General features: G+C 31.8%; 17 protein-coding genes, 1 non-coding gene and 3 pseudogenes across 39 annotated transcripts; 14 read left to right on the top strand and 7 right to left on the bottom strand.

Annotated features, from left to right (window-relative positions):
- The first annotated feature begins 2799 nt into the window (after positions 1 to 2799).
- Positions 2800 to 5749, top strand: LOC111311780 (threonine dehydratase biosynthetic, chloroplastic-like). Of its 2 annotated transcripts, none has more exons than XM_089759960.1 (5): positions 2800 to 3376; positions 3883 to 4062; positions 4145 to 4414; positions 4534 to 4740; positions 5295 to 5609. In XM_089759960.1, exons 1-5 carry the CDS (start codon positions 2915 to 2917, stop codon positions 5370 to 5372), a joined length of 1197 nt encoding a protein of 398 aa, XP_089616086.1. In that variant the 5' UTR covers positions 2800 to 2914; the 3' UTR covers positions 5373 to 5609. The 2 variants fall into 2 exon arrangements, with proteins under 2 accessions (XP_089616086.1, XP_089616084.1); XM_089759958.1 differs by having other exon boundaries at positions 2801 to 3376; positions 5324 to 5749.
- A 6885-nt stretch (positions 5750 to 12634) lies between these two features.
- LOC111311781 (threonine dehydratase biosynthetic, chloroplastic-like) lies at positions 12635 to 15586 on the top strand (annotated as a pseudogene). The gene is made up of 5 exons (XR_016341727.1): positions 12635 to 13213; positions 13719 to 13898; positions 13981 to 14250; positions 14370 to 14576; positions 15161 to 15586. The product of XR_016341727.1 is annotated as a threonine dehydratase biosynthetic, chloroplastic-like (transcript).
- A 6748-nt stretch (positions 15587 to 22334) lies between these two features.
- On the top strand, positions 22335 to 26394 carry LOC111311778 (threonine dehydratase biosynthetic, chloroplastic-like). The gene is made up of 9 exons (XM_022911472.2): positions 22335 to 22898; positions 23405 to 23584; positions 23667 to 23936; positions 24056 to 24262; positions 24841 to 25089; positions 25195 to 25265; positions 25498 to 25615; positions 25706 to 25840; positions 25931 to 26394. Exons 1-9 carry the CDS (start codon positions 22437 to 22439, stop codon positions 26069 to 26071), a joined length of 1833 nt encoding a protein of 610 aa, XP_022767207.2. The 5' UTR covers positions 22335 to 22436; the 3' UTR covers positions 26072 to 26394.
- A 1276-nt stretch (positions 26395 to 27670) lies between these two features.
- LOC111311779 (GDSL esterase/lipase At5g03820-like) lies at positions 27671 to 30329 on the top strand. Its single transcript, XM_022911474.2, has 5 exons — positions 27671 to 28356; positions 28444 to 28574; positions 28660 to 28893; positions 29187 to 29442; positions 29844 to 30329. Exons 1-5 carry the CDS (start codon positions 28122 to 28124, stop codon positions 30035 to 30037), a joined length of 1050 nt encoding a protein of 349 aa, XP_022767209.1. The 5' UTR covers positions 27671 to 28121; the 3' UTR covers positions 30038 to 30329.
- UPL7 (ubiquitin-protein ligase 7) lies at positions 28999 to 38093 on the bottom strand. 4 transcript variants are annotated; one of them, XR_016341718.1, is made up of 15 exons: positions 37988 to 38093; positions 37737 to 37859; positions 37410 to 37650; positions 36672 to 37264; positions 34978 to 35958; positions 34564 to 34898; positions 34004 to 34282; positions 33677 to 33919; positions 32429 to 32599; positions 32253 to 32345; positions 31992 to 32099; positions 31751 to 31867; positions 31418 to 31507; positions 31132 to 31241; positions 28999 to 29451 (listed from the first exon to the last, which is right to left on the bottom strand). XR_016341718.1 is itself a non-coding variant. In XM_022911469.2 (15 exons), the coding sequence occupies exons 1-14, from the start codon at positions 38009 to 38011 to the stop codon at positions 31158 to 31160; spliced, it is 3492 nt and encodes a 1163-aa protein (XP_022767204.2). In that variant the 5' UTR covers positions 38012 to 38093; the 3' UTR covers positions 28999 to 29451; positions 31132 to 31157. The 4 variants fall into 4 exon arrangements, 2 of the variants coding, with proteins under 2 accessions (XP_022767204.2, XP_022767205.2); XM_022911469.2 differs by having other exon boundaries at positions 33667 to 33919; XM_022911470.2 differs by lacking the exons at positions 31751 to 31867; positions 31992 to 32099 and having other exon boundaries at positions 33667 to 33919.
- A 2984-nt stretch (positions 38094 to 41077) lies between these two features.
- Positions 41078 to 43053, top strand: LOC111311002 (pentatricopeptide repeat-containing protein At5g03800 pseudogene; annotated as a pseudogene).
- A 4346-nt stretch (positions 43054 to 47399) lies between these two features.
- Positions 47400 to 51567, top strand: LOC111311774 (putative glycosyltransferase At5g03795). Of its 2 annotated transcripts, none has more exons than XM_022911464.2 (4): positions 47400 to 48214; positions 48955 to 49232; positions 50157 to 50505; positions 50614 to 51567. In XM_022911464.2, the coding sequence occupies exons 1-4, from the start codon at positions 47825 to 47827 to the stop codon at positions 51295 to 51297; spliced, it is 1701 nt and encodes a 566-aa protein (XP_022767199.1). In that variant the 5' UTR covers positions 47400 to 47824; the 3' UTR covers positions 51298 to 51567. The 2 variants fall into 2 exon arrangements, with proteins under 2 accessions (XP_022767199.1, XP_089616036.1); XM_089759910.1 differs by having other exon boundaries at positions 47539 to 48253.
- A 443-nt stretch (positions 51568 to 52010) lies between these two features.
- Positions 52011 to 55739, top strand: LOC111311776 (putative glycosyltransferase At5g03795). Its single transcript, XM_022911467.2, has 4 exons — positions 52011 to 52549; positions 52990 to 53171; positions 54361 to 54694; positions 54794 to 55739. The coding sequence occupies exons 1-4, from the start codon at positions 52205 to 52207 to the stop codon at positions 55475 to 55477; spliced, it is 1545 nt and encodes a 514-aa protein (XP_022767202.1). The 5' UTR covers positions 52011 to 52204; the 3' UTR covers positions 55478 to 55739.
- Positions 55740 to 56394: 655 nt separating this feature from the next.
- Positions 56395 to 60449, top strand: LOC111311775 (putative glycosyltransferase At5g03795). The gene is made up of 5 exons (XM_089759923.1): positions 56395 to 56411; positions 56722 to 56894; positions 57765 to 58024; positions 59024 to 59369; positions 59465 to 60449. The coding sequence occupies exons 2-5, from the start codon at positions 56793 to 56795 to the stop codon at positions 60146 to 60148; spliced, it is 1392 nt and encodes a 463-aa protein (XP_089616049.1). The 5' UTR covers positions 56395 to 56411; positions 56722 to 56792; the 3' UTR covers positions 60149 to 60449.
- Positions 60450 to 61539: 1090 nt separating this feature from the next.
- LOC111311000 (uncharacterized) lies at positions 61540 to 63817 on the top strand (annotated as a pseudogene).
- An 11086-nt stretch (positions 63818 to 74903) lies between these two features.
- LOC111310999 (Sulfite exporter TauE/SafE family protein) lies at positions 74904 to 78521 on the top strand. Of its 3 annotated transcripts, none has more exons than XM_022910379.2 (13): positions 74904 to 75031; positions 75126 to 75438; positions 75549 to 75708; positions 76002 to 76202; positions 76326 to 76387; positions 76465 to 76513; positions 76602 to 76657; positions 76770 to 76856; positions 76944 to 76994; positions 77078 to 77317; positions 77501 to 77594; positions 77693 to 77833; positions 77946 to 78521. In XM_022910379.2, the coding sequence occupies exons 2-13, from the start codon at positions 75289 to 75291 to the stop codon at positions 78026 to 78028; spliced, it is 1374 nt and encodes a 457-aa protein (XP_022766114.2). In that variant the 5' UTR covers positions 74904 to 75031; positions 75126 to 75288; the 3' UTR covers positions 78029 to 78521. The 3 variants fall into 3 exon arrangements, with proteins under 3 accessions (XP_022766114.2, XP_022766115.2, XP_022766116.2); XM_022910380.2 differs by having other exon boundaries at positions 75009 to 75026; XM_022910381.2 differs by lacking the exons at positions 74904 to 75031; positions 76770 to 76856 and having other exon boundaries at positions 75070 to 75438.
- Positions 78522 to 81056: 2535 nt separating this feature from the next.
- On the top strand, positions 81057 to 81857 carry LOC111310998 (F-box protein At4g00893-like). The gene has a single exon (XM_022910378.2). The coding sequence runs from the start codon at positions 81057 to 81059 to the stop codon at positions 81855 to 81857; it is 801 nt and encodes a 266-aa protein (XP_022766113.2).
- A 2818-nt stretch (positions 81858 to 84675) lies between these two features.
- On the bottom strand, positions 84676 to 88645 carry LOC111311773 (protein kinase dsk1-like). 2 transcript variants are annotated; one of them, XM_022911462.2, is made up of 3 exons: positions 88278 to 88642; positions 86838 to 87806; positions 84676 to 85139 (listed from the first exon to the last, which is right to left on the bottom strand). In XM_022911462.2, exons 1-3 carry the CDS (start codon positions 88482 to 88484, stop codon positions 84801 to 84803), a joined length of 1515 nt encoding a protein of 504 aa, XP_022767197.2. In that variant the 5' UTR covers positions 88485 to 88642; the 3' UTR covers positions 84676 to 84800. The 2 variants fall into 2 exon arrangements, with proteins under 2 accessions (XP_022767197.2, XP_022767198.2); XM_022911463.2 differs by lacking the exon at positions 84676 to 85139 and adding an exon at positions 85182 to 85328 and having other exon boundaries at positions 88278 to 88645.
- Positions 88646 to 89251: 606 nt separating this feature from the next.
- LOC111311771 (large ribosomal subunit protein eL24) lies at positions 89252 to 91185 on the top strand. The gene is made up of 5 exons (XM_022911461.2): positions 89252 to 89294; positions 89981 to 90056; positions 90144 to 90245; positions 90577 to 90725; positions 90839 to 91185. Exons 1-5 carry the CDS (start codon positions 89284 to 89286, stop codon positions 90993 to 90995), a joined length of 495 nt encoding a protein of 164 aa, XP_022767196.1. The 5' UTR covers positions 89252 to 89283; the 3' UTR covers positions 90996 to 91185.
- A 33-nt stretch (positions 91186 to 91218) lies between these two features.
- LOC111310997 (putative homeobox-leucine zipper protein ATHB-51) lies at positions 91219 to 95360 on the bottom strand. Its single transcript, XM_022910377.2, has 3 exons — positions 94137 to 95360; positions 93523 to 93854; positions 91219 to 93162 (listed from the first exon to the last, which is right to left on the bottom strand). Exons 1-3 carry the CDS (start codon positions 94225 to 94227, stop codon positions 92923 to 92925), a joined length of 663 nt encoding a protein of 220 aa, XP_022766112.1. The 5' UTR covers positions 94228 to 95360; the 3' UTR covers positions 91219 to 92922.
- A 4401-nt stretch (positions 95361 to 99761) lies between these two features.
- LOC111311770 (F-box protein PP2-A15-like) lies at positions 99762 to 104591 on the bottom strand. 4 transcript variants are annotated; one of them, XR_016341697.1, is made up of 4 exons: positions 103986 to 104591; positions 103375 to 103493; positions 99960 to 100555; positions 99762 to 99837 (listed from the first exon to the last, which is right to left on the bottom strand). XR_016341697.1 is itself a non-coding variant. In XM_022911460.2 (3 exons), the coding sequence occupies exons 1-3, from the start codon at positions 104295 to 104297 to the stop codon at positions 100093 to 100095; spliced, it is 894 nt and encodes a 297-aa protein (XP_022767195.2). In that variant the 5' UTR covers positions 104298 to 104591; the 3' UTR covers positions 99762 to 100092. The 4 variants fall into 4 exon arrangements, 3 of the variants coding, with proteins under 3 accessions (XP_022767195.2, XP_089616001.1, XP_089615997.1); XM_022911460.2 differs by having other exon boundaries at positions 99762 to 100555; XM_089759875.1 differs by having other exon boundaries at positions 99762 to 100555; positions 104059 to 104198.
- Positions 104592 to 112704: 8113 nt separating this feature from the next.
- Positions 112705 to 114606, top strand: LOC111311769 (uncharacterized). Of its 5 annotated transcripts, none has more exons than XM_089759863.1 (3): positions 112706 to 112841; positions 112937 to 112986; positions 113089 to 114606. In XM_089759863.1, exon 3 carries the CDS (start codon positions 113091 to 113093, stop codon positions 114477 to 114479), a length of 1389 nt encoding a protein of 462 aa, XP_089615989.1. In that variant the 5' UTR covers positions 112706 to 112841; positions 112937 to 112986; positions 113089 to 113090; the 3' UTR covers positions 114480 to 114606. The 5 variants fall into 5 exon arrangements, with proteins under 5 accessions (XP_089615984.1, XP_022767190.2, XP_022767191.2 ...); XM_022911457.2 differs by having other exon boundaries at positions 112911 to 112986; XM_089759858.1 differs by having other exon boundaries at positions 112705 to 112841; positions 112937 to 114606.
- A 3446-nt stretch (positions 114607 to 118052) lies between these two features.
- TRNAR-UCU (transfer RNA arginine (anticodon UCU)) lies at positions 118053 to 118125 on the bottom strand. Its single transcript has one exon. It is a non-coding gene; the product is annotated as a tRNA-Arg (tRNA).
- Positions 118126 to 118566: 441 nt separating this feature from the next.
- On the bottom strand, positions 118567 to 124526 carry LOC111311768 (pyruvate kinase 1, cytosolic). Of its 2 annotated transcripts, XM_022911454.2 has the most exons (17): positions 124394 to 124526; positions 124159 to 124274; positions 123950 to 124046; positions 123754 to 123851; positions 123218 to 123373; positions 122788 to 122865; positions 122508 to 122639; positions 122293 to 122373; positions 122151 to 122222; positions 121960 to 122049; positions 121490 to 121634; positions 121178 to 121266; positions 120351 to 120446; positions 120146 to 120213; positions 119840 to 119939; positions 119123 to 119182; positions 118567 to 119008 (listed from the first exon to the last, which is right to left on the bottom strand). In XM_022911454.2, exons 2-17 carry the CDS (start codon positions 124225 to 124227, stop codon positions 118856 to 118858), a joined length of 1584 nt encoding a protein of 527 aa, XP_022767189.1. In that variant the 5' UTR covers positions 124228 to 124274; positions 124394 to 124526; the 3' UTR covers positions 118567 to 118855. The 2 variants fall into 2 exon arrangements, with proteins under 2 accessions (XP_022767189.1, XP_089615971.1); XM_089759845.1 differs by lacking the exon at positions 124394 to 124526 and having other exon boundaries at positions 124159 to 124369.
- Positions 124527 to 126941: 2415 nt separating this feature from the next.
- Positions 126942 to 130966, top strand: LOC111311767 (uncharacterized). Of its 5 annotated transcripts, none has more exons than XM_022911451.2 (7): positions 126942 to 127778; positions 128298 to 128433; positions 128528 to 128581; positions 128667 to 128758; positions 129559 to 129794; positions 129974 to 130144; positions 130382 to 130966. In XM_022911451.2, the coding sequence occupies exons 1-7, from the start codon at positions 127135 to 127137 to the stop codon at positions 130477 to 130479; spliced, it is 1431 nt and encodes a 476-aa protein (XP_022767186.1). In that variant the 5' UTR covers positions 126942 to 127134; the 3' UTR covers positions 130480 to 130966. The 5 variants fall into 5 exon arrangements, with proteins under 5 accessions (XP_022767186.1, XP_022767188.1, XP_089615955.1 ...); XM_089759822.1 differs by having other exon boundaries at positions 126987 to 127778; positions 128295 to 128433; XM_022911453.2 differs by lacking the exon at positions 128528 to 128581 and having other exon boundaries at positions 126955 to 127778.
- A 1213-nt stretch (positions 130967 to 132179) lies between these two features.
- On the bottom strand, positions 132180 to 134975 carry LOC111311766 (leucine-rich repeat receptor-like protein kinase PXC1). Its single transcript, XM_022911449.2, has 2 exons — positions 133321 to 134975; positions 132180 to 133185 (listed from the first exon to the last, which is right to left on the bottom strand). Exons 1-2 carry the CDS (start codon positions 134678 to 134680, stop codon positions 132506 to 132508), a joined length of 2040 nt encoding a protein of 679 aa, XP_022767184.1. The 5' UTR covers positions 134681 to 134975; the 3' UTR covers positions 132180 to 132505.
- Between the last annotated feature and the right edge of the window lie 4313 nt (positions 134976 to 139288).

Here is a 139288-nt window from a genome sequence, read left to right as displayed (position 1 = left end):
TCCATCATCAATTTTCTAACTTGACTTAAAACTTTTTAATAAGATCTGTATTTATATCTAAGAGTATAAATAATATATTAAAATTTGTAAGTTATTTAAATTCAATTAAAATAAAATTTAAATTTAATTCGATTATTATCGAATCAAACTTGAATTTAAATAACTTAATTTATCGATTAAATCGAGTTCAAATATTTTTATATTTGATTCAAGTTGTTCAAAAATTTAATTCAATTTTTATATTATAATATATTTTAATTATTTTAATTGATAAAATATCTTGAACTCAAGTTTTAGTTTGAACATAAATAATTAAATTTTTATCGAATATATAAATAAAATTTATTTTTACATATTAATTAAGCTTAATAAAGCGAGTTCAAGTGACTTAATTTCTATTTCGAGTTGAACTTTAACTAAAATAATAATTTAATCGAATTCGAATCAAATTTTAAATCTCAAATTTAAAATCAAATTCAAACTCAAATTTAATATTATATCGATTCAAATTCGATCGATTTTACTCTTATTTATATCCTTAATTACTTCTTAGCATATGGCCACCTCTTTTGTGTTTGTGTTAAGTAAGAAATTTTACAATATTTTTTGTACAAAACTGATGCCTTTAACTCACATGCACATACTTATCCACCTTCCTTTAATTTCCCTAATTTAAAATGACTTAAACCCACATGACCATTCCCTAATTTAAAATGACTTAAATTCACAACACCGTATCTAAGGAGATGAAGTCAAGCATTAGTCCACAGCATAATTAGTATTAATTAATGACAAACAATGTTTACTTTTTTACAACATTAGTTATACGAATACAAATTATACAATTTAATGAGCATTATTCAACGGATATGATATAATTATTATTGTATTATAAAAAAGTAATAAATTAACAAAATATTAAACGAAATTCACTTAAATTTAAGAATTTTAGAGTGTTCCTTTTTAGCTTAAGACGATGATTTAGTAGTGTTCGAATAACATTTATAAATTTTTAGCCACTAATGAAAATTTCTAGATATTTTATGCTTAGGTAGGGATTGAGCTAATCTTTGTTTAGCCTTAATTTTATATAATTAAGCTTTGACGATAATCTTTCTTAATTTGGCCTAACTTTGTAGTAAAGATTTTAGTATGCCATTTTTCAGATTAAGATGATGATTTATTAGTGTTCGAGGAACGTTCCTATTTTCTTAACCACTAATGAAATTCTATAGATTTTTAAGTTTAGGCATAGATTGAATTAATCTTTGTTTGGTCTTAATTTTATATAATTAAGATTTGATAATAGTCGTTGGCCTAATTTTATAGTAAAGATTTTAGAATGTCATCTTTTGATTAAGATGATGATTTAGTAGTGTTCGACTACTGCATATTTTCTCAGCCAATAATAAAAGATTTTTAATCTTATGCATAGATTGAGTTAATCTTTGTTTGGCCTTAATTTGATATAATTAAACTTTGACAATAGTCTTTGTTAATTTGGCCTAACTTTGTAGTCATTTTCGCATGACAAATCAATCAATAATTCTAATAAGCCAACATAAACAACCCAAGACAAATAATAAAAATCTATCTTTAACATTATATTTCATGACATTGATTGTCACCTTGAAACAATGTTTCCTCCTTTTTTTAGAATATTATACGAAATTATGTCACAAAATTAATTAATCATAAAATATTACGTAAATCCTCACTGCTATATTTATAAGCAATAAACTTTAAATAAAATTAAATTATGATTATATAATTACAGATAAAGTGTTTCATTTTTTATATCATGAAATTAAAAATATATTTGTTAGCTTTTTTTTTCTTTTTTCTTTTTTTTACATTGAAATGCATCCTAACAGATATGAAAATTTCACATTTGAGACTCAACAATACCTATTGGAAGGATGTGAATTTTCTTCTCTTAAAATAAAAAATAAAAAGGAAATTCCAACCGAAAACGTACTTGAAATTGAATGAAACTCGCTGCATCTTTCTTTCCACACAGCGTGTCTGGTCTGTTATCTCACGGTATAGAGTTTCGAGACGGAGCGCACTCCTTCCTTGTGCATTTTAATATAGAACACTTACCATCCGTCACCCGCAGTGACACGAAACCCGTCAGGTACAGTGATATGCTTACGTCATTTTCACCAGGTGTCAATCTTTCATAGCCTCCATTTGTTCACTCCAAAAATTGCAACCGAAAACTTACTTGAAATTGAATGAAACTCGCTCCATCTTTCTTTCCACACAGCGTGTCTGGTCTGTTGTCTCACGGTGTAGAGTTTCGAGTCCAAGGAGCGCACTCCTTCCTTTTGCATTTTAAAATAGAACACTTACCATCCGTCATTTTAAAATAGAACACTTACCATCCGTCACCCGCAGTGACACGAAACCCGTCAGTTACAGTGATATGCTTACGTCATTTTCATCAGGTGTCAATCTTTCATAGCCTCCATTTGTTCACTCCAAAAATTGCAACCGAAAACTTACTTGAAATTGAATGAAACTCGCTCCATCTTTCTTTCCACACAGCGTGTCTGGTCTATTGTCTCACGGTACAGAGTTTCGAGTCCAAGGAGCGCACTCCTTCCTTGTGCATTTTAATATAGAACACTTACCATCCGTCACCCGCAGTAACATGAAATCCGTCTGGTACACTGACATGCTTACGTCATTTTCACCAGCTGTCAATCTTTCATAGCCTCCATTTGTTCACTCAAAAAATTGCGCCAAATGAAAAACCATTTACCCCCCTCCTTTGTCTTTATAAACTATAAGGTCCCCTCCAAAAGCCGCCCGACGTCTTAGAGTTGGAAAGCGTATTTTCTTTTCACCACCACATTTTCTCTTTGGTTTTTCTATTTTTTTTCTTTAAATTTTCAAAAATTTAAAACCAATGGAGGCTCTTCGCCTCACGCCACCTCATCCGCCGCTACTCCGCCACAAAGAGAGGGTCCCAACTACATCATTTACTGCGCGCCACATTACAAAGAATTGTATCCGCCCGTGGATCAGAGCCGCTGTGTCGAAACCGATGGCTGATATCTCTTCTCCGACCGTTACTTCTCTCGATAACGCTTTCGTTTCGTCGTCGTCAACTTCTGCTGTGGTTCCTTCTGCGCCGCCGAAGAAGGTGTCTGCTAATTCCCTGCGGTATCCGTCAGGTTACTTAGGCGCGGTACCGGAACGTTCAATGGATGAAGGAAACGGCGACGTAGTAAATGCGATGGAGTATTTAACGAATATTTTGTCGTCGAAGGTTTATGATGTGGCGATAGAGTCACCGTTACAGTTGGCGACTAAGTTGTCTGAACGATTGGGTAATCAAGTTTGGCTTAAGAGAGAAGATTTACAGCCTGTAAGAAAAGTTTTCATTTTTTTGAAAGATTGATTTTTTTTTCGGGGGATTATTTCATGATTTGGGTTCTTTTTTCCATTTAAAATTTGCAACCATTGAGGTTCTAGTTTTTGGTTTTTAATTTGTATTTTGCGAAATATCTTCTTGTTATTTTTTTTTTTCTTTTAGGTTTTTGGGTTTTCATTTCTAATGATATTTGTTTCTATGATTGGTGAGGTGTTGGGAGTTAATACTGTTTATATTCTATGATTTTGCTTTACTTATTTTAAGCTTAACGGACTGGTTTTTTTTTAGCTTGGATTAAACCCTATTTGTTTTTTATTTTTGTGCTCTGAGATGCATTGATGTTATGAGTAAATATTCACATGTTTTTTTAGTTGAATTTAGTCTTTGTTTTTATAATCTGTTAATGAATTGCCAAAGCGGAAATCTTTTCTTTTTGTAGTTCAATATTGTTTTTCATATTCAGATAAAGTGCTTACAGATTTGATGTTTCATATTTTCAGGTTTTCTCTTTTAAGCTTCGTGGAGCTTATAATATGATGGCAAAGCTTCCGAAGGGACAGTTAGAAAGAGGGGTTATTTGCTCATCAGCAGGAAATCATGCCCAAGGGGTCGCATTGGCTGCCAAGAGACTCGGTTGCAATGCTGTTATTGCTATGCCTGTTACCACACCAGAAATTAAGGTGCTATTTTGTGATGTTTTTTGTATCAATTGCATAGCACATAAGGTTTCTTAATTTGAATGTTTGGTTTCTTGTTTTGCAGTGGCATTCTGTTGAGAGGTTGGGCGCAACTGTTGTTCTCGTTGGAGATTCTTATAATGAGGCACAAGCATATGCTAAAAAACGGGCTAAAGAGGAAGGTCGAACATTTATTCCCCCTTTTGACCATCCAGATGTTATCATGGGACAAGGCACTGTTGGGATGGAGATTGTGCGCCAAATGCAAGGCCCATTGCATGCAATCTTTGTACCTATTGGTGGTGGTGGGCTTGTAGCTGGCATTGCTGCTTATGTTAAGAGGGTTTCCCCGAGGGTATGTGGGTCCTTCATATAAACATATACTATATCTTGTTTGAAATTACATTGAATGTGCTTGTTCCTTGCTGCATGACGTAATTCATCCACATCACTTAGTGTTGTATTACTATACAGGTGAAGATTATTGGAGTGGAGCCTTTTGATGCAAATGCAATGGCATTGTCGCTTCATCATGGCGAAAGAGTGATGTTGGACCAGGTTGGGGGCTTTGCAGATGGAGTAGCTGTTAAGGAAGTCGGTGAAGAAACCTTTCGCTTATGTAGGAAATTGGTGGATGGTGTCGTTCTTGTAAACCATGATGCTATTTGTGCCTCTATAAAGGTATGGCTTCTTTGCATTGAGCCATTTGTGCCTCTTAACATACAGCTTAAGGTTGTCAATCTTTATTTTAGTTATTCGTTTCTGTCCTTGTATGATACAGTTGTGAATTGAGCAAACAACTGAAATGCTGGCTTGAAATACCTAAAATTGTAATTTGAAACAAAGTGTCAAATTTCTAGTTCAAATATATTGTACCTTTGATTTAACTTGGATTCTAGATGTAGTATTTTAGGAATTGGAATGTGCCTTTGGTTCTTCATATGAAGGTAGTTCACTTCTGGTTAGTTTTGCTCACAAATTGGGTGTTTAACTTGAATTTTTATGCAGTTTTATGGTGTTCTATTTCCCATTTCGGGAAAGAGTGTGGCCTGTCCCCATCACCATTTGTTCTCTAATTATTTATTCTTAACCTTATGGATGTTAGAAGCCCTTCTTATGATTTTTTCTCTCTCCTCGTGTCTAATGTTGTCTCTCCAGTATGACTAGTGCTATTGGTTTTTGTTGGATAACTGATGGCCTTCATCTAATTAACACATGGTTGTTTGAATGCTTAGGATTTACAGCTGTACTGCTTGTGTTGCAGGACATGTTTGAAGAGAAGAGGAGCATTCTGGAACCAGCAGGTGCCCTAGCCCTTGCGGGAGCTGAAGCATATTGCAAATATTACAGCCTTAAGGGAAAGAATGTTGTAGCAATAACTAGCGGTGCAAACATGAATTTTGATAAGCTTAGAGTGGTTACCGAACTGGCTAATGTGGGTAGACAACAGGAGGCAGTGCTTGCAACTGTTTTGCCAGAGGAGCCTGGGAGCCTGCAGTATAAAATCAACGTTGCTTGTCCAAGTGTCCACGCACTATTTATTAAATTAAGCGTAGGTTAATAGATTATAAACAACTCTCAACAATCTCATGAGATTGTTGGTTCAGTGACAGAGGTGATATTTAATTTTAGTTATATAATTATTTATAAGAAAATAATATTTAATAAATTTAAATTTTGAATATTATAATTTTGCTGGTTTTATTCTATAAGTTAAAAAAATCAAAATTGAAGATAAAGTTGCATGGTTGAGTCATGTCACTCCTGCGGTGACTGCACTAAGAATCTTGAAAATTAGTGGCAAAGCACTTTTGTTGGAACTACTACATATGGAGGTTACTCTGATACTATGCTTGCTGTATACTGTTCCAAAAATATGAAATCATAAATTTTGCAAGACATTTCGGATATTGATAGATCTGATAATTTCATATATAATATGATGATATGATATAAAATTAATATAAAAAATAATATATACATATTTTAAAAAAATATGTTTTATATTTATTTGTATTGATATAAATTTTCATATGATATAATTTATACAGTATATGTATTGGTACGTTTAAATATTTATTAATAAATCTAAATATATGTAAGACACGTTTAGATAAAATGTATCATACGGATACATGTTAACATGTATTCTGACACAAAAAATATATTTAATTTATTTTTGTCCTATGAGTCTGCATTTAAAATATTTTTATATGTACTTTAATTTAATATAAACATATAAAAGTTATTTTAATTTTTAATTTTTTAATTACGATACTTAATTAGTTTTTCAATAGCATATAAAGATTATTTTAAACATTGAATTATGATACTCATTTAATAATTATTATAAAATTATTTTTATATTAATAATATAAATAAAATATAAATATTAATACTAGTCTTATACATCATTATTTTATTTTTTAATCTTCAATAATTTATCATTTTGAATTTAATACTAAAAATTATTATAGTTATGTAATATATATTAAAATTTAAATATATATATTAAGTACATATTAAATGGGTATTTAATTTTTTTATTATTTTTAATATGCAAGTCGTATATCAAATTTATTAAGTTGTAATTGATTGATAATTTATAATTATTTATTATTTTAGTCATATTTTTATATATATTAATATTAGTCGTGTTTATTCGTATATATATATATATTAGTCGTATCTATTCGTGTATATCCGTATTATTCATATTTGTTCATATCATGTGTAAATAAATTAATTATATATATGTTAATTATATCGTATCGCATGTAATACATATAATAAACGTGTTGTATTCAAAATTTAAATATATTTTATAATTCATGCTATATTTGTATTTCAATAATTCGTATAATTACACTTCTCAATATGACATAAACACAATATAAGAATACAAATTGTCAAACCTAGTTAATGGACTACTCATAAATGGTACAAACTAGGTGATAAAAAACAAGTTTATCAACATTTAAGCTCATTTAATAAACGCTTTTACTTTTATTATTTTGTTTTTAGTTTTGTATATTCATTCTTTTTGTTTGTTTTATTTTTTATTGCCAAAATAAACAAAAAGGTTCGCTTGTTTTACGGAAATTAACTTTCAAAAAATATTTTATAGAAAATGTTTATATTTTTGGAAAAAGTGATATTATCTATTATTTGGATGAGTCATGAGTCAATGAAAATATTTTTTGTTATCTGATTTTTTTAAAATTTTATTTAAAAAATAATAATATTGACATAAATATTAGAATTATTTATTATTAAAGTATTTTGAAATTATTTACTATTAAAATTATTAATATTAAAAATAATTATATTTTATTAATATTTAAAATTAAAATATTATACTAATATAAAAAACACATAAAACAAAACTATTTATTATTCTTTATATTAACAAATTAAAATATTTAAAATAATATTACTATTCTTAAAATATTATTTTTATAATTATTATAATATTAAAATAGTAATATTTATTTTTAAAATATCAAAATATTTATAGTATTAAAATATTTATTTTTTATTTTAAAAGTATTTATTATTAAATCTTAACAAAAACAATTCTTTTTTATATTTATTGTTAAAATAGTAATAAAATACCTTAATAAATAAAATATAAATAATATATTTTAAACTAAAAAATTAAGAAATTACTAAAAATATTCATATTACTAAAATAATATTATTATATTATTTAATATTAATTATTAGAATAATAAAAATATTGTTAAATATGTTATTGTTTATTATTAATATAATAATAGAATATTGTTTATTATTGAAATATTAAAAATATTTATATTTAATAATATACAAAAAATATTTAAAATCAAAATATCAAAAGACTTTTAATGTTAATATATTAACTTTTTAATTAAACTTAAATAAAATATTTTTATTAATATAATGATATTTCAAGTTGAATCAAATCAAACTCAAACTTAAGCTATCATGTTCAAAATCTTATTTGAATAGAATTATAAAAATATTAAAAAACTTTTAATATTAATATTTTAATTTTTTAAATAAAATTAAATAAATATATTATTTATTAATATAATAATAATTTTAGTCATGTCAAATTAATTTTGAATTTAAAAAATCATATACAAGATTTTATTAAAGTAAAATTATATTTAAACACATTGGTCAAAAATCTTTTCCTTAAAACCCAAAAGACAAGCAGTTATCAAATATAGCTAGAACATTTAGGCCTCATTTGGTTTTGATTGGACCCGGTACGGTGATTTTAGGCCACGTTTTTTGACCAATCTCACCATTACTAATGTTTGGGTAACATCAGTTGTGTTGTGTTTGGGTCTGTGGACCACACTAACACACCAGCTAAGGGCTGGAGCTTTAAGGGTCCAATGGATCATCTGGAACCTTTTATCCCATTATTTATTTATTTTTTTATACTTATCATTCCCTTAAACGAGTTTTTATTAAAAAAAAAAAAAGAAACTAAATAACACACCAGCTTAGGGCTGGAGCTTTAAGGGTCCAATGGACCATCTGGAACCTTTTATCCCATTATTTATTTATTTTTTTATACTTATCATTTCCTTAAACGAGTTTTTATTTAAAAAAAAAAGAAACTAAATTTGTTTCTTTTTTTCTTTTTTTTTTTCCCATTATTTATCACCATACCAAAATTTCAACCCCAAGATTTTATATAAATTAATTTTATTAATTTATCCAAGTTATTCATTTATCTTAAAATTTATTTATACTGAATCTAAAATATTCATAAAAAATTACATTCTCACAACCCTCTAACCATTTATTTGATATATTTATTTGATATATTAACATAAAATTTTTTAATTTTATAAATGAAATTAAAATAATAATACATATTTTTTTTAATTAAAATTTTTTAATGTTTTAAATATACATTAAAAAATATATATCATTATCTTAAATTCACTTATAAACTTAAAAATTTCAACTGTTAATATAATTAATAACTTCTCTAAAAACAATTTAATCTAGTATATAATTTGTACAAAAAAAAAAGCATCTTTAACAAGTTTCTTTTTTATAAATGTTCTACTGGTCCTTTTCCTATACCTAATGCATGCAGCGTATATAAAATCTTTAATAACAATTTAATAAAATTAGTTTAAAGGATGTTGGTTAAATAGATAAAAACGGAATGTTTTGTTCATAAGATTTATATTTGATTTTTAACTTTTTATTGCAAACGATTTTTTATGAATGATTAATAAAATTAATGTAAATTTTCTTTAAAATTTATAATATGCTTTGATTTGAAATGAAATAACTTGCTTTCATTTAAATTTTTATAATAAAACATTTCAATAGAATTAGACAATAAATTATTTATTTTTTTGTTTTAATCAAGAGTCTTGGCACATTAAATAAATGAACAAAACTATCTAACGCCAACAACTCTTTTTGAGACCCCAAAAGTCCAAACTCCAGTGAGATGAACTAATTTTCTTTGGACTGATTTTTTTAAAAAATAAATAATTTTTAAATAGCATGTGAAACACAAAAATATATATATGAAAAATTTATGTAACAACCAAGTTTTTAACATTTTTTTACTTTTTAAAATTTTTTTCCACATCAAGATGTTGGGTTGAAAGAAAGGCAGCATCAATCCAGTCTTTCTTTTATTTAGGTTTTCTTGTCCTCTTTAATTGAATCTCGTCTTCTATTTATTTTATTTATTTATTTATTTATTTTACACATGATTGTCAGTCCGATACGTACACATATAGTTATATATTTAGGTATTGGGTTCATTCAATTTTTTATTTTTAAAAATTATTCAAAGACAATGACATTATATTCTGCCAGGTGCTATAAAAATATTATCCTAGAAAATTAAAAAAAAAAAAGCTAAGGGTTATACTGAAACTTTAATTATGTAATTATGTGAAAACATTCGTTGGTTGATAATTAGGTCTACCAACTTTTGGTGTATGGTTGATTAATTTGTTATATATGTACTCAATAATAAAATAAGAGTACGCTAACAGTATAATTTTTTTATTTTATAAATAAGATTAAAAATTATCATATATATATTTTTAATATATATATATATATGTGTGTGTGTGATCTTCATATTTTTAGAATTTAAAAACTTTATTATCTGCAAAGGAGATAACTTTTTATATAATAATGTAATTTTAAATTTTAATAAAATATTATTTTTATTTAGATAGGAAAAAGCATATGAGTAAGTGGCCAAAGCATTTATTAAATGATGTATATATGAAAAGGGAATTTCAAATTCCAACATGAAACATCATTATTTTGGTTATGACTAGGAGAATCCACCGTCAATTTTCTAACTTAAAACTTTTTAATAAGACCTGTATTTATATTTAAGAGTATAAATAATATATTAGTACTTGTAAGTTACTTAGATTCAATTAAAATAAAATTTAAATTTAATTCGATTATTATTGAATCAAACTTAAATTCGAATAATTTAATTTATCGATTAAATCGAATTCAAACATTTTTATATTCGATTCGAATTACTTAAAAGTTTAATTGAGTTTTTATATTATAATATATTATAATTATTTTAATTAATAAAATATCTCGAATTCGAGTTTTAGTTTGAACATAAATAATCGAACTTTTATCAAATATAAAAATAAAATTTATTTTTACATGTTAATCAAGCGAGCTGGAATGACTTAATTTTTATTTCGAATTGAACTTTAATTAAAAAAATAAAATTTAATTAAATTTGAACCGAATTTTAAATCTCAAATTTAAAGTCAAATTTAAACTTAAATTTAATACTATATCAATTCCAATTTAATCGATTATACTCCTATTTATATCCTTAATTACTTTTTTAGCATATGGCCACCTCTTTTGTGTCAAGTAAGAATTTTTACAATATTTTTTGTACAAAACTGATGACTTTAACTCACATGCACGTACTTATCCACCTTCCTTTTATTTCCCTAATTTAAAATGACTTAAACCCACGTGACCATTCCCTAATTTAAAATGACTTAAATTCACAACACCGTATCTAAGGAGATGAAGTCAAGCATTAGTCCACAGCATAATTAGTATTAATTAATGACAAACAATGTTTACTTTTTTACAACATTAGTTATAGGAATACAAATTATACAATTTAATGAGCATTATTCAACGGATATGATATAAGTATTATTGTATTATAAAAAAGTAATAAATTAACAAAACATTAAACGAAATTCACCTAAATTTAAGAATTTTAGAGTGTCCCTTTTTAGCTTAGGACGATGATTTAGTAGTATTCGAGTAACATTTATAAAGTTTTAGCCACTAAAGAAAATTTCTAGATATTTTAGGCTTAGGTAGGGATTGAGCTAATCATTGTTTAGCCTTAATTTTATATAATTAAGCTTTGACGATAATCTTTCTTAATTTGGCCTAACTTTGTAGTAAAGATTTTAGTATGTCATTTTTCAAATTAAGATGACGATTTATTAGTGTTCGAGGAACGTTCGTAATTTCTTAGCCACTAATGAAATTTTATAGATTTTTAAGTTTAGGCATAGATTGAGCTAATCTTTGTTTGGTCTTAATTTTATATAATTAAGATTTGACAATACTCGTTGGCCTAATTTTATAGTAAAGATTTTAGAATGTCCTCTCTTGATTAAGATGATGATTTAGTAGTGTTCGAGTAATGTTTCATATTTTCTCAGCCACTGATGAAAGATTTTTAATCTTAGGCATAGATTGAGCTAATCTTTGTTTGGCCTTAATTTTATATAATTAAGCTTTGACGATAATCTTTGTTAATTTGGCCTAACTTTGTAGTCATTTTCGCATGACATAACAATCAATAATTCTAATAAGCCAACATAAATAACCCAAGACAAATAACAAAAATTCATCTTTAACATTGTATTTCATGACATTGATTGTCACCTTGAAACAATGTTTTTTTCTTTTTTTAGAATATTATACGAAATTAATGTCATAAAATTAATTAATCATAAAATATTACGTAAAATCCTCACTGCTATATTTATAAGCAATAAATTTTAAATAAATTTAAATTATGATTATATAATTACAGATAAAGAGTTTCATTTTTTATATCATGAAATTAAAAATATATTTGTTAGCTTTTTTTTCTTTTTTCTTTTTTACATTGAAATGCATCCTAACAAATATGAAAATTTCACATTTGAGACTCAACAATACCTATTGGAAGGGTGTGAATTTTCTTCTCTTAAAATAAAAAATAAAAAGGAAATTCCAACCGAAAACTTACTTGAAATTGAATGAAACTCGCTCCATCTTTCTTTCCACACAGCGTGTCTGGTCTGTTGTCTCACGGTGTTGAGTTTCGAGTCAACGGAGCACACTCCTTCCTTGTGCATTTTAAAATAGAACACTTACCATCCGTCACCCGCAGTGCACGAAACCCGTCAGGTACAGTGACATGCTTACGTCATTTTCACCAGGTGTCAATCTTTCATAGCCTCCATTTGTTCACTCCAAAAATTGCGCCAAATGAAAAACCATTTACCCTCCCTCCTTTGTCTTTATAAACTATAAGGTCCCCTCCAAAAGCCGCCCGACGTCTTAGAGTTAGAAAGCGTATTTTCTTTTCACCACCACGTTTTCTCTTTGGTTTTTCTATTTTTTTTCTTTAAATTTTCAAAAATTTAAAACCAATGGAGGCTCTTCGCCTCACGCCACCTCATCCGCCGCTACTCCGCCACAAAGAGAGGGTCCCAACTACATCATTTACTGCGCGCCACATTACAAAGAAATGTATCCGCCCGTGGATCAGAGCCGCTGTGTCGAAACCGATGGCTGATATCTCTTCTCCGACCGTTACTTCTCTCGATAACGCTTCGTTTCGTCGTCGTCAACTTCTGCTGTGGTTCCTTCTGCGCCGCCGAAGAAGGTGTCTGCTAATTCCCTGCGGTATCCGTCAGGTTACTTAGGCGCGGTACCGGAACGTTCAATGGATGAAGGAAACGGCGACGTAGTAAATGCGATGGAGTATTTAACGAATATTTTGTCGTCGAAGGTTTATGATGTGGCGATAGAGTCACCGTTACAGTTGGCGACTAAGTTGTCTGAACGATTGGGTAATCAAGTTTGGCTTAAGAGAGAAGATTTACAGCCTGTAAGAAAAGTTTTCATTTTTTTGAAAGATTGATTTTTTTTTCGGGGGATTATTTCATGATTTGGGTTCTTTTTTCCATTTAAAAATTGCAACCATTGAGGTTCTAGTTTTTGGTTTTTAATTTGTATTTGGCGAAATATCTTCTTGTTATTTTTTTTTTCTTTTAGGTTTTTGGGTTTTCATTTCTAATGATATTTGTTTCTATGATTGGTGAGGTGTTGGGAGTTAATACTGTTTATATTCTATGATTTTGCTTTACTTATTTTAAGCTTAACGGACTGGTTTTTTTTTAGCTTGGATTAAACCCTATTTGTTTTTTATTTATGTGCTCTGAGATGCATTGATGTTATGAGTAAATATTCACATGTTTTTTTAGTTGAATTTAGTCTTTGTTTTTATAATCTGTTAATGAATTGCCAAAGCGGAAATCTTTTCTTTTTGTAGTTCAATATTGTTTTTCATATTCAGATAAAGTGCTTACAGATTTGATGTTTCATATTTTCAGGTTTTCTCTTTTAAGCTTCGTGGAGCTTATAATATGATGGCAAAGCTTCCGAAGGGACAGTTAGAAAGAGGGGTTATTTGCTCATCAGCAGGAAATCATGCCCAAGGGGTCGCATTGGCTGCCAAGAGACTCGGTTGCAATGCTGTTATTGCTATGCCTGTTACCACACCAGAAATTAAGGTGCTATTTTGTGATGTTTTTTGTATCAATTGCATAGCACATAAGGTTTCTTAATTTGAATGTTTGGTTTCTTGTTTTGCAGTGGCATTCTGTTGAGAGGTTGGGCGCAACTGTTGTTCTCGTTGGAGATTCTTATAATGAGGCACAAACATATGCTAAAAAACGGGCTAAAGAGGAAGGTCGAACATTTATTCCCCCTTTTGACCATCCAGATGTTATCATGGGACAAGGCACTGTTGGGATGGAGATTGTGCGCCAAATGCCAGGCCCATTGCATGCAATCTTTGTACCTATTGGTGGTGGTGGGCTTGTAGCTGGCATTGCTGCTTATGTTAAGAGGGTTTCCCCGAGGGTATGTGGGTCCTTCATATAAACATATACTATATCTTGTTTGAAATTACATTGAATGTGCTTGTTCCTTGCTGCATGACGTAATTCATCCACATCACTTAGTGTTGTATTACTATACAGGTGAAGATTATTGGAGTGGAGCCTTTTGATGCAAATGCAATGGCATTGTCGCTTCATCATGGCGAAAGAGTGATGTTGGACCAGGTTGGGGGCTTTGCAGATGGAGTAGCTGTTAAGGAAGTCGGTGAAGAAACCTTTCGCTTATGTAGGAAATTGGTGGATGGTGTCGTTCTTGTAAACCATGATGCTATTTGTGCCTCTATAAAGGTATGGCTTCTTTGCATTGAGCCATTTGTGCCTCTTAACATACAGCTTAAGGTTGTCAATCTTTATTTTAGTTATTCGTTTCTGTCCTTGTATGATACAGTTGTGAATTGAGCAAACAACTGAAATGCTGGCTTGAAATACCTAAAATTGTAATTTGAAACAAAGTGTCAAATTTCTAGCTCAAATATATTGTACCTTTGATTTAACTTGGATTCTAGATGTAGTATTTTAGGAATTGGAATGTGCCTTTGGTTCTTCATATGAAGGTAGTTCACTTCTGGTTAGTTTTGCTCACAAATTGGGTGTTTAACTTGAATTTTTTATGCAGTTTTATGGTGTTCTATTTCCCATTTCGGGAAAGAGTGTGGCCTGTCCCCATCACCATTTGTTCTCTAATTATTTATTCTTAACCTTATGGATGTTAGAAGCCCTTCTTATGATTTTTTCTCTCTCCTCGTGTCTAATGTTGTCTCTCCAGTATGACTAGTGCTATTGGTTTTTGTTGGATAACTGATGGCCTTCATCTAATTAACACATGGTTGTTTGAATGCTTAGGATTTACAGCTGTACTGCTTGTGTTGCAGGACATGTTTGAAGAGAAGAGGAGCATTCTGGAACCAGCAGGTGCCCTAGCCCTTGCGGGAGCTGAAGCATATTGCAAATATTACAGCCTTAAGGGAAAGAATGTTGTAGCAATAACTAGCGGTGCAAACATGAATTTTGATAAGCTTAGAGTGGTTACCGAACTGGCTAATGTGGGTAGACAACAGGAGGCAGTGCTTGCAACTGTTTTGCCAGAGGAGCCTGGGAGCCTGCAGTATAAAATCAACGTTGCCTGTCCAAGTGTCCACGCACTATTTATTAAATTAAGCGTAGGTTAATAGATTATAAACAACTCTCAACAATCTCATGAGATTGTTGGTTCAGTGACAGAGGTGATATTTAATTTTAGTTATATAATTATTTATAAGAAAATAATATTTAATAAATTTAAATTTTGAATATTATAATTTTGCTGGTTTTATTCTATAAGTTAAAAAAATCAAAATTGAAGATAAAGTTGCATGGTTGAGTCATGTCACTCCTGCGGTGACTGCACTAAGAATCTTGAAAATTAGTGGCAAAGCACTTTTGTTGGAACTACTACATATGGAGGTTACTCTGATACTATGCTTGCTGTATACTGTTCCAAAAATATGAAATCATATATTTTGCAAGACATTTCAGATATTGATAGATCTGATAATTTCATATATAATATGATGATATGATATAAAATTAATATAAAAAATAATATATACATATTTTAAAAAAATATGTTTTATATTTATTTGTATTGATATAAATTTTCATATGATATAATTTATATGGTATATGTATTAATACATCTAAATATTTATCGATAAATCTAAATGTGTAAGACACGAAAGTCGCGTTTAGATAAAATATATCATACGGATACATGTTAACATGTATTCTGACACAAAAAATATATTTAATTTATTTTTGTCATATGAGTCCGTATTTAAAATATTTTTTATATGTACTTTAATTTAATATAAACACATAAAAATTATTTTAATTTTTAATTTTTTAATTACGATACTTAATTAGTTTTTCAATAGCATATAAAGATTATTTTAAACCTTGCATTATGATACTTATTTAATAATTATTATAAAATTATTTTTATATTAATAATATAAATAAAATATAAATATTAATACTAGTCTTATACATCATTATTTTATTTTTTAATCTTCAATAATTTATCATTTTGAATTTAATACTAAAAATTATTATAGTTATGTAATATATATTAAAATTTAAATATATATATTAAGTACATATTAAATGGGTATTTAATTTTTTTATTATTTTTAATATGCAAGTAGTACATCAAATTTATTAAGTTGTAATTGATTGATAATTTATAATTATTTATTATTTTAGTCATATTTTTATATATATTCAAGTTAGTCGTGTTTATTCGTATATATACATATTAGTCATATCTATTCATATATATTCGTGTTATTCGTATTTATTTTTATCATGTGTAAATAAATTAATTATACATATGTTAATTATATCATGTCGCATGTAATACGTATAATAAACATGTCGTGTTCAAAATTTAAATATATTTTATAATTCATATTATATTTATATTTCAATAATTCATATCATTACACTTCTCAATATGGCATGAAACACAATATGAGAATACAAATTGTCAAACCTAGTTAATGGACTACTCATAAATGGTACAAACTAGGTGATAAAAAACAATTTTATAACAAGCTCATTTAATAAATGCTTTTACTTTTATTATTTTGTTTTTAGTTTTGTATATTCATTTTTTTTGTTTGTTTTATTTTTTATTGCCAAAATAAACAAAAAGGTTCGCTTGTTTTACGGAAATTAACTTTCAAAAAATATTTTATAGAAAATGTTTATATTTTTGGAAAAAGTTATATTATCTATTATTTGGATGAGTCATGAGTCAATGAAAATATTTTTTGTTATCTGATTTTTTTAAAATTTTAATTTTAAAAAAATAATATTGACATAAATATTAGAATTATCTATTATTAAAGTATTTTGAAATTATTTACTATTAAAATTATTAATATTAAAAATAATTATATTTTATTAATATTTAAAATTAAAATATTATACTAATATAAAAAACAGATAAAAAACTATTTATTATTCTTTATATTAACAAATTAAAATATTTAAAATAATATTACTATTCTTAAAATATTATTTTTATAATTATTATAATATTAAAATAGTAATATTTATTTTTAAAATATCAAAATATTTATAGTATTAAAATATTTATTTTTTATTTTAAAAGTATTTATTATTAAATCTTAACAAAAACAATTCTTTTTTTATATTTATTGTTAAAATAGTAATATAAATACCTTAATAGATAAAATATAAATAATATATTTTAAACTAAAAAATTAAGAAATTACTAAAAATATTCATATTACTAAAATAATATTATTATATTATTTAATATTAATTATTAGAATAATAAAAATATTGTTAAATATGTTATTGTTTATTATTAATATAATAATAGAATATTGTTTATTATTGAAATATTAAAAATATTTATATTTAATAATATACAAAAAATATTTAAAATCAAAATATCAAAAGACTTTTAATGTTAATATATTAACTTTTTAATTAAACTTAAATAAAATATTTTTATTAATATAATGATATTTCAAGTTGAATCAAATCAAACTCAAACTTAAGCTATCATGTTCAAAATCTTATTTGAATAGAATTATAAAAATATTAAAAAACTTTTAATATTAATATTTTAATATTTTAAATAAAATTAAATAAATATATTATTTATTAATATAATAATAATTTTAGTCATGTCAAATTAATTTTGAATTTAAAAAATCATATACAAGATTTTATTATAGTAAAATTATATTTAAACACGTTGGTCAAAAATCTTTTCCTTAAAACCCAAAAGACAAGCAGTTATCAAATATAGCTAGAACATTTAGGCCTCATTTGGTTTTGATTGGACCCGGTACGGTGATTTTAGGCCACATTTTTTTACCAATCTCACCATTACTAATGTTTGGGTAACATCAGTTGTGTTGTGTTTGGGTCTGTGGACCACACTAACCACCAGCTAAGGGCTGGAGCTTTAAGGGTCCAATGGATCATCTGGAACCTTTTATCCCATTATTTATTTATTTTTTTATACTTATCATTTCCTTAAACGAGTTTTTATTAAAAAAAAAAAAGAAACTAAATTTGTTTCTTTTTTTCTTTTTTTTTCTTCCCATTATTTATCACCATACCAAATTTTCAACCCCAAGATTTTATATAAATTAATTTTATTAATTTATCCAAGTTATTCATTTGTCTTAAAATTTATTTATACTGAATCTAAAATATTCATAAAAAATTACATTCTCACAACCCTCTAACCATTTATTTGATATATTAACATAAAATTTTTTAATTTTATAAATGAAATTAAAATAATAATACATATTTTTTTTAATTAAAATTTTTTAATGTTTTAAATATACATTAAAAAATATATATCATTATCTTAAATTCACTTATAAAATTAAAAATTTCAACTGTTAATATAATTAATAATTTCTGTAAAAATATATTTAAGCTAGTATATAATTTGTACAATAAAAAAAAAAGCATCTTTAACAAGTTTCTTTTTTATAAATGTTCTACTGGTCCTTTTCCTTTACCTAATGCATGTAACGTACAGAAATCTTTAATAACAATTTAATAAAATTAGTTTAAAGGATGTTGGTTAAATAGATAAAAACGGAATGTTTTGTTCATAAGATTTATATTTGATTTTTAACTTTTCATTGCAAACGATTTTTTATGAATGATTAATAAAATTAATGTAAATTTTCTTTAAATTTATAATATGCTTTGATTTGAAATGAAATAACTTGCTTTCATTTAAATTTTTATAATAAAACATTTCAATAGAATTAGACAAAAAATTATTTATTTTTTTGTTTTAATCAAGAGTCTTGGCACATTAAATAAATGAACAAAACTATCTAACGCCAACAACTCTTTTTGAGACCCCAGAAGTCCAAACTCCAGTGAGATGAACTAATTTTCTTTGGACTGATTTTTTTAAAAAATAAATAATTTTTAAATAGCATGTGAAACAAAAAAATATATATATGAAAATTTTATGTAACAACCAAGTTTTTAACATTTTTTTACTTTTTAAAATTTTTTTCCACATCAAGATGTTGGGTTGAAAGAAAGGCAGCATCAATCCAGTCTTTTTTTTATTTAGGTTTTCTTGTCCTCTTTAATTGAATCTCGTCTTCTATTTATTTTATTTATTTATTTATTTATTTTACACATGATTATCAGTCCGATACGTACACATATAGTTATATATTTAGGTATTGGGTTCATTCAATTTTTTATTTTTAAAAATTATTCAAAGACAATGACATTATATTCTGCCAGGTGCTATAAAAATATTATCCTAGAAAAAAAAAAAAAAAAGCTAAGGTTATACTGAAACTTTAATTATGTAATTATGTGAAAACATTGGTTGGTTGATAATTAGGTCTACCAACTTTTGGTGTATGGTTGATTAATTTGTTATATATGTACTCAATAATAAAATAAGAGTACGCTAACAGTATAATTTTTTTATTTTATAAATAAGATTAAAAATTATCATATATATATTTTTAATTTATATATATATATATATGTGTGATCTTCATATTTTTAGAATTTAAAAACTTCATTATCTGCAAAGGAGATAACTTTTTATAAAATAATGTAATTTTAAATTTTAATAAAATATTATTTTTATTTAGATAGGAAAAAGCATATGAGTGAGTGGCCAAAGCATTTATTAAATGATGTATATATGAAAAGGGAATTTCAAATTCCAACATGAAACATGATTATTTTGGTTATGACTAGGAGAATTCACCATCAATTTTTTAACTTAAAACTTTTTAATAAGACCTGTATTTATATTTAAGAGTATAAATAATATATTAGTACTTGTAAGTTATTTAGATTCAATTAAAATAAAATTTAAATTTAATTCGATTATTATTGAATCAAACTTGAATTCGAATAATTTGACTTATCGATTAAATCGAATTCAAACATTTTTATATTCGATTCGAGTTACTTAAAAGTTTAATTGAGTTTTTATATTATAATATATTTTAATTATTTTAATTAATAAAATATCTCGAATTCGAATTTTAATTTGAACATAAATAATCGAATTTTTATTAAATATAAAAATAAAATTTATTTTTACATGTTAATCAAGCGAGCTCAAATGACTTAATTTTTATTTCGAATAGAACTTTAGCTAAAAAAAATAAAATTTAATCGAATTCAAATCGAATTTTAAATCTCAAATTTAAAGTAAAATTCAAACTCAAATTTAATACTATATCGATTCAAATTCAATCGATTATACTACTATTTATATCCTTAATTACTTTTTTAGCATATGGCCACCTCTTTTGTGTTAAGTAAGAATTTTTACAATATTTTTTGTACAAAACTGATGACTTTAATTCACATGCACATACTTATCCACCTTCCTTCTATTTCCCTAATTTAAAATGACTTAAACCCACATGACCATTCCCTAATTTAAAATGACTTAAATTCACAACACCGTATCTAAGGCGATGAAGTCAAGCATTAGTCCACAGCATAATTAGTATTAATTAATGACAAACAATGTTTACTTTTTTACAACATTAGTTATACGAATACAAATTATACAATTTAATGAGCATTATTCAACGGATATGATATAATTATTATTGTATTATAAACAAGTAATAAATTAACAAAACATTAATCGAAATTCACCTAAATTTAAGAATTTTAGAGTGTCTCTTTTTAGTTTAAGACGATGATTTAGTAGTGTTCGAGTAACATTTATTAAGTTTTAGCCACTAATGAAAATTTCTAGATATTTTAGGCTTAGGTGGGGATTGAGCTAATCATTGTTTGTTTAGCCTTAATTTTATATAATTAAGCTTTGACGATAATCTTTCTTAATTTGGCCTAACTTTGTAGTAAAGATTTTAGTATGTCATTTTTCAGATTAAGATGACGATTTATTAGTGTTCGAGGAACGTTCGTAATTTCTTAGCCACTAATGAAATTTTATAGATTTTTAAGTTTAGGCATAGATTGAGCTAATCTTTGTTTGGTCTTAATTTTATATAATTAAGATTTGACAATACTCGTTGGCCTAATTTTATAGTAAAGATTTTAGAATGTCCTCTCTTGATTAAGATGATGATTTAGTAGTGTTCGAGTAATGTTTCATATTTTCTCAGCCACTAATGAAAGATTTTTAATCTTAGGCATAGATTGAGCTAATCTTTGTTTGGCCTTAATTTTATATAATTAAACTTTGACAATAGTCTTTGTTAATTTGGCCTAACTTTGTAGTCATTTTCCCATGACATAACAATCAATAATTCTAATAAGCTAACAGAAACAACCCAAGACAAATAACAAAAATCCATTTTTAACATTGTATTTCATGACATTGATTGTCACCTTGAAACAATGTTTTTCTCTTTTTTTAGAATATTATATGAAATTAATGTCATAAAATTAATTAATCATAAAATATTACGTAAAATCCTCAGTGCTATATTTATAAGCAATAAATTTTAAATAAATTTAAATTATGATTATATAATTACAGATAAAGTGTTTCATTTTTTATATCATGAAATTAAAAATATATTTGTTAGCTTTTTTTTCTTTTTACATTGAAATGCATCCTAACAAATATGAAAATTTCACATTTGAGACTCAACAATACCTATTGGAAGGGTGTGAATTTTCTTCTCTTAAAATAAAAAATAAAAAGGAAATTTCAACGGAAAACGTACTTGAAATTGAATGAAACTCGCTCCATCTTTCTTTCCACACAGCGTGTCTGGTCTGTTGTCTCACGGTATTGAGTTTCGAGTCAACGGAGCACACTCCTTCCTTGTGCATTTTAAAATAGAACACTTACCATCCGTCACCCGCAGTGAACGAAACCCGTCAGGTACACTGACATGCTTACGTCATTTTCACCAGGTGTCAATCTTTCATAGCCTCCATTTGTTCACTCCAAAAATTGCGCCAAATGAAAAACCATTTACCCTCCCTCCTTTGTCTTTATAAACTATAAGGTCCCCTCCAAAAGCCGCCCGACGTCTTAGAGTCAGAAAGCGTATTTTCTTTTCACCACAACGTTTTCTCATTGGTTTTTCTATTTTTTTTCTTTAAATTTTCAAAAATTTAAAACCAATGGAGGCTCTTCGCCTCACGCCACCTCATCCGCCGCTACTCCGCAACAAAGAGAGGGTCCCGACTACATCATTTACTGGGCGCCACATTACAAAGAATTGTATCCGCCCGTGGATCAGAGCCGCTGTGTCGAAACCGACGGCTGATATCCCTTCTCAGAACGTTGCTTCTCTCGATAACGCTGTCGTTTCGTCGTCGTCAACTTCTGCTGTGGTTCCTTCTGCACCGCCGAAGAAGGTGTCTGCTAATTCCCTGCGGTATCCGTCAGGTTACTTAGGCGCGGTACCGGAACGTTCAATGGATGAAGGAAACGGCGACGTAGTAAATGCGATGGAGTATTTAACGAATATTTTGTCGTCGAAGGTTTATGATGTGGCGATAGAGTCACCGTTACAGTTGGCGACTAAGTTGTCTGAACGATTGGGTAATCAAGTTTGGCTTAAGAGAGAAGACTTACAGCCTGTAAGAAAAGTTTTCATTTTTTGAAAGATTGAATTTTTTTTTCGGGGGATTATTTCATGATTCGGGGTCTTTTTTCCATTTAAAATTTGCAAACTTTGAGGTTCTAGTTTTTGGTTTTTAATTTGTATTTGGTGAGATGTCTTCTTGCTGTTGTTGTTTTTGTTTTTGGTTTTTGGGTTTTCATTTCTAATGATATTTGTTTCTATGATTGGTGGGGTGTTGGGAGATTAATACTGTTTATATTCTATGATTTTGCTTTACTTATTTTAAGCTTAACGGACTGGTTTTTTTTTGGCTTGGATTAAACCCTATTTGTTTTTTATTTATGTGCTCTGAGATGCATTGATGTTATGAGTAAATATTCACATGTTTTTTAGTTGAATTTAGTCTTTGTTTTTATAATCTGTTAATGAATTGCCAAAGCGGAAATCTTTTCTTTTTGTAGTTCAATATTGTTTTTCATATTCAGATAAAGTGCTTACAGATTTGATGTTTCATATTTTCAGGTTTTCTCTTTTAAGCTTCGTGGAGCTTATAATATGATGGCAAAGCTTCCGAAGGGACAGTTAGAAAGAGGGGTTGTTTGCTCATCAGCAGGAAATCATGCCCAAGGGGTCGCATTGGCTGCCAAGAGACTCGGTTGCAATGCTGTTATTGCTATGCCTGTTACCACACCAGAAATTAAGGTGCTATTTTGTGATGTTTCTTGTATCAATTGCATAGCACATAGGGTTTCTTAATTTGAATGGTGGGTTTCTTGTTTTGCAGTGGCAATCTGTTGAGAGGTTGGGGGCTACTGTTGTTCTCGTTGGAGATTCTTATGATGAGGCACAAGCATATGCTAAAAAACGGGCTAAAGAGGAAGGTCGAACATTTATTCCCCCTTTTGACCATCCAGATGTTATCATGGGACAAGGCACTGTTGGGATGGAGATTGTGCGTCAAATGCAAGGCCCATTGCATGCAATCTTTGTACCTATTGGTGGTGGTGGGCTTGTAGCTGGCATTGCTGCTTATGTTAAGAGGGTTTCCCCGAGGGTATGTGGGTCCTTCATATAAACATATACTATTTCTTGTTTGAAATTACATTGAATGTGCTTGTTCCTTGCCGCATGACATAATTCATCCACATCACTTAGTGTTGTATTACCATACAGGTGAAGATTATTGGAGTGGAGCCTTTTGATGCAAATGCAATGGCATTGTCGCTTCATCATGGCGAAAGAGTGATGTTGGACCAGGTTGGGGGTTTTGCAGATGGAGTAGCTGTTAAGGAAGTCGGTGTAGAAACGTTCCGCTTATGTAGGGAATTGGTGGATGGTGTCGTTCTTGTAAGCCGTGATGCTATTTGTGCCTCTATAAAGGTATGGCTTCTTTGCATTGAGCCATTTGTGCCTCTTAACATGCAGCTTAAGGTTGTCAATCTTTATTTTAGTTATTCGTTTCTGTCCTTGTATGGTACAGTTGTGAATTAAGCAAACAACTGAAATGCTGGCATGAAATACATAAAATTGTAATTTGAAACAAAGTGTCAAGTTTCTAGTTCAAATATAGTGTACCTTTGATTTAACTTGGATTCTAGATGTAGTATTTTAGGAATTGGAATGTGCCTTTGGTTCTTCATATGAAGGTAGTTCACTTCTGGTTAGTTTTGCTCGCAAATTGGGTGTTTAACTTGAATTTTAGATGCAGTTTTATGGTGTTCTATTTCCCATTTCGGGAAAGAGTGTGGCCTGTCCCCATCACCATTTGTTCTCTAATTATTTATTCTTAACCTTATGGATGTTAGAAGCCCTTCTTATGGTTTTTTCTCTCTCCTCGTGTTTGTCTCTCCAGTCTGACTAGTGCTATTGGTTTTTGTTGGATAACTGATGGCCTTCATCTAATTAACACATGGTTGTTTGAATGCTTAGGATTTACAGCTGTACTGCTTGTGTTGCAGGACATGTTTGAAGAGAAGAGGAGCATTCTGGAACCAGCAGGTGCCTTAGCCCTTGCGGGAGCTGAAGTATATTGCAAATATTACAGCCTTAAGGGAAAGAATGTTGTAGCAATAACTAGCGGTGCAAACATGAATTTTGATAAGCTTAGAATGGTTACCGAACTGGCTAATGTGGGTAGACAACAGGAGGCAGTGCTTGCAACTGTTTTGCCAGAGGAGCCTGGGAGCTTCAAACAATTTTGTGAACTGGTATTTCTCTGCAATTTTTAAAATTTTCTTTTCTACAGATGGTCGGCTTTGTTCATTTGTATTGCTAAATAGTAAGTAATAACCATTAACCTTTGGGATTGACAGGTGGGGCATATTAATATCACCGAGTTCAAATATAGATGTAGTTCTGATAAAGAGGCCGTTGTCTTATACAGGTTAGTTGTCACTGTGTTTTTAATGACTAACAAAACAGAAAAAGCTCATGCATTTGTATTTTATTTTCATTATTATGGACACTCTCTATCTCTATCTCTCTCTCTCCATGGAATTTAGAATTATTCTTTTGCATGGCCATGCTTTATGTTAGTTTAATAGTTGCAGGGATGATTTGGTAGTCAGAAATATGTGAACTGAGAGCATTCCATTATCCATTGATGTTATTTGCAGTGTTGGTGTTCACACATTTTCTGAACTTGAAGCAATGAAGCAGAGGATGGAATCATCTCAACTTAGAACTTACAATCTTACAGCAAGTGATTTGGTTAAAGATCACTTGCGTTATTTGGTAATTATAATTATTATTCTTTTTTACTTGCTTTTTTTTTGGTTCTCATGTATGTGCTGACTTTGTTAATTCTTTATTTATCTCTTTCAGATGGGAGGGAGATCAAATGTTGAAAATGAGGTTCTTTGTCGGTTTGTTTTTCCTGAGAGGCCTGGTGCTTTGATGAAGTTCTTAGATGCTTTTAGTCCACGCTGGAATATTAGTTTGTTCCATTACCGGGGTCAGGTTAGCAACCAAGACATCTTTTAGAAAACTTTCATTTCTAATGGTTTGTGATTAAAACAAATTTTGACCCTGATTTATTCCATCCAACAGGGTGAAACAGGAGCAAATGTTTTGGTTGGAATTCAAATTGCAAAGAGTGAGATGGAGGAGTTCATCTCTCGTGCTGACAGTCTTGGATACGACTATGTATTGGTAACTGATGACAACAATTTTCAACTTTTGATGCATTAATTAGAGTCAGTTCCAATCTTTTAGCGCAAGCAGACTTGGGCACAATGCACCTCTTAAAGAAAGCCACGGGGCAGATGCAAAAGGTTCGTCCAGTCCTCCTTAATTACTACTGGAATAGCAGTACATGGCAATTTCTCATTCCTTTTTGTAATTTATGGAAGTAGACTGCATGTAGTACAATAAGAATGATTAGGGTTTTGGTTCCTGCTGCTTATCAGATAACTAGTTTTTCTTGCTATGTACTAATACTTTCAGACTTATGTATCAAATATATGAGCTTTGATGCTTTAAAGGTTGTGAAGTTCATATGTGAACTATTTTTATCTTGAAGCTGATTCTCAAAATCAGTTGAAAGCCTGTCATCTTCTAACTGTTGCCCTCGTACTTCTCTCGTAGTGCCGAATGCTTTAAAGATTCATTAACAAACATAATAAAACAAAAACAATTATGTTAGACAGTCTATTGTCTGAATGGAATGACATGGTAGGGTTCTTTTTTTTTTTTTCTTTTTTTTTTCACTTTAAGCTTTTATCATGGTAGCATTTCCTCTATTTTCAGAAACTTAAACTTGCTGATGGCCTGTATAAAACCTTGATTTTGGATGCCCTGAGACTACCTTCATGATTGCATTGGTTTATTCTGAAAGTCTGAAAATGCAGAAGCATTTTACATATGCTGTCGTCGGTGGTTGGCAATGTTACTCTTTTTAATCTACTGCTGATTTGTACTACTTTTACAAATATTAAGAAATAAAAAAGCAATAGTATTATCATTCTCATATTAACTTTAGACATGCTATAAAGTAACAAAACTTGAGGCAATAACAAGTATTGTAGAGGCCAACAGTCATGATAGAATGAGAAGCTAAACATAGGATAGATGGACTTTGTCAGATTATAACATTTGTAAAAGCGTTACTACATCAGAAGAGAAGTGAATGAAAGTAAGGCTTGTCAACCATGCATTGCTTTGAACATCTATGCATGGTTCAGTTGAATCAACTGGACAAAGATAACCTCAGACACTTATCAAGAAGGTGCTGTTTCCCAACCAGAATATTGAGTCAAAAGCAAAGGAACAAGAAATCTTCAGCTCCAACGGATTCTTTCATCCTATTTTGTCAAGAGGAGCGAAGAGTGAATGGACAACAGGTCCAAAATAGGGTTGGGTTGGAGAGTTTTTAAATAAGTAGTTTCGGAGTCATTTTTATTGCAGGTCTAAAAAGGGCATTGAATGTCTCTGTTGATTGAACTTTAAGCATTAAAAATGGGTTGTGGTCCTTGAATTAATAAGGTCACTGCTGCTTGCCTGCATGCTGCATTGCTGCTACATGGTTGCAGTTGTCTAGATACTGTCCAATGCAGTTAGTAAGATTGATAGTTTACCACTCCGTAGTAAAAAAAAAACCCCAATAATAATGGCACATCAACATTTGCATTTTTACAACCTCAATGACTGCAAAAAATGGAACTTGATTCCAATAGTTCCCAAGTAAGTTAAACCCAAGGTTGGAATATGTTAGTTTTACAAAAGTAGAAATAAATTTTTATTTTCAAAATTTACATTATTTATACACATTATAATGGATATTTACAGAGAAGAAACAACTTAAATGTTACTTAATTCTTTCCCTTGGGATTCATGCGGTCATGATTCTTGAAGAAGCCGCTAACTCTTGAACGTTATGCAAAATGTGGATGCATATCCGAACGGCACCCAAACTCTTTCTAAAATGTACTTTTTTTAAAGCTTTTTAACTAATTCTCTATTGTCACCTCCTCAAGCAAAATTTGGAAACTTGGACAAAATGATTCCACTTTTCTGAAGGCCTAATGGCAATAAATCATGGGCCTTATGGAGTCTTAAACATGCCTCTTCTCCTAGAAATAAGCACCTTTACTGGAACCATAATCTTGACATTTGTATCACTTTGACCATCATTCACCATGCCTCTCCCTCCTTAAATTCTCCTTCACACCCCCCATTCACTTCTCTTTTACACCTCTCCCTTTACTGTTGAGACATTGGGGAAAAAAAAGAAAAAAAGAAAATGAGAGTTTCAAGTAAGTTCTTGGCTTCCTTGGTTGTTCTGGTTTCTTCAGTGGCTAATGCAGACCCTCTTGTACCTGCACTCATCATCTTTGGGGACTCTGTTGTTGATGTTGGGAACAACAACAACCTCAATACACCTATCAAAGCAAATTTCCCACCATATGGAAGAGATTTTGTTACTCACAATCCAACTGGAAGATTCTGCAATGGAAAACTGGCCACAGACTTCACTGGTAATCTTTCTTGAGAACCCATACTTTTCTTTCATGAAGTTCTGACACCCTCTTCTCTCATGGTGCTGTTCATTCCTGCATGCACAGCCGAGTACCTCGGGTTCACTTCATACCCACCAGCTTACCTTAGTCGAGATGCCAGAGGAAATGCTCTCCTGACTGGAGCCAACTTTGCTTCAGCTGCTTCTGGTTTTTATGACAGAACTGCAAACCTATACGTAAACAACTAAGATCCAAACCCTCTCTTTCTCTCTCTGAAATTTGATTGTCTAACAGATGAATTTTTTTTGTTGATATATCTAGCGTGCCATTCCATTGACCCAACAGTTAAACTACTACAAGGAGTATCAAACGAAAGTGGTGAACATGGTAGGAGAAGCTAAAGCTAATAATATATTCTCAGGCACCATACATCTTTTGAGTGCAGGAAGCAGTGATTATATTCAGAACTACTATATCAATCCTTTAGTCAATAGAGTCTATACACCAGATCAGTTTTCCAACTTTCTCATAACCTCCTACTCTACTTTCATTCAGGTATCCTTTAGCATTCATTTATAGGCGCAATTATGTTTTGTGAAAATAATTATGAGGTACATGCAACTTTAACATATATCTTCTGCAATATCTGGACCATTTACATGAGAAATTCATGCTTGTTTTCAATTATGTTTGTATCTCTGACCTAAATCCAAGTTCTGGAAACCATGTTACTAGATATATTATACTGTTAACAGGAAAAAAGAAATGCATTTGTATGGGAGCTCAAACACATTTTTTACTGAAAAGAAAGAAAAGAGAAGCTGATAACTGTTTCATGTTTGTGACAGAATCTGTATGGACTAGGAGCAAGGAGGATTGGGGTGACAACCCTACCACCAACAGGCTGTTTGCCTGCAGCCATCACCCTATTTGGTGCTGGAAGTAACCAGTGTGTTGCAAGGTTAAACCAAGATGCTATTGCTTTCAACAATAAACTGAATAGCACAACCCAAAGCCTGCTGGACAAGATGCCTGGTCTCAAACTTGTCGTGTTTGACATATACCAGCCTCTCTTGGACATGGAGACGAGGCCCGCTGATCATGGTAAACCACCTATTGTGCAACAGAGCAGTTAAACAACACAATTAATCAACGTTTCAAATAAGTAGTAACTATTAAAATTTCTTTGAATACATACTCTGCTGTCAAAACTTTTAAGTGAATAGAATCAACTAGATTGGATTTTCCGACAGCAATTTTTAATTACCAAATTTCATTCTTTAACCAAGGAAAACCTAGCATTATGAGTATAAGGTAAGATTTTCTTTATAATAACAAGAAACGAATAAATTTGGGGTTGTCTCTGATCAACTTATGACATTATCTATATAAATTTCATAAAAACGTGGATACTTTCATTATTTTATTCAAGGCTCCATTATTCTGGATTTTCCAGATGAATGAGGAGACTCGTTAATATTGTGAATGTGGTGTTATTAATGCAGGTTTCTTTGAGTCAAGAAAAGCTTGCTGCGGAACAGGTACTCTAGAGACATCCCTGCTTTGCAATGCCAGGTCTGTCGGAACATGCTCCGATGCTACATCATATGTGTTTTGGGATGGATTCCATCCCTCCGAAGCTGCTAACCAGGTTTTGGCAGGTGATTTGCTAGCACAGGGGTTCTCCCTCATCTCTTGAAGCTATTTCCTTCATTGTCATAGAAAGTAAACAAAAGAAAACACTACCACCTGCTCTTGTAATCTTCTCATACGCAAAATATATTAGATATTACTAAAATATGAACTTCGTCAGTCTGACTGTTTTAGCAGGATAAGTTTAGTAGTTTCACATGTAAAACCTCCATAGTTATGCTTGTAGCATCTTGTGTCAGGGAAGTTTATGCATTGATCCTTGCCTCAATAAGATGATTATGATTGTTATAATTTAGTCAACTTGTTCCAAGTAAGGAAACCAAATGCAAATTGTTATATGATATAGTAGCATAAGCATAGTGAAAGACGTGCAAACTCTTTTACTCTGCCCTTACTAGCATACAACTGTTGGGTTGTCATTTATTGCATATTCCGACATAATCAAAATTTGCTATTGGTGAAATCATTTTCGGAGCTCTGCCCAAGTTATCTAAGTTCTTCCACAAGTAGGCTTCATTTTCTATAAATCAATTCTTCCAGTCATTTTCTTCCATTCCTATAACAATTCTCTGTTCATCCAAACAGTATCCATTATCTTTAAATTAACCATAAATTAACCATCAATAGACCAGATGACAATTGGAAGACGCTTAAGCTTTATCATGGATATTTTAATCCATTAAATATGTATTTGATACATAAAATTATAATAAAATAAAATAATATGATATTATGAATAAGATTAAATTAAATAATGTTATCTTATCTTGTGTTTAATATATACAAGGATTAAAATAAAATAATTTATTTATTGATCAAAATTATCCTTCCTTAAAGTATATACAATTCAAATTATTAATGTAATTTTTAAAGGTATAAAAACACAAATAAGTTCAATTCCACAGACTAAAATAATTTTCTTTACTTTGGGAAGATTGAATCATCCGATACCAAGAGGATAATTAATCTTCCTTATAATCCTGTTAATTTTTTTAGATACAAACTAAATATAATATATGATGATTATCATTTTATTTTATTCATTATCTTATATACTAAACATGACCTAAAATCCTTATAGTTGATATAAATAAATTTACATAATCAGGAAGTCAAACTCAAGTGGTACTAAAACTTCACCTGAACCGGTTAAATATCTGAGGACCCTAAGAAAGTTCAAATCCTGCATTAGAACTAATTGCATAACGAAGCTTTGCTTTCAGAGTACTTGACCTCTTGTATGTTGGAAGCTGTAACCACCCAATGGAGCAAGGAAACAGAGATGAAATTAGTTGAGATCCTCAATTCCCCCTCCCATATGCAGATATGAGATGATAAATCAGTTGTCTTAAAGTTTGATGTTGTAATGAAGCCTTTTAACAGAGTAGTTATTAGAGTGGAGGGGACCCATCCCCCATTTTTGTACCTTGAGAGTGTTATAGCATGTAGAAGCTGATGGAAGCCGCTCCACATCTGAACCTCCAATTGTTGCCCAAAGTGGGGCATCACTTGCAACCTATACAAGATCAAGATTCCTGATTTAGTTTCAGTTGTTGACAAGATATTAAGATAGTCATGTAGCCATTTCTCTATATACAGTTCTCATTTATCCCTGTCCTTTACTATGATATTTTTTCTCTAAATCTTTGGGAATTTCTTTTTTTTTCTTCTTTTTTTCCTTCTTTTGTTTGTTGTGATCAATTTCACTAAATTGCTTATGTATCAACTGGGCAAACTTTTAACCGAGATAACAGCATACCTTATGAATTGTGAAAGATGGCTGCAAGTATTTGAACCCAAGTAAAGGAGCTCGAGAACAACTAGTCACAAATTTTAGCAGCATACAACGTTCTTTTGGCTCAAAATCCTTCATAACCTAAAATTAAGTTCAAAATAAAGACTATTCATGCAGCAGTTTCCACTTTCCATGATTAAAAAATTTTGAGGGACTAAAGACCAAAGATGAAAAAAAATCAGTTAAACTTTAGTTACGCTAATACCTCCCAGAAAAGTTTAATAGTTCGACTTCCCTCGGAATAACCACCAGTATACCGTGTGTTATTTCTTAAATCATCAACATCAATATCATGGTCTCCACCAGAAAGTAACTGTATACAGCAATATGGGTCAGTGTTTTGTGCTGTTAGTCAAGCCCAACATTAAGTGATTAGTGACAAATCCATAGAAAAACATTTGCAATAAAAGACAGTAAAACTAGTGCACAACTATGACTCTACAAAAACAATCTGGAATGAAAATACCTGATTAAATTCACTTGCATTAAATAACTTCAACCAAGAGGGAGATATAAGATCAGTTAAACCCCTATAAAATGCATTTGAAAAGGGCAGTATCTGCAGTTCAACATTGACAACATGATGAATTTGTGATACATAGATATATTTCTATAATATTTACAAAATAACTAGATAAAGACCTGTCGATTGAGTTTGTAATCTGCCATTGCATGAACATATTGCATCTTGTTGTCATTAGTCACACAAACATCCTTGCCACCAGGTTTAAGCTCGATAACATGCCTTTTACCAAAAGATTCTTCAGTGACTGTGAAATCTAGACAGAGCTCCTTAATATCACCATCATAGTTCTGCAGTTAAAACATCCAACAAAATTAAAAAGTTGGAGGATTTTCCTTTACATGTATAGATCTCAAACATCAAGACCTTGGCATAAAGGAAAAAAATAAATTACTAAATGTGTTACATTAAAGCAGATGGGAAAAGCAAATAATAGATCCTTAATCTCAAAGAATTTAGATCATGATGAAAGGTGATACTTCCAGAATCCTAGAAGAGTGATATAAGAAACAAGGAATGTAGGATCCTGAAGATGACATATTGCGCATGGTTTTGCAGACTTTCTCCCATGAGGAATATTTAAGTAATCATTGTGAACACAAAGATCGCCGAAACTTTCTGTTAGAAAATGAAAAAAACTTGAGCCTGGGTATGCTACCATAGTGATGGAGAAATACTGTAGAGAGAACAGATAAACATCAAATTCTCTTTTAGTTTTTTTTCTTTTCTTTTTTGAATAATTATATACAACCTGTTTTTCTTTTAATTAACCTCTTTCTTATTCTTTTATGTTCTCTGGTGATCAAATGATTGGTAAGGCTTAAAATACTCTCTCATCTTCTTTCTCCCTGTAGCTTATGGACAATCCATCCAATAATGAGTATGTAAAGAAAACAACAAAGTTTGTCCTTCAAAAAAGACAAAGAAATAAAGAAATATCATCTAGCTATCAAAGAAGCAAGCTACAGGAAATTGATGCCTTGGATTCTGTCCTTGTTGACTTGCTTAAAATAGCTAAAGAAATGCAGACGTCATAATACTTACTTCATCCTATCACACATAGGAGTCACTTTCAGGTTAACTTAAACACTTCACCCACCTTAATACCTTCCCATTAGCAGCATCTTGCTAATTCTTGCCCAACAATTAGCTCAATACGCAAAGCAGTCTTATCACCCAGAAAATGCATTTCTGTTAATCCTTCCAAATGTAACAGAAACATCAAGTGGCATACAAACTACACCACCTATAATGCTATTTGTATACTCGAAAAATAATTTAGCTATTTTAGGAGCGTCAACTTCAGAAAGGAATAAAACATGAAAAGGCAACATGCATGATCTTCATTGGGGCTAACCTTGACATACATAAGATTCCGATAGAGCTCTGGATCAAGTGTTGATAGTTCATCAAGAAAGCTATATCGGCCCAACAGCTTTTGCACAAAAACATGTGAAAAAGCGTAATCCAGTAATATTCCTTCATAGAGTGCTTTACCAACAACTCTTCCAAGAAATTCAATCATCTGGATACCATTCAGTAGATATCTTGCAGCTGCATTAGGTATTAGAAGTCTGTCTGCCGTTGATGTTTGGGAAAATAACCCATACCTTTAGATAGGCAAAAATAAATTAACTTAAAAAGTTAATAAATGAATACCACCTTTTTCAGCATAAACACCAATATGAACTTACTCGGGAGCAAAAGCTGCTTTAGATATATCAGTTAAAAATTCTTTAGATAATCCACCATAATCCAGACCAGCCTCTGGAAGGCCACATTCACTAACAAATGACACATGAATTGATGACTTCAACCTCGAGCCAAGTGAATTTAATTGTCGAAAGCCATCTTCAACTATATGACCTCGACGAATAACTATCTCAGCTGATCGTGAACCAGGTCCAGCCACTTCACCAGCCATTCTCCGAGAGACTTTATCCATATTGATAAACTCTCTAAACATTTGAACCCTGCCAAAGATACAAACTATGTCAACAAAAGGACTTTGGCTTAGTCAAATAAAATTAGGCTATTCTGTATCTATGTAATAGGAGGTTTGGATGATCATTTAATGTATGTCAGATGTTACTTCTCATTTGAGTGCGACAATATCATCAGCGCATATTTCTGGAGAGAGCTCATTCAAAATAGGAACTATTTACTTTTCATGATACGAAATTCTGGTGAACAAAAAAAGAAGTGCAGACCTAAATTACATGGTATAGGCATCAAATTTTTTATGATTTAATACCTTTCTTCAAATGGAAATACATGTGGCATAATGGTGATTACAGAACCCATATTGTGAACAACCATAGCATCCTCTGATCTGATGTTAGCTGATAGAACTTCATGAGTTCTGGCAGCTACTGCAATTGGAGGTCGGCTCCTTCTAGCTGGTGAAAGCCACAAAGCAGGGGTACAGAACTGGTGCCTGCAATCCCTTTCATACATAAGATGCAAGCATCTGATGGCAGAATCCAGAAGGGAACCATTCTGTTGGCCCAAACTAAAAGACAGGCCATTATAGACTAGTGTATTAAGCACTGATGCAATTCTTCGCTGTTGCTCCAGTGTGAATGGAACCTAAATCATGCACAAAATACTCCAATAAACAACAGAGACAAAGATTGAAAGCAAAGAGATAAGTAAATAAAAAGTTTACCTGTTTCTCATAAAACTCTATGTCGTCAAGAACTAATAGCAGATGAGAATAGGTGGCACAGAACAGATGAAGCAGACATGACATATCTTTAGAAATACCTTGAGGACCATGCCTCAAAGGCTCTATATCCCAAACATCAAGAGAATCACCATCAACCAGATGATCATCAGCTGAATCTGAAAAATCAACCTCTGCTTGTGATTTGCCAGTGAACTTCTGCAATACATTAACCCATTTATTGACTCCATCCTTATTGGCTTGTTTTGGTTTTTTATCAATTCCTTCTTTTTTCCTCCCTGAAACTTTGCTTGTACCATGATTAGTATCTCCAATGGTGTGACTATTCCCATGGAAAATGGAACTTTCTAGCACTCCCCAAAGGTTGCCAAGAAATCCAGGAGTGAAAGATAGCATATTCAGAACAGGCAACGGCCCAATCATCGGATTGAATGCTGCAAATATTCTAAGCATGTATGAGTAAAAATATGCAATATCAAGCAATTCCAAGTTCTCCAAAGATTCTGAGTTGTTTGCAGGTAGGATCTTGGCCTCATTCATATGAGCATATCTTTTTGATATTTCCAAAAGCTTTTTAAGATGCCATTGCTCACAAACAGGTCTAAATAGGTCCATGAAGGATGTCTTTAAGGATCCACAAGTTGTCTCGTTCTCCTGCACGCTGACAGGCAGTTCATAAGCTCCATCATTACCTTCAAGATTCTGATTCCCCTTTTCATTCCACCCAGCATTATGAAGCCATGCCAATAAGTTGTCTGCAAGAATGGTTACACCATGGACATAGGATACAAATTCTAGACCTTGGTTCAAGGCTCCAGAATCCAAAAAATCATTCTCACTCCCAGCAGTTAGGTCTATAATGTTTGCAAGAGCCCAACCAACTGGTGGAATTACCTTCAAAGAACAGTCCATGCTGGACTGATCAATGTCTGACATCTTTCTGATGATTATATCTCTTGAAATCTGTCATCACCTGCCATGGTTTGATCAGTCCCACATGCCTCAAATCATAGAGTTGTGTAATAAGTAAAACAGAATTTGAAATTTAGGGCTTTTGCAAATGAATTAAAGGATTAATAGTAAAAGATAGTAAATGAAATTGCAATCTATTATACAAGTAATGGATTTATAGGAAAGCCATATACTTAGAAAACACCATGTCCTACAGTTGATAAACACATATCGATTCTCATTTGAGCACCAAGGTTATAGCACTTCAGACATTTGCAGAAAACTTCCTAAAGATGCAATGATGAGTGAAAATAACCGCAGCCAACCCCAGGGTACATGTATTAGTCTCTATTTAAATTGGTAATACTATGCCATATATTTCCAAAATCCACATGCAATAAAGCAAATGCAGCACAACAAATTCTGTTTCCCACGATAATGATAAGATCAGATCAGAATGCTATTGCTTTGTTGATTTCAGCTTGCAATATCTAATATCAGGAAGCCACCACATGGCCTTTTAAAGAACTATAATATTGACTGCCAATTAAAGTAGGCTAAATAAGAACTGAATCATAGAAAAATTGATAAAATAGCATCAGATGCTTGGATAGTATGAATTCAAATAAGATAACTAAAGGTCAAAGGCAGAATATCAAATCAAAATTCTTGAAAATGTATGAGAAAGAGAACATTAAGGAGATTATAATTTAATAAAGCATTACCATTAAAATTTGCAAACATGGTGAAAGAGTAGATTTGTGTTTTAGAGCAGGTAGAAGAACAGCTGGTAGACGATGAGTAAGCCAAGGAATTGTAAGTAAATGTAAAGAGTACTGCTCAGCAGCAGAATGCAAATCAAACTCGCTAAAGCCAGCCACTTTAAAGGTTCTCAGATTAAATGGCCGAATAGCTAGAGTAATTGCACTTGCGGTGATCAAGAACTCATCATCAGTCTGGACAATATTTTTCACTTTTGGAGAAAAACAAACATCCAATTTGCTTATATATCTTCTCAGAGATACATAAAGGCCACTTCTACAACTTCCCATAAAGCAAACCAAGTTCTTCACTGCTGCATCTGCATCCCCAATATTGTCATCATTAACAATCTTCCAACTTTTCAGATCAGTTAAGACAACAACAAGACGCAATGCTAGAGATGTCAGAACGAAAATATCTTGACTCTGTGCAAGGGACGTATCACACTCTGAAAGAATGAATGAGCAGAGTGAAATAAGCTTTTTTGCTTGATAAGTTGATGTTCTTCTCTCTTCAGTCGTACCCACGATCAGGGAGCAGATATTCTTCCTTGAATCTATCCACCGAACAAGGAAATCACTACAGCTGTTTAATAACATTGACAAACTAAAAGGATACGAAAAGAGGGGATCCGAAATCTAATACACAGCAGCATATTTCATGAAACTATAAGAGCAATGGCTTTAAAATGATTAGCATACCTATTGAATTTATGCTTTCCAGGAGAATCTTAAAGCAAGTCTGCGTACATTTTAATTCTCTGGCAAGAATCTTTCGACGCCGAATTGATAAACATGTAATAAAGAAAATAAAAGGCCTCAAAACACTTTTGGAAATCAATTCCCCAGTCATAAACTCAGCTTGATTTTTCACCAAAATTTCCCATTCTTCTTGAAATTCCATACCCACTTTCCTTGTCACGTTATAGCTTCTCCAGACTCTCTGCAAAATTTATGTAAAAGAAAAAAAACTGAGAAACTATTTAAAGAAACAATTTAATTGAAAAAGAAACTTAGTGAAAAGTGAACCTGGATAAAGATTGCAGCGTAAGCAGCTTTTCTTGCATAATTGCGATTCTCTCTTTCTTGAGAAACTTTCTCGAGCAGCGCATCTCTCGATATTTCTTTGGCGCTTGCTCCTCTCAAAGATACCTGAATTTGAGTAACCCGATCGAATATTAAACATTGGATTAAGCAGATAAAAATTGGAAAATTTGTATACGTAAATCGATTGATTAAACCCTAATTGAATTGAAGGACCGAGAGAAAGGGGCCCTAACCTGATGTTTTCGAGGTTCGTCCATGGCTGAGAGACGATCACCTAAAGGAACCTAATCAAAGCTTCTTTTTTTTTTTTTTTCTTTTTTTCACTTTTAGCTTTCCGTCAACGGCCAAAAAAAAAAAAAAAAAAATGGAATTATGTCTTGGACGTTTTGATTACATTCTGATGTTTCGTAAGCACGCAAAGTGTTGACCGTTTAAACCACTCTCGCACTCGGTGTACTATTTTTTAAAAATATTAAATTTTTTTAGTTTTAACTCAGTCTGAAAAATTATCATATTTGATTTACGATCAAAATTAATAAGGTAATATACGATTTAAAAATATAATAAAAATTTTAAAAAATAATTAAAAAGCATATAAAATATTTTTAATCCATAATTAAAAAATTACATTATCAATATAAAATTTTTTCTTAACATACATTAACTTTATTTGTAATTAAAAACACTATCAATGTAAGACTTTGTTTGTTTTGAAGAAAATGATTTTCAAAAAACTATTTTTGAAAAATATTTATTTTTTTGAACTGAAATAAATTTTTTGTTATATGAATGAGTTAACAAAAAATATTTTTCGGTTATTTTTTGAATTTTTTTAAAAAATAATATTAATATAATTATTAAAATATTAAAAATTATTTATTATTAAAATATATTGGAATTATTTAATATTAAAATTATTAATATTAAAAAATAAACATATTTTAATAATAATATTTAATATTAAAATATTATGTTAATATAAAAAAAACTTAAAATAAAACTATTTATTATTCTTTATATCTTTATTAATATATTATAATATTATTTATTAATAATATTTATTAATATATTATATTAATAGTATATTATTTATTAATAATATATTATTTAGTAATATATTATATTAATAGTATATTATTTATTAATAATACATTATTTATTAATATATTACTATATTATTTTTAATATATTATTTATAAATAAAATTATGCTAAAAAACATTGATAAAAAAATTTACTTATAGATAGCTTTTTGGTTTAAATATTTTTCTTTTTTCAAATTCATAAGATAATTTTTAAAAAATAATTTTATTTTTCATTGACTAATAAATTATTTTTCATTGATTAGTTAATTTTTTATCCAATAAATACTTAAAAATACAAAAATTATTTTTTGAAAGTCATTTTCTATGAAACAAAATGAGCCTAAAAATTTTCTTAATATACATTAACTTAATTTAAAATAAAATTCATGTAAAAAGTTTGAAATAAAATTAATCTAAAAAGTACATATCGCAATCACATTTTTTTATTTATAATATTTACAATTAGAAGAAACAATATCCAATTTTATCCTATTGTTTGCAACTCATTTGCATGTATCAAAAGTGAAAATTTTAAATTTTAATAAAAAAAATAAAAAATTAAAAAATTAAATTAGTATGTCTTGAACTATAATATAATTCAACAATTCAATCCTTTTATTTGTTTTTAAATGTGAAATTACAAATTTTTTATAAATATCTTATGGCATTTCTACTCTAAATAATTTTTTATCATATATGTTTTTATTAAAAATATAAACAATGAATTTTATCTAAAAAATATATATAAATTACATAAAATCATCTTATGATTTGAGACATATTTAAAGTGAACCTTGATGTTTAAAATATAACATTAAATTATTTTATGATTCTTTTTATTACTTTTTTTATTTAAAATCATGATTTTTTTGTTATTTTTAATTTTTTTCTTTTGTTATTTTTTTAAAATTTCTTCTTATCCAATAATTCACTTTTTTTCTATCTAATTTTCTCAATTAGCCTTCTAGCCATTGATTCCAAGCATTCGAAAATTTCAAAAATAACCCTTTAATTTTTGTGTATTGCTTGTATGATTAGATGTTTCGATTATGAATTTGCTCGATATTTACTTTATGATTTTTTGTTGATTTAGGCTTGAATTCAATTTCTAAATTTGGATTTACTAAATATTGTGTATGAATTTTTTTGCCGTGTATAAGATTTAGGTTTGGGTGTGCTAAATTATTTGTATATTGTTTTGATTTATTGAAAATTATTTGCTTTCCCTGTTAACTGCTTAATTATGGGAATTGAATTATTTGTGTGTTTTTGACTTCAGTTGTCTATTGGATTGATATTGATATGGGCTGCGGTACCGGCTTTGCTTGAATGTTTGTTGATTCTGTTGCTGCTTGATTTTCTTCTATTTCTTATGCCTAAGCTATTGCTGCCGTATTTTTTATCTTTGAGGTTAATTGTTATGCCCAAATTGCTCTCCTTCAAGTATGTTAATGAATTGTCTCTTAAACTAAACCTAGAGATAAATTATAAAATCAATTATGAAATCCTAAAAATTTTTACTTGAAGAGAAATTTTTCTACAATTTTTTGTTTTTAATTATTTTTTCTCTTTGTTCATTTTCCTTTTGGTGTGGAATATTAAAAAAACTTAAAAACTAAAAATATTTCAAAATAATTGAAAAAATCATGATTTTGGACAAAAATGTAATAAAATAAATTATAAAATAATTAAATATTACATTTTAAATCTCAAAGACCATTTAAAATTTACCTCAAATTATAAAGTGATTTTATGTAATTTATCTTTAAAAAAAATTATTATTTACTTTTGCAAACATACACTAAACACGTGAAAAATAATGGTTTGATTTAGATTGAATTCGATTTAATTTTTTTAAATATTATATAATATTATGAAAATTTAAAATTTGATTCAAATCCAAATTAAATTTTTATTTGATCTAAACTATCGATTCGTTTTAATTCGATTTATTGATTTATCGATTTTTATTTTTTATATTATTTTAATATAAAAATTTGATATATTTAAATAAATTTTAATATAAAATTATTATTTTTATTTTATAAAATTTTAAAAATATATAAAAATTTTAAAAAATATTATTCGATTTGATTTAATTTAATTTTTTATTTAAAATTTAATTTAAACATAATATATACATTTAATATTTAAATTTGATTTAAATTAAATAAAAAAATCACACAAATTGAACCGAAGTATTCGATTTTCGATTTTTTTTTTCTCACCCTGGGAGGAAGTTATGTTTGGCGCCTCTGATTTCTGTCTCAATCCATGTCCACCACTATCCATCCCCAAAACCACCCACTCCTCCGCCATCACTTCCCTCCAAAACCACCGCCACCTTCACCAGACCCCTCTTCTCTCTCTTCCCAAAAACAAATCCCACCACCACCACCTCCCTCTTTCGTCACACTGTCTCCAAACCTCCCATTTCCAATGACATTAATTCCTTACGCTCTTTGCTTCACCTTTCAGTTCAGTACTGCGATGCTGACTGGCAAAAGCTGTTCATGCTTGTTCTTTCAAGTTCCAAGAAGACTCCCATTTGGGTAATTCGCTAGTTTTAGCTTATCTAAACCTGGGTCTTTTTAATCATTCTTTAAAAGTTTTTACCTCTCTTTCTTGCCCCATTGTAGTAACCTACTCTTCGTTGATTTCGGGTTTTGCGAAATCAAATCAAGTAAACAAATCAATAAAACTTTTTATCAACATGAGTAATGAAGGTATTGAGCCTAATGAACTTACTTTCTTCCCAATTTTAAGTGCTTGTATTAGAGTTTTTGAGTTGAAATTGGGTTTTCAAGTTCATGGTTTGGTTATAAAAAAGTTTTTTTTTTTATTTTTTATAATATTTTCGTTGCCAATGCTTTAATGGGGTTTTAAGGGAAATTACAGGGAGTTTGACGTTTGATGAAATGCCTCAAAGAGATGTTGCATCGTGGGATGCGGTAATTTCGAGTTTGGTGAAGGAAAAGATGTATGAGAAAGTGTTTGAATTATTTCGTGTTATGCAAGGAATTGGTTCGTTTAGAGCTAATTTTTTTCACAATTTAGGCTGTTTTAGTGCTCGTGAAGGAAGTGATGTTTTATGAAATGTGTTGATTGCTGGCTTTGTTCTTCATAGGCAGGGTGATGAGGCGCTGGCTGTTTGGTCTGAGATGTAGGAGGCAGGCGTAAAGCCAGACACAATTACTTTGATTTTAGTTATTTTGGCGTATCTACATACTAACTTGGATTTAGTTGATAAATGCCGTAGGTTATTTCTCTCCATGAGAACCGATTGTGGCATTGAGCCTACTTCACAGCATTATGCTTCCTTTGTTAGTGTTTTAGGACACTGGGGTCTTCTTGAAGAAGCTGAGAAAATAATTGATAAGATGACTGTTGAGCCAAAGGCATCTGTTTGGCGTGCTTTGCTTGACAGTTATAGGATTCATTTCAACACAACCATTGCGAAACAAGTGGCATAGCACACACTGGCAATGAAGCCACAAGATCCCTCTACATACATACTTGTGTCAAATCCATACTGTGCATCTGGGAGATGGCATTGCTCTGAAATGGTAAGAGAGGATATCAGAGAAAAGGGGTTTTGGAAAAATCCTGCTCAAAGTCGGATCATTCTTCAGAACAATGTACGTTCGTTCTATGCAAGGGACAAATCGCATCCCCAAACAAAGGACATCTATAGAGGGTTAGAAATACTAGTCTTAGAATGCCTAAAAGCTGGATATATTCCAGACACTAGCTTTGTTCTTCTTGAGGTTGAGGACCATCAGAAGGGGTTCTTACTTTATCATAGTGCAAAACTAGTAACAACCTATGGCTTTTAATGACCAGAGTGGGAGAACCCATATGGATTGTCAAGAAAATCCTTCTTTGTGGATACTGCTATGCGTTTTTGAAATTTGTTTCTGTCATCACAAGGAGAGAAATTTATTTGAGGGATGCTTCAGGATTTCATTTCTTTCGTAATGGACAGTGCCCTGTAAAGATTATTGGTGATTGATTTTTGCCGTATTGCAAATTCAGTAGCCGCATCCAGTGTTCTAGTACATGCTGACTTTTAATTTTTCACACAACTCTAGCTCTTTTCAGAAGGTTGAAGCCAGTGTCCTCATAAATGTATTATATGTAGAAGTCTTGTAGAAAAAAGAACATGTAAAAGTTTATTTGAAAAAGAAGAAATTCCATCTCTGGCAATGAGTTCTAAATTTCCTGCATAAAAGATGCATGAAAGCCTTTTTTTTTTACATATTGATATTGCGTTGTAAAAGATGTATGACAGCTCTCCTTTCCTTGCCATGCCATTTTTTTTTTCTTACTGATGAAGCTTCGGAAGGCTCACCCACATTTGCCCTTATAATTAAATGCTTCACAAGTAGCATGGGGTTCACCAAAACTAGCAAACTTGATATCACCAAAAACTTTCCCACCCTCACAAATGATAAACTCCAAAAACATGCCCCCAATTCATGAGCATTAGCACAGATTTTTCTAACAGTGACTGTTTCTAAGTTAACATGTATAAAACAAGGTTAATTAATCGGCATTTTAACGTTAATTTCATCTAAGCAATGAAAATATAAAACTTGGGACATTAAGATTAGAGGGACATTAGATTAGAAGTGTGCAAAACTCCAACTGATTCCCTTTGCCAAACTCGATTCAGACAATGTAAAACAACGATTAATCAATTGTTTTCTACATGTTAAAAGTGGAATAAAAAATTCTGCAAAACATATAAAGACCAAAAAAAAAAAAGTTGGAATTAACCAGGAATTACCATGTAACTTTTGATTTGCTTGACCGTCACAGTTTGTAGTTTACGGTAACTAGTAAATAGTAATACATTAGCATTCACCGTGGCAATTGGCTGCCTTACTGGATTTGGGACAATGCAAAGTACAATCACATTGATTGCTCACACTCACGTATTTTTTTTTTTGTCTGAAAATGGTAAAAGTGATCTCAATTTAATTAAGGTGGTGGTACCTTAAACAAAGCTAAGCTAGGCACGTTTCAATGGAAGACAGATATTGCTGTTCAACCGTGAATGCGGTGGCTAGTAATAACAAGTTTTCTGTAATCAATATAGTACTTTTGTTTTGTTCATAAATAAAAAAAAGAAAGTGGAAATGATAAAGGGGGAAAGAATAATATATATTAATAAAAATTTTAAGAATCTTAGTTATCCTTTCTTTCAAATCAAATACTTTCTAAAATTAGTGTGTAAGAGTTGCATTAATTAAAAACCTTTTTTAGCAGTAGAGGTGTTCATTAATTAGACTGGGGCAGGTCCAACTAATTTTTTTAAAAACTCCGTTTATCATATTCAAAAGATTTGAAAATTTTAAAATATATATTGAAATATTAATATTTTAATATTTTAAAATTAAAAATATATATTTAATAATTTAATATTACATATTGAATTTTAACTCAAAAATCTTTATTTAAGGTCGAACATGTTAAGCGGTCTAAAGATAGGGAATAAAGGATGAGGATGGTAAAATTTGAATTTTTATTTTGCATATTTTTTAAAAAACTTCTTATTCAGTAGGTCCAAAAATTGAATAATCATCCATTTGATTAACACATTAATTCTCTTTAAGAGCTTCATAATACTAATTTAATTGCAAACAGACAAAAGCATTGGTGGGAAACATTGTTCCTCCGGTGCCTGGAAGATGTGCAATTTCCACACTTTTCCCAATTGTTGTGCAATTCATATAAGTTGGTTTATTGGCATTGCTACCTAGTTCTCTGGGGGTAATTTCCCCATAGGAAAATTGGTCAATCACCAAATGGAAAAATAAGCAACAATTGGCTTTTACGCTGTATTTAATTTGTCAGATGAAGATTTGTAAGTATTCAGAAATAAGCTTCTTCCATTGCTGCTCGAGAAAAAACCAAAAACGAAAACAGCAGTATCGGATAAGAAGAAAGTGATATCTCACCCGACGTTAGACAGACACTCAGATTGTCCTTAGTTTTGGCTTGAAGCTTTGCATGTTGCATCAACCAAGCGTACGAGGCAACGCTGCAAAGTGATGGGCACCGACAACTAGAGAAGTTGTCATATATAGTATAGCCTTTACTCTCCCTTGCTCTCTTCTTACCAACATGAACTCTAAAAATAGTTGTTTTCTTCAAATCATATCAAATTAATTTTAGTTTTCAAGAATTTAATTATTTATTACATATTAAACATAATAATTAAATGATGATTATTTAATTTTAATAAATTCAATAATGATTTTCTTCTAATATATAATTATATGAAATGATTTAATCAAAGAAAATGACATATAATTGACACTCTTTTTTCAAATTTGAAAATGTATAATATTAATAATGCACAATGGGAGAAAAATAATTGGAAGTATTGTGGGATGTGTCTGATTTTCACAATGGGTTTTTTCAAACAAAGGTAAATGTACATGACTCAGTTAGCAATAGAAAAAGGTGACAGAATAGAAAGTGCAGCTATTATTTCAGAGTGACATTGTCATGTGATTTGCTATTTCTTTTTTATAGAACTTTTCCAAATAAGTTTGATGCCAAGAAATATCAGACTGAACTGGATTGGACGGCCATTCTTTTTATCCTATATATATATATATATATTCAAAATTTACTGTTTCATTGAAAATTAAAGTTCACCAAACAAATCAAGGGTGACATGCATTTATCATACAAGTCAAGTCCCGCATTTTGTATATGGTTTGAATTCTTCATAAGTATATGCCATTTAAATTTTTGATTGTTAATGTAATATTTTGTAATATTATGTAATTATATAGTTAAAGCAATATAAGGAATTATGATACTATCATTAAAATAATATTTAAGATTATAATATGATTATGATATCGTGAGATTCTTTCCTTAATTAATACGAATCTTATGTATGATACTTTGTTTTCTAGCATTGATAATGACAACAATATATATGTGTATATTTTTTATGTGTACGTATAATTATTTTATTATTTGAATTTATAAATAATACATTTGATATAGGTTAATTGAGTGCTTATAGTAATCTCTTTAAAACACACTTAGGGATGAGTTAACTAAATTTATCGAATTAAAATATAAAAGGATTTAGACTAACTTTGTTTAGAGAAAAATATAGAACTTTGATTTACTGAATTGGGGTAATGAATTGTATGGATTGGGAATTCAAAATCTAATTTTGTTGTCAACTATAAAGATGTAGCAATGTAGTTTTTCAGTAGTTAGGAAATTAATTTGATTCACCAGCCACCAAACTACCCAAAACCCAAAATTGCATAAAAGAATTGCAAATGGTCAATAAGCATATACTTAATTTCTAGGCCATAACCAGTTACCAGTTAACCCAAAAACACACATTTGAAGTGATCATTCTATTTTCTTGATAAGTGGTAAGTTAACCAAACTTTCATAAATTAACTGCCAAAAGATTAGCAATATTAGAGCTTCAAAACACTTTAGAAAATAAGGAAAAACCAAAAAAATAGAGCAATTAGATCAATCTAAGTTATAGCAATATCTGAAAGGATTGAGTTTACCTTAAACTGATTTCGAATATTATAGTAATAAAATATTTTGTAAAATATTTTTAATTTTATTTTTTAAAAAATAAACAAAATTCAATAAAATTAAAGTAAATATAACAATAAAATTTCATATTGAACCATAATATAAAAAAATTGATCTTAATAATTTTTTTTTGATGAGTTGAGAAATGAGAATTTGTTCCTTTCTCTCACTGCAAATTGCATGTGAATTGTGATGACAGGGAATGCGATAAGAGGCCCAAAAAATTTAAGATGCTGATGCTTTCGAACAACCAAATTTGGCATTCTCCGTATTCTAGACTCATGAGTTTACCCAAATTTCTCCACCCGTTGCTGAAATAAATGAGAGGCGGACATGCACGAGAAGATTGCAAATTTCATAGCCGAAAGACGAAACTGGCCTTCTTGCCTGTTTTGTAATAAAAAATAAAAAAAAACCAGAGGAGCAAACAACGTAAAACATGAAAAAGGCGCAATAATTATCTTCCCATGTGTCACATACAAAAGTTTTGATAGGATCGGCATCACATCCGGTTTCTAGCAGTTCTTTTTAATAGAAAACTGAAATTCATCTATCAACCTTTGTATTTCTAGAACATAAATAATTTTGGTGTCATTTGCTTTTATAAAAAAAAATTTTAATTTTACATGACAATGACATACAAAAACAACTAAAGGTGATAGGACATGATTTTATATCAAAGATTAAGTAATTTATTTATTTAATTTAATTAAAAAATTAAATAAAAACTTTAAATTTTGTTAATATAAAATGATTAAGTGCATTCTTTCAAAATTTTATTATCGAAACCGAACTTAAGTTAACAAAGCTCATTTCTTTACTAACAGAATAAATTTTATAAATACCAAAATTTTAACATTTAATTAATTGATACACGTATATTTGAATTAAATAAAAATTGTGAATTGCACGAATCCTTGCCAAATTGAATATAAATAATATATTATATAAAGGCAAGTCACTGTGCATGCCAGGTGTATCATTTATTGATTGGGAAATTTGCTAACCAGAGGAGAGAGTCAGAGGATCGCAAATCAGAGGTGGCAGCGCGTGTCATGAAACGAGCGTGAACAGCGAATTATGGAGAGAATCGGTGATTGGAGAGGGGTGGAATTGGAAAATAAAAATTTTGCATGGAGAAGCTCGGATAAAGAGGGCAAAACTGGAGGACGCTTGGCTTAAAGTTTGAACCCTTTATTTCCACCTGTTTTTTAACTTAGCAAACAACTCCAAAAATTCACTTATAAGGAAGAACAAAAAGCCCTTTAACCAAAGAGAAACAAAGAGATATATAGAGAGAGAGAGAGAGATATGGAGAGGGTTTTGATAGCAAACAGATTTTAGATAGAGACTGTTAAGAGAGGAAATTTTCCTTGAAGAAACCGAGAGAGAGATGGGGGATGGGAACAAAAATTGCTTTGCATGTTGTTTTTCAACAGCAACAACATCATCTTCTTCATCATCAACAATCAAACTTTTGTTCTTTATAGTTCCATTGATTCTGGTATCATTCATTGTTTTTGTTTTGGTTCCAAGAAATTCAACTTGGGTTTTGATTTCTAGCCTCCCTTCTTCTTCTTCTTCTTCTTTTGCTCCTGCTGCAAATAGCAGCGAGAAGTTTGGTGCAGCTACGCATGCAGAAGGAAGTTCCAGGGTGGGGACGGTGGTGGATAGTATTGTTCATGGCGGCCTGGAAGAAGAGGCACTGTCAGATGAGGCTGCGCTTAATCACCCAGCTTCACCGCCTCTTGCCGTTGAAGCAGTGACGAAAATTCATGAATTAGTGGGTGCTGATTTCTCTTTTATGCAATTTTTTTTTCTGGTATTTGTCCTTTATATATTTTTTTCTTCTATTCTTATCAGGATCAGATTCCTTAATAAGGATATAATGCTTGTCACTTTCAGCATCTTTTCTTGCCGGCCTTTTCTTGAATTTTCTTCTGAAAAACTAGCAACCAAGAACAGGAGCAGAACAATTAAGATTGATTACAAATTATGATTCATTCAAAAAAAATTAGGACTAATTATGACATAATAGCGTTAAAAACCCTTTAATCATCAAGTTCTTTTTTCTTTTTTTTTTTAATGGTTTTTCTTTTTATTTCCCCCTTAAGATGTGCTAGAAAAAGGTGACACTTTTTTCAAATCAACTTCTTAATTGATTTATTTCCAAGATTGACATATGAGAAAGTCCAGTTAAACCCTTATTTTTTCCTAGATACATTAGTCTTTCTTGATGGAGTTGTGGTGGCTGGTCAAAGCCAGCTTTTTTCTCTCTTTCTTTCAATCGTAGTTATTTTAATAAAAAAACCATTGTCTGATTGGCATAGTCCCTTTTTACTAATTTTTCAGAAATTTTATGTATCACTGCTACAATTTTCTTTCTTCATTGTGTCTGTCCATGCAGTTTATATATTATTGATTTGGTTAGTCTAGAAAATAAAAAAACAAAACGATAAATTTTTGGTTTGTAAGATGACAGTTTTTTTTATTGATCACTCCATCATTGGATGAATTGAACAGAATGAAACAAAGGAAGACAGCTTAAGTATCACCATTAACGGTTCAGATAGCTTAAATATTTCCATTACCGGGACTCCGAATGCGACAATATCCCTGAATGAATCTATTGCTCTTCCCTTGAAACAAAGTAGACAGGTTCGAACAAAATTGGACAAGCTTGAAGCAGGTCTACAAAGAGCTCGAGCCGCCATAAAAGAAGCTAAAAACGGGAGTCAATTACAGGATCGTGACTATGTCCCAATAGGTCCAATGTATTGGGATGCCAAGGCCTTTCACAGGTACCTCTGTACTAACTAACTTAAAAAGACAAGTAGATCTCTTAGCTTCTTTTCTGCACTTCGTTTTATTGTTATTCGAACTTGGAATTATGTCACTAACTGCAGAAAAGAATGAAAAGAGACCTTCATGTGATGATTTTTTGTTCAGCCATGTGAAAAGGAATAGAGAAAAGTAAAGAAACAGATTAAAAAAAAATAGCATCAATTAGAAATTAGAAAAGGCAAATGAAATAATGAATGAAATCAAATTATTTGAACAGAAATTTTCGGATTTCTGGCAAAAAAACAGAAATTTTAGGATGAAAATATTAACACATCTTTTTGGGTTAATATTTTCTGCTTTTTCCTTGTGATTATTTTCATATGATTATTTGTTAGCTATCAATGAACTGCGTCTTGCGATGAGAATGATTTATTGGAGTCCAATTTCCACACGCAAAGGGTAGGGACAAAATAGAGGTAGGAAATGGCCCAAATAAATCCAAAATTAATAACTTGGGCCAGGGGCTGCGCGGTCCTACTGTATTTGCAAGTCGCTTTTTAAGTCCCCATGGGAAAGGTACAAAGCCTAGTGCGTAAGGGACCCGGCAGCCCTGTTGCAGTCTAAGGCAAGAAAATGTGAAAAGGGTCCACTAGGGACCAGGTACCCAAAAATTTTCAGACCTGATGTAAGATTGACCGTAATTCGGCTAAATGAATTTGCATCTTTTTTTAAAAATTTATTTTATTTGTTCATGCGGCTATTTTTCAACATTTAGTAATTTTTTCTCCTATTCTTACGTTACTTGGACCGACCTAACAATGAGATGTATTGGACAAAGCAAATAACCTCTTGTTGTTAAATAAAAAAAATGTGGACTTAAGATTGTTTTACAAGCATTTGCTGCTCTAATTCCCTTTGACTTTAATTCTTTGTAATTGTAGGAGCTACCTGGAAATGGAAAAACAATTCAAGGTCTTTGTTTACAAAGAAGGGGAGCCTCCAGTGTTTCATGATGGTCCTTGCAAGAGTATTTACTCCATGGAAGGAAATTTCATCTATAAGATGGATGTTGATAGCAAATTTCAAACGAAAGATCCTGAGAAAGCTCATGTTTTTTACCTTCCATTCAGTGTAGCAAAGATGGTCCAATTTGTTTATTTGCGCGATTCGCATGATTTTGGTCCCATAAGAAGGACTGTCATAGACTATGTTAATACTATAGCACAGAAATATCCTTATTGGAATCGAAGCCTTGGTGCAGACCATTTCATGCTTGCCTGTCATGACTGGGTAAGTGTTTAATTACTTCAGCATCATAATCTTAATTGATTTTGATTTGAGCTTGAGACTTGACTTTAATACATTAAATCTTCAAGAACTTACGTAGTTTTAATACAGGGGCCAGAAGCTAGCTTTTCCCTTCCATACCTTCAAGAGAATTCCATTCGTGCTCTATGCAATGCAAACACATCTGAAAAATTCAACCCTGTCAAGGATGTCTCCATTCCAGAAATCAATCTCCAAACTGGTAAATTAACCGGTTTGATTGGCGGACCATCTGCGTCTCGGCGTCCAATCTTGGCTTTTTTTGCAGGAGGGGTTCATGGCCCTATAAGACCTGTCCTCCTTGAGCATTGGGAAGACAAGGATGAAGATATTAAGGTACATAAATACCTTCCAAAAGGTGTTAATTACTATGATATGATGAGAAATAGTAAGTACTGCATTTGTCCAAGTGGTTATGAAGTTGCAAGCCCAAGGATAGTCGAGGCACTATACAATGGATGCGTTCCGGTGCTCATTTCGAAAAGTTATGTGCCCCCATTTAGTGATGTTTTAAGATGGAAGTCATTTTCTGTGCTGGTTTCAGTGGATGATATCCCCAGATTGAAGGAAATATTAACAAAGATATCGCCAAGGCAGTATATAAGAATGCAGAGGAGAGTGCGGCAAGTAAGAAGACATTTCGAGTTCAATTCCCCTCCTAAGCGCTTCGATGTCTTTCATATGATCCTTCATTCAGTTTGGCTAAGAAGACTGAACGTTAGGATCAGTGATGATCATGGAGTCATGCCCAACTGATGAATAATACATTTGACGATTCAGGAATTTTTTTTTAGTTCTAATAATAAATCATTTCTAGCACATTCAAAATTGGTTGTGGAGTCCTAAATGAGTCTTTATTTGTTCTATTTCCTTCTCCAATCTTGAAAGTGTTGATAAAATTAGGCAGTTGGTGAGATTTATGCACGGTCATGTAAAGCTTAATGGATAGTCTGGCTGGAAATTCTGAGTCTGCAATCTGTAGCATTCCCATACTGATTTATGTGACAATTTTCTCTGGAAGATGTATCTGACAGACTTGAACATGGATTTCAAATCAGGATCAAATAGTAATTAAGGCGTTTTTAAGGTGGCAATTTTGGTTTATAGTTCAGTCAGGAAATTCCTTTATATCTTAGATCACAAAATTTTAAAGATTTCCCCTTGATTTTCCTTAGCAATGGCATTAATAATTGGTTTCAAGAGGGAAAAATAAAAAGAGGGTATCTTTTCGTATTCTTTCTTTTCCTGAATTTCTTTCATATGAAATCTTTACATTAATAAGCACAAATTGATTGAATGGGATTGCTTGGCTTTACATACAATCATGCAATCAACTAAATTATACGGATTTAAATACTTGGGAAATGGTCCCCTCAGTACAATTGAAAGCAGTAAAAGACCTTTTGTGGTATACATGAGATTATCCTCTTTCCGGAAACAGTAATAGGCTGATCATGAACAGTAAAATTGCCTCGAGGAAACAAGATAGAAATAATAAGGCAAAAAAGACAAGGTCAATTGGCTTGCATGGAGTTGCAACCATTTTCTTTAGCCTGTTTGTTCTTGTTCCTAAAATCCCAACTCTTATTTGAACCGTGTGAATAGACAGCAAACATATGCTCCATTTTACATAGGATTTTGAGTTAAATCTGAGGCAGGAGAGATGGGGGTAGGGTTGAAGACTTGGTTTTCCACTACTTTTTCTTCGTCATCATCATCATCGAAAATATTATTGTTTGTGGTGCCATTGATTCTGGTGACAGGTTTTGCTTCTCTTTTAGTTCTAAAAGGTTCCGGCTGGGTTTTTATTTATAGTCACCCTTTTTCAAAACCTAGTCTAGATATAGCAACTTCACAGGCAAAACAGAGGGATGGCCTAGCGGATTTACGTTTGGAGGTATTGGCGGTGGATGATCACAGCAGAAAAGAAGCTTTGTCAAACGAGACTGCCATTAACAACTCTGTTTCTTCACCAATTTCAGCTGAGCCCCTGCAAGTTCAAGACTCTGTAAGAGCTTTTTCTCTTATACTGCTTGTACTCCTCCGTTGTCTGCTGCCCGTTAATGCCTTGTCAAGAATGCTTTAGAATGATGGTTCATAAACACATCTCCTTTTTTCCTTTACTCCATTCTAGCCTAATTTTGTTTGATTTTAACAAGCTTTTCAGGAAAAAAAAAGAAAGCTCATCACTTAAGGTCTTTCACCGTTTTTTTGAAGTTAACAGTTCAATTGTTGCCTCAAAAATTGAATTTGTTCTTCCAAATCTGGAAAAGAAATGTCTATCACAAATCATATGTTGATTATTCATCGGACAATCTTGATTAAGTTTTTACCTTCTCGTCAATACACTCTTTTTACTTCATGAGACATTACCCATTTCATAGGTAATATTCAGCTAAGAAAAAAAGAGAAATACAACCAATAACCAGAATTGTGTCCCACTCCCAGTTAATCGATGATCACCCTTTGAAGCCAAGAAGACGAAGATTTTGGACGAATTTGGATAGGTTGGAAGCTGGTCTCCAAAGAGCTCGAGTTGCCATCAAAGAAGCTATAAACGGGAGTCGATTACAGGATCCTGATTACAGCCCCGACGGCCCCATATATAGGAATGCTAAAGTCTTTCACAGGTAACATCGACTTAATTGGTTAGCATATTTCATATTCTCCTTTTCTTTTTTCCAAATAACTTAACGTGGGCATATGAATCACTTGGCGTAAAAATAGTATTCCTTTGTTTAGAACAATTAACCTAAAATATACTATTTCTTTATCTCAATACCGAAATTTAGAACTTGAAATGTGCCTAGCGTTTCCTATTCCCTTGGTCGCTTTTTTGGATTGGATCCCTCCATCCTCTAATGATGCAAGTGGGAGGCACTAGAATCCTCAACAAAGAGACAAGGGAAGCCCAAAGCTCGATTTGAATCTAACAAAAACAGAACAAGGCGACGGGAATGATTGGTTAACGTTAATAACGCCTAGAAGAAAGATTCCCATGCAGAAAACGTGCTCGAAGACAACAAGCCTTCTTTGTTTTTTTTTTTAAGAAAACGAATGCCCCGCGGGTTGTCTTCCAGCAATAAATCTACCCCACTGGCCACTAGTCTGCTGCAATCACGACAATCATCGAGCTCGGTGAGTTATAAATTGGAGGGATAATAGATCTGTCCATGATCGAGCTTCCCGCAAGCCAGTGGGTCTGGCTCAATTTGAATCAGGTCCTGGATAAGAATTTTTTAGCACAAGCTTACCTCATCCGAAATATTATTTTTATTATTTAGTTAATTTTAATATTATATATAAAGATATTTTTAATAATTTAATGATATTTTTAAATCATAACTGCATTTAAATTGGCTTCAAAGTCCAGGTTAGTTTGGGCTGGGCTACGTCGTAGCTAAGGTTTTAAGGTGTTAATCGAGCATCCAACGAACTCGACTTATAGATGCCTCTATGTTATAGAATATATAATGTGCAATTTTATTATTGTGCTTCAATTATTTTAATTTAACAAAGATTTCTTTTATTTTGATTCATAATATTTGCTAAAAATTAAATGAAAAATTAGAATATTTCTTAAAACATTCAATAGAATATATTGATTTCTATAATTGGTCTGAATTGCATATTCTTTTCTGTTAAACTTTTTTATTTAAAATCAAGTAAACAATATTGTATAGGACTTTATTTTTCTCTAGTAAGGAAATAATTAAATAATTTCAATGTCATTTAATTTGGGGACTCTTTACTGTAGTTTCCATGGTTTCTAACTCTTAACTTCTTGGATTTCATTTTTTCGTTTTTTCGTAATGGCAGGAGCTACTTGGAAATGGAGAAACAGTTCAAGATCTTTGTCTACAACGAAGGGGAGCTTCCACTATTTCACGACGGTCCTTGCAGGATGTTATACACTATAGAAGGACAGTTTATCAATAAGATGGAGATGAATAAAAAGTTCCGAGCCCTCAATCCTGAAAAAGCCCATGTGTTTTTCCTTCCTTACAGCATAACAAGAATGCGCCACTTTGTTAATGATTTGAAGTCCTTTGGGAGGATCGTCTTAGACTATGTAAACGTTATTGCAGCAAAACACCCATATTGGAATCGAAGCCTTGGCGCTGACCATTTCATGCTTGCTTGCCATGACTGGGTAATTGGCTTATGCAGTTTTAAATCTGATTAGAAATAATGTGTTATGATCCTGTAACAATGTTTCGTTGATTTCTAAATACTTTTAGTTTTGTTTCAGGGGCCTCACACTAGTTTTTACGTACCAGAGCTAGTGAAATTCTCCATTCGTGCTCTATGTAATGCAAACACCTCCGAAAAGTTCAATCCCTGGAAGGACGTATCCGTTCCAGAAATTAATCTTAAAAACAATAAGCTAGAGGGCTTGATTGGGGGGCCATCTCCATCAAAGCGCTCAATCTTGGCTTTCTTTGCAGGAGGGAATCATGGCCCTGTGAGACCAATACTCTTTGAGCACTGGGGAAAAAAAGATCCAGATATTCAAGTTCACGATTATCTTCCAGGTGGAGTGTCTTACTATGATTTAATGAGACAGAGCAAATATTGCCTTTGCCCCAGTGGTTATGAAGTTGCAAGCCCGAGGGTTGTGGAGTCCTTGTACAATGGTTGCGTTCCAGTGCTGATTTCAAAAAGTTATGTGCCGCCATTCAGTGATGTTTTGAATTGGAAGATGTTTTCTGTGATAGTTTCCCTGGAAGATATTCCAAATCTGAAGAAAATCTTGATGAGTATACCAGAAAGGAAGTATATAAGAATGCAGAAGAGAGTTGTTAAAGTAAGAAGGCATTTTGAGTTGAATTCTCCACCGAAGAGGTTCGATGTGTTCCATATGATACTTCATTCTATTTGGATAAGAAGATTAAATGTTAGAATCAATGATGGTCTTGGAAAGATTTCCAACTGATGAATCAGTTGGAACATTTTATCATTTGAAGAGAAGTCCACCAAGTCAGCTGTAATTAGGAAATGTGTTACATAATTCAGGAACAATATTCTTTGGCAATTTGATGCAGAAGTGAAGTTAAAGCACAATTGGAACAAAATCATACTAATAATTATGTCATGCCAGGAAGTACAAACTCTTGAAATAAAAGTGGTGGAACGAATAGCATTTTTTTGTAATTTAAGGATAGAGAAGAATGCAAAAGTTGCTGATATTGTTAAAAGTTTGGATTTGGCATAATTGACCGGCTTAACAAATAATCTAATAACTATACAAGCAGCTATTGTAGTGTTATCACTCCGTCTAACAATAAGGATTTTGATTCAATTGAACATTCGAATATTTATACTTCCCAATACTCAAAAACTTGTGCCGCTTATTTCAATGAGTGATACTTTAAGTTCTAAACTTAAATCAAGAATTGTGCAGAAACTGGGGAGTTCATTAGTTTATCTTATAGTTCGTTTGGGACCCTGATTGAATTGGAGATCATGCTTTCAAATTGACCCTTACTCAATTAGTTGTTGTTTGGGAGTATCCAGCGTTGAAAACTTTTGTTTCAGGCCTTCTTGCTTTTTTGGATAATTGATTATGAATAAAAATTCAATTATCCAAAAAAATATATATAATAATCAAATTACTTTAGGCTACAGTCATTTTTTTTTATCCTCTATCAAGAAAAGAAGATTATAAATTATTACAAACAAATGAAACACAGTACAATTAGAATAAAAGGAATAAAAGATGAGCACTAATAGCCACAAAATTAGAGTTTGAAAATGACCTTTGTGGGCATTATATTAACCCCATTTTCAAAGCAGTAAAAAAGGTGTGTTGTGAACTTGGCTTGAGAGGAACTCAGATAAATAACGAGGTTTCTTGGCTTTGCTTGGAGGTATAACCATTTGTTTTCGGCTGTTTCCAAGAACCCCAACTCTTTTTTTTTTTTTTTTGTGTGTGTGTCGGTTGCAAACATGCTCCATTTTACATAAAATTTTGAGGTTAAACTACTTGAGAAGGAGAGATGGGTGAAGGGTTCAAAAATTGGTTTGCCACCACTTCACCAGTGTTGAAAATTTTTCTATTTGTAGTGCCATTGATTCTGGTGTCAGGTTTTGCTTCTCTTTTAGTTCGAAAAGGCTCCAACTGGGCTTTAATTTACACTCTCCCCACTTCATCATCTTCAAATACTAATTTATATGCAGTGAAGAAGCCAAGTTTACAAGCAAAAGAAAGGAATAGTCCAGTATATTTGCAGTCACAGGAGGAAGTATCGATGGATGGTGGCAGCAGGAAGGAAGCTTTGTCAAATACGGCTGCCATTATCAACTCTGTTTCTCCACCAATTGTTGCTCAGTCCTCGCAAGATCAACCCCTAGTAAGAGTTTTTTTTTTCTTTTCAGTGACGGCTTTTAACGTTATCTGCCCTTATCCATTGCTTTAGGATGATAGCTTAGAAGCACAGATCCTTTTGTTTTTTACTACATTTTAGCTTAATATTGTTGATTCTTATGAGCTCTTGGGAAATTAAGTCCATTCAGGTCTTTTCCCCTGGTTAATCTAAAGCTAGAGATTACATCGTTGCCCCACTAATTGAGTTTGTTCTCCCAAATAAGGAGAAATAATCCCATCTCAAGCATATATTTGATGTTCAAATCATTATTAATTTTTATATTTTGATCACTTAAAATCTCATTAGTTGATTAGGGAATGTTGATCCAATAGATATTTGACATCGTCATGATTAAAATTGAGATGGCAACTAATATCTAGAATATTGTCACTCTTTTATAGAGTTTTTTTTTCTAATAATTATACAAATAATTTAAAAATTAATTTAGTGCTCCATTACTTTAACTATAGACTATTAGACTCATTGTTGTATACTATAACTTGGAAAAAGTTTAAAATAGCTAGTTAAGTGGCAATCATCAAACTAATGACCATTAAGAATAAAGACAGAAATGACAACATACCCTATAACCATCCCTACTTCATTAAGCCTTATAAGTGTTAAAGAATGAAACTTCGACATTATAGGAATATATTTTTAAGAGAGTTGGATAAATTATTTGAGTTAAATTTAAGAATGTACAAATCATATAATTAATATATGGAAGTTTAAACCACTATAACTATCCTATAATTGATAATAATATATTTTTTGGTTCACTTCATGTTAATGCAATGCTTCCTTCCCTAAATTAAATTGTTTTCTTAGTGACTTTAATTTGGATGATTTGAACAGAATGGGAAAAATGAAGACATCCCAAATATGTCAATCAGCGAAAACTTCAACTCCACCACATCCAATATGAAAGAAAATGAATTAACAAATCCTCCTTTGAAGCCAAGAAGACGAAGAATTGGCACTAATTTGGATAGGTTGGAAGAGGGTCTTCGAAAAGCTCGAATTGCCATCAGAGAAGCAATGAACGGGAGTCAATTGCAGGATCCTGATTATATCCCCGATGGACCCATATACAAGAATGCCAAAGCCTTTCACAGGTATTTCATCACCTTTTTCATATCCTCCTTTTCCTTCTCTTTTACTGAAGAATTTTAAGTGGACAAATTTGAATTTGAGTCACCGAGGTAAAAATGTTTTTTTTTTTTTTTTTTCAGTATGAAAACTTAAACTTTAAACGTTGATTTATAAAAATAGAAATAATCCATTTTCGAAGTCAAATTTAACGATGTGAAAATGTCAAGAGCCACTCATTTAGCATCAAAGAACCCCGAACTTCTTATCCAAAAAAAAAAAAAAAGAACCCAAACTTAATCTCAATCCAATCTTCATGTCGGCTAGTCATTTGGGTGCAATAGGGAAGTTATTTGTCTCCATTCACATCAGCAATTCAGCATGCTCCAAGTCGCTTATTGGACCACCCGTCATTGAAATGAATGGCAATACAATCCGTATAAAAGACAAGCGAGTCCAACTGCAATGGGAATCCAACAAAAACAAGAACCCTGTAATTATTGTATTCCAACTGGATCTGTGATTCATAGTGTTGTAGAACTGTTTGTGTTTTCCAACGCTAACTCTAAGGCCCCTGTCTTGTTGCCCGAAGTTACCTGTGGGTTTGGTGGTGGATATCAAGAGTGGCCCATATCTAATTCAAGCCCCATGAGAAACCGTGTAAGTATTGCAGCCCAGTTACCCCTTTCCGTTTCCCAATTTATCCAATTTCTTAGCTAAATTTCATCATCAAGAAAAAGAAAAAAGCAATGACTAACTCGATTACGCAGTTTAGTTTCAAATTACAGAATTTTATAGTTCTTCATTTCCACAACAACAAAAAAAAAAGGTTGAGCAAGCAAATGTTTTAAATTTCTAGTATATCTTTGTTGAGGAAAGAAAGTCAGTTTTTCCTTTTTGTTTTCAGGTGAGGAAACCTTTCGAAGTAAATTTGTGTACTTGCAGAACCTTTTATAGTTTCTACTGTACTATAGAGCTTCTCACTCTAATTTCCAGGATTTTCTGCTTCTTGTTTGCAATGGCAGGAGCTACCTGGAAATGGAAAAACAGTTCAAGATATTTGTCTACAGAGAAGGGGAGATTCCACTATTTCATGATGGTCCTTGCATGCTGCTGTACACCATGGAAGGACAGTTTATCAATAAAATGGAGGATAACAAAAAATTCCGAACCCACAATCCTGAGAAAGCTCATGTATTTTACCTTCCTTACAGCGTAACAAGGATCGTCCAATATATTTGGGTGAAGGGTACGCCTATGAAACGCTTAGGGGGGGTCGTCTTAGATTATGTAAATGTTATTGCTGAGAAACACCCCTATTGGAATCGAAGCCTTGGCGCAGACCATTTCATGCTTTCTTGCCATGACTGGGTAAGCTTTTACAGGTTCACAACTAAGAACAGAGTTATGATCCTAAAATAATTCCAGTGATTTGTCATTTCTGAGTACTTTTAGTTTTGTTTCAGGGGCCTGCAACGAGTTTTTTCGTTCCTGATCTAGTGAAACACTCCATTCGTGCATTGTGCAATGCAAACACCTCTGAAAGGTTCAACCCAATGAAGGACGTATCGATTCCAGAAATTAGTCTCAAAAGCAGTAGGCTGGAGGGCTTGATTGGTGGGCCTTCTCCATCACAGCGTACAATCCTGGCATTTTTTGCGGGAGGAAATCACGGTTTTGTAAGAGCAATACTCTTTGAGCATTGGGAGAAAAAGGATCCAGATATTAGAGTTCACAATTACCTTCCACGAGGAGTATCTTACTATGATCTAATGAGACAAAGTAAATATTGCCTTTGCCCCAGTGGTTATGAAGTTGCAAGCCCAAGAATTGTTGAGGCCTTGTACAATGGCTGTGTTCCAGTGCTGATTTCGAAAAGTTATGTGCCACCATTCAGTGATGTTTTGAATTGGAAGACGTTCGCTGTGATAGTTTCCCTGGAAGAAATCCCAAATTTGAAGAAAATATTGATGGCTATACCAGACCGGCAGTACATAAGAATGCAGAAGAGAGTAGTCCAAGTGAGACGGCATTTCGAGTTGCATGTGACTCCGAAGAGGTTCGATGTGTTCCATATGATCCTTCATTCTATTTGGCTTCGAAGATTGAATGTTAGGGTCAGTAATGGTCGTAGAGAGGTGTTGGATTGATGAATCAATAGGCTACTCCATCTTAGTAAAGAAATAAGTTTCCACCTAGCTGATGGGTAATGGAACACATAATTATGAAGATTCTTTTGCAATTTGATGATGTAGCAAGCACAATTGCAATTAATTGCAATTAAGATAAACCATGTTTGCATCAAAAATCATTTTGGAGTCTTCTAACTATCTTGCTGTACTTGTCTGGTCGAGTATTCGAAGTTGCTCACATTAAAAATCATTAGGCCATATGGCAATTTGCAAAGGCTCATATAAGATTTTGTTCATGGCTACTCTTGTTTCTAATCTCTACCTAATGTTTCCATTGCAAAGACCACAAATCCCTGTCCCTGATCTTTTCACTAAAATATTAATAGTAGTAAAAGAGATTTGTTTATGTCAAGACCATTTAGACCATTTAAGGTGGTCTTGTACTTCTAGACGTTTCACTGTTGTACAAGCCTGTATTTAAAAGATACTTGCAAAAAATGTAAAAGCTTTTGGCTAGAGTTGGATGGCAATACTGAAACTTAGAGACAGAACCAGACCCTTTCTCGAGCATAAGATTGAAGAAAGGGAAAAACACCTTCCTGTGGAGGGACAGAAAGTTTCATGATTGATTAATGGAATCAGGGTTACGAGACAATGAAAAATTGCAGAATATTTTAGACAGAACCTGGCACGCATTAGCATCCAGTTACATCAGATGATCCCATACTCAAGCCTCTATCTGCAATGTTCTGACTCCATTCTCTAACCATAATAATGAGATGATATGGATGGCCTAAAAACTTTGTCTAATTCAGCAGTAATTTGGAAACCTGGAATGTATCAAGCACCCAAGTAAGGGTGCATGGGATTGCCAAGGACTCAATCTGATTCCAGTTTCTTGTTCGCAAACGTGATGTATTGAGCTGCTTTGATTAAAATTTGAAGAAACTCGAGATGTTTGTTTTTCTGTTATCTGTGTCTCTAAGCAAATCTAGCAGTACAAAATTTTACAAGCCTCGAGTACTGTCCTTGCTTTAAGTATTTTACTAAAACCTTTCAAATTAACTTTCACTATGTGCTAATTATTATGTGGCAGAACTAGAATATAGAAGATGAGCGCTTACAGCTAACATAGCAAATATTATGCCACGTGGCAAGGGTAAGACACGTGGAAAGACATTGTATGAAAAAAAAAAAAGTTGCCTACTTGATCTCTCAGACACAGTTGCAATCCATCCACCGCTTGATGACATTCACTTGGATTGGCATGCAAGCTGAAACGTCTTCCTCCGTTAGCATGCATGGCCACGCGTCAACTCATCATCTCATTAGAGTAAACTTTCTTCCCCTACGTGTCAAGTTCCCGGGGTTGAAGTAAATTGTATATAGATCGATGACAAGCATTTCACCAACTTAAAAACACATAGGATCATATATAGATTCCTGGTGAAATATAAAAATCAGTGTTGTTCTTCTATTATTCCAGCGAGTTCGTGTTTGAGATTAGATTTGAGATTCATCAGCAATGGCGACTAGGCAAGAGAAGGAGCAAAGAGCAGAAGCAGCAGCAAGACAAGCTGCTGATGATCTTAGGGATGTTATCAGAGAAAGAGAACATGAAGAAAGAGTTGTCTATAAGGAGGAGTGCGATCAATCCCCACAGCAACAGCAAAAAAGAGTTGTCTATAAGGAGCAGTGGGATCAATCCCCGCAGCAACAGCAACAGAGTCATGGGGTTATTGGGACCGTGTTGAGGGCTGTGCAAGGTACATACGAGCACGCCAAAGAAGCCATGGTTGGTAAGAGCCACGAGGCAGAGGATTACACAAGGGAAGGAGCTGATCTAGCTGCAGAGAAGACATGGGAGACGAAAGATGAAGCAGCAGAGAAGGCTAAGGAATACAAAGATAATGTCACTGTGAAAGCGAAGGAAACTACAGATGAAGCTGCGAGGAGGATGGAGGCATATAAAAACCATGCAGCCCAGAAGGTGAAAGAAGCTGAGGAGATGGCAGCTGAAGCCAAGGACAATACAAAGGAAACAACTCGCGAGTATAAGAAGTATTTAGAGCAGAAGTCCAGGGAGGCATCGGAGGAGGCCAAGGAGGCATCCGAGAAAGCGAAGGAGCTAGCTGAGAGGGCAAAGGACACTGCCATGGGAAAGGCTGGTGAGTACAAAGACTATGCAGCTGAGAAAGCAAAGGAGGCTGCAGATAAGGCAAAAGAGGTAAAGGATACTTAAAAGCTAAAGGCTGCTAAGTGTACAGATTACACCAATAAGAAGGCAAAGGAGACGAAAGACTCTACCGCCCAGAAGGCGAAAGAAACGAAGGACTCAGTAACAGGTAAAGCTTCTGAGTATACAGATTATGCAGCCCAGAAGGCAAAGGAAACAAAAGACACAGTAACAGGTAAAGCTTCTGAGTATACAGATTATGCAGCACAGAAGGCAAAGGAAACGAAAGACTCTGCTGCCCAGAAAGCTAAAGAAGCGAAGGACTAAGTAACAGGCAAAGCTGCTGAGTATAATGACTATGGAGCTGAGAAAGCCAAGGAAGCCAAAGATACCGTAGCTCAGAAGGCTTCCGAGTATACAGACTATGCGGCATAGAAAGCAAAGGAAGCAAAGGAAGCAAAGGATTCTACAATGGGAAAGGCGTCCGAATATAAGGACTATGCAGCCGAGAAAGCCAAGGAAGCCAAGGACATGACAGCTGAGAAGGCCAATGAAGCAGCAGAAAAGGCAAAACAGGGAGCAGGAGCGGAGAAGGCCAAAGAAGGAAAAGATGCTACTGTGGGAAAGATGAAAGAGTACACAGATTATACTGCTGAGAATGCAAAGGAAGGTAAAATACCACTGTTATAGTAAGCTTTTGGAGTTGAAAGACTCTGCTGCTGATGCTGCTAAGAGGGCTATGGATTTCCTTACTGGGAAGACAGAGGAAACGAAGCAGAAGGCATCAGAGACTACAGAGAAAACCAAGGTGATGAATCTTATTATTCCCACTTTTTCTCTGTTTTTCTTTTCTAAATATATACTTAATGTTGCTTAAATTATACGGGAAAATTTGAGTGAAACAACGGAGTCAGCTAGACAGAAAATGGAAGAGATGAAGCTGAAAGGTGAAGAGTTCAAAGATGAAGCAGGACGCAATGATAATGAAGTGAATCGTGACGGCGTTTTAGATACGATTGTGATTAAAGTTGAAGATACCTCACCAGGAGCTATTGCTGCTACCCTGAAATCATCTGATCAGATGAGTGGCCAAACTTTCAACGACGTTGGCCGTATGAATGAGGAAGGCATTATATGAGTGGACCGCTCGGGCAAAACCAAAATGTGATCTCAGACAATCTGCATATGACCTTTAGTATATAGAGTGGACTATTGTCTTATCTTTTTAATGGTTTTTCTTCTGTTTTTGTATCTTTTGTTCTGTCTGTGTTCATGAATACTTGGAATGTTCTAAATAAAACCCGTAAGCTAATAGAGCGAGAATGGAGTATGAATTTTGGAATCTGGGACAAGTTTCACTGTTTGGGTGTTTTGAGTTGATGAGAACTCTGGCTGGAAGCCCAACTCGTATTCTAACTCTATCAATGTTTTTGGAAGCCCAAAAATCAATTGTAAAGGCGTTCATTTGTTTCTCCCGGAATTAGACAGATTCTGGGCCTAATAAGCTTAGACCAATTGGCTTCCTCTCAAGCAAAGCTGGTCAGTTTGAGTTTAAATTCATATAATATTAAGTTTAAATTTGAATTTGATTTAAAATTTAAAATTTGATTTGAATTTAAATTTGATTTAAAATAAAAAAATTAAATTACTTATATTTATTTGATTATATTTAATTAATACGTAAAAATAATTTTTATTTTTATATTTTTATTAATTAAGATATTTTATTAATTAAAATATATTAAAATATAAAATTTTGATTAAACTCATAAATTATTTAAATTAAATATAAAAATATTTAAACTATTTAAATTGAGTATAAAAATATTTAAATTTAACTTAATTGATATATCTATCCATTTAATTTTAAATTTAACTTGATAATAATTAAATTAAATTTAAATTTTATTCTAATCAAATTTAAATAATATATTAATATTAATATATCATTTATATTTTTAATCGATCTTAATTGATCCTAAATCTCATAATCTCATGCTAATTTCTCGTAATTTCACATCATTGATTCTCACTTCATGTCACTTTCAAGTTTCCAAACAGACCGAATTATTAGAAAGAGTACAGTAACTTTTTTAAATCTTTTCCGTAAGTACATGTACGGGTCTTATGTTTAATGGGCAAAATTATATACTTAACAAATGCCTTTGGATTCAAAGAAAACTCTTTACCAAATTGAGATGCTTGGAAACTTATATATTGGGACAATTGCATGCCTGGAAAACTATGGATGTGGTAAGAAATTAAAACATTGTTGTAATCTTCACCGATGTATTGGATGACACTTTTTTTTTTCATCCAACTCTTTATGGACTAGAAACTTTTTCTGGTTGAAAGGTGTAGAGTAGAGACAAGTTGCAATCACATAGTTATAAGAAAATTGATTAGTTCAAGTAGAGTTGAGGTGAGGACCGCACCTGATGTTACCGGTCGAGAATGTGTTGGACCATTTAATAGCCAATCCGTATAATATTTGCCGATGTCGATGACAATTAACAAAGGGCCAGTGACATATACAATGAAGGTAATGGGTCCTTAAGAAAATCCAGGGCCTATTGGCTCGTTTATGATGTGGATAGGGTTAATAATAGGTCCGATCAAAGTGAATTATATAAATTTTATAGATTCGATTCGAAATTAATAAAATATTATTTTTTTAAATATAAATATATAATTATATATAAATAAAAATAAAAATTAAAAAATAATTTTTAATATAATATCAGATCGGATCGGATCGGATTTACTTAAAATTCAAACTTGATTTTTTCTTAATAATATTCAATCTGACCTAAAACTAAAATTTTCAAAAAAAAAAAATGATCATATGTGATCGGATCGGATCGAAATCCGTCGAACTCAGGTTGAGTTGTAAACCCTAGATGTGAATAAGATTAGGGAAGAATACTTTTTAATAGAATTAAGGATCTTAAATTTGAAGTATTTCTTATTTTTATAAAAAAAAATTAAAAGACTAATATTATTTCATAAATTTTGTGGAATTTTTAAATTTTTAATCAAAATTAAAATTTTATCATGTATTTTTTTTATCATATTACTTTATTGATTTTTTAAATATATCATAATAGATTTGCGGTAATTCTAATTTTAATTTCATTTGCAAGATTAAAATATTTTATTGATCAAGTATTAGATCATTTATTGCGAAAAGTCCACGTAATTGATTAATCAAGTACTTTAATTAAGAGCTTTGATGATAAAATATCATCAAAATAATAATAATATAATAACAATAATAATCTCATTGTTTCATTTTCCTTATCCATTTTTTTGATATTTCAAAATTATTTCTGCTTTCTTTGTCGAATGTTAATCCTATAATTTTTATATTTTAAAATTATTTTAATAATTTTTTATTTTTCACATTAAAAATTATAATATTAATTTTATTAAAAATTAACATTAAATATATATATATGTATATATAAAAACTCATTTCACTATAACCATTGAATTATATCAAGTAAAAAAAATTAGATAAGTCCTAGTAAAAGAAATGGAAAAGATAAGAAAAACCGACAAGTACGTACGTATTTATAGTATGTAATTTACCCCTCGACGCAATAAAATTTAGTTTTTACCGACAAAATCCAACGTTGCTAAATTGCTTTAGTTCTGATAGAACGGGTCAATGGGATTAGAGCATAAACAATAAATACAAATGCAAGGAATATTTGCCGTCACCAAAAATGGAATAAAGGGATTAATGGGTCTCTATATGGGACTCAATTTGGGTCGGGATGCCATCCTTGACAAAGGCAAAACCAGTGGGACAGTCTCATCTCGCTTCTGAAACAAATACTCGAACACATGACTCACGTTATCTGCGATTTATCCAAGGAAAAAAAAAAACTCAAATTATCTGGTTTTATTTTTGAAAAAAAAATTGGAGCTACTATTTCAATTCATTTTTAAAATATTGATGGTGAAATTTTTAATTTTTAATTTTTAAAGAAGATTAAAAATTGATATATTTCTATTTTTTAATTAAATTTGTTCATATATTTTTATATCATTATGTTAATTTCATTTATAAAATTTAAAAACTCTGCTAATGATTGATTGGATAATTTCTCCATAATTTATTCACTGAAAAAAAAAATTGAAAGGATATGCTTAGTAATTGGAAAACAAATTGCAAAATAAACAGATATATGTAGAATTAATAGTAGCAAAATTTTTTACTTATATTAATTAATATAATCTCAAATAAATACAAAAAATATATTTCGTAATTGAAAATTTTATATTAATAATATAATGTGATGCATATATAAAGATAAAAATTTCTACTCAAACTTCAATCATTCACTTGTCATGTGATCATCGTTTTTGAAGAGTACATAATAATTATAGAAATTGACAGCTTATATTATTAATTATGACACAAAATAATTGCGAGGCAACCACCAAAGAAATTCATATTATTGGTGCATGCATTTTTAAGGGTTTGCCCTTCCAATGGCTGAAAGGATTTGACGATATACATAAAATTAATAAACATGTGATTTATACGACTATTTTTTTTTTTAATTATACATCATATCTATATCGTGTTAATTAAAAACGTACCTCAATCACTTTCTTAAATTATATATATAGATATAGATGTAGAAGGTGAAGGTGATTGAATTTTTTAAGAAAGATTGTCTCACCAAGATTTATCTGTTCCACAAGGACGAAAAATCAAGTCTGCTCTTAGTAAACGTTAAAGAGAACAAATTGTTAAAGTTTAAGCATCAAGATTTTAATGCCTGCAAAATATTAAAGTCGTGTTAATTATGTCATGTTTGTTAACGATTGAATTATTAATTATTATAAATTTGAATTCAAGTTGATTTTTTTTAAAATTTATCATCAAATAATTTTAAATTAAATGATTAATATGATATTAAAGTTCAAGTTTTCTTTTATTTTCAAGACTTTCTCTTCTTCTTCCATTGGCTATACACATTTTATGTAAATATATATATATATATATATGTATGTATACATCATCGAAGTTGACAGTTTTCATGGAACCATCGAGGAAGGAACACGTATATGTGTTCGTCCACACTCATTAAAGTAGATAAAGATGCAAAAAAAATTTGTTGGACGTTATATATGGTGACATTAAAGTTGATAAACGTACAAATTTGCTTGATTCAAAGGACGAAAATGACATAAAAAAAAAAAAGTCATACGGTAATATTGGTGCATTGTACACTTTCACAAGTCCATTTTTTAAGGTGTAATTATAACAGGATCACACAGCTAGTTAGTTAGATGGACTTGATCTCTGTATTGATAGAGAGTTTTAAAATAAAATATGAAAAATAATTTTACATTGAAAGAGAGATTATTTAAAAATAGATAATTTTTATTTATTCAAAATAAATAGTTATGTCTGTAGAAAATGATATTTATTTATTTATAAAAAGTTCTTTTGATTTCTAAAAATATATAAAAATAATTTTTTGAACTCTTTCTCTTTCTTCAAACTTCATATTTTTTTTATAAAAGTTTTATTGCAAAAAAACTTTATAGAAGTTCAGTGATCTTGTAATATGCCTATGATTGCTCGGTGGATTGATTTCATCAGTGCAAAACGTAATCAGTCACTGAGCTTTATTGTATCCTTAAGGTTTATTACCTGTAATTCTTTTACACACTTACTAAGTAAATAATACGATGGAGCAAATAAAAATTTAAAGAAAGTAGCACCGTTATACGTCTTAGAGCCTTTTTTCAAAATTTTAGATTTACCAAAAGCAGTAATTGTAGATTTTCAATGTTTGCTGTAATAATTTTAAGGTTTTATCGGTTCAACAATGGCAACCGAAGCAATGCTCAGGGAATTAGTTTCTAGTTTTGTCAAATTGGATCGTTTTAATGGTGGTAATTTTCAAAGATGGTAGAAAAAGATACATTTTTTGCATTCAATATTAAAGATTGTATATGTTCTGACTACTCCTAGGCTAAAAGAAAATGAAATAGAAGAATTTGTTACTATAACAAGAAAGAGGCAGAAAGGATAATGCAGACTACATGTGTAAAATCATATTCTAAACGGTTTGTCTGACAGCCTGTTTAATACATATCAAAATGAGGTTACTGTAAAAGAGTTATTTGATAAATTGGAGACCAAGTTTATGACTGAGGATGCAACAAGTAAAAAATTTTTTGTTAGTTATTTCAATAATTATCATATGATTGATGGACATTATGTGATTGAACAACTGCATGAAATTGAAAAAATGCTTAATCAGTTTAAACAATATAATATGAGTATGGATGAAACAATTATTGTATCCTTTACAATAGATAAACTTTTTCCATCATGGAAAGACTTTAAAAGAAGTTTGAAACATAAAAAAGAAGAAATCACTCTTGAAGCTTTGGCTAATCATCTTCGAATTGAAGATGAATACAAAAAGCAAGAACAGAAATATGGTTCTAGTGATGACAAAGTTATGTTTTGGAGGAAAGACAGACTACAAAGCTTCATAAAAAAAAGTTCAAGTTCCAGTAGATTGTTAATGGACCTAAATTCAAAAAGAATAAGAAAGGCTTATGTTATCGTTGTGGTAAGCTAAAATATTTCAAGAAAGAATGTCAATTGTTACATAAGAAAAATAATTCTTCAAAAAAGGATACTTTTGAAAAATTATTGCCATGATTTCTGAGATCAACATGCTTGAAAATGATGAATCTTGGTGGGTTGATTCCGGGGCATTCAAACCAAGTGAATATGGCATTGTCCTTTACATGAGAAATTTTTCTATAGCAACAATCAAAGGCAAATCGACTGTTGAACTTGAATTCACTTTTGAAAAAATTTTAACTTTGAATGATGTTTATTATGTACCAGAAGTTAAGAAGAACTTAGTGTCTAAAAGTCTATTAAACAAGTTTGGTTTTAAACTTATATTTAAAGTAGATAAATTTATTTAGTCTAAGAGAGGAATTTTTGTTGGAAAATGATTTATGTATGAGGGAATGTTCAAACTCAATATTATTAATAAAAATAAAATTGTTGTTTCTACTTACATAGTTGAATCTTTATATTTATGTCATTATAGATTATGTCATTTAAATTATAAAAATTTTATAATATAAGTAAGTTTCTGTTAATTCTTGAATTTAATCAAGACATTAATAAATGTAACATATGGATATTGGCTAAGATTATCAAAAATTATTTTTTTAAGGTTAAAAGAAATACAAAGTTACTTGAGTTAATTCACAGTGATATTTGTGATATGCATAGCATTCCTACATTATCTAAAAAGAAATATTTTGTATCATTTATAGAAGATTGTATTAGATATTGTTATGTTTATCTATTATATTCTAAAAATGAAGTACTTGATAAGTTTAAAATATATAAATCTGAAGTTGAACTTCAATGTGAATCTTTTATTAGGTGCTTAAGATGGAATAGGGGTGGAGAATATTATAGTCTAAGTTATTTTGAATCCACTAAAATAATCCATCAAGTTACTACTTTTTATATACCACAACAGAATGGTATAGCTAAAAGGAAGAACATGGTCTTAACAAAAATAGTAGATGCAATGTTATCATATTCTGGTCTTAGACAAAGATTTTGGAGTGAAGCTTTATTAACAACTTGTCATATACTAAATAGAATTTCTAACAAAAAAAACAAAATAATTCCATATGAGTAATGGAAAAAAAAACTAAATCTTAATTATTTAAAGGTTTGGGGATGTAGAACTGTAACTAAAATTTTAGAACCCAAAAGAAAAAAGTTGGGTGAAAGAGGAACAGAATGCATATATATAGGATATGCACAAAATAGTAAAGCGTATAAGTTCATGGTTATTGAATCAAATGATTTAATTTCAATTAACACTGTTATTGAATCAAGAGATGCAATTTTTGATGAAAATATATTTAAATCTATTTTGAGACAACTACAAGCAATTCATCCTACAAGTGAAAATGAAATTCCAAATCCATTGGAACAAATTGAAATTAATGATAAATCTTATCACGAATAAGAACAAGTAAAAGGGTTAAAAAGGTAAAAGATTTTAGACTAGATTTCTTTATGTTCTTTGTGAAAGGAATTGGTGAAAGCATAAATAATAAAATTCTTTATTATTTTAATGCTGAGTATGATCCTATTACATATGAAGAGGCAATAAAATCTCAAGATTCTACTTTTTGGAAAAAAGCAATAAATAATGAAATGGACTTAATAATGGGAAATAACACTTGAATTTTAGTTGATCTTCCACCAGCTTCTAATCCAATAGGCTATAAATGGATTTTCAAAAAGAAAATGAAAGTGGATAGAACCATAGATAAATTTAAAGCAAGGTTAGTAACCAAGGGCTTTAAACAAAAGCAAAAGATAGACTACTTTGATACTTATGCTCTAATAGCTAGAATTGCTACAATTAGGCTTTTAATTTCCCTTGCCTTGATTTATAATTTGATTATACATCAAATAGATGTAAAGATGGCATTTTTAAATGGTGAATTAGAAGAGAATATATATGTGGAACAAACGAAAGGATTTATCATTCTAGGTTAAGAGCATAAGGTTTGTAAGCTTATAAAGTCCTTATATGGACATAAGCAAGCACCAAAACAATGGCTCCAAAAGTTTGATGAAATCATTCTTGCTAATGATTTTAAAATTAATGAGTCAGATAAGTGCATATATAGCAATTTTGAAAATGGAAAAGGAGTCATAATTTGCTTATATATAGATGATATGCTAATATTTGGCACTGATTCAAAACAAGTTAAGGAAACAAATAAATTTTTATCAAATAACTTTTCAATAAAAGATATGGGTGTAGTGGAAGTTGTTCTAAGAATTAGAATAATTCAGAATGATAATGACATAACCTTGTCACAATCGTATTATATTGAAAAAGTACTTAAAAAGTTTAATCTTTTTAGTTGTATTCTAGTATCTACACCTATGTATTCTAAACTAAAATTAGTATCTAATACTGGTAAAACAATCGATCAATTATAATATATAAGAGTAATTGATTGTTTGATGTATGTAATGACTTGTATAAGACCAGACATAGCATTTGCTATTGAAAAGTTGAGTAAGTACACAAGTAATCCAAGTAACTTACATTGACAAACAGTTAAAAGAGTACTTCGATATTTAAAGAAAATAATAAATTATGGATTGTGTTATAGTGAATATCCTTCAGTTATAGAAGGATATTCTAATGCTAGTTAGATTACTAACATGAAAGATCATGCTTCTACAAGTAGGTGGATCTTTATACTTGGCGGAGGTATGGTTTTTTAAAGTTTTAATAAACAAACATGCATAACGAATTTCACAATGGTAGCTGAATTTATTGCATTAGCAATAATAGCTAAGGAAGCTAAATGGCTAAGAAATTTATTATATGAAGTACCTTTATGGCCGAAACCAATTTTTCTAATTTTTATCTGATGTGATAGTGGACCAACTCTATTAAAGGCTTATAACCAAGTATATAATGGAAAGTCTAGACGTATTGGATTAAAACATAGCTATATTCGACAATTAATTTTAGATGGAGTGATCACTATAAATTATGTGAGGTTAAGTGAAAACTTGACAAATCCTTTAATCAAAAGTCTTGCTAGAGAATTAATAAAAAGGACCTCAATAGGGATGGGGCTCAAGCTCATGAAGTAAAGTCACCTATAATGAAAACTCGACTCAACGTTTGATATAATGTCAAGTTTTGAGTTCAATGAGATAAAATACATCATTTGTATGTGACTATTAGCATTATAGTGATGTTTAATGCCATCTCAAGTAAAGTGCTAGGTACCCATAATGGTAAAGGAAGGATGAGTAATATACTCTTAATAGACTCATAATATAAATATGTTAGAGTGTTATAGTTATGAGAGCACTTTTGATGGGAGCTACCTATGTGAATATGGAGTATGGCTGTTTTTAAAAGTTTAAAAGCTTGGCTCTAATAGCACTCATAAAAAAAGGATGCAGACAAATGGCCATAAATGTGTCATTAGATACTAAGAATTCATTAGGTGTTGAAATCATTTTGTAAAACAAGTTTGGTTAATCAAATGGAATAGCTGATTCAAAGCATAGTTTACCATGCGATTTCGATTAACTTTAACTTGTTATCAGAAAGTGAAGGTTCAAATCGGAAGATACCTTCATTTATGAATCGATTTCTAAGGTCATTATAAATTTGCATTATTTTGAAAATGGTGGAGGATTGTTAGAGATTTTCAAAATAAAATATGAAAAATAATCCTATTGAAAAAGAAAAAAATAAAGACAGATAATTAAGTCTGTTCAAAATAGAGAGATAAGTCTGGTCAAAATGAACAATTTTAACTATTCAAAAAACAAATAGTTTTTAGCTATTCAAAATATACAGTCATGTCTGTACGAAATAACATTTATCTGTTTATAAAATGCTTATTTGGTTTTTTGAAAACATACAAAAATAATTCTTAAAACTCTCTCTCTTTCTTTCAATTTCAAATTTCTTTTATAAAAATTTTGTTGCAAAAAATCTTTATAGAAATTCAGTAATCTTATGATATGCTAGTAATTGTTTGATAGATTGATTTCGTTAGTACAAAATACAGTTAGTCACTGAATTTTATTATATCCTTAAAGTTTATTGCTTACAATCCTTTTATACACCTATTAAGTAAATAATACAGTGATGACAAATAAAACTTTAAAAAAAGAGACAATGTTACATACCTTAAAACCTTTCCTTAAAATTTCATATTTTCAATGTTTGCTTTTAACAGTTATAGCTATAACCACAAACTAGTTTTGCCAATTCTGATTCACAAATTTGTTTGAGACTATGATCAGTTGATTTCTCTATCGAAATTTATTCATATTACAAGCTCACCGTCTTGTAAGGTTCACACTTAAAAAGTAAATGTAATAACGTGAGTTATTGGTAAAATATTAAAATTTTAATTTTAAATTTTTAAATATAAAAAATAAATATAATTATAAACAATTATATTACTTTCTTTGAATTTTTAATTTATCTTTAATTTTTTACTTTTTATATTTATTTAATTGAGAAATATGTTATATGTATGAGCTCGTTCAAATCTATAAATTTCAATGGTCAACAAAATTTTTTTATATTTATCTAATTGAAATAGACAATTATACGCATGAATTCGTTTAAACCCACAAACTTCGATCATCAATAAAATTTTTATACCAACTTATCCAAACATCAATAAATACTTATTAAGGGTAAAGAGCAAGTAAAGAACTATAAAATATAGGATAGGGATTTCCTTTTGTTTAGCAAAAAGCCGCTGTTCAGCTTAAAGAAGCAGCGATTTGGATTGCGTTGCTTTTCCTTCAATAAAAATTACATCAGAAAGAAAAAAAAAATAATTAATCCGTAAACAAGAGGACATTTGTTTTTTAGCTTTTAATTTGTGATTAAATTAGACATTTGAACTAACACCTAATGTTCTAATTAATCCGTAAAGAAGAGGACATTTGTTTTTAAGCTTTTAATCTGTAATTAAATTAGATATTTGAACTAACACCTAATGCTCTAAGTCCTTAGCAAAATTTATAGGGATAGCTTTTAATCTGTAATTAAATTAGACATTTGCACTAACACCTAATGTTCTGAGCAAAATTTATAGAGATAGGTCAACTTACACTAAAAAAATTATATATTTTTTATATTTTTTAATAATTAATTTTAATAGATTTAAGGAACGAGATTAATTTTTTTTTATTTTTCTTTCATCTTTTTGATCTATTAAAATTAATAATTAAAAAAATAAAAAAATTTTATTATTAAATATTAAAAATTTATCTAAATAAATTCATTATATTTAAAATTATATGATTTTTTTTGTCAGATACCATACCTTAATAACCGCCATTAAGATATCAGTTAGATAAACCCTATATTTTGAAATCGAAATTTCTGAAAAAAGATAGGAATTTAAGGAGTAGACAAAGTTTTGGATAACATCTCCAAATTCATTGATTTAGCTTAATTTTTGTCTTTGAATTTTTCTTAATAACGTATCCAATTGGAATTATAATTCTATGCTTTGACTGATCGGTCGACCTCTATCAGCGCCGCTTAGATTCAATCGGAGACAAAAAAGGTGTATGAATTCTATTGAATGAAATCTAACCCCCAAATAGGCCACGACATGTTCATGAATCAAATCAAAAAGTTGGGGATTGCTATGTTTTTACTCAAAAAAATACTAAACAACTATGGGCCCTACGAAACGACGGTGCTTAAATCATCAGCCGTGCTGGCAGTATGGCAGCAATGGAATTCCCGTTATATGTGATTGTTACAGTCCCATCATTGAACTAAAATTCTAACAAGACATACATTCCATATAGCAATAGTCGTAGGAAATTTGAACGCCTTTTAGTTTTATGTTTTGTACCAAACCTCTTTAGTTTTTAGTTTTACCCCGTTTTGCAATTTAAATGGAATGTTTTAACAAAGGAAAATTTTGTAGTTTTTTTTTTTTTTTTTTATCTATACGCAATAATATTGGGTGATAAGGGAACACCATTCTGATTGAGCCACATGGAGACGCATGTATGATTTGGTATTAAAAAAAAAAAAAACGTTTAATTCCTCACAAGTTTTTTGTCTGATCTGCCTGTCATTAAGGCCTGAGCACATTCATGTGATTGTGAGGTCACCTCTCTCTGATTCTATAAAACGACTTAATTCTCTTTTGAGTTTGCAAGTTCTGATGATTTTTTTTCTTTCTTTCTTTGAAACACAACAGAAATTAACGTATACCAGGGTGTTCTAGTTCTGGAATTAAAAAGAAGAGTTGTTTGTTTCTTCACTTCTTGGTTTGTGGAGGTGTCACGAGTGCGTCAGCTTTTGCCGGTCTTTGTTGTTGTTGTTGTTGTTTCTGAAAAGCGGCTTTAATCTCGAATTTTGCCATGGCTACCAGAGGATTCGTTTTATATCTGCTGTCAGGTTTCTCAGTAGCCATTGTTTCCGTACTGTTCATCAACAAGAACAACAACGTGGACCATAATTCAACTCTCTTGAACTCTCCATATTTATCCAGCGCTGATAAAGTTTGGCCTGTAAGTATTTTTCTTTGACTCTTGAATCTCTATTTATTTTCAGGCTTTCAAAGGTGTTGATTTGCTTCATGGGTTTTTCTTTTATTATTATTATTATTATTTGGTTTCAGGAATTGGAGTTGAATTGGAGGCTTGTACTGGCAACGGTGATAGGATTTCTGGGATCAGCATGTGGAACGGTGGGTGGGGTTGGTGGGGGAGGCATTTTTGTTCCAATGCTTACTTTGATTGTTGGATTTGATACCAAATCTGCTGCTGCTATTTCAAAATGTAATATTTTCGTTCTGAGTGTATTCTTTTTCTGTAATCTTCTTGCTGTCAATGGAATAATGAATTTTAAACAGATCAGAAGAGCAAAAATAAAAAAAAAAGAGGGAAATTGTTTTTGTTCAGTGATTAATCTCTGTTCATTGGGCCAAGCAGGTGAAGTAATAAAAAAGTTGACCAAAATTGGTTCAATCAACTGCAGATTGATTACTGAATAAAAAATAATAAAAAAAAAACAAACATGTGCATTTAACTGTGTTTTTTTTCTAACATCAGATTTTTATGAGTGTGCTCAGGCATGATAATGGGAGCATCAACATCATCAGTTTGGTATAATCTTCGAGTGCCACATCCAACTAAGGAAGTGCCCATAATTGACTATGATCTGGCTCTTCTCTTCCAGCCCATGTTGATGCTTGGCATCACTGTTGGAGTTTCCTTGAGCGTCGTTTTTCCTTATTGGCTCATTACAGTCCTCATCATCATACTCTTCATAGGTTTGCGACTTTGTTCAACGATCCAATTTGCCCTCCTTATTGCTGATCGTTGTTGTTCTGCTTCTTGATTATCGTTGTTCACATTGAAGTGTTCTGTCTTGTTGTTTTTCTTCCAATGAGTAGGTACCTCCTCAAGGTCTTGCTATAAGGGAATTGCAATGTGGAAGGAAGAGACTGTTTTAAAGGTACATTTCATTTATTTTACAAAAAGAAATTATCATCATTTTAACTTTATTTTTGTTTTAATTTGTTAAAATTGCAGAGAGAACTCACCAGGAATCAAGAAACTCTAGTTAATTCCAGGGGCGAACGTAAGATAAATTATATGTTCATTATGTATTTATCTTTAGACAGATTTGAAAAGATAATTCACTTTTTCCTAACGTTTGAATTTTGCAGTCCTGATAGATACAGAGTACGACCCGTTGGTTCCAAGAGAGGAGAAATCAGAACTGGTAAGTGAATCAGGCCATTTGCAATTTGTTTAATTTTCTGTAATTATATGATTTTGATACTATTTCATGCCTCAAGATAAGAGAAACTGAATCGACTTCTTTTATATTCCAGCAAATTTTATGTTTGAACCTAAGGTGGAAAAGGCTTTTGGTACTGGCAACAGTTTGGGTCCTTTTCACACTTATTCAAGTCATCAAGGCAAATAACAGCTTATGTCAACTTCCACTTTGTCTGTCTATCTCAAAGGCATAATAATGTTCATGATTTATGTTACCATTTTTGCAGAATGATTTGGTTGCATGTAGCACTTTGTACTGGGTGATGTTCGGCTTTCAGGTAACCCTGGTTTGACGATGAAACATTATAAATTTATGCTTTCTTTATTAAATGCTTGGAACAATTTTTTGTTCATATTTCAGTTTCCCGTAGCAGTATTGGTTTTTGGATATGAAGCAACCAAATTGTACAAAGAACACAAGAAGAGAATGAGCACAGGGAACACTGAAGCAATTTGTGAAGCTTCAATTCAATGGAGTCCTCTGAACATTGCATTTTGTGCACTCTGTGGCATCTTGGCAGGCACCGTTGGGGGTTTGCTTGGTTCTGGTGGAGGATTCATTTTGGGTCCTCTCCTCCTGGAATTTGGTGTCATTCCACAGGTAAGTTTGACTTTGTGGTTAAACATCAACGTCGTCATTCTATAAATGTCATTTTCCTGTCAACCAAATCAGCCAAGCCTTAACTATTTTGCCATAACTATTTGACAGAATCCTTAAAGAGTACTGTGAAGCAAAGTCATGAATTGTTCTGAAAATATAACCTGTCCTGCTTTTAATTAACAGGTCGCTAGTGCAACAGCAACATTTGTAATGATGTTCTCTTCATCCTTATCGGTAGTGGAATTCTATTTGCTCAAGAGGTTCCCTATCTTCTATGGTAAGTCAGTTATTATCCCCCTATTTTCTTTAGCAGAACACCTTTCGCAAAATATTGAGAATTTTTGCATAATGTGATCATATTTTTCCATTTTTCAGCGTTGTACTTGATGGGGGTTTCCATTTTGGCTGGCTTCTGGGGACAGTATTTTGTAAGAAAAGTAGTATCAATCCTGAAAAGAGCTTCAATTATTGTATTCATTCTCTCTGGTGTCATATTTGCAAGTGCTCTTACAATGGGTATGAGCTTATTATAAGAAAATTATTCTACATTTTTTATGCTATTCCACTTTAATTTGCTGTCAAAACTCGAAATAGATAACTGATATTCTTTTCTTGATGTCTTTAACAGGAGTCGTTGGCATTGAGACAAGCATTCAGATGATACACAACCATGAGTTCATGGGATTTTTAGATTTTTGCAGCAGTCAATGATCATTGACAAAAATTTCAGAAGATTGAATAAGTGATGTTGTGAGAATAGAAAATTTTGGAAGGAAAGCAAGAAAGTACTAGAGGAAATTGGCAAGGAAAATGTTGAGATTTAATAAACTATATTAGATTTTGGCCAACACCTTGTTGACCTGCCAAAATTTAGTGTCCTGTAAGAATAAATATCTCTGTCAAGTTTGGTTTGACTGTTAGCTGCTGGCTAACACCACCAACTCCATACATTCATCCGTCTGTAAAACTGTCTGTCTGTCTGCAGACTTGTCTAGTCTGTGAGTGTTAGTGTCACGGGCTTCGGTCTTACGCGGGTGCTCGGGCCCTGATCTAGATGGTGATCAAGCGAGAGGTGACATTAGCTCCTGGCTAACACCCCCTTCATTTATCATCCGTTACTTTCAGCTGTAGCATTTTAAAATTCCTTATTGTGTAATTGCGTATTTATTTAAGGTCCTCAATAAAGAAAGGAGACATTATACCAGTTCCCTTTAGATCAGTACAACCATGGAAATTCAGATATGGAAGAATAAATTTTGTGTAAGAAAAAAAGAGTTATACGAGTTACATGATTGATAATAGAAAAATAACGAGGAAACGAAACAAAGAAAAGTATTACATTATTATCCATTCCATCATTGAATCTAAACGACTCATAGTAGGACAAGGCAAAGTCATTGTAATGCTTTCATCCTCTAAGCTGAACATGTACATGCGTCTATCAGCAGGCTCAATAAAGTAGATAACATTTGGTTCAACCCCATATTCTGCTGCAACACAAGAAGTGCCACGGTGAGACTGGTAAGAAACAAAAATAGCTACTTCACCAATGCTTCTCACTCTTGTCCACTCCTTTCTCGAAAAATCCATCCGAAAAACTATAAATCCGAAAACTTCATTCATAAAACCAGAATACCTCTTCTCTACGAGTAATAAGTCATCGCAAGATTCAACAAAATAGATCGAATAGCAATAAATTTCCGGAGCTGACGGAAAAATATGACGCTCCATCATCAAATGTGTAACCTGAATCTGCGAACAAACGAAATCAATTCTGGCTAAGGCGTTAATGTTTAGCAGACAGTAAACTTATCCTCGGTGCACTGTAAAAAATTTCCAATAGACATCAAGTTCATGTCCTACTTCTTGTTTTGCAAATTCATCATCCCCAGGTTTGCAAATTAAAAGAAACCTACTTGAAGTATCGAAGAATACTACTCGGCGATCATGACCGCTTGGTGGTGAAGTCAAAAAGCACCATTCATGTTTGGATTCTACAGATGGGAGCTTAACAATGTTATTTGAGTCAAGGTGAAAGAGGCAACAATCGTTTGAATCGACATCTTTTAATGCCAACCATCCATACGAACACGTGCAAATAATTGTGTTGCTCATCTGCGGTATCAATTTTGTGTTGCATTGCTTCGTTGATACATCATAGAAAGTCCGCCACTCTTTATCTTTCCACGGATAGCAAGCAATGAACGTGCAGGGAGAACCTGTTGGTTTTACTCCTTGGATGCTTCCATAGCTTCAGTAAAAAAAATAAAACAAATCAACAAACAAATTAATTCTACAAATAATATAAGTTTAAAAAAGAAGCCCAAAGCAAAAATAGCCTCTAACCTGTTGTTTCTGGGGGCGTTGGAAATTCTTAATTGATCCCTAGGCCAAGTTGTTTGTTATATCGATTATTTAACATTGGAATACAAAGCGAGCTAACTCTCAACTCTTTATATAACATTTTAATTAGAAGGAAAAGCTGTAATCCTGGTAGGACAAGGAAAACCAAATCCTTGCAGGGAAAGCAACGGGGCCTTGAATGCTTCCAAGCCCCACATCTATATATATATATATATATATATATATTGATCTCTAGGCAAAGTTGTCTGTTATATCGATTATTTAACATTGGAATACAAAGCGAGCTAACTCTCAACTCTTTATATAACTTTTTAATTAGAAGGAAAAGCTGTAATCCTGGTAGGACAAGGAAAACCAAATCCTTGCAGGGAAAGCAACGAGGCCTTGAATGCTTCCAAGCCCCACATCTATCTATCTATATATATATATATATATATATTGATCTCTAGGCAAAGTTGTTTGTTATATCGATTATTTAACATTGGAATACGAAGCAAGCTAACTCTCCACTCTTTATGTAACTTTTTAATTAGAAGGAAAAGCTGTAATCCTGGTAGGACAAGGAAGACCAAATCCTTGCAGGGAAAGCAACGGGGCCTTGAATGCTTCCAATTCCCACATCTATCTATCTATCTATCTATCTATCTATCTATCTATCTATCTATCTATCTATCTATCTATATATATATATACACCCCTCCCGAGGAACTTAACCAGACGCCTCCCAAAAGTTCCATGTACATTGCTATTTGCCTGGCCTCGTTGATGTGCATCTAACCTTAAGTTAAAGTCGAATTCAGGTATATTAAAAGTCTTTTTCAATTCTTCTAGCTAGGCTTTAATTTGTTGCAATATTCTTGGGGTTTGTATTCTTGCTTGTTTTTATTCCAGATCAGAGTCTTCAACTTTATTACTTTTATAATTGTTTATTCTTGCAATTAAATTGATATTAAGAATCAATCCATCCTAGAAAATAAAATTGAATAATCCAACCTTTAGCTTCTATAAATTCCTGACTATAGAGAGGTAATTTAATGCTATATATATATCTACTTGTATGTAGCATGTATGACAATTGACAAGCAATTAGATTTTTAATTATATTATAATAAGGAGTTTGTAATTGTGAATACATAAATAGCTTATAACGTCCATTTTAATTAGAAGTTTATATCCATTCATGTATTTTAAGGTTTTTTTTACATTAATTTGTTTTCTTTTTAATTAATAATATTTTGTTGTTCTTCCAAACCGTTATAAAAAATTTGTTATGTATTCTGTGCTTTTGCAGGATTTTTAAACAAGCAATTACTCTTAAAAAAAGTTTGTATGCAAGTAAGACAAATTAATATTGTACGTACGTAGATATATGTAAATGGCAGAAACAATTGTCAAGGTATACCCGAAGATTCAGAGGACGATGGAAAGGGAAAGGAATCATGGTCTGCTTTTACCAGAGCTTTTGCATTTGGTATCATCACACCTATTTGCTGGGGATCTTGCCATCTTCGGAGCCATATGCAAGTCATGGCACTCAATCAATGTAACTAGACCTCCGCCGCCGCACAATTCCCAACATAATTATCCTCGCTCTCCATATTTGCTGTCCTTACTGGATAATGGTACTTGTAGATTCTTCCATCCTCAGTACAAGGGAATCTATCAAGTACATATTCTGGAGTTATTAGGCGCGCGCATTCGATTCTCAAAATATGGTTGGTTGCTTTTAACTCGAGATGATTTCAGTGTTCTATTCTTCAATCCCTTCACAAGGGAAAAGATAGAACTTCCCCATTATCCCCATGATGATGGTGCATTCGCAACAATGTATTTTTCCTTACCTCCAACTTCCTCAAGTTGGTTTGTCATTGGAATTTATCAAAACGGTCCATGTTTTGGCATTCTCAATTGTGGCGAAGACAGTTGGACACTTAATGAATTGTACACAACTGAGACGTTCTTTTTATCTAGTTGTCCTCCCGTCTTATACGAGGGACAATATTATTATATGGGACGTCAAGGAGAGGTAATGGCATTTGATATATACGACACTGAAAGTGAGTGGACAGTTCTTCCAAAAATTCATCATAGATCTAACTTAATTGGTTCACGTGACGAAGAATGCAAAACTTATGCCATTAGTCGAGGTTTCATGCAGAAAATGATGGCGAATTGATAGTTGTCTTTGTGTCATCCGAAGAAGAGAAACATGTCTACATTAAGAATCTTACTACATGGAAATTGAGGCGTAAAAATGAAAAGTTGATTGATGAAATGATTTATGTAAGACCCGGAGCATCCTTTTTAGAAGCGGTTGAAGTGAGAGGAATGAACAGTAAAGTATATTTTCCAAGAGTCGAAGAAAAATAGTTGTGTATTCTACTCTCTTGCTAATTCAAGGTACTCTTCCTTTCAAGGTAATTAATCAAGGGGGATTCCCTCCAACACAAAGTACCTATGCAACTCTACTTGGATCTACCCCAGCTTCAAATTGCTGAAGAGTTAGAATATTTGCTGGTAGAAGATGTTCTTAATTAACCTGTTTTATCAAGAGAATGGTAATAAGAATCTATTCTCATAGGTTTAGATATTTGTAATCGTATTAGTGCATGCGAAAGGGATTACATAGTGTGCTTTATTGCTTGGGCAGCATCGACATGTCTGTGCTCTCTCGTTTTAACCGATCAATGTGATCTTTTTCCGTTTTGTTGATTCATATTTATCCTAAATACAATCACTTATAAGATTCATCTAGGCGAGTGATTGGTGTGTATCAAAATTTAACTTTTTTGGGTATTGATCTATTTTAAAATTAAGCATAACTACACAAGCTCTTCAATTAAACAGTCCCTCATTAACATCAACTTTTTTTTTTTTTTTGTTCTGCTTTAACTTTTGTATTGCATAAAATAATCAATTTTGTAGAATAAAATTTTATTTTTAAATTAATTTCAATTATTTATATAATTACTTTTAAAAAGTTATTAATTTCAAGTTACGAACCTGTTTTATACTTTATATATATGCAATAAAATTTACTTGGGCTTGTCATCTCTATGAAGTCAAATTTCTATTAGAAAAAGTTGTCACTGTTATTTTGTTTTTTTTTTTTTTTTGAGCTGTATATTTTTCTTTCTACACTTTTTTCTTCATTATACATCCACTTTCTTTTAGCAATGAAATTATAAGATCTATATTGTCTATCTATTTCCATTCCTTACATTGCAATCATTTATATTGCTTTTATTTTCTTTTCTTGTATTTTTCTTTTTTTAATTTAATGGCAACGGACCTAGAGAATTTATAAAAAAAATTATTTTATCACAATCTCTAATAAATTCGAATTCAAGTAATAAATAAATATATATATATATTTATATATACTCTTTACACTTAAGACAACCATCTTATGGATATCTTTTTATTTTTCTAAAACTAAAAAGAAGCAACTTTGGCAGGGTTTAGGACGGGGATTAGTATACAGCTAGAGGCATGCAAATTGAGTTCAATATCCCCGCATGGTATTGTGGTAGTGAGTTCATGCTATGAATTGCTAGCTGGAAAATTGGTGAGAACTAACAACTTACAATAATATATAGGAATTCAAGTCATATAATTAGTGACATGCCATTACCAACAAAATAATAAAGTAAAATATTGTAGTAGCTATTACATATAAATTGTAATGTAACAACAACATAATATGTTAAAGTGTTAACTCTTAATTTTAATGATCAATTCAAACATTGTTTATCTCGAGCTTCAAGTATCAACAAATTCCTTGTTCAATAGGACGATTCTATTTAAAAAGTATGAACCTAAAAAGTTGGAACGAAATCAAGTTAGCTTAATTATTGTGTAATGTTATTTTTTTTTTATATGATACCTAAAATAAAATTTCATTTTTATGGAAAATCATCAACTGCATATGTGTTAGCTATTGTGTACTCTTCCTTTCAAGGTAATTATTCAATGGGATTCAGTCCAACACAAAGTAACCATGCAACTCTACTTGGATCTACCCCAGCTTTATATTGCTGTAAGAGTTAGAATATTTGCTGCTAGAAAATGTTCATAATTAACCTGTTTTATCAAAAGAATGATACTAAGAATCAACAGCTTGGCTGTTTCAAACCCATATAAGTCGATCAATATATTCTCCTTTGTTTTTAATTTAATACTAGCTATTTTTAGTTTGAGTTTCATGCTTACTAGTTATATAATTAGATTTTGTCCATTCTCACAGGTCTAGATATATGTTATAGTATTAGTGAAAGGGACTATACTTGCGTGCTTCATTGATTAGGGGCATCAACATGTCAGTACTCTGTTATTTTAACAGATTAATAATGTAATTTTTTTCCGTTTAGTTGATTCATATATACGTATCCAAATTACATTCACTTATAACATTCACGTGGACGGGCCGATTAGTATGTTTCAGACTTGACTTTTTTGGTATTGATGTATTTTTTAAATTAAACACACGTGCCCAAGCTGTCCAATTAAACAGTCCCTGGTTAACATTAACTTCTGTTTTGTCGATTCTGCTTTAGCTTTTGTCTCGCATCAAATAATCAATTCTGATGAGTAAAGTTGTTTTGATAGTTAAAGACCTGCAAAGTGTGAAAAATGCAAGCATGCATTATATAAGCAACCTGTCATTAAAAAATTATATTGTGAACATCTACTTATTTCAAAAATTATAAATTGAAAATTCTGCATAATAATATAATAAGGGTTTGTTAATCAAGTAGCTATAATTAATGTTTTGAATGATAAAAAGATTTTTGTTTAATTTAAATCATGATAAAAGTATATATAAATTGAAAGACATGTATAAGTCTAAATTTTTAAATATTCAAAAAATTTTGATAATTGGAAGGACTAGACCAAATGTAGTTGCATAAATATAATATTACCCACTATCTGAGTGCATAGCAAATTCATCTTGATTTTCCGATGCATATAAAATATATATATATATATATATATGAATGTAATTTCAGTTATATCTTATAAAAAAAAGTGTCGAAAGAATTGAATGTCCCATCAGGCACAAAACTAGTATATGCAGAAAAACTGAAGGGGTAGGCTTCTAGAAACTTAGGTGAGAGTCCTACCTAGAAGAAGTAGTTGCTGCCCTAGAAGATTTCGAAGCAGACTGGAGATCTTTGGCAGAATCTGCACTGATGGCAATATTCCCAATTCCAACCTCCATTGCCTCCCTGTCATCCATCTCCCTCTTATTTTTTACAGAAATATGAGTATCCGCAACTTGGCTTTGTGATGAAGACCCTGACGGCTCTAAAAGTCGGGGGCCTGCATTGATCCAAGGATGAAGAAGGCACTGAGCAGCACTGGGACGCTTCTCAGGTACAAAATCAAGGATCGGAACCAGGAAGTCGGTCATGTCATTTGCATTTTGCTCACTGAATTCATACTTCTCAACGAGGACCTTATTCAAGGGCCAGAAACGTAACCGACGGATGTACATTAGAAGAATTTTAATGTAAATCAAAATAACATTTTTCCTAAAAGTCTATGCTTTTCATTAGGCATATTCCTTTAACAATTCAAAAGACACAAAGCTTAAGTTTAATGGTCAAAAAATAGCTCAGTTGTCCTCCTATAATGGAACTCAGACCTGAAATTGAATAGAAAAAAATGTTGAACCAACTTAAGAACATTTGTGCTTCATAATAAATTAAACTAGTCTTTAGCGAAATAAAACAAAAACAGACAGCACCTAATATGCCAAGCACCCTTATGCCATATGTTGCATTAGCAGACAGAACATGAGAAAACTCTTCAATGCTGCCAAAATACACACACAGACACACACACACACCTATATCTATATGCACACATAAGTTCATCTATGCACAAAGCATATACACAATACAAATATTCCTAAATACCAAAAATTATTTTTAACATAATGCAAAATGTGATGGCACACTCTAGAGATTTAAGAACAATTAAAGGTAATCCACATATGCTATTCAACCATTCAGCATTTTCAGCTGCAAGTGAGCACTTTCAAACTCAAACTTGAAAAAATTGCATTCAGCAGTTACTACTCTGACAGTTGCATGAGAGTATGACCCCTTTCCAGCACATAAAAACCAAAAAAGAAAAAAAAAACCTTCGATAAAGAAGCACATAAGTAATCCAAAGTAATGAACACAATAGATATAGAAGCACTCCTCTCCAATCATATTGGTCAAAAACGATATACTCGCATACTCATAAGCTTGTCAATATTATTCTTCTGAAATTGAGTTCAGCTGCCAGAAAAGGGAAGAAAAAAAGCATGGCATGACAGATCAATAAGATTCCTTAGTGGGAATGACCAAATCCTAACTTTTAGAAGGTAACTGCTGTCAGAAAAATGACTGTCCATTGATAATTCAACTTTTGTTCTCAAACATAGATAACTTCACCTTTTGTTCAGCTATCATTTCCAAGTAACATAATAACAAATGCATATAACTTAAGGTTACAACAAAGTGGAAATGAATACCAAAATTCAAAGCATTTTTGGATCAAAGAAGTGGAGAAAATTTAAGTGAAATAACTAACTGAAATTATAAGTGAATAGACAAGATGAGAGATTTTCTGCCATTGCACTTTTTAAATCTCTCCAAAAGAGAAGAAACAAAATTTCAGTTTACCACACCTATTATTTTCACTCTTTACATTTCTCATCCTTCTTTCACAAAACAAATAGCCTAACAGAGTCTTACTATGTCCACTTAACAAACAAATTTCAGCATTTCAGCTGGGGAACCAACTCAAAGGAATGTGATCATCATATTAAAGATATGTAAAATGCAAAATGACTCCAAGAAAAACCCGTTTAACTAGAAGCTCAATATAATGCAAAGGAAAAGCACACTTTTGTCGCTATTTATAGCAACTCTTTTCTTTTTCAGATTCACTGAGTATTTTCTCCTTTTTTTTCCTTTCCAAAAACAAGGAAATTAATTACTTTAACTTTACAAGTGTATCCCCAATGCTACATCTTGAATGAACTTTAATCAAGAGAGATTGAAACTTTAATCAAGAGAGATTGAAAAACTTAAAAACAGACACATGTATCATATGTGGTGCAAAAAACATAAAACCGATAAAAGCATTGTTAATAAAATACCTCATCTCTGTCAAAGTTATCACCGCTGTGAGGATCAAAGAGTACATCACCCGTTGCAAGCTCAAAACAAATGCAAGCAAATGACCAAAGGTCTGCTGATGTAGAATACTTAGATCCCAGGATCACCTCAGGACACCTATACTGTCCTGTCTGAATATCATTTGTAAACTGTTTAAATGTCCAGCATGCATTCCCAAAGTCAACTAATTTGCACTTTAAGTCAACTGATGCCAACAGTTTCCGCCTTGTGGAGCGGCCTCCTTTCATATTGCCTTGACTTGCTTGATCAGTAGCCTTTGTACCATCAGCATCGGACAATCTATTGGCATTGCCAGAACTAGTGGGACGTTCTTCAACAGAATCCACATTTGTTTTTTCACTTGAAGATGACTCAGCTGCACCAGACGTTTCAGGATCTACATCAGCTTCTGCAGAAACTTCCTTGTCCACACACCCTTGAGCCGCTCGCTTAGCTTTTCTTCTAATCTTTTTCTTCTGATTTCTACTCAAATCCCCATTTGTAGACTTTAAAGAGTCCAGCACTGTCTTGTCCTTACTATTGGGAAGGATGATAGGGGTGCCTGACTTTCTCGAGTCCTTAGATGGATCTATCATTGACAACAGTAAAATATTTTCTGGCTTCAGATCAGTGTGTATAATGGAAAGCTCCCTATGCAAGTAATCCAAACCCACTAGAACATGGAAACATATCTCCTTCACCATATGAATAGGCATGCCGCGATAATCAGAGTACTTGATGAGTGTCAAAAGATTATCCCCCAAGTACTCAAACACCATACAAACATGCTGTCCATTCGCACCTAAATGATTAAAATGATCTAAAAGCTTCACTACACATTTTTTATCCTCTTTATCCCCATCTGCAATCTGTTGTAAGATCGTTATCTCATCCATTGCTGCCTCAGTATAATGCTGCGCACTTTTTTGTACTTTCAAAGCAACATAACGCTGTAGTTTAAAAACAAATTATTAAAATCTAACATAAAGAAAAGCAATTTAACTAAATCAAAGAGAATAATTTACATTTCCTAATGATTTTTAGCTGTTTAATTGTCAAATTGATCAAGCAAACAAATGCATTACTTTTAAACTTCTGATTCATGAATGATTCTAATTTGTTCTTCATAGTCCTGCATAATTTCTCTCCTATATTTTCTAGGCAATAAATCTAACACAATATTAATCACAAATAAAATGAAATTTTTGCTTTTTTATATAATTCGTCTTCAATTACAGGATCGAAAAACAGATTAATCAGATATTACTGAAAGAAACAAAAGAATTAAGTTAAAAAGCAACAAGCTAACTTCTCGCGTAAACTACACAGAATCACAGATTTACTTAATACGACGGCGTAATTAAGCTGATCAACTAGGGAAACGGAGTAAGATAAAGCTAGAGAGTTTGAGAGAGGTGTACAGAGAAATGAGTATCCCAAGCGAGCCAAACGGTGGAGAAATGGCCCCAACCGAGCTTGCTTTGGACAACGTAACGTCCGTTCTTGAAAGTGTCTCCGATTCTAACGGCGTGATAACCGCCCCGCCGGTAATCTTCCGTCCCTTCGTCTTCCGACGTGTAATCCCCGCTCTCACTTCCGCTCCACTCTTCTTCCTCCTCATCCGCCATTCCCTTCTCTTCCAAATCTAAAAAATTAATTAATAATTTTTTTAACAAAAAAATCAACAAATTTTCTATCGGATTCAACTGGATCAGTAGAACCTGCAGCTACTGTTATGACAGATAAAGGAATACTTTATGTTTAGATTGAAGGAAAATTAATTTTTAAAAAAAATTAAAAAGGAAAAAGGCTTCTGTTTTTTAGGTTTTATTTTTTTAATACGTGGCGTGAAAAATGGGCGGGATCCTGTGTGGTGATAATATTGGTTCAATGAGGTGTCATCACATCTCAGAAAATCCTGTTTTCTTTTTATTTTTATTTTTTTTTTTTTGCTTATTTTTACCTGATCAAAGATAATATGCTAAAATTTTATTAAAAAATAATTTTTCATAATTCAAAAAAATTTTTAAATAAATAAATTTGTTTGAATAGACTGAAGATTCAAAAAAATATTTGGATAAGATCGAGCATGTTGAATGTTACATGTTTGAATCAAATTGATTAAAAAAAAGTTTATTTTTAAAATGAAAAGGTAAATCAAATATTTTTTTATTAAACACTTCAAAAAAAAAAACATTGTTATTAGATTTGGGCTTGGTCCATGTACACTTGGCCCCATATTTTTATGGGTCAACCTAATGGCCTAAAGCTGTCTGAAATTCTCCAGTTCGTGGCCTGTTCAGTGATGGTAATTTGGTAATTTTAAAACAACATAAGGGCTGCTTATTTGAAAACCTTGCTATACATAGCAACGTCGCTAGGGTTTCTAGGAATCAAAGGAACGCAGCAACAGCAGCAGCGGCAGCCATGGTTCTCAAGTAAGCTTCTTCTCTCTTCCTCTTATTTTTTCTTCAAAACTGTTCGTTCATCACAATTTAATGATCTGATCTTGAAAAAGATTTCTTTCATTTGGGAAAAAAAATCGTTTACAGCCAGATCTGCTTTTGATTTTATATTTCAGCCTGCTTGAAATTGAGTGTTGATTTTATTTTCTTTGATATTAGTTAAAACATTAAGCGACGAATTAAACTCTCAGATTTGTGTTAAAATTTCGTTGTTGAATTATTACAATATTAATCGGTTTATTTTGACATGCATTTGAGTAGTTTATTGAAGCCAAAAGTTTTGAATTAATGAAATAAAATAGAATATACTGGCTGCTAAAATTTGATGGAAAAAGGAATATAATTAGTCTCTAGTTATGAGGTGGAAATGGAAAAATTAGTTTAGTTTTGGCATCTAGATTTTGGCAATCAAGAGCTAATGTCATTTTGAAAGTGCTAGTGTATGGGTCAATTTTACGTAATGGTGATAGTCGTTTGATTTAGTTAATTATGTGATAATCAAGTGAATGATTTGGTTCGCGTATAGGGATACTTTAGATTAATTTTTAAATTACCTTGCTGATATTGTTATTATCTATTGGCTTTCTTGCATTATTCCAAAAGATTTTGAATATTATCTTCCAAACCCAGCACTAAACTGTGTGATGTCGACATGTTAGGACGGAGCTTTGCCGATTTAGTGGTGCCAAGATATACCCAGGGAAAGGAATCAGATTTGTTCGTTCTGATTCTCAGGTAAATTTCCATCGAGTTCTGGTTTGAAGTGGTTAATATTATATTCTTGCACTGGTAATAAACAGTCTTCTTCATGAATTCTTTTAGGTCTTCCTCTTTTCCAATTCAAAATGCAAGAGGTACTTCCACAACCGTCTGAAGCCATCAAAACTTACATGGACAGCCATGTATAGGAAGCAACATAAGAAGGTGAGTGTCAGCATTGCAAACCCAATTTTATTCCGAAAATTTCTTTTTTTAAACTTTGTTTACCTCCACCATTTGAAGTACTTATATTTAGGTTGTGACTTGTGAGCAAAGATCATGTTTGTATGGTAATCAGATTTTATTACTACATATTAATGTCAATATGAAATGAATAAAAATTGAACAAGCTTGGGTGTCTCATTTCCCTTTATCATCTATGTGATAAAAGTTGGAACAAGATAGCTTGATTTTTATGATTGGATTGAAAGCAAAATATTTTATCGTTTCCATGACATGTCCCTTATTTATTTCCAAGTTGTTTACATTTATTTAGGACATTGCCCAAGAGGCTGTGAAGAAGAGGAGACGAACTACTAAGAAGCCTTACTCCAGATCCATTGTTGGTGCCACCTTAGAGGTTATCCAGAAGAAGAGGAGTGAGAAACCTGAAGTTCGTGATGCTGCTAGGGAAGCTGCTCTCCGGTGTGTGGTTTTTCATTCTACTTATCAGTTTCATCCGTTCCTTGTCATTGCTGATTTTCACATGTATTATGCTCTGTGTTTATGGAAATACTCCCTGTTTATCTATTGTGCAGAGAAATCAAGGAGAGAATCAAGAAAACTAAGGATGAAAAGAAGGCAAAGAAAGCAGAAGTAGCAGCAAAGCAACAGAAGACACAGGGCAAGGGTAACATTCCAAAGGGTTCTGCACCAAAAGGTCCCAAGCTTGGTGGTGGTGGTGGAAAGCGCTGAGTTTCTAGGTTATTATCTGTTTTTCCCTAGCCAGAGAAATAGCTAGTGTGTTCATTTTGAAGTCATTGTATGGACTTAATGGCCTTGGCGGCCATGTTGTTTTTGCATTTATGCTTATCCTAATACCATGAACTCACTGTTAAAGTTGAGTGATCGAGTAATTTTATGGATTTTGACTTTGTTTTTTTAACCTTCATGCCTGGAATTTGACGAAGTGTAGAATGCTGGTGAACAGCCCTCTTTTAGTACTCAAGCCTGAAGCAAAATTTGCTGCTTCCGTTGTAATTTTCTGATGTTTAAAATGTTTTTTTTTAATCTTCCATGCTCCATGATGGTTAAGATTCGAGGCTGTTTTGGTACATGCAATTGTCACGGACTTAAGGAAGAGTCTTGAATCTTATATCGAACATAATAGAAGAGTCATTGAGGTATAAAAGTATTTACATCATTTTTGTCTTGTGATATTTTTTGTAAGACAAAATCTGAGGTCAAGGGGTCAGAGCGGATAATATTTCATAAGGGTGTGAATCGTCACGAAAAGGTTGATCTGAGATGTCGGATGAGTGAATGTTCGGATTTCGGAATCGTGTGAGTTCGAAGCTTAAGTCTCGACTCGTAACACAATGTAGAGTCGAAATTAGGATTGGCTAGCATCTTAGGTAGTTAGCCTTTTGTTTGGATGGGGCGTGCTGTTAGCTTTTCGGAAAGTTATTTATATTTGATCTGGAGATGAATCGGAACTGTGTTTTCGATTATTGGATGATTCGGAGTGTGTTGCGTTGCATAATGTAATTGTTCGGGCAAATAACAAAGTTTTATAATAAGGAAGTTGAATACTTCCTACTATTTTAACTTAGTAATGGCCCTATCATTCCATGACATCTTTTAAATCCTTTCAGGCCATAGCGTAGTCATTTATTTTTCTTTCCCCAAACATCTAATAAAATATCTGTTATCCTACAATGGTCAATCATTTGAACTGTGGTGCCAATGCCACATCACTTTAATATTATTGCTACCAATAACAATGACGTATCATTGGTTTTGTTTGATTGCCTTATCATTACTTTCCCAAAGGTTTTTTTGGTTCTAGACTTTTTACCGGATTGTTAACTTGGGCAGGTTAAAAGGGTGGCCCGTTGCCCAAATATTTAATCATATGGATAGTGGTGCCAAATGGACTTTGAATTGGATTATTTTGGATTTGTTTCATTTTAAGTTGGGTCTTGATCATGTTTTTGTTGGGGCTAGCCATATTTTTTAGGTTTTATGGAAAATATAATTATTTCAAACTTTTCAAATTTGTGTAGAGTTTAAATTCAAGTTTTTCAAGTTCAAATTGTTAAAGGTTGAGTTTTTGACATTTTTTTATCCAATCAGAGTTGGAATTCTTTTCTTTTTTTTTTTTTTTTTTTTGCAAATTTTTAGTTTCGTGTTCATTATGCCACCTCTCTATTTATACAAAATACTGTCTCCCGAAGCAGCTGATAACAACTTGCTCTTTCGATTTTTTTTTATTTTTTTTTTGGTGACAGGTCCTTAGAAATTTATCCGCAGTCATTTTATGTTGGAGACATTTTTCTCTCTAAAGTATCCAGATTTCCAGACATAGCACCAGAAACGAGAAAACAATAAGAAAACTCAGCCTTATTCATGCAAAAGTATTTCAAGCTCTTGATCCAATACTCTGCAGCCTTTTTGGCTTTTTAAACATTTTAGTTCATATATATTACTCATTGATGTTATGTCAATTCTCCAACAAAGTCTTCAACCATTAGATCACTACATCTCCCTCATCTTACTAAAACTAATTATATAAGCTAGCTGATGTAAGATGGAGTAACTTGTAAAACTTGCTAAACTGAATTTCTAAATTATAAGCCGACTAAGCTAAATTTACTAAGTCTAATCAAGTTAAAGTGACTTATTAGGGATAAGAAGGCAGTTGCGCACCCCAGTAGGGAGATGATACTGGGTTATACTCGTCCACATTGAAAAGATAGTTGCATTCAGCGATCGGATGATGGTGGTTTGCTACTACCCTTTGCTTGTTAGAGCTGCGAATTGAGGTGCTTTCGACGGTCTCTTCCCCGGAGATTTCCGTGTAACCTGTGGAGACTTGGTTTCTTGTCGCTTGTTCCCTTAGCATACCTTTCAATTTCATGACCTGCATAAGGGGGTGAGAGTAAATGAGAATCAATTGGGTGCAAGGATTCAATGTTTATTTCTTTCTCAGCTTATTTAAGCAATCTGTATTTGTCAAGAAAGAGAAAAACAAAGTATTTGTACATCTCATAAATGAGTCATGAAAAGATCTTAAATACGCTAAGAAAGGTTGAAGCACAAGACACAGTTTAATGATTTGTATGACAAATGCTCCCCATCTGTCATGGGAGACTTTTTCGCATTAAAGTTTGCATTAATGAAAAAAAAGGGGAGGCCTCAAAATGGAGAATACATTCGTTTGTAGAACTGTGCCTGAAATATGCATGGAGAGAGAGATAGGGTTTTGAACATCTCAGCTAACCTCATCTTGAAGCTTCTGCTTCTCCCTGGAGATAACATCATACTCCTGTTTAAGCGCATCATATAAGCGCTCAAGCTGCTTAGCTTTCCATCTAGCTCGCCTGTTTTGGAACCAGACAGCAATTTGCCTTGGTTGGAGTCCAAGCTCCCTGGAAAGCTTCATTTTCCTATCAGGGTCCAACTTGATATCTTCCTGGAAACTCCTCTCCAAGGAGTCTAACTGATCACTTGTCAAACGCTTCTTCTTCTCTTGATTGTTGTAGCTGTTCTTGTCTAAGCCTGGAATCAACCCATGAGCCGCCTCTGCTAACCCTGGATGCTTCATCTCCATACCTTAGAAGAAGAAGAAGAAGCAGCAGATATCAAAATAATTAGGATTGTGTAACTTAGCGAATAAATATACATAGAAAGAAAGAAATTAAAGAAACACTTCAGGATGTAGCATGGTAAATTAACTTGCAGCTTGAACTGTATACTTGTTTTTTGATACGAAATGCAACCATATGTGAAGCTAGCCTTCAACTTTATTTGTTGAAAGTTGCTTCCAAGACTAATGATGAAAGTGAAACAAAAAGAAAAGACAGAATGGTGATTGAAGGGAGCGAGTTACTATACCTGGATATTGATCATAGTTATAGTTATAGAGGAAGTTAAGAGAAGGTTCTCGTCGAGAAACAAAGGTACGTAAGGCGCCATTCCAATCCATTTTTGACTTGTGTCTCTCCGTTGTCTTCTTTCCCTTAAATAAACCAAAATATATCAGTATTCCAAAGAAGTCGTTCCTCTGTTTGGAATATATGGACCACCAAGAGAGAGCGAGAGGAAAGTGCGCGGGCAGACCAGAGAGTGAGCTTAATGAAGCGTGACAAGAGAGACTCTTGCTTCTCTATACCTGTCTTTTGGGGTGCAACAAAGTGAATGCATGACAAGGCAAAACAAAACAAAACAAAACCGAAAGGGTTCTCTTTACTTCACTTTTGGGGTGCAACAAAGTTTAATGTGTGAATTTAAAGGGGAGAGAGATAGCTGGACTCTTGTCGGTTAATTAGAAGAAGAAGAAGAAGAAGAAGAAGTAAAAACAGAGTGAGAGAGAGAGAGAGAGAGAGAGAGAGAGAGAGAAAAAATTGCAAATGTGCAATCATAGGTCTCCATCTGGTCCCAGAAACCTGCCACTAGGAAACTGACATTATGCCTTCACTTTCTCACGCCTCGTCCTGACTCACTCCTCAGCTCTCCTCACCCACCAATATACCAAGTACTCCCCACCTCTATCCTTTTCCTCATTTTTCATTCCATCTTTAAAAATTATTAAATTTAGATCTTTGCTAAGGTGTTGCTATTTAGTGCTTAGTAGTAAATAGAGATTAGAGAGAGTTGGGAAAATATTGGGTGATAACTGAAAGGGGAAAATGAGACATAGGTGAGGCCAAATTGCAACATTGGAAGCTACCTTATGAGGAGGAGGTGGCATAAAATCACTACACAAAAACCTGCCACCTCTTACTGCATACTCATCCTATTGTTTCACCCTCCCTACACCACACCTTAATTAACTTGCAGTATCACAGTAAAGAAAAGAAGAAATCTGTCTCTCTTTTTCTCTCTTTGTTTTCTTCTCTCTCTCACAGTCTTTCTGTCCTGATGGGTTGGCTTGGATTTGGCTGACTACCCGTTCTGTAATTGAATTCAATGAATTTGTGGGGGCAGGCCTAGCTATGATCAGCTCATGCAGAGAGAGAGAAAGAGGAAAGAGTATCTTTTGCCAAAACAAAAACGTGAAAGAGTTAACGGTAAGAAGAGATGTTAGATCAGTATATGCTACATTGAGCCCAGAACTCACTGTCTGTCTTCCTTTCTTCTCTATTAATTAATATAAATATATATACATATATATATATATTTCTTTTATCTGAATTAAGGTGACAACAACACTTCATATTCAACAACTAAGAAAAGTAGAAACCCAAGAGAGGATTTGAGAAACTTGCACTTTCCCCTAAAGCAGGCTTAAGAACCTTTTGCACTTATCCAAAAAAATAAACACCCTTTGCTTCCTGGATGCCAGCTTCTCTAATCCCAAGTCACAACCTCAAATTAATGCTATATTATAGTATTTTTTTTCTGTTATTCTCACTCTTACTCAACTTTCCCTGACAACTAATTTTTGTTCCATCCAAATGAAGCGTTGAACTTCAGTAAACAGGAGAAATGATTTTTTTTTTAACTCTTGGATAAAAATACTTACAGACACTTTTCTTTTTGGTTGTAAGAGACAATTTTTTTATATTTTGAATTACATTATCTAGATTACATTTTTTTTATGGAGCATTGGTTCTCGCAGCATCTTCTCAAATCCCAGCATTTTCTCAAATCCAAATTTATTCTCAAACTGTAATTTTTTTATTACAAAAGTTATTAAATAACTCAACCAACAACTTTTATGAAGAGAACCTCTTTTTTTGGGGAAGTAATTTACCCTTTTCGAAATAGAAACAGAAGCCAGGATTCTCATGAGCATTTTGAATTTATGACCTTGAAAACAAGTAAGGAAGCATGCCTCAAAGTTTATAGCACAAAATTAAATGAAGACATTTACTTTGACACACTGTATATATACAGTGAAAATGTACACCAAGATACAGATGAAATTAAAATTTTATGTCGATAAAGATTTGATTGATCATAAATTTTAGCCATCCCTCCTCCCAGTACATCCGAAAAATTCAACTAAGCTTATAAAAATTGAGACCTTTGTTTGCTTAAAAAAAACAGGAGGGGACCTTTTTCAATCAGAACCTACAGTACCCATTTATTTCATAAATATATATCGGATGAATCCATAGATTTTTTATTTCAATTTGGTACATCATTTGATTATTTTTTAGAACACATTATATTTTGAATTTTTTTTAATTAAATGTATTTTCAAATTTTCAGAAAAAAAAAAATCTTACACAAACAGGAGATCTGTCAGTAAGATAATAGTATAGGGTAACAATAGGGTTAACTTTAGAGGTACAGCCAATTAAAGCATCGTAGCCAGCTTCCCGACCTTTTTTCAGCCACGAGATGCTGAACATGACATCCCAATGCTTCCTCATTTCGTTATCAACCCGACCCCTAAAATTTTACTGGTGCATCTCAGTCTGGAAACTGGTGATTTCCTGCATCATTTTGACAAACAAGCGTGAAGGACATTGAAGCCTGGGAAAAGAAAATTACTACTCTTGAAACCCCTGAAATTTTCACTTCTCTTTGAAAGCCCAAAAAGTCCTCAACAGTTTCTCTATTGGTCATTGACTACCCTCAACAAAGCCCAAAAGAAACCAAATCAGACCCAACAGGCAAAGACCTCAAACAGTCAAGAACGTAGGGTCGGAAAACAACATGAAACAACTAGCTCATGTTTGCTACATTTTTTTCAAATACTTTAAAGTTTTAAAGACAAGCTGTTAAAGCCAACAAGTTATTGGATTAATTTTAAGGAAGAATTCTTAGAATTTTAAATTTGAGGTTTAAATTTTATTATGTGTAAATTTAATTGTTTAATTATATTTTAATTTATCAGTTAATTATTTAGTTATATATTATATATATGAATATAATAATTGATTATAATTATAATTTTTCTTATATTTTTGAACTTTCAAAGAAAAAAAAACTTGCAAAAAATAATATAAGCTCCAATGAATATCACTATTAAAATATTTGATGAAAAAACAAACTTACGAGAGAATTTATTTATTTCGTGATTGTCTTGAGATCAAATTTATTAAGAGATTATGATAAAATAATTTTTTATAAATTTATTAAATTTGATATGAATAAACAAATTTAAATTGATACAAAAAGCGAATATAATAAAAATACTAAGAACCCTTTACCACTCAAAAAAAAAAAACATTTTCGATGAAAACAACTTGACCTTTGAAAGAGAAATCTAGAAACCGGCATAGCTAGGAAAGTACATGAATTCCTAAGAGATCTGGTCATTAATGTCGCCTTGTACCAGCTGTGCTTGATACCAAGCTAGATAATATAGATAACAAACTTTATTCTTGCAAATTAGATTTGGAGTGATAAGTTGAAATAGTTCCCAAACGTTAATCACAAACAGCATAAATCCTTTTGGTTGGGATAAAGTTATAGGGAACGACTTCGCTGAAAACCTAAGTAGAGGTAGAGGTTGACCTAATTGAATTTATAGCCGTAAAATTTAGACCTCAAATTGATGGATTCGGAAGCTAACAAATGATCAACTTGATGGCAGCCATTAATGGCCGTTCTGTACTTCATGCAAAGTTTAATGTACCCTACAGCCAATGTTGTGAGATGTAGGCAAGCTTTTACACATAGGGATCTGGAACCTATGAGAACTAAGTCATGATCGATGGCTTGAGATAAGGACAAGAAAATTAGGGTGGCGGCGCCGATAATGGACCGATGTCTAAATGTTAAGCTACATGAAATCCAAGTAATGAACGGGAAAAAAGGAACCCATGTGGGCAAAGGAAAACGCTATGCATTATTCACTCATGCAACAGAAACATGATCATCTTCAAGGGAAAGGAGATACTAGGAACTTGAAAGGGGCTAACCTTGTCGATGGCATGGCATTTTGAATGTCAGAAAAGTAACAATTATGCTAAAATTTAACATAATAATAATGATGATAATGATCCAACAGCTATCTCAAATATTAAATGAGGATAGAAATTTGCAAATTTAAAACATTACAGCTGCTGGTTCAAGAATTTAACTTTGAAGACAATGAGTTTCAAATGAAATAAAACTGCAAACAATGGTAAACTAATTGCAATCACAAATGTCGAATTAATGTATCTAAAAGCGAGAAGATAAGACTTCATTTCAACTAAAATGTTGTAATCTTAACCGGAAAAGAACGAACAATCAATTATTTTGTTCCAAACAGAAAGGGAGGAGAGGAGCAAGGGGAAAGAAAATGATCATTTTAATTATCCAAAAAAAAAAAAAGAAAACAATCATCTCATAATTACAAACTTCAAACACCTGGTTTAGTCCTAGTCAGATCATTGAGAAACATGCTTTACCACACCGTGTTTTAAGCAGCCAAAACTTCTTACTGGTGGTCCAGCCTAGCATAAACCTCTTTCATTTGCTCACAGCTGTAAGTCTACTCCATGGACCAACCTTTGGTAAAGAGGACTATCCGCCCAAGGTCAGAGTTTAAACTAGGAATGCAGCTTACTTCAGTCTTATCTTATAGTAACAACTTTAGTGCAGACCAATGAATGACAATATATTCAAAGATTGAAACTAAACTCAGAGTTTAACTCAGTTGGCTCTTATATCGATTCTTAAGAGATAGCATTCAATAGGTCTAGAACTTGAATCCCGATAGCTGTAACCCCTTCTCCTATTCCCAGGCTATGGCCTCCTATACAAAAAAAAAAAAAAAAAGAAACTGGACCACCTACCTACAAAAATAAGCCAACTCAAAACCACGAGAGAGCTAGGTAGTGAAATTTTGATTTCTTCTGTCATACTTTTCTAATACCATATGCAAGTCAAATGTAAACAGAATCAACTAATTCGAGAATGCAAATGGTTGAACTAATTGACAAATTATCAATTAAGGAAAAGTAATGATAAGCAAATGAAGTCAACATATTGCCTACACTTTTAGAAAATGAAATATCAATGGCTGAATTATTGGATAAATAAAAACCAGAGTAGAAGAGCAAGGAAGAGGAATAACAAGATAAAAAAGCTGAATGGATAATGAGCATATATGATTTAGACCATGTCATTCAAGTTGGTGAGTTTCTGGGTAAACCAACCCAACCTCAGTGAGTTAGTCTAGTACAATAGAAAAAGAAATATCAGCTATGGTTCCTACGGCTTAACCAACCACACCAACCTGATTAGAGTTGGTTTCCCAAACAGAAGGGGCAAGGCAGACCCACAGGGCATAGTTAATGTAGCAGTTCCACAATCACTATTGCAATCAAACTTAACGAATGCAGTAAATCTGGATATAATCCACCCCCAAAACAACACAGTTATAGTAGAGATGCCATGAATTTCATAATTAACACAAAAATTCTTTATGGTGATAACTAATGAAAATAATTTAACATATTTATTGCAACAGTTAAAAATTCATACAGATCAGAAGAGAGCAAACAAAGCTTCTCCTAGCACCATGAAGCTTTTCTAAAAACGTAAAGGAACAATAAAGGAATAAAACTGCGTTGGTAAGATATAAGAAAGAATTTAGAATTGTACCTCATTTGCATCACAACTAAGTTATGAAAATTTTAACAGAAAGCACCTGATGAAAACAAGATGATAAACAAGCATAATCTCTTAATTTTATCTGCAAAGGTGTAAAAGGAACCAAAACTGGATCAAATACATGGAAGTGAAACTTACATAACCATAGAGGACACATACCTCCTCCAAAAACCAATTAAGATGATATCCTCTAAAACAACAAATGTCTTTAGAAGTATAAGCTGTACGTGGAACCCCACATGGAATTTCCAGGGATCATTGATGATAACAAACAACCTTGATGTGTTTCCGGCTATTTCAAGATCCCTCTTCTTTTACGCTCTCTTATGTCAGTGGGGATAATAAATACAGAATCTACACAAAGCCCTCCTTTAGAATGTGTGCAAGCTATCTGTTTCATAGAAAATCTGACTTCAGTTGCTGGTTCTGAGTGGCCGACAATAAATTCTCCTACCTTGTAATCTATCCAGCATCCACGCTTATGGTTTCCATTTTCATAATCTTGTTCAGTATCATCTAAATAGTGCTCACATGATGTTAGCTGACCATCAGAAGTAGATAACTCAAATGTTACAGGCTTTAGGTGCCAACCATGGGTGTGCTCGAAACTAGACACCCGTCTTCCCAACCTTTTTGAAAATTTTCCAAGGTGAAGCCTGAATGAGAGGGTATAGACATCAGCTGGAAGAGGGAACTTTACTACTCCATCGACTTCAAACCACCATATTTGCTGCAAATAGGCCACAACATGGAATCTGCATGAAGTGAGACATAGAGGATCCTTGTTAAAATTTGTTAACATAGAAAGCTGGAGAGGAGAAAAAAAGTGGAAACAACATGTTAACCACTGGCTGATACAATTGGAAAATAATTTATTCCATCGCATAAAAATCTGAACACTGACTGCAGCAACTGAAAATTTTCCTGGTTTGTGTAGAATCTTTAGAGAAAAAGAAAAAAGTTCAATAAAAGTTTTACAATGAAGCACTATAATGTTTTCATAGGTAGAAACAGAATTGTTAGTATTCCATCAAATATTTTGTTTAACTAATTAAGCACCATGAAGTAAGATTACACTCAGTATAAGGTAATGGGAAGAAGTCACTGAGAAGTGAGAACCCATTCTCTAGTCACACTGTAAAGTGATCAATAGGAATAAAGATGAGCGCAATGTTAAAGCATCCTATCTACAAATACATGCCTTTAGTACATTAGAAAATTTATCTCCCCAAACACAAAAAAAAGAAGTTGCAATATGAGCCACATTTGATACGTCAGCTACCAGTGTAAAAGCATCTATACCACTGCCTGATGAGCATAACAGAAAATAGTAAATAGCAATCACTCAAAATTGAATGCCATGCATATAGTAGTGAGATAAAGATGAACATTAAAAATCAGATCACTCTTCACCAGAAAACAGAAAAATAAATTCATTGACACAATCAGCTTTACTGCCGCCTTGATCATTCTGATCAATACAAGTTAAAAAATGTAAAAGGTTGAATCATGCTAATTATCCAATGAGAAATGATGAAATGAGAATACTAAAACCCGGAAGTCTACATAAGCAATAAAGTTGTGCTTTTCTATTGAGCCCTCACTCATAAAGACTCCTAGGAAAATTGAAGTACTTCAGTAAATGTGCCAAGAACAGAATCATCAAAAAAATAATAATAAGCGTACCAAGAACTCAAGATCGTATCATGCCTAAAAAAAGGACTGGAAAGTTCATGGGAAAGTGTAGGGCTACCCTCTATGGTCTAGACATTGTAAATAAATAAACAATAAAATGCTCCAAGTAAGGCATCAATTTATTAATCATCACTTGGATGTAAGAAAACTGAAACCAGCCTGCCTTATCACGATCCTACATGCAGTTAGTATGGCTGAAAGTCCATTTAAAAATAATATAAAATTTGATTGTAGAATTTTTTTGAACATTCAGCAGATAAGAATCTTAATAATATGAAAATCAAAGCTAATGACATAGCATTCTTAACCATGCCTTGCTACTGAAGCAAAAGGTACATTAGGAAGTTTCTAGAAGAAACTATAACATTCAAAACATTGGTCTAGCCTTACATATGACAGCCTTCAATTAGTCAGTCAAATAGTTAACAATGGTAGAAAAAGGTTCAATTAAGAGCCACTAAGTCCCAAAATTCTCATATTTAAATCTTTTTAGCATCTGTTATCCCATAATAACTTCAAGTATGCTTAAAGTTTGAGAAACAAACACAAAAAGGCTCGAAGACCCAAAATGGTTACGCAACAAAAACAAAATTTGAGTCTACCATGTGATATAGGACTATCATCCCATTTCCTGAGGGCAAAATCTTAAAGGAATTAACAAGAGTGAAATACAGTATGCTGTAGGGTAAGAAGTTTAAAACATATACATGTGAGAGATTACTCTAGAATAGTAATTATGAGAAAGAACAAAGCACCCAATGTGGTTATAAGACTTGCACAATATATACTCATTTAAAGGCAGGGACAAACTTCTACAGAAGAGGTGAACTTTCAAAGATTGCTAAGGAAAGAAGACAACCTTTTTCTCACACCAACTCAAAAAATAAATGTTAAAAGGAAAAAAAGCAGCATACAGAATGAAAGTAGGAAAATGGCTAGTGTTCTGTTTCACTGTATGGGAAACTGATCAATCCTTATTAACTCTGATCCTGCACTAATGGGAAACATCAGTTCCTGCGTGGAAGCACACTTACGTACAGCATATAAAAGGGAGATAGGAATTGGAAGCTTAACATATCAGCATCCATATGCTTCTTTGTATATTCAACAAAGAGTTTCACAATTAAAATAGCAATCTTAATCCAGAATAGACAAATCTCAAAAAGATAAGGTCAAGACAAAAACCAATCACAATGGAAAATATCTACACATAAAACACCTCAATTTCCTAAAAAAATTTTCATAAGAATAAACTTACACTAGGAAGCACTATCTCCATTCATGAAAGTTCGCCAATTCCTTATTGCAAGATACAAGTCTATCTAACGAAATTATCTTTCTGTATACACCTTTTCCAACCCATCAAATATCCCTTGAGATTAACGATGTGGCAACCAAGACAAACATCATCTTTAAAAGAGATTAAGTAAAAGATCCCATCATCATCTCGAGATTAACAATGAATGAGCAACAAGGATGCAAATTTTCTGAGGTTTCAGCCTTTCCATATAAAACCATTTGAATAAAGACAGCATCAAAACAAACAACAAAAGCCTAGGAAACGGCGGTTAACTAGCTCCCAAATGCATTTCCTTCCACAAAAGAATAAATAAGATGTGCAATTGACGTTACAATTTACCAAATGTCCCATTCCAACAAATTTGTAGCTTAATCCATCTGTATGCTCCATGTAGAAGCAAAACCGACAAAAAATTATTTCCACTTTATACTTCTTCAAGCAAGTAATATAAAATTCCTACATGGTGGTTAAAACCTTACAAGAAACATTTCAAGATCTATCCCATATAAAGACAATGTCAAAATCAATAAATTATACTACTAACTTTAGTATGGAAATATCATGATATTAACATCTAACCTAGATTCGTCAGTAGAAACCCAATTCCAATATCTCCGGTCGTCGATTCCAGTTATTGCCATCCCTTTTGCAGATATTGCCATGCATACTCTGCCTGTCACTCTGTCCAGCCATACTTCCTGGATCACCCCATTTTCAACCATAAGTAATCGTCGCTTATTCATCTCTGATTACTACTGAACTCAAAATAAAGCAACAAAAGCAAAAGAAGAGGAAAAGCATTAAAAAAAAAAAAAACCCTCAAAACCCTTCTTTCCAATGCTCTCCAAGAAAACCCGGCGCAAACAAAGTTTGCTAAATATTTTTTCAAAAGATTACATTAATCCCACCACCTAAATTACCCAAAATCCTCATTTTCAATCCTTCACAAATAAATAAAGAGATAAACAAATATATTAAACTTACTCAAAAAGCTCAAAAGGCAAAAACAAATTTTTAAGGAAATTAAATTGACCAAAAAGTTACAAAAAAATCACAAACCTGATTTTCAGTCCTTTCCAAATAAATATATATAAAAATAAAACCAACGCAAAGAACCCAAAACTCAAACATCCAAAAATAAATATTTAATACAAAATCAAATTAAACAAAAAAATTTAATGATTACCTACCTTATTTCCATCATCAAAAGGTATGGCGTGAGAGAGAAGAGCAAAAATGTCTTTTTTGGACAAATTCTTGTACCTTTCAGGTGGCATCAATTCCAGCAGATCTTGATAATTGCTCGGTAGCTTCTTTTCCCAAACCGAATCCGACGACGCCGCCCCTCTAAACGCGCGATTTAACCTCGCCAGATTGCAAATCTCCGGCGGCGTCAAGTACGTGAAAACGCAAGCCACGCAGCTCTCTGGTATGTCCCCTAATCCTGGTCCCATCGCCGTCCCATTGGTTCCTTCGGTTAGGTTCGATAGAGACGCACCCATCGAATCTTTTTCTCTTCCCTTTTAAATTTTTTTCTGTCGTTTCTAAATATACAATTTACTGTGAATTTCGGAATGTTTCTTTTTTTAAGTGAGGGTGGTGCGAAGAGTGAAGAAGGGAGGGGGAGTACCTGGCGAGGGAGAAAATTTCTAGATATTTTCTACCACTTTTTTTTTTCCGGGAAAATGCGTTTCTACCTTTTAGGAAGGTGGGAAAGAAAGTGAGGGAAAATGTAAGGGATTTTCCTTTTGAGGATGGTTAAGTTTGGTCCACTACGAGAACGGAAAGGTATCTTGGGTTGGACCATAAATTAAATGTATTAGTAAATGTTGGAAAATTTTTGGTTTTTATGGCTTTTTAGTTTTCTTAATTAAGTATTTTATTTATTTACTTATTTGCCAATAATTTTTAAAATTTTAAATTTTATAATTATTAAAAAAAAAATTTAAAATGATTATATAAATTATAAATTTTTTTGTTAATTTTTATATTTAAAACTTTTAATATTTATATTTTAATCCCTGAATTTAAATTTTTAAAATTTCATCAATAAATAGCATAATTATTAACAAATTTTTTCACTTTGACCATGGGTGCCCACATCTTTATATTTTTAATCTAAACCAACCATATTGAATTAAGATTTAATTGAAATTAATATCATTACATACAACTAACCATAAAAATATTTTTCTTATATGGTGTTATGATTTCATTGAGCTTTTAGAAAATGATTTATTGTTATTCGACATTGCTACATTCTTCTAAAAAAATTATTTTTTATTAATTTGATTTTTGTGATAATATTTTAAAATAAAATTTTAAATGCATAAAATCCATGCAAAGAATGTCATCTTAATATTATTTAATAAAAAATTAGATTAAGATAATTTTTAAAAACTCTTCTAATTGCATTACAAAGAACATTGTTTTAATTATTCCAACCTATCAATTTTATTTAAGTGGGTATTTTCTAGATGTATTTTGACGTTTTTTTTTTTTCTTTTTTTCAAAGCTTTAATATTTGTAACCGATTATAAATGCATATTGATTCGAGTGATAAAAAATTATATTTTTTTAACAAAATTTTAATTTTAAATATTATAAATAAAAAAATAAATTTATAAAAATTTATCTCTTTTAAAAATTTTAATTCGATAGATTAATTAAAATATAAATAATTATCAAACATCAAAAATTTCGTACAAAAAAAATATTTGTAACCAGCCAGTATAATCCAAGACTAAGAAAACGTGAAATTAGACAAATAAAGTAAAAAAAAAAAAAAAGACAATTTTTTCCAAATATATAATTTTGTCATCGACAATGAGTTGGTTCATTGTATTAAAAGTCGGATGTCTTGTCATGGCCAGTTGCCTCGGTTGAATACTTGGTATGGAAATCTTTCCTTTTTTTTTTTGTTTTTTTCTGTGGTTGCTTTCCTTAGGATATTTCTGTCTCTATATGTTCAAACATTTAACAACAAATTATATGAAAGCAAATCATAGTAAAAACTGTTGTATGTTAGGTGTGTTACAAATCCTGAATCTGGTTCAGCCAAACCCGACATCATTTTTTTTTTTTTTTTTGTCAAAACACAGTATTATTGCTATGTAGTCAAGGCTTTGAAACCAACCATCATTTTCCCTCCAATTTTCCCTACCTCAAATTCTTCCAAAAGGAACACGTGCAGTTGAAAAAGATGAATAAATAAACTTGATTTGACAATTTTATTTTCTTCGTTTTAAAATAAAATAATTCACTCACCATTCGTGTTTATTAATATATTTTTTTAATAACGAAGATTGCAGCCAGTCTAAAATTTTTTTTTAAATAAAATTTAAAAATTATATGTATTAAATGTTATTTTTTAAAAAATAATTATATAAACAGTTAAATTATAAATTTTTATTTTTTATATATATTAGTTAATTTTTTTAACGCTTAAATGAAAGGCTTAAACATAGCGGAAAAAGGTGGAAATCTTGACTTCTCAAAGTTCAAATACAGAAGTTTAGATAATTTAAGAGCTTTGTGTTTTAACTCTTTATTTTTATTATTTTTTATTAAAAAATTTGTAATTTAAAAAAAAAATGTATTGAGAGTATTAAAATTTAGATATGAAATTGATTAAATATTATTTTTTAAATATGATTACATAAATTAATTAAGTTAAAGTTTGAGTTCACTTAACATTGTTAGTTGATGAATTAATGAATAATTATATTATCTTTTTTATTTGAAAATTAAAAAAAATTGAATTAAGTCTTTGAATATGAAATATATGTATCTATCAAATATTTGAGTATTGACAATAATTAATCTAATAATATTTGTTTGTAAACTTATTTTAATACGAACTATTTAAAGATGTTTAAGATCATAGTCAAATTTATCATTTCAAGTATAATTTTTAAATTAAATTAACTAACAATTAAAAAATTATAAAGCAGATAAAGAAAATAATCGTTAAATTGGAAGATAAGGAATTGGAGAAATTAGGGTCATCGGATGCAAATCGCATCATGAAAATGAAACATTAGGGGTTTTTGTTTATGTTTAAGATTTTCTTATCTCATTCAATTTGATTGTGTGTTCATGTCCCCATCACCACCAACATTTCTTTCCCTTATGGAATGGTAGTTCAATTTCATTATCCCTCTCCAACACTTAGATTATAAAAAAAAAAAGGTTAAATGTTTTTTACAAAGTTTCCAAGGAAAAGCACTTGTATTGGTTAGTCAGTCTCCTCGAGTGGATGTCTTTTGCCAAACCATGCACGGCTCTCAAAATTTTCAGAATTTCTCTTGCTTTCACGTCATTGAATGGGTAACGTGCAAGATTGTGAATTTGATTTCTCTTATTCCTGTTCGAGTTTTTTTTTTTTTTTTTTATATGGTAGTATTACATCATTGTTATTACAATTCATTAACAAGTGAAATTATTATTAATCTTTTTAATATTAAAAACGAGAGATTCCATCGAGTACATACTAATTATTGAATAAATATTTCAAAACCATTTTACTTTAATGATTAATTGAGATATAAAGTAATTATTGGACATAAAAAAATTTCAGATAAAAAAATAAAATGTTATCACTCACTTTTTATAGTAAATAATTGAGAAATTTAAAATTTAATTTTGAGATAAAACAACAGATTAATATTGATTTGAAGGTTAATTGTGAAAATAAATTTTATATTTACATTATGTTTGAATAAATATTAATAAAAGAAAAGAAAAGAAAATAATGAAAAAGATAGTTTTTTAAATGAAGGAAAATGATATATGTAACATTTATTTTGATAATTAAAATTAATTAAAAAAATGAAATAAAATGAATTATAATAATTATTGTTTGGATAAATAATAAAAAAGAAAATAAACGATTCATTATAATAATTTTTTTCAATTAAAACATTTTCATTGCTTGTGATTTTAGAGCATTCATGAATCATTATATGTTTGCTATATTGTTTGACCTCACAATTACTGTTATATCAATAGTTTTTAATCAAGTTAAATAGAAAGATATTTTACAAACATGTATTGATGGATTTTGAGCTAATCAATCATCTCATAAACCCAAAAAATATATCTATTCATATTCAACCATTCATTAAAATCAAATCACCAAAAAATTATAAAAAAAATTTATTTTGAAAAAGATACGTGAAACTTACTTGAAAAAAAGATGTGACTTTGAAAAAATTACAAGATGATTATAATCTGCTTATATTTTTTTATTAAATTTTTAGTATTAATAAAAAAATAAATATAATAATCTTTTATAAAAAAAAAACTTTTTTCCCTAGCTTTTTCTCTAAATTTGAGTATTAAAAAAATTAAATTTACAAAAGAAACCAAAGATTATTTAATTTTTACTTTTTTTTTAAATAAAACTTTATCCAAACAAAAAAAAAATGAAGATTTTGTTTCATTTACATTCATTTACTTTAATTTTCTTTCTTTCCTCTCCCTCGATCCAAACATATTGTTAGAGTTAATAATGTCCTTACTTAACTCTAGGTCTCTAAGGTTTGTTTACCCAAGTTGTGCTTCTCATTTTTCATTTGAGCTGAGCTTTTGTTCTCTTTCCTTTCGTTTTGTTTTTGCATCTTTGAAATTGTATTTCCTTTGTTTTTTCAGGTGAAGATTTTTTTTGTCTGTTTTGTTTTTGTAAAATATAAAATGGATCCAAACAAAATAAAAATGAAAGCTACAGAGATTCCAATGAAATCCAGCAGTTACGATATCCAAAGTCGAACGCAGCTGAAGATTGATAAGCCCCCCCCCCTTTTGAGACCAGCAAAAGACGACACCAAGCCTAACCTTCAAGATCCAATAGCTCTTCCTCTTCTGTCTTTCCTTTTCTTTGCGTCAAAGTAATATTGTTTCGAGTGTTTGTTATAATTAGTATCAAATTCTTGCAGTTCCTTTTGTGTGGGTTTTTGAAAATTTTTTGTTTTTATTGTTGGCTGATACTAAGATCACACCCAATGACACAGAGGAAGCACTGCTGCGAGCCTGCGATTGCCTCCTTTTCTTGCACTGAGCCCATTACTCAAATTCAACGTTTTCTTTTTTTTTTTTTCTTTTCGCCCTGATTTTTATGTATTTTGATATAATTTAATAATTTAAAATACGATATGATGATATATTATGAACATAATATAAAAAAATATAAAAATAATATGATTTAAAATTTTAGTAATAATTATATATAAATTTATTAATATAAAAATATATATTTTATATTTTCATATTGACAATAATTATGACATATAGTTTTTATATAAAATATATTATTTATATATAAATTTTTATATTTTATATAATATGAATATATGAATCATCTAATTATCTTTTCAAATTGATGTATAATTTTTTAAAATGTTGTCTGTTTTTCTTTTTTAAAGTAAAATTTAAATCAATGACTGTTGTTGACAAAAAGTTTTGGGTTAAAATTGGCTGCTACTACTTCGTAGATGCATGGAATGCATAGGATTTTTGTTTCACTTCATTGGTGGAATTAACATAATTTACAAGTGCAGGCTTTAAATCGAACCTATAACTTTATAATAAACTGTAATTTCAACATAAAAAAATATTATTTTATTTTGAAGTTAAATAATTTAGGTCTCAAATAGACATTAATTAATTAACACATGCTCTATGCATGTTTAAAAGAAAAATAAAAGTTTTCTAAAGTTATGATATGGTGGACAAGTCCAGAAATGACATGTTTAATTGCTAGAGATCTAACAATCATCTTTAAAAATATATACTTACTGTTAAAATGATAAATTTCAATTTTCTGATTAATTGGGAGGTTAATTGAATGACAAAATTAATTTTTTTTAATTTCAATCATCCACTATTTTTTTTATTTTGTTACTTATAGGATAATTTTTTTCTCTTAAAAACAAAATTAAAATATATAGGAAAAAAAAAAAGGAAAGAGAAGAGAAGGAAATTTATGAATTTTTTATTTTTCCACTTATTAAATTTTCATTTAATTTTTTAGAAAAATTATTTTTCATAAAAAAAAGTTACAAAAAGTGAAAGGAAAGAAAAAATAAAAGAAAAAAGCGTTAATTGAAGTTTTTTTCATTTTCTTTCGTTTAATTGTATCTTAATTTTTTAAAATAACTATTTTCATGAAAAATATTATAAAAATATAAATATAAAATATCAATAATCAATAATCACCAATAAATTAATTATCAATAATAATAAACACAATTCAATTTGTTCGAAACCATCCAATTGAAGTGCTTAATTAATTGTCAGAAAAGAATTTTCGTTTATTATTTATTATAAATAAAAGATTAAAATCATAAAAATATATAATAATAAAAAAATATAATACATAAAAAATCAAATTATTTCATTAAAAATTATGATTTTTGTATTGTTCTTTTTTCTTCACAATTAATTTAATAATTAAAAAAATCACACTACTCTTAAAATAATACAAACAATTAATAAAAAAGCAATATTAACGAATATTAATTACTGTAATTAATTATTTTATTTTTAATATTTTATAATATTTTGTATGTATTAAATTTTTTATTATTTTATTTTAAAATAATAAGAATATTAAAAATTAAAAATTGAAAAAAAAAAAAAAAACCCCAGCGTAGCGGGGCGTGTTCTAGTGCCAATCAAAATATCCACTACAACTTACAAATGCATTGATTGATTATGATAAATAAAGACAGCTGGCCCAATAAAACTGCAGGGTAGGAAGAAGATCCAAATTGCTGCAAAACAATTGGAAATTTTATGCCCAAGGAAATCACATCCATTTCTGCCTATAACACTTTACTGTGCAAAAGTGTTTGGATCAGATCACCATAGAATTAGAACTATCGATTGGATTGTTAAAAGGCTCCTGGACAAGGGCATTATGGTCCCCATATTTGTTTTTGACTGCTAACCAGCTGTAACCAGTTTTCTAAAGGTACGTTTGGATTCAAACGAACTTCTTATTTGGCCCAACCGTCTCGTAGAGATTCATTTGAATCCAAACGAATTGGTTCAATGGGCTCATTCTCATCATATCATTTGTGTCATTTGTTCATCAGTGAAAATTTTTGAAGTGGATGACTGTACTTTTTCATATTTTTTCATTTTACTCGTAAGGTGGTCTGATTATTTTTCTGAAAAGTTATGCATACAATTAAAAATAAGTCTAAAATATTTAATTTTTGTTTATTATACATTCGATTGCTTTCATTTGAAAGTTTGTGTAAAAAAATTCAAAATATTCTTATTTAATATTAGGTTCCACACAGTTTAATAAAACTTGGATACAAGTATTTTTTAAATTTTGGTTTACAAATGTATTATGTGATATATATAAATAAGTTTTGTGTTTTTTAATTATTTATTAATTTTATAAATATTAAATAATGAATTTTATTATATACAAATCTAATTTAATATATATTTTTTCTTACTACATTTTACGTCACTATCACTACCTCTACTGTATTTACATTTAAATATATATTCTATTATTAATATAATTATTTTTTCTGTTACTATTATTTTTAATTTTACCATCATTTAAATGAACTTTAAGTAACGAGAGGTTGTCATGAATTAGGAAAAAAAAAGAAAGTCGAGACGTAAGTCCAGCATGTGTTCTAAAAAGTCTACAAAGCTTCAAGGGAATTTTACTTATTTTGGGCTTGAAAATTACAAAATTTTAATTAAACAAATCGATTCAGAATTCATTTCACAGCACAATAGGAGGGATTCCATCGCATTGTAACAAATCCATGGGCCTTCATTTGGATTAATGTCAAATGTAACGGACCATATTTTAATGTAAACATGATCATATGATTATTTTAATTGAAGTGGAAATCCAGCTGAGTGTGATCAACTTTGTTTCTACATTCACATAAAGTAAGCTCAGCAGACTTTGGTCTAAAGATGATGTAGCAGATTAGACAGTTAATTTCTAATATGGAATTAATATTTAATATAGTTTTAAAGTTTTTTTTTGTTCATTATATAGTTTTAAAGTTTCCAAGTTTGACATATTTTCTACGTCTAATGGGTTGCCAAATGCCAAATGGGCACTATGATTGAGACTTTCCAACGTGATTTATAAATCATAAAGTGCACCTAACTAGAAAGATAGGTCCCAAATAGAGAAACAAAATAAAAAATATAATTGAAAATGATATACTACCAGACAAATATAACCTCATGCGTAATTATTAATTAAAAATTACATAAATTTATAATTTAATTTAATTGATTTATATAATTATATTTAAAAAATATTTAATAAATTTAGATTAAAAAGTTTTAATATCTATAATCTATTTTCTTATTTTCTAGTTACTATCTCTTTTGTACCATATGTAATTTTTTTATTGCAAAGTAAAAAATAAAATTACTATTTATTGGAGATTAAATTTTTTAAATTGAGAATTGAAAATATGATTTAATAATCATAATAATAAAACCTTATTATTGATAATTGCATTGTACAATGAACCATAAAGAAACCTTATATTTTATCATTTGTTTATTATTATGTCACCTTCAACGCCTTGGTTTAATAAGAGAAAAGACATGAGAAGGAAAATATATAAGATGAGAATTTAAAAAGGAAAAAAAATACAGTTTTTTATTGGCATTTCGTTGGATGTGGAGTTTTAAAATCATTTTCCCCTCCTAGTTTTGGAAAATACTATGGGTTTGCAAAGGTATTTTTTTTTTAATATAAAAACCGGTTACGAGAAAAACCAAAACCAAAACCATGGGCCAGTTTTCCTAACTCAGCACAAAGAAATAAACCTTTTGCCAAACTAAAACCGGCTGCTACGTACTCTGTATACTAGCTCTTTGTCACTTTCTGTCTTGCCTATATCTCTCAATCTATTGCACTCGAACTCTCTCCACCTTTTATTTTCTCTGTTACACTATTAAAATTCTCAAAGAAGAGCAGTCGTTGCATTTTTTTCTGGTGTAGAAGAAGAAGTTTTCAGGTGCCTGGTGATTGTTATAACTCAATGGTAGTCAGTTCTTTATTGGGTATGTCTTCTTTTTTATGTGTTTCAACAGTTGTATAAATTTCCTGATAGGAATTTATGTTTTGTTGTCTGTTAAGCATTCAGAAAAAGTGAAAAAGTAGAAGCCAATGACATTTTCCTCGACAGGGTATTTGAGATCTTCAATAATTCTTGTAAGAGCTGTTTTTACTGTTATTCTGAATGGAAACTAATGCTTTGCCTGGTGGGATGTTTTCTGGGATTGGTTCAGGAATGTTAGGCCTTGAAACGCCATTACACCCCCAACAACAACAACCTCAAAACCTCCAAAGTGCCCAAAACCCACATAATTTACATCATCACTCACAAATGGTTGCTTTTTCTCATCGTGAAACTGACCACTCACAACACCAGCAATCTGTTAAACAAGGCTACCCTTTTGTTTCCAAAACCAAACGAACATCCCCTCTTAGTGATGAAGATGAGCCTGGTTTTACTCATGACGATGGTGCTGCTGATGCTAAGAGAAAGTTTTCTCCATGGCAAAGAATGAAATGGACTGATAACATGGTTAAGCTACTCATAATGGCAGTTTATTATATTGGTGATGAAATTGGATCAGAAGGGAATGATCCTACTGGCAAGAAAAAAGCTGGTGGATTATTACAAAAGAAAGGGAAGTGGAAGTCGGTTTCGAGGGCTATGATGGAGAAGGGGTTTTATGTTTCACCACAACAATGTGAAGACAAGTTCAATGATTTGAATAAGAGGTATAAGAGGGTTAATGATATACTTGGTAGAGGGACAGCTTGCAGGGTGGTGGAGAATCAAAGCTTGCTTGATACTATGGATTTGTCCCCGAAAATGAAGGAAGAAGTTAAAAAATTGTTGAATTCTAAGCACTTGTTTTTCAGGGAAATGTGTGCTTATCATAGTAGTTGTGGCCATGGTGCAGCTGCTGGGACTAGTGGTACTAATCATTCACCAGAGGTGGCCACTGAGACATCCCAGATTCAGCACCAGCAAGCTCAACAACAACGATGCCTCCATTCATCGGATAATGCTCAAATTGCAGGCAATTCAGGTAGAATCGAGACAGAGGTACCGAAATTGTCTAAAGTAGGCAGTGAAGAAGAGGGTGATGATGAAGATGATGATGAGGATGATGATGAGGATGATGATGAGGACGTTGAAGAGGCAATGGATGGACACTCAAGGGGTCAGGAAGATGATGAAGAAAATGATGAAAAATCTTCTCGTAAAAGGCCAAGAAAGGGAGCGTTTGCAATGTCATTGTCACCACTGATGCAACAATTGAGCAGTGAAGTTATGAATGTGATACAAGATGGGTCAAGGAGTGCTTGGGAGAAGAAGCATTGGATGAAGATGAGGTTAATGCAATTGGAGGAGCAACAAGTCAGCTACCAATACAAAGCATTCGAGCTTGAAAAGCAAAGGCTTAAGTGGGTGAAATTCAGTGGCAAGAAAGAAAGGGAAATGGAGAGAGCAAAGCTTGAGAATGAACGAAGGCGGCTTGAAAACGAGAGAATGGGGCTGCTTGTTAGACAGAAGGAGTTGGAGTTGGTTGATCTTCAGCGCCATAATCGGCCTCAGCAGCATTCTTCTAACAAGATGGGAGACCCATCTAGCATCACTGTGTAAAAATGTAACATATGATAGGGGGGTCACACTAGATAGAGATTTTAGATGAGATAGATACTTCTTTGCATGAAAGGTTTTTCAGCTTTTGTTCTTTTGAAATTTATTTATGAAATATAGTTTTCTAGCATATGAATTCTATGTTTTCAAGTTCCATCGTGAAAAGAGTCTTGGCTCACACATGTCAATTGTATTTTATCCAAGCCTATGAACAAATTGACCATATAAACTTGTCTTCATTGCCACTAAAGAATAATCATATTCGTGAAGTGGTTGAAGAGGTACATGGAAAAAAGAAAACTACCGCCTTTTTTGATGGTTTTAATGTCAAAATGATTAGTTAAATACAGTGCTATTGTGTTGAAAACTTGAAAGTTTCATGCGCTGGCCTGTGAATATGGTAGTAGAAGTACCCACTAGAAAACAAACTAAATTTGAAACTTTCTTCTAACAGTAACAAGGGTGGAAATTTCCTAAAAATCTAAATAGAAGCCTTGTCATTCTCCATCAAGCAAACGCAAAAAAATAAAATCTTTAAATCCCGGAAAATCCAGAAGGATAAGGAATAATTGGTGTCCAAAACTTTGGAAAATCCAGAAATATAAATGAACAAGGACAGCATAGATTATTTTTATTTATTTAAATGTATGTAGACATATAAATTTACGGTATTTAATCACTGATATGTTTAAGCTATATATAAAATATATAATATAATTAAGATCTCAAATTATAATAAAGTTAACATTTTTAATTAAATAATTTGATAAATAATGTTATAAAGTATACTAACAAAATATTAAAATATAAATTAAAAATTTTATCACTTTAAATTAATTTTCTTCAATTTACAATCTCCATCTTTAAGGTCATTTTTATACAAATGTAAATATAAATAATTTTAAAAAAATTTATTAAAAAAATAATATATTTAAATATTTAAATAACATACTAAAAACTTACTCTATTTCATAGCCCATAACAATAACATCCAATGTTTCATCAATTTTAAAAGCGAGAAATGTATTTATAGTTAAGGTTGGTAGTTCAATCCGGAATTGACGGTTTCGATTTGACTCGATTTTTTAGAGTTGATTTTTTTTTAATCAGGTTTCGGATCAGGTCGGATATTATTAAAGAAAAATCGTGGTTAGGTTAAGTTCGGATTTTAGTTAAATCTGATTCGATATTATATAAAAATTTATTTTTTATTTTTTAATTTATATATTTATATTTTAAAAAATAATATTTTATTAATTTTGGATCGGGTCAGTATGATTTATACAATATTAGATTCGGATCGAGGTCGGATATAAAAAAATAAAAAAAAATTTTGAGTCAAATACGAGTTCAGGTTTTATTGTCATAAAATTAAATCGAATTCAGAACGAGTAAAAATTCGTCTTGACTCGATCTGTTGTCAATCCTGTTTATAGCTGCAATGATCTGCATAATTCATTAATATATTTATAAATATATATATCTAAAAATTGGACTACTCATTTAAACTTGAAATTTCACTCAAATTTAAAAAAAAAAAGGCTTAGATATAAATTTTAGGTCGATTAAATTAACGTAAGCTTAAATTTTAGGCTCGGGCTACCCCTTGTGTATGACATTAAGGTCAAAGTTCATCCAAACCTGGGTCGAATAATTTTTATATATTTATAATTACATTATATAAAAATAAATATATAATTAAATAATGTGTTCATATTAATACCATGTTTGTATGTATCATTTCATCCAAATATCAAATTAAATTAAGTTATTTTTTAAATTTTCTTTTATTGATTATTTATTTTTTTCATAGTTAAAATTTATTATTAAAAATACCTTTTAAAAATTAAAATATAAGCGGACTCAGACAAGCCTACGCAACTCTTTTGAAAATAGATCAGTCTTAGACAACAAAATTAAGCTTATATTTTAAGCTGTATCGAGTTCGGACAAATCTAAAGCTTGTTAATATCATGTTTAGATATTGTTTATGTATGCATCAATTTTGCATTAACATTCATACTTATAAACTAAGACCTCAATATTTGGAGCGAAAAAGAAGCATGAAAGTACTAAAGTAGAGGAACACAACATGTACATGTCAATTCTAATGTTTTTGTATGACTGTCGCATGTAAAGCCAGTGGAACATCATTGCATATTTCATTGTCACTAAAGGCTTGCAACTAAATTTGCCGATTACTATTTCTAGTAGTATAATGGAATATAAACTATATTTGAGAAATTAAATTAGCGTTCTTGAAATATATTTGTAAGCAAAAAAATAAAAAAAAAATACATTTAAAATTTTAAATTTAAAAGATATATATAAATTATAAGGAAATCCATTTTAAAAAGATAATATATTATTACATTTGAATTTTTTAGATTTTAAAAGATATATATATATTATTAGAAATTTTATTTTAAAATATAATATTTCTATATTTGAGATTCCTTTTCCTGCTGGGACAGACTCAAAACCATTTTTAAATTAGAGTGCATAGATAACTTTTTAAATTTATAAATATAATTTGAATTTAAAAACATAGTAAGTGATGAAACTAATAATAATGTAGCACAACATATTTATAGGTTTATTAAATGATAATTAGAAAGTATAAATAATTTTTAAATTTGAGTTAATAGGTAGCTTTTTAAATTGATAAATATATTTTGAATTTACAAAAAATAATAAGTGATATTTGTGATTTCAAATTTTAAAAAAGTTTTAAAAAATTATAAGAAATTTTATTAAGATAAAAATATTTTTTTGAGATTTTAAATTTTGAATTTTTTATTAAGTGATTTAATTTTGAATTTAATTATTCACTTTTTTCAAGTTTAGTTCATATTTTCTTTTATAAAATGGATAGCGAATGTATATAGGAGGATAAAAACTTTTAATTTGTGAATTTATAATTTGTGAATTATCTTGTTGGAGTGTTTAAAATATGGATAGCATAAGAGTAAAAATCTAAAACAATGATGAGAAAGTTATAAGATTACGTTACTTTACCTATTTATATGTAATTTAATTGTATATATTTATCTTTTTAAATTTGTGAATTATCAAATTAAATTAACACTTGATTTAAAATATAATAAAAATTTAAATAACTAATGATTATTTTAAATACATTTATTTAATTGATAATAAATAATACAAAAATAAAAATTATCCTATGTGTCAAATAAAAAAAATTATCTACTTAATTGTTCATATAAATAAATCTTATAAGTTAAAAAGTATCTCCTAATGTAATACATAAATATGATTAAAAAATTAGTATGTGTTAAATCTTGGAAAATCTATGAAGAGAATATAAAAAGCATTGAAAAAAAAAAAAAAAGCTCTTAGGTATAAAAAATTTTGTCCCATAAAGAGTCGTCGAGAATCCAGGATGAATGCTGGAAAATCTAGAAAGTAAATTGTCCCATAACGAGTTGTCGAGAATCCAGAAAGGAAGGATGAATGCTGGAAAAGGATGAATGCTGGAAAAGGATGAATGACGGAAAATCTAGCCAGAAAGGAAGGACAAAGGATGAATGAAAAATAAGGATGGGAAAAAAAGATCACGCCTGGTGGGACTCGAACCCACAATCGTCTGATTAGAAGTCAGACGCCTTATCCATTAGGCCACAGGCGCTGTTGTTTAAATTTTTATTTTTCATCCTTTATTTTTATAAATTTTAATCTATACTCAAGCCGGAATAAAAAAGTTATTAATATTAATATATTAGGCATAATTAAATTTAGAGCTGCGAACATAGTTTAAATACTTAAAATATTATCCACGAGGGACGAAGACAGAAAGGAAGACAAAAACCGACAGCCTCGTACAATACTGAAAACAACGTCGTCCTCCACATTCTAGCCTTCGTATTGCTCCGTCCACATTACTAACTAAGAATGATCATCCTAGATTACACAAAGTTAGAATTGGCTAAATCTAACACTCAGAATTTAACCAGTTTAAAAGCGTAGAATAGAAAGCATTGGTCTGAGAGAGTGACATTAAAGACAAAAATTACAGCATGCATTGCATTTAACTGTCAAAACTGATCCACCACCTTTATTTGGAGCTTAATCAAGAAAAATTTTTTTTTATTCATTTGGAACCAGGTATGTGCTTTACCTTCACATCAGTTGAAAATGGGGAACATGGCCCATATTTTCCATGGCAATCATTTCGGATACAGTAGAATAATTACCGGAGACTGTAAAAATTTACATATTCTTAATACATTTCAAATCCATGCGTTCACCAAAACCTGGGGATAATACCTCGCAGGTGCTACCAATAAAGTCATTCACCGCTTTCAAAAAATCAGGACGGAAATATCCCAAAGAGGAGAAATTGACAAAAATGATTTAGTTTAATCTTCGAGCTCGATAATCTTCACAACAGACGCATCCCCGACCTTCTGGCAAACAACTACTCGATCATGCGGCTTAATAACTCCTGCAGCCTTCCCATGGTCAAGAGCAACCTTCAAAACTGACTCATTTGTTGCGCTGGTAGACTCCGCCTGCAAAACAAAGCAGAGCGATATTAATTCTCCAGTACAATCTAAATGTATAGGAATGGAAGTTTCTTTCAGTCTTGAAGAATACAGTCACAATGAACATAAAGCAGTACTTACGGGATGTCGTGGATCAGCAAGCATTGGGAAGAGACCTCTGACACTGAGGGATTGCCTTGCCTGAATGATTGGCAACAAAAAAAAGATGGTTCCATTAGGACCGACACAAGCATATGAGTCGCAATAAACATTCCAACAACACATCATTAACTTCTATAAGTTAACTAGCAATGTCAATTAAAGTTGGGAATAAAATTATTCCGACTTTTGTGACAGAATTATACCACAAATTCTTCTTTTATATGACTACTGCAAGGCATTATCTACTGTCTGAAAAAGTCACAGCTGTTATAAATGGTTTAAAGGTAAAAACCAAGCTTAATAAAACAAAAATATCTTCTTGCAGTGATGACAAAATTAAATTGCATTAAAAAAAGAGAGGGCTTTTTCCATATTAGTGTTATAAATCACCAACTCGAGGCATAAAACATAAATTGAAGCGAAGACAAAACTTAAGAAGGCATTCCATCAACAACCAGGTCATCCAGCAAGTTCTACTAAACAACACGTCAAAGAGCTCAAAAGACCAGCCAACACAATCATTTCGTATATGGCAATGGATCCATTTAACACTTTACTATCACAAGCACAACTCAGGAGCAAGTGTTTTCCCACTTTTGGACATGCTGACGAGGACTCCTACAGAGACTATAAAACAAACAAAACTAACTTTTAAGCAGTTACTGGGACATCCAGAATTCAGGGTGACAGACATACCTCAAAGGCCCCACTGAAGCTCCACCTCAATTGATTTGTCTTAAGGCGAGGGATGACAACTGAGAGAACTGGCATTGTTGGCCTGTACTTCGCAATCAATCTGGTATATACATGGAAAACATTCAGAAGCCATATAAATGAATCAAGATCTACATAATATACAATATTAGTAATGAAATTAATACACCTTTGACAAGTTTCCATTAATACCTGCCCCCCACCACCTCTTGGAGGGTGACTGGTGAGAAAAGAAAAGAACAAAACAGCTCACATATAATTAAAATTAATGATATAGCAATCGTATACCTTGCAGCTCTCCCTGAGGATGTGAAGCATATAATAACTGATGCCTTCACCTTAATTGCTGCTCGTACCTAAACAAGAATTAAGCCAATCAGAAACACATTTGCAGATACACACTCATTTTAGCAATACTAGAAGTTCGTAAAGGCCACTACGATATACTGATAAAAACATGTATCAGAAGAGTAGCATTGTGGAGAAGAAATACCGCAGAGGAAGCAATGGATTCCAAGTGGGTCATTGGCTCTCCAACATATTTGACAGTTTTTTTGAAATACATGTCCTGGTTGAACACCTTCTCTGCCTGTGAAATTTATAATAAAATTGGAAAAACTCAGCTGAAAATGCTTAGCAAATGGAACATAAATATCAATGCCTTCTTATTTTAACATTTCCGGAACATTAAGTGCTCCATCTCATTGACATGCATGGCAAGTTAATGGGTAATTGATGCAATATGCAATAACAAACATAAAGCATCCAAATTCCAAACCAAAAGCTGATGCATGAATTATACATTCCTGCAAAAAAAGGGCACTCATGCACAGGTTTTTGGTTAGTATGGTAGAAAGTCAAATTTCTTCAGAAGGATCATTACCAATGGAAGACCACAAGTAAAACAGGTTTGAAAGTGTTGCAAGTTTGGGTTTCCCTTATTTGAAAAAGTAAGTAAAACCTTAGCTGAACACAATAAGTTGACCGGAGAAACATATGAATATGACTCTTGTCCCTGTGAAGGTTACTTCATTCATCCACAGGTATAGCTTTCCAGGAAAAACAGAAAAAGTGCAGTGTTTTTTTACCCCTTATGAACCACAGTAAGATGGACACCCAGGCCCCAACCAAGCATCAGGATATTAAAAACAATGTCTATATGAGTGTGTCTTGTGAGTCAAAACTCAAACCCATATTAAGCCTAGTATATTTCAGGTCTATAACAGTTTGTTAACGAGTAACAAGGCCACAAGTCTCCAAAGTTGGAGCTGCATAAGTCAAGAGATTCATGTATGCACATTTACGAGAGATGGAATTTACCTCAGCACAAATTTTGCCAACAATAGAAATGGTTTCAACAGGGTATAATCCACGCAGGGTCTCAGCACCAAGAAGAATAGCATCACTTCCTGCAGCCATCAGAAAATGGGACAATTAAAAAGATGAGTTTAAACTTGTGTTGTGGATTTGTTGGAAACAGTGTCAGTTTCCAACTCCATTGAACAAAATAAGAGAATTTTCATACATCAGTGAAATCGCATCACATATGGCATGTAACCATAAATAATTTGAAAGACATCAATGAACAAAGTCTAAAGCAGCGAATGCCCACAATAAAGCATTGAAATATACCATCAAGAACAGCATTGGCAACATCAGTAGCCTCAGCACGAGTTGGCCGCAAGTTGTCCGTCATACTGTCCACAACACGAGTGACAACCGCAGGCTTTCCAGCCATGTTACACTTATAAAGGGCAGCTTTTTGAAATAAGAACACCTGCAAGGAAAGGGAAGTTAATTACCAGCAAGCTCTAATAAATAGTCACATTAGGCCCCACATCTACATATCAAATTAAATTACACATTTAAAACTAGGACCAAGAATCCAAGCAAACTAAAAATCATTTACAAAGTAAAGTTATATATTATGGAACAGATGGCATGATCCATTCAAGAAGATAAATTTTGCAGCAAAACTATTGCAACATATTCATAGCCCTGTACAAATTGGATCTCTACCATTTATATAGACCAATACCATATTTTATAATAAGAACTTTAAGACCAGCAAAAGGAAATATGGTTCAAGTTATGAAACTGACCTTCTCGGGTGGGAGATCAATGCCCAAATTTCCCCGGGAAAGAATGATACCATCTGCTTCCTGTAGGATCTCATCAAAATGGTTTAATCCCTGAAAAATGAAAAAAACATTAGTGTCACATTCTTATTCACAGCATGTGAAATCAAAACGCACGTATTCATTGTTCTCAGTAAATACAACATCTAATGCACCTCTATGTTCTCAATCTTCGCAAAAATTTGTGTCTGACCAAGGTCACCCAACTTTGAAAGGAACTCACGAGCCTACAAAGAGCATGCAATCAGAAAATGCAGAAAGTCAAGAAAAAACCACATAAGGATAGGCAATACTTACATGGCGAACATCTTCTGCGTGTCGCGTGTATGATAGTGAGAGGAAGTCAATTTTGTTTTGAACTCCCCAAGAACTTATAACCTTAAGTAAGTATTACCAGATCAGCAAAGGGACTCCATGGAAAATATCAGGGCAACAAGCTAAACCTTAATAAGAGAGAGGTGACTTTCTCCATTACTATAATCATTAAAGGCAACAACCAACGATAAACTTACCTCCTTGTCTTTATCAGAGAGGGTAGGCAAATCAATACGAATTTGAGAGGCATGCAAAGTGAACAATGACCCAGCCAATGTTGCAGAGTTCTTTATCACACAAACCACATCGTTTCCTTTTACCTCACTAACCTGCACAATTTCAGTCACAATTTAGGCAATGGTAGGTGCATAAGAATTCTCATTGTAAAGTTCAAATCCCTAATTAATCAACCAACAAATAGGTAGTAAACAAACACAAACAGAAAGACACACTCATATCTGGCTCCGCTTTACTTACCTCCAGCCATACAGATGTGGTTTCACTCCCAGTAAACAGGTACTGACCTATAAAAATAGTGTCTCCCTGCTTCACTGCCTGCAAAAACAAGATTGGATGGCTTTGTCATAAAGATTGCATGAAGAAACAGGACAACCACCAGCAAATACAAGTTCCTTTGAACTAACTGGAAAAAACTGACACACTAAGTTTCCATTATCAAGAATCCATAACCACTGTGCACTAGCCAATGCATGCCTCCCAAACCCTAATTAAGGAAATGCTGTATATAAAAGCTATGAATGTACAATAAAATCAGACATTCAAAAAAAATTATGTTTTAAACCTCAGAACCAAAAGGCAAAAATACAAGGCTTATGCAGATACTTTCGCAGGGTGCATTACATGGGATACACAAAATGCAATGAGAGGTAGTGGACTAGCTTTGTACCTTTGACAATCCATCAAAATTGATTGGCAATAATTCCGAAGAGGCCTCTTGTCCTTCATCCGGTGTCAAAATAACTGTAGCATCTGCCTGAAGTGAGATGGCTTTCTCGCTTTTATTAACAACCTGCAACTCAGCACCCACAGTATCCAACATAACCTGAAAGGAAAAAACCAAATAGAAATCACTTTATTTTCTTAAATTCCATTATCTTCGTCAAAGCAGTGAAAGAACAATCTGTACTACAGTAACAAACAAAAAACTACCCATTGTTTGCCACACTCAATATTCAGGAACAGGCAACTCCCTCCATCCGGAGCAAGGCATGAAATTACTCAAAAATTCACATAAAAGATGTCCTAATAGAGTAATATCAAAAAATCATTTTAAAAAGAAAACATGAGAAATTATTTTGTTTTCTGCGGAACACAAAATTTGCAAATTAAGACAGACAATTTTCCAAGGAAACAAACAAACAAACAAGAAGCAAACAAAAGTTATATAACTAACAAAAATCTACCAAAATACACAGAATATACCGCACAAAGCTTCTTAGTGAGCTTAACGGCTGCCTTTAAATTTTCTAAAGTTTCCTGATGATACTCCGGGTCATGCCACGAGAAATCGAACCTAGCCACTGCCAAAACCCCAAAAAAAAAAAATCAGAAAAAAAATCTTATTTCCAGTAATACAGTAATAACTTAAAAAAATAGAGTGAGGCAGCAAATACCGTACCAGACATTCCAGCTTTAAGGCAACCGGAAATAACATCCACGGATCGAGACTTCGGACCTAAAGTTCCAACTATCTTTGTCATCGCCGGAAAAAAACTCTGGAAAAAAGAGTACAAACGAATCAGATTCCAAACCTACTCGTATCCGATCAGCTTCCTCACAAAAACAAAAACCTAAACAGATTGACTTGAAAATGAAAGTGAAACTTACAGGCTTCGATGGCTCCAAGATTGAAGCCATCCTGATTGGCTCTTCTAGAAGCAGATGACTCGAATGCATTTTTTTCGCCGATTAAAACAAAATAAATCGATTTCCCTTCTTTTCTCCTGACAGAAAATCGTTTATCAAGAGCTTTCGCGTTAAAAGAATGAAGGGATTTTTTTTTTTTTTTGGCTGCGTAAAAACTTGAACCAAAGAATATGCTTTTGTCCCGAGTAAAAGTTACCTTTTATCAAACGAAGTACAGGAAACCTGATTCCACCCCAACCAAATGACTTCTTCCCAGATTTTTTTTTTTTCTTTCTCACTGCCAACTTGAAGATCTTTATTTCCATTAATTACACGTGGCGAATATCAAGTGGTTGGTTTTTAACGGGGCGTGATTCTGACAGGGTTGCTAAAGCGTGAATCGTACACTTTCTTGGCGAAGGGGATAATTGATGTTACGTTGCCACTCAAACACCCTGCACGTGTGTAAAACGGATGGTTTTGATTGGATGGACGGAGTGGGGTAGATGTTTGAATATAATAGCTGCAGCGCTTTTGGGCGAGTAGGTGATAGTGATTTTTTCGAGGAGCGGTAAGAGTTGTAGACGTTTTCGAACGGCCGAAGGTGTAAAGTTGATCCGCACAAGGAAATGTATGCTATGGAGAGTTAAACCGAAACTGAATCACGTAGGCGTCCAATTCTGTGGGCTGTCGTTTTTCTTTTTAATATAGGTGTTCGGTTGAGAGGTGTTAGGTTGGGCACCTTTTTTGAGTTGATTCGGAAAGTGTGACTCAAGAAATGGGCTCATTTTGTTAGGCCCAAACTTTGGAGTCAAAATCAAATCAAACCATATCCCATGAATTGGGCTATTTTTTGATTCAAATTCATGGATCTATTTCGATTTTATTGGATTTTGGGTAAAATTATTTAGCTTAGTTTAGATTATATTTGAGATATTCTCTGGTTTCAAATTATTTGAATAATATTAATTTTTATGAAATTCAAATTTTTTTATTTTAATGTATTTAATATTAAAATTAAATTTTTTTATAAAATTAAAATTTCATAACTTTTAATATCAAAAAGTAAAAAAAAATTAAAATATAATTTTAATATATAAAAAATAAAAGTTTTAGATGTTAAAAAATATATATAATTTTGAAATATCTCAAAAGAGAAAATTTGATTAAACAAAAGGGATAAATGGAATATTAAAATTTTGATAAAAATTATTTTAAAATCTAATTTTAATTTTCAAATAATAAATATTTTAAAAATTTCACCGAACTAAATCCAACTAGACTCGAACATGGACAAGTTTAACGGCAACAATAGTATTTGATTCCTTCGAAGGCCACTGATTGACAAAGCCCATGATAAGTATTTGAACAAGGCATGTTAAGAAGAATGTGTCATTTATAAAGTCACGTGTTGAACGCGTATCATCTATTCATCTAAAAAAAATTTTGTTAGGTTATACTATTTGATAAGACTTATTTTTGGATTATTATTAGGGGTGAGAAAAAATTTGATTTGAAATTGTATTATTTGATTTGATATAAAAATTTTTATTAAATTTAAATAAAAAATAAAAAATTATAAAAAAGTGAATTGGATTTGAATTATATATTTTTATTAATTTATATATTTTAATTTATTATAAAATAAATATAATTATTTTACATCTAACTCTATTTAAATATATTAAAAATCATATTAAATTAATATAAAATAATTTTTTTTTCAAAAATTGATAAATCAAATTAAATAATTAGAATTAAGTTTGAATAAAATCAATTATCGATTTGTGCTTTAATCGTATTTTAAATTTTTATATATTATATATTATTCAAAAATAGATAGAATTTAATCCAATTTAAATTATTATTAGCTCTATTTAGTATGAAAGTAATTTATACATTTAAAAACTGCTTTTGACCCGACCTTAATACTTAAAAAGAAAAAAAAATTATTTTGTTTAAAAGCCTGATTTTACAACATCAATCAAAAGTTATTCAAAAAATGCTTTTGCAGTGAAAAATGGGTATTAGGGATAGATAATCATTATCTTACTTTTATATTTTTAATATTTTATTATTTTATGTATATATTTTTAGACATCTCAATTATTTACAATAATTTTTTAATTAAATTTTTATTCGCATTTTTTTATCACACTTTTTAAATGTATTTTTTTAACTTAAAATTTTTTCAAACGCAATAGTAATGTTTAACTGATTTTTATTTTCATAAAAATAATAATAAATAGTTTTTCAACTGAAAAATGTCGTAAAATTGTTATAAACAACTAACGTTCAAAGCTTTTTCTTTTTCTATCCATCTCATTTTCTTTCTATCCAAATATATATATATATTTTTTTACACAAACTATTTTTTTGCTATATTCCCAAATTATTTTTCATAATTTTTTTTTTTTACATTAAAAACTCAATTGTATAAAAAAGCTTAACATTTTATTTAAACACACTAAAATCAACATTTAAAAAAAAAATTTGTGAAAGTCAAAAGAAACAAATAAATAGGGACGAAAGGAATATTTATCTTGGACTTCTTTAAATATGTATGTAAAATGTGAATATACATATAATAATTGATTAAAATTTGTTGACTAATTAAGCATAAAATTGGGCCCTTTTCTTAAGAAAGAAGCCACGTGGGTTCCATTTGGATGAAAGGCCAATTAAAAGCCCATAGTAAACCCAATTTATATTGTGGCCCAAAGAGAAACCCAATTTTATAAACCAGACCAAAACCGAAGGGTGTCGAAAGCAACTGCCGACCCTTACCCACATGCCGATTCCTTTCATACTTTCCTTCATTACTTAACGGAACCGTCTCTATCCGTCACGGCCCATCACGTTCCGTCAAACTACCCCCCCAACGTCTCTCCTTCCTCCCCTAACGTCTTCCGTTCAGACCGTTCCCCTTTCCCCCAAACCTAACCCTAACGTCCGGCTATGGCCTCTTCCGTTGACGACGATTTCTCTCTCCTCGATGACCACCAAACTAACCCTAACCTCCACCACCACCACCCTTCTTATGCGCAGATCCACGCGCCTCCCCCCGACAACCAGGATGCCGATGATGACTCTGATTCCGGCTTCCGTGGCGCCAACTTTGGTAACAACAACAATAACGCTATATCTTCCGATGTACGGATCGAGAAGAGGAGAGATCAGGAGGAGATAAATGACGGCGTTTTGAAGAGACCGAAGCAATCGACGACGGAGTATCGAAAAGACAGAGAAGAATGGAGCGACGCCGCAATTGGATGTTTATTGGAGGCGTATATGGAGAAGTTGACGCAACTGAACAGAGGGAATCTGAAAGGGAGAGATTGGGAGGAGGTGGCTGCGGCGGTTACCGAGCGATGCGAGAAGCAGAGCAAGAGCGTCGAGCAGTGCAAGAACAAGGTTGATAATTTGAAGAAAAGGTATAAGCTTGAGAGGCATAGGATGAGTGATGGCGGCATCGCGTCGAGTCACTGGCCTTGGTTTAAGAAAATGGAGGAGATTGTTGGAAATTCGCTGCCAGTAAAGGCAGTGGCCGATGAAGATAAGGGCGGCGCTTCCCCAGGAACTGCCGTTAGACAATCCAAAAGGTATATTTTGTCATCATTTCCATTTATTACTATTGCTTGCTATTTGCTAATGTTGCACTTGAATTCTTAAGGTTTCTTTCTTGTTGTTTCGGTGAGCTTCACAAACTGTTGCCAGGGGAAATATTCGATGGTTGGTATGTTAGTATAAAATAATCATTAACAACATAAATTTAGCAGGAAAAATGTGAGCAAAACATTCTTATTTTCGTTCTTTCGTTCTTGATTTTGTTAGTTGTTTTAATGTTGTCAAATTTGAAAAAGGATGGTAGTAAGTACTTAAGGTTAAGGATACTAATATTTGCTAGTTGTTTGTTGATTATATTGTTTTGATGAACTATTTTTGTTTTAGAAGAGTCTTTTATATTCTTGACTATACTTGTAATGACAATATTGATGTCCTAGTTTGTGAGTAAATACCATGTTAGTGTGTAATGTATGGACTACTATGTGTATTTGCTCTTCTTACAATGATAGAAATACCATTGTGGTTGTCTTGTATTTGATGTTTTTTATCAGCAGATATGCTTCAGCTACACCAAGTCCTGTAGGTCAGATAATTAGCATGAAGTCCAAAAGTCCTAAATGGCGCAGAGTGGTATTCAAAATTAGTGGCGCTGCTCTTGGTTGCACTGGTCCTCAAAATATTGACCCAAAGGTTCACCATCAGTTTCTTATATATTTTCAGAAATTTGGATGCCATTATTATCAATATTGAATTCTTTAATAAACTGTTTCTTTCTGATTATCAGGTGGCAATGCTGATTGCTAGGGAAGTTGCAATTGCATGCCACCTTGGTGTGGAGGTAATCATTAATGTGTTTTATTTCTAATGATTGGGGATGCTTACATCCTTTTGACATGCAATGTTTCTTTTTGATGATATTCCAGGTAGCAATAGTTGTTGGAGGTCGCAATTTCTTTTGTGGAGACACATGGGTTACGGCAACTGGTTTAGATAGAAGTACTGCATATCAAATTGGGTATTGTAGTCACAACTTAACCGACAATGGAGTATACTCTTTTTTTATCTGCATACCAAATTTGAATTAATTTTGAAAAAAATAAAGAGATTAATGGTTAAACCTAGGGTGAGGTTTGTAAGGTGAAGCTTGCTGATGTATAGCTGTCATTGTATTGAAACAACTCCCTTTGATAGTTTGATAGTTCTAGGGGTATGATTAAACAATACTTTTGGTTGTTTTTGGATATGGCTTCAATTGGGTGTTATGTGTATGCCTTGATGCCTGTAAGCTTATATCCAACTAAACAGAATAAAATGATGGAATGGGTCACATGAAAGGATCTTAGCTAACAAAGCTTTTTGTTTCTTCTGAATTGACTCTCCTTCTTCACGGCCTGACCATGGCAATGTTATATTATTCTTATTATTGATGGTAAATATGTAGTGGATAGTTAGTATTGGGTTTCCTGCAGAAAGTTATTTGCTAATCCTATTTAGGCAGCTATCTCAAGGAGCACAAAGTTGTGTTTGATGTTAAAATGACATCGATATGGTGTTGGAGAAGGGAGAGATTGGATGCAAACAGCACAAGGAGGATCGAACCATCAACAGTCACAAAATTGATATTAAAAAAAAAACTTGTTTTTCCATATGCTGAAAATTATCCCTTGAATATCTTCTAGATGAATTTGTAGTGCAATTAGTTCCTTCAAGTTCACTTTGTTGTTTGTGATGCTGCTGAATAAATATTTTTATGCACTAACATTTTATGTCTCGTTATTAACCTAACTAAAACCATGACTCTGCAAATTACTGCAGCATGATGGCATCTGTGATGAATTCTATACTACTGCAATCATCATTGGAGAAAATGGGCGTTCAGACCCTTGTGCAAACTGCACTTTCACTGCCGGAGGTTGCAGAACCATACAGTCGACAACGTGCCATCCGTCATCTGGAAAAAGGTAGAGTTGTAATATTTGGTGGCATTGGTGCTGGCACTGGAAATCCACTCTTTTCTACGGACACAGCTGCAGCACTTCGAGCTTCAGAAAGTATGGCTCTGTCTCTTCCCATTTTTTACAATTCAAAATCTTGAACTGTATGTCACTCTCTTTCTGTTCCCTGTTCCGTCTCTGACACAGAATACGTGCACTGATCCACAAGCTGGCACTTATTTCTTTCTTTCTCTTTTTTTGTTTCTCTACATTTGACATGTCTGCTATTTGTTCAGTTCACGCCGAGGCAGTTCTTAAAGGTACGAATGTTGATGGTGTCTATGACTGCCACTCCCAGGACAATAATGCTACATTTGAGCACATCTCCTTTAGAGAGTTAGTCTCTAGAGGTGCCACAGCCATGGACATGATGGCATTAACCTTCTGTGAAGAGAATGGCGTTCCTGGTTGGTATTCTTGTTGCCTTGAATTATATTAGACAAAGATATAAGTTACTAAATATTACTTCTGACACTTCCATAAAGTTGCTGGTCCAACTGATTTAATATTGTGCTTCATGTTTTTATTCCATTTTCTGAATTTTGGGTAGCTGCCGAAGGAAGTTTTTAAGTCTGAGATTACCTTTTGATGTTAAGTATGATCAGTTGAACCCATACAAATTAAATCAATTTACTTTGGTACAGTTGTGGTCTTTAATCTTCTTCAGCCTGGAAACATCTCGAAAGCATTATGTGGAGACCAAGTTGGTACGTTGATTGATCCAACTGGAAGGACAGGCTGATCTAGAAACCCTTATCAGATGCATTTCTAGTTGTTCTGACCATGGATATTAAGTCAATATACTCTAGTAACAACAAGTGTTCCTGTAAATTCGGCTACGTTTTTCTAGGACTGAGGCTTGGATGGATTCTTGACTTGAAGATGATGCTGCTTTAACATCTTTAGGCCAGGTTTTAACCTGCAATGCCCATGCCCGTAACTGATTATTCTCATAGCTAATTGCTTCATTACAATCTGTATTCTAGTATAGTAACAATATCTATTGTATTTAAATGTGTTAGAAATAGTATCAATTTATTGAAACTTTAGCTGTGGTAGATGGTTGCTGCAATGTACCATTAACGATTTACAAGAATACAAGTGATACTGTGAGAGTTTGTAGTTCTCAGGTAATACTCTTAGATTATAATTAGAAGTAGGAAGTTGTCACAAGCTGAAACTTATTAATGACAACTTCTGCCAGAAATATAATTATTTTCAAATTTAAAGATGCATCTCTCAAATTGCTTACAATCTGTATCATTGTTTGTTCTGAGATTTCAATAAATAGAAGGGTGAGAAATGATGCCATGAAAACGTCTCTCTGCACAGTATTTTTGAAGCATTTATGCATATACCAGGAATGGTGATTTCATTCTGCAATCCTTCCATTTTCTGTATATTCTAAACCGTGTGCATGATAATACTAATCAAAGCTCATTAGATATCATTTGCAATAGTTATTGTGTACTGACAGGATGTTATCAATAATCCAACAGAAGGGAATAAACCCATTGATGGAGCTTGAGTTCTTATCAAGAAGTTCCAAATGGTGGAACTGAGTGCAAATAATGATAGATGGTGAGGATTATGTTGCCTTTCAGATAATATAGGAGAATCAGCTTGAATTGAGAAGGAAAACATTGGCTACAATCCAATGCCTCCAAAACCTTAGGGTTCCTCTATAAGGTTCGGCGGTGAGGCTGAAAGGTATAGTGATGAATAACAGGTGAACAATCCAGCGTAGTCGAAGGAAAAATGGTGAATATTTTTGTAATGCCTCCTCTATGGTGTTGGATAGAATCAGCGGATGACTATGATTTATGAAAAGTTTGGGTTCTGTAAGGAAGAGGGACATCTGTGACTAGTGATTACGGCTGGGATTCAAAGGTTTTCTTTTTTGAAGACCTTTGGGGTTTAAAAGTCGATAATTGTTGACAGATTCCTTTGCCACTGCTATTATGTTGCCACATTGAGCAGAACACGATGATAAATTGATAATGAGTAATTAAGATGGAAAAATCGAAGACAGCTTGAGCAGTACATGAAATGGCGTAGTGTATTTTACTATCACGCAGTTCTTTTGTTGGTTGACCAGCTTTGAGGTGCTGGAAAACTGTTAATGGCGGAAATCATGGACAATAGTTAATGATTCTAGTAAGAAATAAATCCTGTCCTCTGGTGCTGGTCAAAATGCCTCCATCTAATCAGTTTTTAAGCCCTATGACAATCTGAGTGCCCTTCTTCATCTGATCCACGCCCATGATACTTAAAACAAGTTGCTACTTATGACTTGACTTATGGGAGAGGACAAGGATCTTTTGGCCTAATGCAGGCTGAATTTTGAGGAATCTTACTTCCACAGGCGAGGAAATGTTGCATATTTTTATTATCACTTACACAGCCTTCCAGCGAACAGAATTAAGCCACCAGATGCAAACAGAGCAGAAAAGGTTAAATACTTTCAAGATTGAGTTTGGTGTGGATACAATTAATAAACTAATTCAAAATGTCAAAATTACATTACAGAGCTTAGTTTAAATGCAACTATCTTGGTTGCCTAGTGTGAAGATCAGCAGTGATCTTCTTAGTTCTTACCATCAACAACGAGATACACAAGACTTACAGATATTACAAAGAAACACGAGGCAAACAAAAGGATCTAAGGAAGAACCAGAAAGGGTGATAATCTGCAGCGAGAGATCATGCAGATAAAAGGAAAGAAGATGATAAAGCGTCCACAGAACAAATTATTGGCAATGAAAAGATCAGTCGGCAGCCAGTCCATCTTCAGTGGTAGGAAGGGAAGGTGAAAGTGAATTGCGTGATTCATCATAATCCTCCCCTAAAGGAGACTGTTCCACCCTGATATCCTCAATCATTTTAGTTACTTCTGCCATTGTTGGCCTCTTTTCTGGCTGTGGAACCACACAGGCTAACCCCACATGAAGCATTGACACAAGTTCCTCCTCGATGTTTTTGTACCTTAAAAGTTCTTGATCAAACACCTCTGCCGTCCACTCTTCCTTAACGACTGATCGAACCCATTTCGGAAGATCCATTGCCTGTTCTTCTTCCTCCACTCGAGGACGTGTTGGTGAAGGATACTGTGATGGAGCTCTCCCTGTAAGCACTTCCAACAACAAAACCCCAAAACTATAAACATCAGCCTTTTGAGACAGTCTCTTTACTTCGGCTTGCTCAGGGGCCCTATATCCACCTAATCTTGCTATAGCATGAACAGGGTTTAAAAGCAGAGACAACCCAAAATCAGAAATCAAAGCAACCCCATTTTTGTCAAGAAGCACATTCGAAGATTTCACGTTTCCATGTGGTATTTTTGGTGCATTATACTCTTCATGAATCTTTGCTAATCCTCGAGCTGCCCCTAACACCAGGCTGATCCTTGTAGTCCAATCCAATGGAATCCTCCCTGGTCCTCTGTTTCCTGTTTTCAAACATAAAAAGAAAAGAATTACATACCTAAATCAGCAAAATATATATATATATATATATGTAAGAAGAATTTATTGGATAATTCTCAATGCATTCAATGAAATTATTTCCTCAAATGAAGACCTACCATGAAGAAGTGAATGCAAGCTTCCATTAGGGAGATAATCATAAACAAGAAGCTTCTCCTCTTTAGCATAATAGTAAGCCCTCAGTTTCACAATATTCGGATGCTTAACCTTCCCAATCACATCCATATACTGTTCAAACTCCTTCCTTGGACAGGGATTCGCATCCTTAAGCCTCTTGACAGCGACAGTACACCCATCATCAAGCACCGCTTTGTAAACTGTTCCCAAGCTCCCTTTCCCAAGCATTTCCGCCGAAGCTTTCAACAAATCCTCCAACTCAAACTGCTTCCTTCTCTCAAAAAACACAAGCTTACTCCTATCCGTTCCATTTGTTCCATCACTGTCCGCTTCCCCATTTAAATAAACTTTCTTTTCACTTCCGTAACTACTTCCACTTCTCCTCCTTTTCCCACTATCACTACCCGCTTTCGAAACATTCTCTCCCCTGTTTCTTCCACAGTAATAAGCCACAGCAAAAGAAACCACCACCAAAAACACCACACAATTTGCTACTACAATTGCAACTATAGCACCTGGGCTTAACCCTTTACGTGCCTTATCTTTGTCTTGTCCGATGATTGGTGTCTGCGGCATTGAACTCGGGTTCGATTGAACTGTCTGGTTCGATGAATCCACCGGTGGAGACCCAGTAAAGGAACAAACAGGCAATGGACTTGGCCCACAAAGCCCTTCATTTCCTGTAAAGCTTTGTTCACTGAATTTTTTCAATAAACTTTCCGGTAACCGTCCGTAAAACTCATTGTTGGTTAAATTAAGCTCTTTTAAGTTTTTAAGGGAAGAAGAAAAATCTGGGATTTGGCCTGTTAATGCATTGTTTTGGAGCCGGAGAGTAATGAGCCGGTTCAAACCGGAGATCTCTTTGGGAATGTTGCCACGTATGTTGTTGTTGGATAAGTCTAGGCGGAGTAGCCGTTTGAGCAGCGATATTTGCGGGGAGATTTCACCAGAAAAATCATTGTCGGAAAGATAAACGAGTTTAAGGTTGGTACAGTTGGTTAAGGGTGAAACGCTGCCGTTCAAGCGATTGTCGTGGAGGTCGAGGATTCGGAGCTGGTCGAGGAGGGAAAGGGAGGTGATGGGACCACGGAGGAAGAGTGAAGGGAGTGATAAAGCGGTGACTCGGCCAGTTGATGAGCAAATGACTCCACGCCACGTGAAGGAACAGGCGTCATGGCCGGTCCAGTTGGAGATGAGGCTGCCATGGGTGTCAGCTTGGAGGCGGAAGAGAGTGAGGGCATTGGTGTCGTTTGGAGAAGGAGGAGAGGAGAAGGAAAGACGAAGAAGAGAAAGGAACAGACTGGAAAGAAAGAAGAAGAGAAATTGATAAGAGAATTTCATTGTTTGGTTCTTTGAGCGGGAAGAGCAAAGGAAAGAGTGTTTTTTTTAAAAAAAAAACACTACTCCACCAAATGCATTTTGTCTCTCTATGAAAGAGAGATCTGTGAGGTTTTTGGATGTTGAAGGAATGATTGAGATGGGGAGGTGGAGGATGCTAAATTTTTTCATTGTCTTAAAAGATGGAAATATGATTAAAGGTGAGTGACAATAGAAAATGGGAATTGGAGTAGGAGGGTGGTTGAGTCAATGATTGCTGTTCTCCACTCCTTAGTAATGGAATGAGTAAAAGGCTTTCAAATTCAGAAGCTTCACTTTTTTTCTATCTAAACCTTTTTCCCATGAGCAATTGGTAAAATTGGGTATCTGTAATTCTTGCATGGTTGGGATTCTAAAACTATGACAGTGTGGGGATCATGAACCATGAGCTTCATGACATGCTTTTTATTATAGATTGGATATCATTTCAAGAATTTCTTTCTTTTCTTTTACCAAAGTTGCAATGCATGAGCTATTGGTAAAATGTATTGCTAGTTACTGCAAGTCCATTTCTGGGGACCTATAATCCGTTATTAAGCTAGTATAGAATTCTTTCATCTTTTTAGCCTTGAAAAAGAAGATGAAAGCACAAATACGCCAACCAAACTGAAAGCTTCTGCTTCTTTGAAGTTCCTACTTCTGAATTATACTTGAGAAAAACAAATCCAATGTGTACTTTTACAGGGGAAATAAGCTGCTGGATGGTGAGTATCCTATTACCTGAAAACAAAAGAAAAATGCTGCTGAGAGCTGACCATAAGCTGTATGTATCCGTGAATAACCAATTAATTCCTTTATTTATTCCCAAGTTTTTCATCAAATCTTGACCACAATTTTCCGCAGACAAAGAAGTAGGACAATGAAGAATTTCTAGCCTTCAACCATATCTACACGAAAACTTCTGCAAGTAAATGGGAGTAATGCTTTACAGATGTATGGCATTTGTTTCAGTCAGAGATCTCTATGGTCAAAACTCACCAAGATTTGATTATCATGCCTGCTTTGCTTATATCCATTTCTGTTTTTCCCACTACACTCTTTAATTGCGAGAAAAAGGTTTTATACTACAGAAGATTTCATATGGTGTCGTTTGTCGGTGCCTTCTCAGCGGATGAACTTTTCTCATCTTATTATGGTCGCATGACTGAAAAGGTAAAAAGTAATATCATTAAATTATTAGCCTTCTAAAGTATATGCATACCAATTTTTTCATGATTTTAGTTAATCTCTTGTTTGACCTTGGAAAATACTGCATAATCGGCCGCCTAAGACAAACTACTGATATTCAAACAACTTCAAAATCTTCCCTCTGGTTTTAATATAAAATAAAATACTACTACCATGTATGGACATATTGGTCAGCAGGAACTTTCTTGTCTTTATATTTTCTGGGCTTGAAAATCAAATCAAAAGCATCCAAAAATCACCCAAATCTTCATAGCCCCAATTGCATCATGGACCACTAGCTATAGTAACAGAGGTATATGCATCCTTGTTTTTGAATTATTGTAATGCTCATTGTGGAGCTCTATAGTAGTAATATTCAAGTTTAAGAGGCATGATCTTGATCTACTCTTTCTTTGGAGAACTTTTGGATGTTTATTCTTAAAAGAAGAGAGAGAGAGAGAGAGAGAGAGAAGAGTTTATGAGATTTATCATCTGGTCCCTTGCTTTGCCTTTGGTTAAATTGAGAAGGAAAAACCTTGCAACTTTAAGTCGTAAGAAAGCAAAGTTGCTGACACATTCCATTGGGTGATGAGCAGGATTAATAAAACAAATTAAAGCAAAAACATGACTGAACTTCTCTCCTAATAACCTTTGATGCTTCTCCTTTATGTACAACTGCCAAATCCATTTGTCTATACAGCATCTAAATGAGAGAGTCCCATTATAACTCCAGTTTAGAACCTAATAGCTAGCTGTTATTGTAACTCCCAGGTGCCCTTTGGCTGCCTTTAATCCTGTCTAAATTGGATAAAGACTGATAAAAGCATAGAAATTGGTTCTTTTAATGCTTGGAAAGAACAAAGAAGGTCATCCATTTCTAACCCTTTTCAGCAAAGGCTGATTCTCCACTGATTTGCCTAACAAAACTTTCAGCTGGAGGAAACCCAGTTAACTCACTACTAATTATTTCCTGATAAAACTATGTCAAATCTGCCATGCAGGGACTTGGAAATGAGCCAATGAGCTACCTTTTTTTTTGGTAGGGTAAATTCTTAACAAAATTTACAAAACCAGCATAGGAAGTGACTGAGAAATTTCATTGTATTACAGACTATTGACTTGTTTGCAATGGTGAAAAATGCATTTACCAAAATGAATCATGCTTGTAAAAAATTGCATAATTGGTGGAAAAATGAAAAGCCACATGGTGGGACCTTTGGGGTACAAGAAACAGAGTGATGGATGTCGTTAAAAGAGAGAAACTGGAAACACCTTACAGCTTTTTTATATTTACACATTACGAGTTCAATAGCTTATTTTTGCTTTTTATAACGAAACGTGCATAAAGGAAAAAGAGGAGAGATTGAAGGCGGGATTGTCGTCTGAATTTTCATTTCCTTTCATTTCACTCCACTCATCCAAAGGTCAGCTAATGGGCCAAAACTCTCATGAAAACGTTTTTCTTTTGTCTCTCTTTTTTTTTTTAATTTTTATTTCCACCCTTTATTCTTGATTGCATGAGCCATTTGAAAATGAAACCAAGTCAAAAAATATTTGGGTATTTGGTTGTTTTGGAAGTGTCTGGCTGGGCTCAAATAAATCCAAAGCAGAAGATTGGGTTATAATTTTCCACTCGGCTTTTCCTTTAGATTACATGAGAGCAGACGCCAGGCAGTTTTTTTTGACTCATGGGATTCAGTGGATGGCTGTACATTTTTTAAAAACACTTCTAAAAATTTATAAAATTTACAAACTCATTACGCATAAAATGTTGTAGAGTAATGGAATAACATTCAAAGGAACGGATTTCCTAAGCGTTTTTGTCAAATTTTTTATAAAAGAGATTATATTGTAAGCATAAAAGCCATTTTTCTTTATCCTCAACCTTTTAACTTAATAGTTAAAAATGTTTGAGAGGATATCAAAGATCTGATTTCGAATCAAGTTTCTTTTCTTCTCTTTACTTATACTAGAGTTTTGCTCTCTTGATGTAACAAAAAAATATTTTTTCATTTATAATTCATCTTTTTTTATGATCGAAGTTGAATTCATTATGAATCTTAACGATTTTTTATTAGTAAACGGTATTAGTAAATTTTTTTTTTTTATAGATTGATGGTTTTTTTTGTTTTTTAAAATGAAATAATTTTTTTTTACTTTTAAATTAAAAAAAAAAGTTAAACTTGTTTTATCAAACATAAATAAATAAAATGCGATAAAAGTACTATTTTGAATTGTTTTTACATGGATTTCATGGTGTTATGTTTTTGTTTAAAGACGATGTAGCGTAACATTTGTCATCTTGTTAGGAAGAAAATCGTCATGATCAAGAAGTTTGTCCTCATATATTAATATATACTTGGCAAATCAATTTACTACTTGTTTTTTTCCTACACAAGGATTGAAAGAATATAATCTAATCCTTGTTCTTATCAAATCATGTAAAATTAAAACGGAAATGATCAAGTAACCAGTCGTTATTCTTTAAGAAAAAAACATAATATTTTTAAATTATAATTTTTTTTATTAATTCACCTACATAATACATTCACTAATTAAATAATATGTTTGTGTAATTGTAATTGATAAAGAGAAGTAATAACTCTTCTAATCACAGCATTTTGTTATTCTTTCACCTAACATATTTAGTAATTTTGTATAATATAAGCAGAAGCAGTAATATTTAGCTTTTCCGAAGGAAAAAAATGATAATTCTTTAATATCTATTTTTTATTAATTCATCTAATACATTAATTAGTAATTAAATAACATTTTCCTACAATTGATAAGGAGAAATTCTTATTTTTTTTCCATGAATTAAAAAGTTATTATTCTATGAGTTACAACTTTTTTATATTCTTACAGCTAATATATGCAACAACTTAATAATAAAATTTTGGATTAATAGCATATGTGGTTTCTAAATTTTGATTTAAATTTTATTTGAATCCTTAATATTTAAAAGTTTTAATTGAATTTTCAATTGCTCAAAATTATTTTATTTTGATTTCTTCGTCTATGAAATTGCTTAAAATGATAGTAAATATTAACTAGTGTCACATGAATAACATTAGCTAACATTTCATATGGCAACGAAGAGACCAAAATAACATTAGCTAACCCTTCATGTATATATGTATATGAAGGGTTAAAACTATATATATATATATATATATGTATATGAAGAATTCAATTATCTAATTAATCTCACTTACTAATTTATAAGAGAAAGGATTAATTTACATAATGTAAACTTTTTTTAATCATTGATTTAAATAGATCTAAGATATAAAATTAAACTCTTTTTTTCCATTTTTATTTGTCTTTCATTTCTTGGTTTCATTAAAATCAAATATTAAAAAAAATGTAAAACTAAAAAAATTTTACGCCGTGCAAGTTGATCTC

Source organism: Durio zibethinus, chromosome 1, assembly GCF_047325235.1.
Source record: "Durio zibethinus cultivar Kanyao isolate XHJ-2024 chromosome 1, ASM4732523v1, whole genome shotgun sequence".
Taxonomy (NCBI): Eukaryota; Viridiplantae; Streptophyta; class Magnoliopsida; order Malvales; family Malvaceae; genus Durio; species Durio zibethinus.
This window is presented reverse-complemented; position numbering and strand designations above follow the sequence as displayed.

Bases quoted from the DNA above. Each gene is read 5' to 3' on its own strand.
- LOC111310998 (XM_022910378.2), top strand. From the start codon at position 81,057: ATGGCAGAAACAATTGTCAAGGTATACCCGAAGATTCAGAGGACGATG.
- LOC111311773 (XM_022911462.2), bottom strand. From the start codon at position 88,484: ATGGCGGATGAGGAGGAAGAAGAGTGGAGCGGAAGTGAGAGCGGGGAT. The intron at 87,807-88,277 runs GTACACCTCTCT...TTTAAACTACAG, and splicing joins CTTGGGATACTCATTTCTCT to CGTTATGTTGCTTTGAAAGT. The intron at 85,140-86,837 runs GTATTTTATTAA...CCCTTGAATAAG, and splicing joins ATAACTTTGACAGAGATGAG to GTCCTCGTTGAGAAGTATGA.
- LOC111311770 (XM_022911460.2), bottom strand. From the start codon at position 104,297: ATGGGTGCGTCTCTATCGAACCTAACCGAAGGAACCAATGGGACGGCG. The intron at 103,494-103,985 runs GTAGGTAATCAT...GGGGTGATCCAG, and splicing joins CTTTTGATGATGGAAATAAG to GAAGTATGGCTGGACAGAGT. The intron at 100,556-103,374 runs GTTAGATGTTAA...CACTTCATGCAG, and splicing joins GTTTCTACTGACGAATCTAG to ATTCCATGTTGTGGCCTATT.
- LOC111310997 (XM_022910377.2), bottom strand. From the start codon at position 94,227: ATGGATTGGAATGGCGCCTTACGTACCTTTGTTTCTCGACGAGAACCT. The intron at 93,855-94,136 runs GTATAGTAACTC...TCTTCTTCTAAG, and splicing joins TAACTATGATCAATATCCAG to GTATGGAGATGAAGCATCCA. The intron at 93,163-93,522 runs GTTAGCTGAGAT...CCCCTTATGCAG, and splicing joins AGCAGAAGCTTCAAGATGAG to GTCATGAAATTGAAAGGTAT.
- LOC111311779 (XM_022911474.2), top strand. From the start codon at position 28,122: ATGAGAGTTTCAAGTAAGTTCTTGGCTTCCTTGGTTGTTCTGGTTTCT. The intron at 28,357-28,443 runs GTAATCTTTCTT...CTGCATGCACAG, and splicing joins ACTGGCCACAGACTTCACTG to CCGAGTACCTCGGGTTCACT. The intron at 28,575-28,659 runs GTAAACAACTAA...TGATATATCTAG, and splicing joins ACAGAACTGCAAACCTATAC to CGTGCCATTCCATTGACCCA.
- LOC111311771 (XM_022911461.2), top strand. The intron at 90,057-90,143 runs GTAAATTTCCAT...GAATTCTTTTAG, and splicing joins TTGTTCGTTCTGATTCTCAG to GTCTTCCTCTTTTCCAATTC. The intron at 90,246-90,576 runs GTGAGTGTCAGC...ACATTTATTTAG, and splicing joins ATAGGAAGCAACATAAGAAG to GACATTGCCCAAGAGGCTGT.
- LOC111311769 (XM_089759858.1), top strand. From the start codon at position 113,040: ATGGAAACTAATGCTTTGCCTGGTGGGATGTTTTCTGGGATTGGTTCA.
- LOC111311780 (XM_089759958.1), top strand. From the start codon at position 2,915: ATGGAGGCTCTTCGCCTCACGCCACCTCATCCGCCGCTACTCCGCCAC. The intron at 4,415-4,533 runs GTATGTGGGTCC...ATTACTATACAG, and splicing joins TTAAGAGGGTTTCCCCGAGG to GTGAAGATTATTGGAGTGGA. The intron at 4,741-5,323 runs GTATGGCTTCTT...CTTGTGTTGCAG, and splicing joins CTATTTGTGCCTCTATAAAG to GACATGTTTGAAGAGAAGAG.
- UPL7 (XM_022911469.2), bottom strand. From the start codon at position 38,011: ATGGACGAACCTCGAAAACATCAG. The intron at 37,265-37,409 runs GTATGCTAATCA...TTCGGTGGATAG, and splicing joins GGAAAGCATAAATTCAATAG to ATTCAAGGAAGAATATCTGC. The intron at 32,600-33,666 runs GTTAGCCCCAAT...TTTTAACTGCAG, and splicing joins GGAATCTTATGTATGTCAAG to AACTATGATGGTGATATTAA.
- LOC111311766 (XM_022911449.2), bottom strand. From the start codon at position 134,680: ATGAAATTCTCTTATCAATTTCTCTTCTTCTTTCTTTCCAGTCTGTTC. The intron at 133,186-133,320 runs GTAGGTCTTCAT...GTTTGAAAACAG, and splicing joins CTTGCATTCACTTCTTCATG to GAAACAGAGGACCAGGGAGG.
- LOC111311767 (XM_089759822.1), top strand. From the start codon at position 127,135: ATGGCCTCTTCCGTTGACGACGATTTCTCTCTCCTCGATGACCACCAA. The intron at 129,795-129,973 runs GTATGGCTCTGT...CTATTTGTTCAG, and splicing joins AGCACTTCGAGCTTCAGAAA to TTCACGCCGAGGCAGTTCTT. The intron at 130,145-130,381 runs GTTGGTATTCTT...ACTTTGGTACAG, and splicing joins TGAAGAGAATGGCGTTCCTG to TTGTGGTCTTTAATCTTCTT.
- LOC111311775 (XM_089759923.1), top strand. From the start codon at position 56,793: ATGGATGGTGGCAGCAGGAAGGAAGCTTTGTCAAATACGGCTGCCATT. The intron at 56,895-57,764 runs GTAAGAGTTTTT...TGATTTGAACAG, and splicing joins CCTCGCAAGATCAACCCCTA to AATGGGAAAAATGAAGACAT. The intron at 59,370-59,464 runs GTAAGCTTTTAC...GTTTTGTTTCAG, and splicing joins TGCTTTCTTGCCATGACTGG to GGGCCTGCAACGAGTTTTTT.
- LOC111310999 (XM_022910379.2), top strand. From the start codon at position 75,289: ATGGCTACCAGAGGATTCGTTTTATATCTGCTGTCAGGTTTCTCAGTA. The intron at 75,709-76,001 runs GTAATATTTTCG...GAGTGTGCTCAG, and splicing joins TGCTGCTGCTATTTCAAAAT to GCATGATAATGGGAGCATCA. The intron at 77,595-77,692 runs GTAAGTCAGTTA...TCCATTTTTCAG, and splicing joins GAGGTTCCCTATCTTCTATG to CGTTGTACTTGATGGGGGTT.
- LOC111311778 (XM_022911472.2), top strand. From the start codon at position 22,437: ATGGAGGCTCTTCGCCTCACGCCACCTCATCCGCCGCTACTCCGCAAC. The intron at 24,263-24,840 runs GTATGGCTTCTT...CTTGTGTTGCAG, and splicing joins CTATTTGTGCCTCTATAAAG to GACATGTTTGAAGAGAAGAG. The intron at 25,616-25,705 runs GTAATTATAATT...TATCTCTTTCAG, and splicing joins AAGATCACTTGCGTTATTTG to ATGGGAGGGAGATCAAATGT.
- LOC111311776 (XM_022911467.2), top strand. From the start codon at position 52,205: ATGGGGGTAGGGTTGAAGACTTGGTTTTCCACTACTTTTTCTTCGTCA. The intron at 53,172-54,360 runs GTAACATCGACT...TCGTAATGGCAG, and splicing joins AATGCTAAAGTCTTTCACAG to GAGCTACTTGGAAATGGAGA. The intron at 54,695-54,793 runs GTAATTGGCTTA...GTTTTGTTTCAG, and splicing joins TGCTTGCTTGCCATGACTGG to GGGCCTCACACTAGTTTTTA.
- LOC111311774 (XM_089759910.1), top strand. From the start codon at position 47,825: ATGGGGGATGGGAACAAAAATTGCTTTGCATGTTGTTTTTCAACAGCA. The intron at 48,254-48,954 runs GTATTTGTCCTT...TGAATTGAACAG, and splicing joins TTATGCAATTTTTTTTTCTG to AATGAAACAAAGGAAGACAG. The intron at 50,506-50,613 runs GTAAGTGTTTAA...GTTTTAATACAG, and splicing joins TGCTTGCCTGTCATGACTGG to GGGCCAGAAGCTAGCTTTTC.
- LOC111311768 (XM_022911454.2), bottom strand. From the start codon at position 124,227: ATGCATTCGAGTCATCTGCTTCTAGAAGAGCCAATCAGGATGGCTTCA. The intron at 122,374-122,507 runs GTAAGTTTATCG...TACTTACTTAAG, and splicing joins TCTCTGATAAAGACAAGGAG to GTTATAAGTTCTTGGGGAGT. The intron at 122,223-122,292 runs GTAAGTATTGCC...TGCTCTTTGTAG, and splicing joins ACGCAGAAGATGTTCGCCAT to GCTCGTGAGTTCCTTTCAAA.